Source organism: Onthophagus taurus, chromosome 11 (assembly GCF_036711975.1).
Source record: "Onthophagus taurus isolate NC chromosome 11, IU_Otau_3.0, whole genome shotgun sequence".
NCBI lineage: Eukaryota > Metazoa > Arthropoda > Insecta > Coleoptera > Scarabaeidae > Onthophagus > Onthophagus taurus.
The window spans coordinates 15,222,252-15,332,529 of record NC_091976.1 but is presented as its reverse complement, the minus strand read 5'-3'; the positions used below and the strand labels follow the sequence as shown (position 1 = coordinate 15,332,529).

The 110,278-nt window shown below is 32.5% G+C and overlaps 1 protein-coding gene across 2 annotated transcripts; it reads right to left on the bottom strand.

The window, feature by feature from the left end:
• Positions 1 to 7,978: 7,978 nt before the first annotated feature.
• On the bottom strand, positions 7,979 to 102,855 carry LOC111416197 (sprouty signaling antagonist). Of its 2 annotated transcripts, XM_023048164.2 has the most exons (4): positions 102,308 to 102,855; positions 56,252 to 56,295; positions 37,185 to 37,240; positions 7,979 to 12,915 (listed from the first exon to the last, which is right to left on the bottom strand). In XM_023048164.2, the coding sequence occupies exon 4, from the start codon at positions 12,853 to 12,855 to the stop codon at positions 11,917 to 11,919; it is 939 nt and encodes a 312-aa protein (XP_022903932.1). In that variant the 5' UTR covers positions 12,856 to 12,915; positions 37,185 to 37,240; positions 56,252 to 56,295; positions 102,308 to 102,855; the 3' UTR covers positions 7,979 to 11,916. The 2 variants fall into 2 exon arrangements, with proteins under 2 accessions (XP_022903932.1, XP_022903933.1); XM_023048165.2 differs by lacking the exons at positions 37,185 to 37,240; positions 56,252 to 56,295; positions 102,308 to 102,855 and adding an exon at positions 17,506 to 17,764.
• Between the last annotated feature and the right edge of the window lie 7,423 nt (positions 102,856 to 110,278).

Below are 110,278 nucleotides of genomic sequence, written 5' to 3'. Positions count from 1 at the left end.
GAGGATTAAGTTTTAAAAATTCGTATAAAATCCACTTCTTGGAATATGAGTATGAAAATATCCCAAAGTGTTAATAAGAGTGTCCTCTTTCCAACGAACCAACACGTTTTGAAAAATAACTTTTAGTTTTTGAAAAAACAATATTTGAAGTTTTGATAACATTTTCGATGTTGCAATTTTCATCGATAACTTTCAAAATTCGCTATACAATTAATTTCTTGAAGAATCCTTGTGGAAATATCACCAATTATTAATAAAAATATCCTCTTTTTAATGCAAAAAGCCGTTTTGAAAAACCACTTTTAGTTCTTGAGAAATAAGTTTTTGAAATAATCGACAATTTTTTCGAATTTTGCAATTTTCGAGGATTAAGTTTTAAAAATTCGTATAAAATCCACTTCTTGGAATATGAGTATGAAAATTTCCCAAAGTATTAATAAGAGTGTCCTCTTTAAAATGAATCAACACGTTTTGAAAAATAACTTTTAGTTTTTGAAAAAACAATATTTGAAGTTTTGATAAAATTTTCGATGTTGCAATTTTCATCAACAATTTTCAAAATTCGCTATACAATTAATTTCTTGAAGGATCCTTGTGGAAATATCACCAATTATTAATAAAAATATGCTCTTTTTAATGCAAAAAGCCGTTTTGAAAAACCACTTTTAGTTCTTGAGAAATAAATTTTTGAAATAATCGACAATTTTTTTCGAGGATTAAGTTTTAAAAATTCGTATAAAATCCACTTCTTGGAATATGAGTATGAAAATTTCCCAAAGTATTAATAAGAGTGTCCTCTTTAAAATGAATCAACACGTTTTGAAAAATAACTTTTAGTTTTTGAGAAAACAAGATTTAAAGTTTTGATAAAATGTTGCAATTTTCAAAATTCGCTATAAGATTCATTTCTTGAAGGATCCTTGTGGAAATATCGCCAATTATTAATTAAAGTATCCTCTTTTTAGAGTTGCTTCGTTAGTTAAATCAGCATCAAAAAAGTTCATTTTGTATCTTGGATCGAAATAAGTTGACATATCTTATCAGCTTTCTTATTAATTTCATTTTTATTCAAATATCGCAATTATGTGGCAATGTAGGGTATCACTTCAGAAATGTACCAGAAATTATAACCATAATTCCCGGAAAACCCGATATCCGGCCTAAGGGGATGCCGAATATCCGGATCCCGGTTTTCGCAAAATCACTATCCATTCCATCACTATTACTAATCAAATATTAATACGAATGAAGCTTCTTATATCAGATATCCAATAGTATTTAGCTATGAGCGGGATAAATCTGGTGGTAAAGGTTAACAATTTATAGTTTCTAAACAACATAGATGTCAACACAATGGTGACATAAATTATTAGTGATATTAAAACATAAAAGAATTATTTGGGATTTGTTAAAAATGTTTTTCTTATTGTATTAAAGTTATTTTGAAAGATATTTAAAAAATGCTTGGTCGTTTCATTCAATTCTCCGAACAGGAAGCGGTCGTTTCCGACAGGAAGTCTCTAAAAGCGGATTCTCGAACGTTTCTTGAATGAGGGCCCCCCAACTCAACTACGCGAGGAGAACGCGCACCGTACGTAACACGCATTCTCCGTTCGTTCATTCACTACTTAGCCCGTTCAACATTCTCGCCAATTCATCCATAGACGCCCGTATAATAAAAACATACCCCCTACTTAATCATTGAGGATTTCTCGTTGAATAAAATTTAATTAATTCGAAAACTGAATGAAACCACAAAAATGATTAATTTATTAAGAGGTTCTTTTGAAATTGTTGGCGTAGAAAGAGTGGTTAAAGTTGAAGAAGAAGAAATAAGAAGGTGATGAGGGGAGGTAAGAGGGGGACCGGAAACGCCATTTATACCAAGCGCAGAGCGGCAGGATGACTTCCATCTGGTAACATCCTGCGTATTTCGCCTCGAAGGAATTTTCGACCGACAAAAAAGAACCGACTAATCGGTCGTCTTTGTCTCTTCGGCGTCGTCGTCTCTTCTCTTTTTCTTTTCGACGACGTCCGTCGTCGTCATCTTTCTGTTCTGCGTGCAAACGAGAGACGGAGAAAGACGGAGAAGAGCTTATTTCCCTTTTTTAATACGGCTCATCTTCTGATGGTCGTGTCCTTCTTACCTGACAACTTCCTTTTCAATCCAGTTTCTTAAAAATTACCATTGCTTTTTAAAAATTAATACTTACCATAAAATCGTTTCATAATAAAATAAATTTTTTAGTATTTAACCTTATTTCTTGTTATTACAGTAATTTTATGGTTCATTTAATTAAAATAATTGAGTTATTTTATACTTCAATTTATTTAATTAAATAAAAATATCTTCAAATTGGATTTGGTTTTTCGTAATTTAACTTTTCCCAATAAATTTAATACGTTAATTTATCGTTTCAATCCATCAGCTTCTTATCTGTCAAGATATGAAGCTAATATTTATATATTCTATGTCCTAACGTCTATCGTACGATTTCGCCTCGATCTTGGATTATAATTTGATGTATTATTGGTAACAAATTACTATTATTACTATGTATATTATAAATACCATTAGCTATCTTCTCGATGATGGCCTTACATAGTTATCTTTTGCACATAGTTTGCCTACGGTATCTACATCAACCTTTAATCTATGATAATCTATGATCATATCAGGTTTTCCGGTGTCAATATCTATGCATCAGTGTTGCGCATGGAAAAGGTTAATAACATTGTTTTAATACAAAGATTTGTAAAAATTAAGTCTTTTTCCTTAGGAAATCTCTGGCGATATTTGTTTTTTAGTATCGAGGAAAGTAAGCTTATGATCTGTACGAAGTTTTTCAGCAATTTTAATGTTTATAAACTACTTATCAGCAGTAACAATCTAGGGATAAGTTTTCAGGTCATACTTGTGTAGTTTGGAGCAAATATATTATCGAAATGTTCAATTTCCACATTCCCTCATCTTCAATTTTGTATCTAAATTTGTATTTATCTCAATTTTGTATCTAGTGTCTAACACAACAAATGAAGAGATTAGATGCAAGACACTAGACAGTGGAGTGAATTTTCCGTATCCTTAACCACCATAAAAACAGTACGTGCAGATTATTGATATACAAGTATTAAGCAGGCCAAATTCAATGCTACAAAAATAAAGAATCACTTTTTTTTTTAAACTTGACAGTGTTATACCTACCCTTTATCGTTTAACTCTATAACCCAGATAAAGGTCAGAGACCAGTTGCGGTCTACGTTTCAGCTAATCAATAAAACCAATGACACCTTTAGTGTGGGAGTGTATTTGGAAGCTTTAAAATTGGCTCTCGTTATTCCTATTATTTAGAAAAGTTCCACGAATTTTCAGTAATCTCAACTATATGAGTGCTCTATTTATTTATTACTTTGTGTATTGCACCTGTAAAATGGTGTTTTCTGCTGTAGGCAAACTAATTTCCGCGAAAATATATCCACATGTAATGCCAAAGTAGATTTCGAGAATATATACTTACAGACTTTTGAGAAGGATGGTACAATTCGTTCTCGACTAATATTATCTTTAACTCGATCCTTCTAAAGAAGTGGCCAAATTCTTACATACTCGGCTTGATCAACGAATAATTAATTGAATCTTACTTAACGACTTTGTCAACGAATTACTATATAATTAGAATAATCAATACCATTGGGGTAAATAAAGCAGTTCAGTATACTATGCACTTATGTATTCCTCGGGTTTTTATTCAACTTTGTTCTGGATTTGTATTCGTTCTGGGTAAAGAGTTTAGAAAAGCGTCTGTCGTTCTGAATTTGGAAACATTACTTCTTAATCTTATTCCATCAAAATCCCATACTTTAATTTGCAGCTAGCGATATAACTGCAGTCGCAATTTATTGATATCCACTCAAATTAGCAAAGTATTTTATCATACAATTCAAAGATTTTTCTTCTTTATTGCTACTGTAAACTTGCTCAACACTCGTTTAATTTAAAGTTTTATACCAAACATTAACTCGACAATAATGACATCGAGATATTGTTGAGATATGATATTTCGAGACAATATACTTGGTCTTCTTTCAACGAAAGTCTAGCTTACTCTGATAGTTTTGAATAATATTCATTCATAATTTATTCTTTTCTTAGTCTTCAGCCGATGCTTTAATATGTCTCATTTTTGCGATTCAAATTAAAATTATATTTAAATATTTATCTTTATAATGTTTCTTTTGCAATGAAGCTCGTATAACTTAAAAATTTTCTTTAGAACTTTTCGGATTTTCTGTTTGATCAGAAGTTTTGGTCAGGATAAATCCAGGTTTCTCAATAATCCAATTATAAAAATACCAAAATTTCTTATATATATATTAATTCTAAATTTTCAAGACATTTCCTAGATTTTAAGCGTTTCTTAGAACGTGTTCTTTACAGCAACTGTTACTTCTTTTAAATCTTTGTTTTAGATTTTAGAGAAGTCTCTGAAACTATCTTCGTAATAAGATAGCTAACAAAGATAACAAACTATTTTGTTTATCAATGTACTATAAGTTCCAAAAGTTTTCAAAGGTTTATTCCCCGTTGTCTTGTATATGAATTTTTCGACATCGGTAATCTTTATTTCATTTTGTAACTGTAACAGAGTATCCTAGATGGGCTAGTCCAACTTGCTTTGCTACGCCCACTGTTCGAGCTTTCTGACCTAAACCAAGATCGACACTGAAGTAATTACAGCTCTTTTATAAGGTAACTTACTAAAAGTGGCTGCTCAGCATAAACAACCTCAATGTGCGTGTATTTACTCAAGGGTAGGGGATTGGTGAATTTGGAGACAACCTGATTGAAATCCCCAAACTGTAGTTGGAACTACTTATAATGGAAACTTGTTGAACAGCCTTTATATAAAGCAGCTGCGAACGGAGTAAAATTTAAATCGATTCTTGCAGATATGCCGAACAGATATTATTTCAGTTTATGCAAACTCAGTACGAGCAGATTTAGTTTGCACTCTGTTCGCCGCATCCAAGTCACGAAGCAAATCTTTGCGGCATCACTTTTGGCCAATCACAACTTTTGATCAATCACAACTTTTGATCAATCTATTAAAAGGAGAAGAATAAGAATTGGAGCACAACTCGATGGAATGAATCACAGTTCCAAAAGAAAACATATTCGACGACTTTTTTGTAGAGTTAAAACATTGAGATACAAATAGGATTTAATAAATTATAACATGACCAATCACAAGGCTAAAAAAAATCTTGAGGAGGTTGTGTGAAGGAGTGACAGACACACCGAGCAGTGTAAGAATCCGCAAGAATCGCGCTATAGATTGCAGCTTCTAATATTTACCCACTTACATAAAATTTGAATGATGGGGAATAATGTTACCAAGATGGGCTTTTAACGTACTACGAAGTCTCTAACTATATTGGTACGTATCCAGAGAGGTTATGAGTTATTGAAGTATTGACCGGGTGGTTGTTGCGTTCAAAGTTCTCAAATGTAATATTATTATGTAATATGAAAACCGTAATATTAACTATTTTAATAGCGCTTTGCAAGTATTCCGTTACTGAAAATATATACGAACTGAATTGATTGAGCTTACTAATACTTAATGCTACTGAGAGTCCTCTAGAAGGCAAAACTATCTTTGTACACTTATCGAAGCCTCTGTAGTAGAAATTGGGGTGTAAACTTTAGAGGACGACTATACTGGGTTTATGTGACTGTGATTAAAGCGATGATTATCAATAACCTTTCACTCACCCTATATGTTGTTGAATAGACAATTCCTAATACAATACGTACTAGCTTATTTATTCCCTCCGCATTTGCACATAGAGAAATTGCATGTGATGGTTATGAAGCTACAAGCTATGTTCCTCTGGTGGAATGTCGGGTAAACTGAGAGCTTTATTTAGGCTGATCCGATTCTGTCGATGACATTTGATTTGATGCTGTAAATTAAGAGCAAAGACTCCTTAGAACAGAAACGTGTCTGTCTACATACAATTCAAAAACACCACAGGTCGAGATACGTGCTGTCTGAGCAAGTACTGCACTGTCTTTCAGGAGAAAGTATTTGCCATTGACAAGAGTGCTAAGATTATTTAAGAAAACAGCGTAAGGAATAACTATATACGATTTTTCACCGTCTTCTAAGCCGCACTCCGGGCTCAGACTGTCAATAGAATGATTATGGTTGACTATTGACAACACAAGAAGACCAGCTCAAGAGGTGGAAAGAATACTTCTTCAAGGTTTTAAACACAGGCCAAGAAGGGGAGAGAGCAATCCAAGGAAATGGAGCAGTCAGTCATGCTGGTATTAGCATAAAGGCATCAACAAAATAAATATAAAACAACCCTCAAGAAGATCAGTAATGGAAATGCAACAGGTGTATACAACATTGCACCTGAAGTACTAAAACGAGACATTGAGACTACTGTTGGATTATTACACCCGTTACTTGAGAAGATATGAACAGAAGAAAAGTTGAAAGGAGACTGGAAACGTGGATTAATAGTAAAACTACCTAAGAAAGAGGACATCACTAATCGTAAAAACAGGAGAGGCATCACTCTTTTGTCATTGACAAGCAACAAAGTTGTGTTGATCTTATTAACAAACTCCGCATAATTATTGAGTAAAGCGCAGAATGGCAGAGTACAATCTACTTGATTTTCATCGACTTTGAGAAGGTCTTTGAACAGAATTCATTAAACAGAAGAATCATGTGGGCCACATGATGTGGCATACTCTGAAAGATTATGGGTCACTCTCAAAATCATTAGTGTCATCAGGGAGATGTATGTAGGGTAAGAGTGTCATCTGGTGCATAATGGAAAACTTACCGATTCTCTCCAGGCAAATTCTGGGGTGAGACAAGGGTGTATTCTGTCACCCTTACTGCTCCTCCTGGTATATCATAGAGTGATGAGAAAGGTTACAGAACGAAGGAGAAATGGTATTCAGTGAGAGAACAAGCCAACAATCCATTAGTGACCAAACAAGGAGTAGAAATGGCGTTGGATTGGCCACACGCTAAGGAAGCCTCATGGACCAGTTGCGATGACAGTGCTTGACTGGAACCCCCAAGGACCACGAAGACTGAGTGTCAACGAAAGACATATGTAGAAGAAAACTGTTGAGGAAGAAGTAATGAGAGCGGGGAAAACGTGGAGAGAAGTGAAATTCCTCGCTGTCAATCGGATCAAATGGAATGCAAATACTGCTGCCCTATGCTTCACCAGGAGCGACAGGAAATAAGTCAAAAATATTTTATGAGCATTTTTATGCCACTCCTTTTAATCACAATTGATTCTCGATGCTAGTGGCGCAAATTAAATCCTTTTGGAATTTGAAAGGTTATTAACTGGGCAAGATAACCGATCAAATAATCGATTTTGAAGTTTCGTTTGAAACTGTAATTTGTGTTGTCCTGGTGACATAGCTTTAATAAATTCTTATATCACTTAATAACGCAATCCTTCTCTTTTTTAATTTTTCTGCCTACAACCTTAGCTCTGAACTCAAAGAAGATTCGTTTGGCAACAAAAAGAAAGTCCAAGATGGGAGGATCACTAAATGATTTTAAACAATTATCACCTCTAACAAACAGCAACCGAAATATTTTCTCTGATAATCGATAAACTCAAAAAAATTGATATCTTGATTGTACTAAACATTATCGCTGAGTCTATGTGATTTTTTAAATACTGGCTAAATCACACAATAGTTCAAAAATCTTTTACAAAATAATATTTTTATGATTACAAGCTCTATATCTTGCTTATTATTACTAAAACTATTATTATTATTGTTATTGAGCTGGTTTCTCATCTTCAAAAGTTGTATTAAATTATTTCTTTTTGTTTTTATTATTAATTCTTTCGAACTTTTTGAGTAGATTTTTTTTTGGAAATTAATAAAAAAGGAAAAGTGGTAACAATGAATATAATACAAAAATAGTGAAGATTTTTGTTTTTTATTTTTTTAAATATTTATTTGTGAAAATCGTGATTTCCGATATACATATTATGCAATATATTAAATTTATTAGTTGTATTTCGTTTATTTTTTTTTAATTTTTTAATCGCATTTATTTTTAAATTTAATTTACAATGGGCGTTGTTTGGGTTTTTTTGCATCTAACATGGAAAATTTTGAAGACGTTTCTTGAAACGTACCAAGGCAGGGAGTTTTTTTGGAAATAACCTTGATACGTTTCATATTATTTTCTTTTCTATTTTTAAATAAAAACGATTTCATATCTCTGATTTTTTTTTTAGTTGTTGCACTTGGAAGGTATCTTCGCGTTTTTTTATACAAAAAAATATTTCTTAAGATGCGTTTATAGTAAAGGAGAAGGAAAATTTTTGATTTACATTAATATTACATTAATTTTTATTTAGATTTGATAATAACAATCGACTAGAGTTTTTAATTTATTTTAATAGTTTATATTTAATTTTTTTAAATTTTTTTTGAGAATGAAACGAAAATTTTGCATCGAAACTCCATCAATATAAATGCACCTTTTTACATAAAATATGTATATAATTTTTAATCGTATATACAAAAAAAGAAAACACTTTCAGACTTTCTTGTTACTTATACATTATATATATATACGTATATATATATTCTTTACTTTTACAAAATGTTCACTTTTTTACCTTTTGACTTAAATACTATAATTTTAATATTTTGTAAATCAAACTTGATTTTTGGTTTAATTCGTTTGAAAAAAGAAGTGTATTAACGTTTCGTTTTTTGCCTCCAGACAAACTATTAATGTATCTAACAGACGTGACTTGTTTTCTTGTTACGTAATGTAATTGTAGAAAGTTGTATCTGTTGGCCAAATAATAAAATTTCGTAAGGAAATTTTACTTATAAGCTTAATATTTTATCAATAATTACATAATTATAAATTTTTTAACAACAATAAATGAAGAAACAATAAATTTATTTTAAGGTTTCGATATTTTTGATGTTCGATTTATCAAGTTTTAAAAACACGTATTTTTCTTTCACTTTCTGGAGGTCAACTTATTTATAATTCATTTCATTGTTTATACATGATGTTAGAGAAAATTAGTATATCCCTGACCCCTCTCAGAGAACGACTATTGAGTTATAACAGATTGAGAAAAATATTTTTCAGTTTAAATCTATTAATGAATTAAATGAGCAATAAATATTTTAAAAGGAAGCAGGTAAAATTAGATCTGTTTGAAAATGAATGATTAAAACTATAATAACAGAAATGATTGATTAAAATTATTCTCTCAATTTCAAATAAATCTGTTTTCAACTACTCTAAGTAGTTGAGTTAAATCTAGATAGACTCCCAAGGTTAATATCTCCATTGGAATCTAAAAAAAGCAAATTAGTTCGAAATTGTTTACAAACTAGGAGTTCAATCTAATATTCAAAACTTTATTCTTTGTTGAAAATGCAGGTCAATTTTATTTCGTTTCAAAAATTTTGAAGAATGTTCATCAATTTTATTATTGCTGTCATCAACCTTGAAAGAAAATTGAGGTTTAACACTACAATACTTATTGAGTATATCTGAAACTTCTTTCAAGGTATACTTTAATGTTTAAATAGCCTGATGATGGGTGGATAACCCGAAACCGGTTTTGAGAGTACATTTGTAGTTGCTAAAAATTAGCCTCATCGTGAAACATCTCATTTTATGATAAACATAGTCGTTAGAGAAGTGCCATAAACTGGAATAAACTGGGAAAGATCTTCACAGATGCCCAAAAATGAAACGAATCTTCATTCGATATTTATGTTCCGCAGATGGCGTTTGTCGTGATACTTGAAATTAACACAACTGTTACATATTATGCACATAAACCCTTCTCATTACATAGAGATATTAGGTTGGGTAGGATTGTTTGTTGGGTGGAAAGCTGGAGCTAAAGCTGGAATCATCTCATATAAGAGCTGTTGCAGAAATTTTAAGGCATGCACAAAGTAATTGGAAATCCGATAACAGCAACAAAGTTATTTCTGATTTTTTGCGATGAAAGGCAATTTAACTGCAAAACATCTTTTCAAAAATATTATCGGCATCATTGATTCATGTTTCTTTTAGACTATCTTAGGTTCAATGATAAAGCTACAAGAGTTGAAAGATTTCGAAATGATGCTTTAGTACCAATTCGAGAATTGGAATTTGTTTATTTTGGAAAATCTGGAGCCTTTCTCTCTAGATCTTTGAAATTCGGAGTGTAACTTATTAAGACAGAAATTGACAGCAGAATTGTTGCAGAATTTGCTTTGATAACGAAATCAATTTATGCTTAAATATAAAAAAGTTAGAGTATTGTCAAAATGGACAAAAATTCTGTGGTGGCAAAGAAAGCAATCTTTATTCATTGCTGCAGTAATAAAAAAAAGCCTTTGTTGATTGTTATTACTTGATGACTACAAAGAGAAAACCTGATTTTGAAACATTAGATTTAAAATGTAATTTTTGCCAGGCCAAGGTAATGGAAAGCAAATGATGAGAAAGAAACCTATCATTATTGATTGCTGGAGTAGTATAAAGGCTTATGTTGTTAATATTTCCAAAATAAAGAAAGGCAAATGACAACAACGTATTGAATAACCTGCTGACGTTCAATTTGCGATGTACTCTCGCGTCTAGGAGCACAAAGGTGTGATGGAAAATGTTCAAACATGATGGGACTTCATTAATTTGCTAAATTATAGCAAGATTTATCAAAACCAAAATATCCTTCTGGAAACTGTTAAAGAATTTAGTGCCCACATTATTATAGTTCCTGAAGAATTATCTTTTAATCTGCTTGATATTCCATGTGGATTTGATGTGATGCGTGTTAAACTAGTGGCATGATGATTTTCTGTGTTTATGTTCTTTTTGTATACATTTTTCTTGCATTTTTTTCAATAATGATCATCACTCTTAGTGAAAAGTTCTTAATAAAAATTTATGGCAATCAAATTATACAACATATAGTTATTTAAAAAAAATTAAATCAAGATCTTTTTGCTACTTTTGAATGTGAATGTGAATACTTATGTATATATAAATTAACCTTATTTCCAACAAAGAATCATATGCTCTATTTTTCTATAAAGTTCATTTCCATCAAATTGCACTAAACCTCTATGTTTAAATAGTTCTATCTTGATTACTAAACTACTTGAGTAAAGTTAACTTGACAGATCGCTAACAGTGGCTTAACCGATCAATGTTAAAGCTCGATTAACTTGATAAACGATAACTATATGATTGAGTGCTTCCCTTATTTATTACTCTACTAGTGTCCCAGGATGTTGAATCAAAATAATTATCACAAACTTGTTTTATAATGAAATTTGATACTAAAACTTGTACATTTTTCAAAAAATACATTTTCTCTATCATCATGTATAAACATAACAAAGTTGTTTATAACGTTTTAAAAAACTTCATTCTTTATTCTTATTTAAATTGTTGAAATAAAAGTAGATAAGTCAAAAGGAAAATTCTGGTACTGAGGACTAGATAATACTGCAGGGCTTCCGTCGCAGCCGACCGATTAAATAAAAATAACACAGCGTCCTTCACCGTTCCTTCGGCGTCGCGACGAATCGCAGCCCACTAAACCGCGGAATATACACATCGTCTCCTTTACACTCTTTCGTCTTTAAAATCGTCGAAGTCATCGTTTTAAACGTTGTTGTCGTCGTCGTCGTCGTAGTCCTATTTACAAAGTCTCGGGGGAAATAAATAGCGAAACAAAAAAAAATAATAAAAACGTTGGTGTCGGTGGTAATTATAAAATAATAAAATAAAATAATAATAATAATAACGTTATTGGGGGGCGGGGGATTGTTCTTGTTGTTGTAATAGTAGTAGATTTGGTGGTAGCGGTTTTTTAAAAGTCCGGGCTGCTATCGAGCAGTCGCTTTTCCGGTGTGTTAAGGGGTGGCCTGCACCTGCACCCTTGCTTCGTGTACCTTGAGTAGCAGTTTTCCACCGCGCTTTTACACCCTTGTAATGGCCAGTAAAGCCATAGACACGGTAAGACGACCGAAAGCACCGCCAAACAGCCCCATCTTGCCGCCCTTCTTTCAGGGCCGCAACCGCACGGATCGTCCGCGCACGTTGAATCTCCTCCACTGTCCGAATCCGAACAGTGATAATAAACACCCTTAACGCAACATAAGCACGACGCGTAGTCGACTGCTGCGTCCGCGGAACACAAACAGTGATTGTTGCACAACCAGCAAATCGGTAAACGGGGTGGTTGTTGGCAATCGAAACACCTGCACCTTCCGCACTCATCGCACATAATCGAACGTCGCGACGCGCATACCGGCTGTTGTTGTTGCTGCTGCTGATGTTGCTGAAGATGAAGTTCCGACTGCCCAACGACTTCTTTCCTAAAAGACCTCGTCGGTTGTTTTGAAATCGTTGGCACCGGCGGCGGAGGTGGCCTCCTTGATGTCGCGTCCGATAGATGCAAATGGGGCGGACGTCTCGAATTGTTATTCTGCTGCTGGATCTGATGATTTTGATGGAGCTGGTGGTGGTGGAAATTTTGATTGGTTTGATGTTGGTGGTGTGTTGCCGGTAAGAACGGTAAAGGGTTGTCGACATATTCGTTTCCCTTTCGATCAGATTCTGGTCGAGGCGTTTGCAGGGTGACTACGGTCGTCGTCGGCCCTCCTCCAACTTGATTGGGGCGCTGTTGCTGTTGGAACGGGGCCAAGGGGGTCGTCGTCGTCGTCGTCGCGGGCGTCGCGACGCTCACGGCCGGCGCCCGCGCGCGATGAGCGCGTGGCAACGTCTCTGGCCCTCCATGGTGTGCCATGTGGCCGTAACTCTAACGGCCGAACCAGGGTTGTTCACCGAGGTCCGTCATCGTCGCCACCTAAAAACAAACAAATTATTAATAACAAAATAACACAAAGAATAAAAAGTTATGCAACAAATATTTAACTGTACCCAGAAGAATAACATCAAAAATTACTGAGCAAAAAGAAGAAATCAACGAGAAAGATTAATTTTGATTGTGCAATGTGGCCACAACCACATCTTTGTATTGAATAAGTAAATACAATAAATGAGATGCATAAAAAATTGTATGTCAGTTTATGCTAATCAACACTTTCTAAGCGGTATGTGTCATAAATCTGCTATTACATATTGCTTATCACCATTTAAACAATAATGTTAGTTACAACAACTATATTGTTGTATAATGCCAGATGTTGGTAATGTTCAGGAAGACAATGTTGATAATGAGCAAGACAACTGCCTTGAAAGTAGTACTATTCGTTTAAAATGGTTCGATAAGGATTAGGTCTGATACACTTATGACTACAAGAACTTTTGTTTAAAGCAAACATTTTGCCATTTTACACGATATGTCACGAAGATCGACGAAAATCCGAATAGGGAACATGTAAACGGGCAGATTGAGAGAGTGCAAGAAAATTTTAAGGTGAATAGAAAGCGTACCAATAGCTAAAAAATTAAGAAGTGGGCATAAAGATTAAATCAGTCAAGAAAAAGTACATCCACAATCAATTGGGATCCGAGTCGGCATTGGAGTATGGATGAGAAGGCAAGGACTCGAAAACAGGAATACAAATAGAGCCACTGGCCCAAAAAAAAATAAACCATTCGTAGTAATAACATTTCCTTAGACGCTGCCTAGCCAAAATGATCACCTTTTAATCCTCTACACCGTTGAACAAGATTTTTAAATCTACATCCAACAATTAAAGCGACATAACTGCAAACAAATTTCAAAGTACTACAATATTGGTTTAAAGTTTGAGCAAATGCCTATTATAATACGGCATAATGATAGTTTTTTTGTTTCCTGAAAAATCAAATAAATATCGCTTACGCCGTTTTGGCTTGGCAGCGACGATATACAAGCATTGATAAATAATACAATATGAAGAGCAAATACCAAACTGTTCTCTTTACGGCATACAACTTGCTCCCAATTTTTCTCCCAACAAATCTTTAGCAAAGCCTGGGAACATAACACAGACAACGAGATACATGCCACACTGCATAGCGTATATGTTGAATAATTAAGAATCACTGCAGATGTACTCTAATGCGCATTCATATGGGATTCGTGGGAGAAGCGATGTTTACTCGAAAGGCTGATTATGATGTTGGAAAAAGCATTTCATTCCATTCAGGAAGTTTTTGAATACTTCGTAAGTCTTATTTAATTCCGCGCAATCTCATACTTGTTCATTTTTAAATCTAAGACTACAATCTATAATCCAACTTCATAACCGAATACTTTTATCCCAAATTATTGAAAGTCGTTTACTCAAATGAATAAGGCAAAAAAGATAAGCCACACCCAGCTAGCTAATCACGCAACAATTTAAATGTCATTGAGGGAACTTTACGAAATGGTATATTTCCCGCTTATTTTCGTATTATAGGGGGGGAAATGAAGTTTATATTGTTTATGTCAGAATAACTTATATAATAAATAGATAAATTAGAATCCTAAAATCATTACTTAATCGAATTAAAGAAATTTAATCTGCAGTTCTAGAGCTTTGAGAATCTAATATGGGTATAAATTATGTAGTTATGTAATTTTGGATAAGTCTATAAAGATCAAAAAAGTTAATTAAAAAATAATCGGTAGGATATAGGCTTGGTTGTTTTGAATGTCTAATGTATTAGTTTTAAAGGAAGAAGTCCAGCTATGATTGAATGAATCATGATTATTACTCTTTTAACAACTTTATCATGTAACTAAAAGTAGTGAAAACATTTTGATTAAAAAGAAATCTAATGCCAAGTTAAACAAAAAATTTTACTAAAAATGTAAGGTTAAGTTTAACGATATCCGGTTAGATATATTATTTATTACCATAATTTGTAATAGATAATCCAGAAAGATTAATGAAATAATCCGATCATTAAACAAACACTTTTCCTCATAGTAACTATTATTATTAGATTATACAGTGAATTTCACTTAAAATGCAATATACATAAATATATTTACAAAGAAACCAGGGCGTACCTACTTACTTTGTCCCACATAAAATGTTTCTAGTTCTAGGTCTAATGTTAGTTCTAGTGACAGTAGTAGGTAGCGCTAGTTATTATATAGGATATCATTATGATGCATATTTTTATTGAACTAAAACCAGAACTAACACAAGACCTTGAATTAGAATCATTCGGGTTTAGCCGTCTTGAGAGACGTGTGGCTAAACCCGAATGTTTCTAGTTCTATGCCCACTTTTACCACCTCTTGATAAATTTATCCGATAGATAAATTGGCGTTCTTAGCCAATGAGAGCACTTAAAACTGCTGTAACCATGGTAATTATCTCTTAGATAGTTTATCACGAGGATGGTAAAAGTGGACCTATCTCTAGTGTTAGTTTTAGTTTAATACTAGCACTATCACTAGAACTAACACAAGACCTAGAACTAGAATCATTGGGGTTTAGCTGTCTTGAGAGACGTGCGGCTAAACCCGAATGTTCCTAGTTTTTGGTCTAGTGTTAATTCTAGTGAATGTGGTAGGTATCACTAGTTAATATAAGATATCACTATGTTGAATATTTTCATTGAATTAAAGCTAGAATTAACACAAGACCTAGAACTAGAATCATTCGGGTTTAGCCGTCTTGAGAGACGTGCGGCCAAACCCGAATGTATCTACTTCTAAGTCTAGTGTTAGCTCTAGTTTAATACTAGCACTGTCACTAGAACTAACACAAGACCTAGAACTAGAATCATTCGGATTTAGCCGTCTTGAGAGACGTACGGCTAAACCCGAATGTTTCTAGTTCTCAGGCCCACTTTTACCACCTCTTGATAAATTTATCCGATAGATAAATTGGCGGTCTTAGCCAATGAGAGCACTTAAAACTGCTGTAACCATGGTAATTATCTCTTAGATAGTTTATCAGGAGGATGGTAAAAGTGGACCTAAGTCTAGTGCTAGTTCTAATTTAATACTAGCACTAACACTAAAAGTAATATAAGACCTAGAACTAGAATCATTCGGGTTTAGCCGTCTTGAAAGACGTGCGGCTAAACCCGAATGTTTCTAGTTGTAGGTCTAGTGTTAGTTCCAGTTTTACACTAGCACTATCACTAGAAGTAACACATGACCTAGAACTAGAATCATTCGGGTTTCGCCGCACGTCTCTTAAGACGGCTAAACGAGAATGATTGCAGTTGTAGTGTTAGTTCTAGTTATAATTGTTATTCAGCGTTAGATTGTGGTATATTTTTAATGAACGAAAAGTAGAACTAATACTAAACCTAGAACCAAAAACATTCGAAAACCAGAAAAATTCCAAATCTAATCCTGCAAAACTACCCAATGCCTGTACTATTAAAGTATGTTGTATTTTATGTGGGACAGTGCAAGTGCATAGTAGTTTCGTAATTATGGTTACTGCATTCATATCTTGCGAATTATGAAATTCCCGGTGAAGATTAATGGTGTGTAGTATTAAGAACAATATTTTAGCTCTAGATCGTGAATAAAAGTTTTCCTCTTCGTCGAAAAAAGAAAATATTTATAAATGTATCCGGTATCAAAAATGAAAGATGAGAAGAAACAAAATAAAAACAAATTTTTTTCATTTCTGATAAATTAAAATAAATTCATGTTTAAATAAAAAACTACGTATTAGATTTCATATTCTTTAAAAAGAAATTGACCACACAGATAAGAAATTAAAACCACTTCCTGTTTTAAAACGTATAGAACATCAAAACCGCATGAACTCATCGTTTTTCTTTAAAACAAAAAAATAAAATAAAAAGAAATGTTAAGTGAGAAAGAAAGAGAACGGTTTCTGTTGAAATAGAATCGATTCGAAGAAGCGTGCGTGGAATCAACGTGTGGGGGTAAATGAAATGAAACGAAACGAAAAAAAAAAAAAACGGATCTGAAGAAAAAGAAATCGGTAGCTTTTTAAAATTTGGTGGGCGAAGAAATCGACTTGTCTCTCTACTACGCCTCATACATATGCAGTTCCCCCTAACACATGTTGGTGTATTGGTAGTTTTGTGGGTAGATGCGCTACCCACGCTACCTCATAGGTGTGCCTGACACCTGGCTTACCAGGAATGTATCCGGTGTGAAGAAACACCCCAGGGAATAAAAATACAAAAATAAACTGTGTTCAACTTAAAGAGAACGAATTACTCTTTCTTAAAATTAAACAATATTTCTTAAAATTCTTTAAATTATTAAATGGGTTTTTGCAAAAATATCTCAAAATATATAAAGATCAAAAAAATAAATTAATTTTTCAAAAACTTTAAGTTAAAGAACAGATAACATAAATAATTTTCAAAAAATTATTTTGCAAATTTTGATTAAACTTTAAATAAAACCAATTCCTTCAACACCAAATATTAGTTTAAAAAAAAAGGGAAAAACGAGAATAAAAGTTTTATAAAATCTCAAAATTTACAATAAAATTTCATATAAACTCACTTTTTATTACACTTTAAACAAATCCCTTTGCAAAAGCACCCAAAATCACTACACAAACCCCCATTGAAAAACCCCCGACACTTCTCCATTTAAAATTAGACCACATAAACAAAATAAAACTTTAAATAACTATTAATAATTTCCCTTTTTTTGCACTAACTCAAAAAATCCGTTCTTATTAGTTTTGTATTGAGCATTAAAAAAAAAACTAAATACACACCAAAACGGCGTCACGACGAGGTCTCGGGGCAAACTGACGCAACGAGAACGTTCGACGATGAGGAAGGGGGCCCGCGGGGTCATGAGAGGGGGGTAACGTCACCGAAAGACCGCGACCTCATCCGAACGACGACGACTTCGCTTTTTATGAATGGAAGCCGACCATTATGAATGAACCGTTTACATTCAAGGAGAATGAGTGAGAGGGAATGAGACGATGGTGGATGGGGGATGCGAGGGGGGCTATGAAGGGGGACTCCAACCAACCAATACACGCGCACTAGATTCGCGGACGCACACACACCAACGCGACGAGTTCTCTCTGTTTTCTGTGTCTCTATGTGTGTGTGTGTGTGTGTGTGTAGTTTTGCTTCCCCATTCATCTCTCATTCTAAAAACAAGGTGAAAGTTGTTTGTTGGATTTTTTTGGTTGATTGTTTATTGTTAATCTAAAAAAAATGATTCGATAAAAAATTGAATAATAAAAAAAATTGAAAAATATTTAATGTTATTTGAACGAAATTTTTAATTAAAATTAAGAGAAATTATAGCAAATATCAATTAGAATCCAGAGCCGGGTTTTAAACGTAAAGTTTTATACAGAACTTTTAAGTAATGATGCTTCACTAAGGTCCATTACTACCTAAAGTACTACTAAAGTGAGCCTTAGGACCACTTTTACCACCTCTTGATAAATTTATCCGATAGATAATTACCATGGTTACAACGGTTTTAAGCGCTCTCATTGGATAAGGCTCGTTACTACCATCTTCTGGTTATGCTATCTAAGGGATTATTACCACGGTTACGGCTATTTTACGCGGTCTGATTGGCTAGTAGATGGGTTTATCTATAAGATAAATTTAACTAAAAGATTTTAGTACTACCATAAGTAATAGAAGTACCATAAGTATAAGAAGCGAAAAGATAATAAGGAGTAGAGAATGTTGCTATCCATAGCAGATTTTGCAGGAGTGAGTGTACAATTGGCATCTTCAGTCGTTCATCATATTAGTTGTGCCATTATTGTTTACCATTACATTTTAACATACAATAATACGAGATATATATACTTTTTGATTTCCTTGCCATGTAACTGCATCACTTTTTTTGTTTTCTATTACGTTTTTATGTTTGATAACAAATTCAAGAAGATGTTCGCATTCTTCTTTGGTGAAATTGGTGGTTCGCCGCCTTTTCTCAGTCTCCATTTGCAAATTTTAATTTTAAGGTTAGAATATCGTCAAAATACCTAATAGTATACAAAAACCTAAACATGAAGAACTCAGCGGTATACAGTGTGTCCCCGGATAGGTGAAACGACTCTTATAAAATGTAAATTTTTTTCGATATTAACTGTCACCTTTTGGGGTTCAGGCCTGCTTGATTAAAGACTAATTTTGAACATATTTTCAAATTTTAAAAAACAAGTGAGTGTTGATACTGAAGCTAAAACTTCTTGTGTGTCAGGTAAAGTACCTTTTCTGTTTACAGTATGGTAAAATGTTACTAAGAAATTTTATTCAGAGTGAAAAGTTATGGCCATATGCAAATTTTCATCAGCCTACTTTGATAAAACCTATTGTTTATTATTTTCGTCAATAGTACCTTATTACGACTTTTTGTTTTGAGATTCAGATTATTAGGGAGAAATAAACAAACCGTTCTGAAAATGTTCACAAGAAATTAAGTGTGTGTTCGCCCACAAAGGAAAACAGTTGATCATAGTTAATCAGTTTCATCATAATTTTTTTTTCTTAGAGTGAATACTTCCTGCTGTAAGAAATCTTTTGATCAAACGCCAACAAGTACTTCTTTTAATTGCAGTATTTGGAAATTTTTCACAAAATAAAGCAATAATCGGTTTTTTCCCGGTTCCATAACACTGAATCACGTAAACTTTTTCCTGTAATGTTAACATTCTGTTTAAAAAACACTTGAAGTTTACTAAATTACAGTTTGAGAGATTAACAGTGACAGGAAAGCAATTTTGTTTTTCCATGGCAGTCTTTGTTAGAAATAAAATTGTTTGATATGGATTTTTTCAAAGTAGGCCGATCAATCCGAAAATTTGCATATGCCCATAGTTTTTCATTCTGAACAAAACTTCTTAGTAACACTTTCACGTACTGTAAACAGAAAAGGTACTTTACCTGCCACAAAAAGAGTTTTTCTTTCACTGTCAAGGCTCACTTGTTTTTTAATAATTGATAATATGTTCAAAATTAGTCGTTAATCAAGCAGGGCTAAACCCCAAAAGATGACAATTAATATCGAAAAAATTTTACCTTTTATAAGAGTCGTTTCACCTATCCGGGGACACACTGTATATCAAATCAACTGTTCAGATTGCCCAAAAATATACATAGGGCAAACCGGTAGGAACATCTTAACTCGTTTCAAAGAACACTCCTCTAAAGAAAACTCAGCTGTCTTTAAACATAAAAAAGAAACGTCACATAACATTCCTGCAGAAAACATAAAACTGCTGAAGAACCTTAAAAAATTGAGAGAGATGGACCTTTATGAAGAGTTACACATTAACATTAATAACAGAAAGAACATACTTATGAACGATTTCGTTGATACCAATAACAATAGACATTTTTTGAATTTCCTGTAAAAATAAAAATAACTGCCTTTTCACACATTCTCCCGATGAATAATATCAATTTAAAAACCTGTAACCCCCGCACATGCTCAATTGCACTCCACTTTTCTTATTCTATTGTGTTTTAACCTTCGATGTGATACCTGTTTTCTTCGTAAGATTGTCGCGTGTGATTTTGTTAAGAATTAAATGTTTTACAAACGGTTTTGAATGTTCAATTCCATCAAACAACCTAATTTTTGACGGTAAATTACCTTTATTATATATTTTATAGTTTTAACTCCAATTCTTTATGTAATACTTATATGTCATTACCTGTTGTTTTTTCTTCAATTTTAGTCGTGCCAAAGAAGAAGAATCATTAGATTCGAAACATATGTAGCACTGATTTAATAAAGAAATTTATACATCGATTCAACTTATGAACTTTTATTCTATGATTTATACGATTTACCTGGAATCCACTATATATAAACCTAATAGTAGGTCTTTTGACCACATAGAGCTGTCAATTTAATATAATAGACCAAAAAATCCCTAGATTTCTTGATTATCTCAAGGATTTCTTAACTATGAGATAAATGGAGGTGGTAGTACGGATGACCCTGTTATCTACGAGATAAATTGTATCTTATAGATAGCTTAACTGATAGATAGCATTGGTTTGGTAGTAACGAGCCTGAGACAGCCAATTTATCTATCGGTTAAAATTATCAAGAGGTGGTAAAAGTGGTTCTAACTCGATCAAATCAATTACACAAATCATAGAAAAGCCAAATTGATGAGATAAATATTCTTTTTGCACTAATTCTTTATGCATAGATAGGCATCTGATAAGTACTAAACACAGGTTAATATGACGTTTCATGTCGCATGATGTTCCAAAATAATATCTAAAAATTTTAATAAAATGACAAAAACTTCTTCCTCGCTATTTATTAATATACAGGTGTTTTAGGTTATTGTAGCAGGACTTTAACAGTCGATAGATCTTTTAAAATTAGCATAAAAACTTCATATAAACATAGGTCGACAAACGCTTTGTTTTGAAGATACAGGGTGTTTGAGTTAAATTTTTTTATTGATTTTTATTTAATATTACACGTGTATTTCAACCGATTTTATTCAAATGTGGTATACGTAGGTTTTTTGGAATGAGAAAGACGATTATGGAGTCCGTTTTACTATAGCCGGTAGAGGTTTGATTGATGCCAACACAATAATATTCATAAAATGAGTAATGTAATTGAAGATTTGACGTGCGATACTATTTCTATTAACTGGCATCGGGTGTACTGCGATTTCTTTGGATATGATAAGGTTATGGTATATGTTTAACCTGGAGTCTATATTTCCATCTGCTTGTATGTATGGTCTGGTAACCCCAACTCCAAAGTCAAAACCTCTGAAGATATTGCAATTTATAACCTATTACAACACTTAAAAAGTTGCTTGTACTTGAGAGAGTGGTTGTTGAACAGCTGTGTGGTCACTTGAATGCTTATAATATTTTACGGCCTGATATCTGTTTTTAAGAAATACTATATCGGTGCTACTGCCTTATTGAATAAATTGCATAAATTGCCAATACATATTGTTACACATCCGGATGAATAGTAAAATTCATTAAATCATTTGATCCAGTTGAATTAATAAAGAACGCGCAGCAAAAAAAAGTGTGAAAAAGTATAATGCCTTTGTGCTTTGTTCAAAAATACTGAATACTGTCATGATTTGACAAGAAGAAGAATCATACCTAAAAAGATATAGTATGGATAAATAGTATAATATGGATTTTGAATTGGTGTGAGACGAAGAGATTGAGGGTTGCTAAGACTCAATGACAGTCTTAGAAGGAAAATAAAAGTCTAACTCTCCATATACAGGGTGTTTCAGGTTTTTGTAACAGTCTATAGACACACTTGGAACATCCAATTTGGTAAACTCCATTCTCCTCCAAATGTCTCTTCTATTTAATCCATGATTATTTGAAAAAATGTTAAGTAGACTTGTTCTATTTGAGAAAGCGAGTGAGATGTTATATTTATCGAAAATATGTCTAGCATTATAAAGGATCTGTCTTTCTTAACATTCTATTAATCAACCTGTCAATAATATAAACCGGAAACCCATTTTGACGTGCTACTGTTTTAATGTAATTAAACTCTTTTATCTTGCTCTCTTCGGATAAAGGATATGTTATTGCCTAAAAATTTATTACTTAGTACTCCACCATTCACAGGAATTAGTATCTCTTCTAGGTGTTGGACACTGCAGATAATAATCAAGTTCAACCCCAATAGGACTTTTTTCATTTAATACAACTTTATTTATATCAGGTTTGTCATTAGCAACCTCATTGTAACAATTCCAATACGATATATAAAATCTCTTGTTGTAGTTTCGTCTAGTTTTCTTCTCTTCGTTTGTAATTCATCATCACATTCATTACTAACAGAACTGTCGCTGTTATCACGTTCGATTATTAATTAAAGTATCCTCTTTTTGATACAAAAAGCCGTTTTGAAAAATCACTTTCATTTCTTGAGAAATAAATTTTATTTTTAAAATGATCGACAACTTTTTCGAATTTTGCAATTTTCGCCGATTAAGTTTTAAAAATTCGTATAAAATCAATTTCTCGGAATATGAGTATGAAAATTTCCCAAAATGTTAATAAAAGAGTCCTCTTTCCAATGAACCAACCCGTTTTGAAAAATAACTTTTAGTTTTTGAGAAAATAATATTTGGAGTTTTGATGAAATTTTAGATGTTGTACAAATTTTCATCGATAATTTTATAAAATTATTTTCTTGAAGGATCCTTGTGGAAATATCACCAATTATTAATTAAAATATCCTCTTTTTAATGCAATAAGCCGTGTTCAAAAATCACTTTTAGTTCTTGAGAAATAAATTTTTGAAATAAGGGTCACGGACTCACGTTTTAGCTTAAAATGAAAGAAACCGAGATCCGATATCATTTCTGTTGATAACTATTGGAAAAATTAAGATATATCGGAGTGTAATATCTTAAAAAAGGCTAAAGAATTAAATGCAACTTGACGCGCTATATTTGAATGGCCAGATATTGTTAAGGTCAGGTTACTCCGAAGAGCTTCAATCGTTCAAAAATATGTTTAGACTCTAATTTTTATAACTTTAGCTAAATAAAGATATTATCATGTATGACAATTACAATATATTATAAGAAAACTTAAATAATAAGGATTTTAACGTGATATAATATGAAATTATGTAACATATGAAACGATTATCATCGGCTGAATTAGTAGAATTTCAAATACTTTCCACCAAACTAGGGCTTATTTTATATCATGGGAACAGATCAAGATATTTTGATGCTTAATATCATAAATGAAAGCCTAATTATTGAGGAATTTAATGTAATATGTCTTTTTCCATTCTAAATTTTAAAACGTTTATAATCAGGTTACTGGTTGTAACTTAAATTGAAAAGCCGTGATTGGATACTATTTCTTTTGATAAATATTTACAACGTTTTGCAAAACGTATTTATCGATGATATAATGGAATGTTAAATTTTGAAAACGTGCCATAAAATCAGGTACCTACCACTTATGATTACCTAAGGTGACTGAAATTTTATATTTAAAAATTATCATGGTTTATTCCAAACTAATCTCTCTATTCAAAATATAAACTTATTAACTCAAAAATTTTTAAATATGCAAAATTCGTTATCTTAAATTGAGTACTGTTTTAAAAGATTCCACAAAACTAAAACAACGATTATGTGGTACTTTATTATTTATTTTTATGTTTTACATGGACTAGTTTTCGAAAACAAAGATCCTATCAGGAATTTGTTTCAAAATGTTATACAGAATGATTAGATTATGTGCCATAAAATAAACACTTTTTCAAGATGTGCCAATGTTCTCTGCAAAAATAAGAAGTTTCCATCCGTCTCAATCGCTCTAGACTGTCACTTTTTAGATCACCATTTCTTTCTAATAAAACTACACAGTCGCACACTCTTCATCAAAATAAAAAATCCTCAAGCCAATTGATCACTCTTTAGAAAGCTTGTCAAGAAATATTTCCAGCTATTCCTAAATTCTTGTATATATTTTATATCTGTAACACATTTTCATGTTTTTTGGAAAATGCTACAAAGAGAATTATCTATGACCTAATATCTTCAAACGAAAAAGCTTGTTGGTATATGCCAAAATAGTACTCAACGATTAAAAAAGGTTTCATAAGGTTCCATAAGAATTTTAGAACGCCGGAATAGCTGATTAGTGTGAATGAGAATGGTTCTAAGCAACCAAAAACATCTTTACGATTATATAAAGTATGATCTTTTTGACACTGTTTCAAAGATTCCAGAAAATAGGAATAAATTTGTTGGTGTATGTCAAAATAGAGCACATTGTTTTGAAATAACTTGATATCATTTCAAAAAGGCAAAACATGTTAATAACCTTAACAGGAATGTTTTTCAGTAAATTCTCGGACAGATATGTGCTAATCAAAATGAGTCTAATAGTTTAAAACAGCTTTAAATATCTCAATGATATCTTGAGATACATAAAATACTTAACGAGAACGAAACAGTTAAAAAGATTCATATCTCGCTGATGTGGAGTCCATCTAGTGGACCAACAGTTGTTTTAAATTCTTAAATCGTTCTATTACAGATGTAGATTGTTAAATTTCTCACGCTTTCTTCTAATTTTATGTAAACTTATCAGATATCAACTTCACCAAGATACCAAGTGTTCTTCATTATCGGTTCTGTGCACTTTATCCTAACATACCTTATTAAATTAAATTTGGTAGATGAGTTGTTGGAACTTAAACTTTCTTAGAAAAACTGCTTTCTCCAAACGTATTTGTAAATAAGATGAAACTTACATACTTATCATGTACTACGTTACATACTTACATACTGATGTGTTTTATGCGATTTTTATCTCGACAACAATTTTGAGTAATGATACAAAACTTTGCAGGAGTATTAAGTACCTGAAAAGAGTACTAAATGATTTCTTTGGTGGCTGAACAAAAGGCTAGGAAATTTGCTTAACAGTACCAAAATATCGCATGGCCGTAACTAAGTCCGGAGAATGTTAAAAAATGAACGAACATGATTGGATTTTCTTTATGAACAGAATCAAATTCTTATCTCGTTGAAAACTGGGGCTAATACATCAGCAAGGTTTAAACGTTACTCAATACTAAACAGGTATGGATCTGACCCATAGGAAGTATACATGGAGAAGGATTGGGTTTCAACTAGTTTAGTGAAAACGCAAAGATTCGAACCACAGGACATCTACAACATATTTCGTACATGTTGAGATTGATTACGGAAAGGGATAAAATCTTAAACAAATCATATCTGCTGAAAGACCTTTTTATTTTGGCTATTCGCGTTTTCCTCCATTTTTGATATTTCTACGAACCCAGTTTAAATAACTGGTTCGTGAAATCCAGACCTGGTAAGTGCAATTTTGTAAGTACCTTGAAGTATCAATTTATGGTAAAAACTTTTACTCTTAACCTCTTGCCAAAAACACCAACAAATGATGTTTTTTTGTGATGAGTTTGATACTTCGAAGTAGAAAAAGATTTAATAGCTTTTGAACTTGATTAATGATAGATGAAAGGTTGAAGAACCACATTATTGCAAAGAGCTTTCACTCTCACGCTCTTCTCAAGAAAATGGTGAGAGTTCTCATTCAATAGTTTCAAAATACCGTAGAGAACCTCAAAAAGTGCTAAAAATCAAATAGAATAACTTCAACAAGGAATTCCTCACAATCTCAGGATCAACCAGAATACCATGTAAATGATGTTTTGGTGACGCATCTATGTTTAGTTGACAGTTAATTTACGAAATGTATCTTTGAGTTTCCCTAAACATTCAAACACTATATGATACGTCAAACATTTCCTTGTATAGAACGTCACATTAAAGCAAAAAAAAATTACTCGATTTTTCTTCGAAATAGTCCCCTAATTAGCACCGCAAAATTTATCCGTATTTTCTTATAAACATTCAGGCTGCGTAGTAAAAAAAAATAATGACGTAGATTTCTTTCAATTCTCAGAAATGATAAAAACTCTCTCTATTTCTTTGAGGGAATTTTAAAAAATACTAATATATACTAAAATATTGAGATAAAAACTTCATATTTTCATGGAATTCACTTATTTCAAAACGTTTGTAATAATCTTATCGGCATTACTCTAATCATTAAAACATATCAAATATAGATTATTGTTTATGAATTTATTGATTTTATAACTAATTTAAATTTTTTTAATTGTCATGTAATATCTAAAAATAAATCTAATTTAATGAATTAAAGTTAATTACTGTCATAGAGAGATAAATAGAGAATAAAATGACATGAAGTTTAAATTAAAATTTTTCAAAAATCAGCGTAAATAACCCAAACCTTGTCTCATAAGTCATAAGACTCTGAACTTGAAGTATTCAATTAATTTTGAAAATCTAATTTTACGGGCATTGATGACTTTGCAATTTAATATAGGACTTTTTTTCATTGAATACAACTTTATTTATATCAGGTTTGTCTTTAGCAACCTCATTGTAACAATCCCAATACGATATATAAAATTTCTTGTTGCAGTTTCGTTTAGTCTTCTCTTCACTTGTAATTCATGATCACATTCATTACTAACAGAACTGTCACTGTTATCACTTTCGATTATTAATTAAAGTATCCTATTTTTAATGCAAAAAGCCGCTTTGAAAAATCACTTTTAGTTCTTGAGAAATAAATTTTTGAAATAATCAAAATTTTTTTTTTGAATTTTGCAATTTTCTTAGATTAAGTTTTAAAAATTCGTATAAAATCCATTTCTTGGAATATGAGTATGAAAATTTCCCAAAGTGTTAATAAGAGTGTCCTCTTTCCAATGAATCAATGTGTTTTGAAGAATAACTTTTAGCTTTTGAGAAAACAATATTTGAAGTTTAGATAAAATTTTCGATGTTGCAATTTTCATCGATAATTTTCAAAATTCGCTATAAAATTAATTTCTTGAAGGATCCTTGTGGAAATATCACCAATTATTAATTAAAGTATCCTCTTTTTAATGCAACAAGCCGTTTTGAAAAATCAGTTTTAGTTCTTGAGAAATAATTTTCGAAATAATCGATAATTTTTCAATTTTTGCAATTTTCGCCGATTAATGCACTCCAATAATATACAACCAATCAGAGTAACGATCGTTTAAAATTTCGACCAATAACGTGAATTTCTTAGTGGATAAAAGTTACCTAGGTTTTTCAACTGAATAAATCACACGTGATATTTTATAACTGATTAAAACGCGACTACCATATATATACTTTTGTTTACGTCACATTTTTGACAACTATAATTAAGTCAAAAATAGTTAATAAATAATTAAAAATTGTTGATAAATCGTGCAATTGTCGTGTATTAATCTCCCTAAAATACGCTCGAGCTTGATTTTAAATCAGGATAATTTTATTTTTAATTCACTCAAGTTTTGTTACCCTTTGGAAATAACTCTCAATCAAAATCAGAAGATAAAATCGCTCCAGCTAAAGCTGTCGCGATTTTATCATGCTTTTGATTTCGAGTTATTTCCATGGTAACAAAACTTTCGTGTAAAAATAAAATTATCCGATTAAAAGTCAAGCTCTTGTGTATTTACCCCCGATTAATGCACTCCAATAATATACAACCAATCAGAGTAACGATCGTTTAAAATTTCGACCAATGACGTAATATTTTAAGTGGATAAAAGTTACCTAGGTTTTTCAACTGAATAAATCACACGTGATATTTTATAACTGATAAAAACGCGACTACCATATATATACTTTTGTTTACCTGTCACATTTTTGACAACTATAATTAAGTCAAAAATAGTTAATAAATAATTAAAAATTGTTGATAAATTGTGCAATTGTCGTGTATTAATCTCCCTAAAATACGCTCGAGCTTGATTTTAAATCAGGATAATTTTATTTTTAATTCACTCAAGTTTTGTTACCCTTTGGAAATAACTCTCAATCAAAATCAAAAGATAAAATCGCTCCAGCTAAAGCTGTCGCGATTTTATCATGCTTTTGATTTCGAGTTATTTCCATGGTAACAAAACTTTCGTGTAAAAATAAAATTATCCGATTAAAAGTCAAGCTCTTGTGTATTTACCCCCGATTAAGTTTTAAAAATTCGTATAAAATCAATTTCTTGGAATATGAGTATGAAAATCTCCCAAAGTGTTAATAAGAGTGTCCTCTTTTCAATGAACAAATACGTTTTGAAGAATAACTTTTAGTTTTTGAGAAAACAATATTTGAAGTTTAATAAAATTTTCGATGTTGCAATTTTCATCGATAATTTTCAAAATTCGCTATAAAATTAATTTCTTGAAGGATCCTTGTGGAAATATCACCAATTATTAATTAAAGTATCCTCTTTTTAATGCAACAAGCCGTTTTTAAAAATCACCTTTAGTTCTTGAAAAATAAATTTTTGAATGAATCGAAAATTTTTTGGAATTTAGCAATTTTCGCCGATCAAGTCTTAAAAATTCGTATAAAATCAATTTCTTGGAATATGAGTACGAAAATTTTCCAAAATAAATATAAAATTAATCTCTTGAAGGATCCTTGTGGAAATATCACCAATTATTAATTAAAGTATCCTATTTTTAATGCAAAAAGCCGTTTTGAAAAATCACTTTTAGTTCTTGAGAAATAAATTTTTAACATAATCTACAATTTTTCGAATTTTGTAATTTTCGCCGATTAAGTTTAAAAAATTCGTATAAAATCAATTTCTTGGAATATGAGTACGAAAATTTCCCAAATTGTTAATAAGAGTGTCCTCTTTCCAACGAACCAACACGTTTTGAAAAATAACTTTTAGTTTTTGAGAGAACAATATTTGAAGTTTTGATAAAATTTTCGATGTTGCAATTTTCATCGTTAACTTGCAAAATTCACGATAATATTAATTTCTTGAAGGATCCTTGTGGAAATATCACCAACTATTAATTAAAGTATCCTCTTTTTAATGCAACAAGCCGTTTTTAAAAATCACCTTTAGTTCTTGAAACATAAATTTTTGAATTAATCGACAATTTTTTGGAATTTTGCAATTTCGCCTATCAAGTTTTAAAAATTCGTATAAAATCAATTTCTTGGAATATAAGTACGAAAATTTTTCAAAACGTTAATAAGAGTGTCCTCTTTCCAATGAACAAATACGTTTTGAAGAATAACTTTTAGTTTTTGAGAAAACAATATTTGAAATTTTAATAAAATTTTCGATGTTGCAATTTTCATCGTTAACTTGCAAAATTCGCTATAAAATTAATCTCTTGAAGGATCCTTGTGAAAATATCACCAATTATTAATTAAAGTATCCGCTTTTTAATGCAACAAGCCGTTTTTAAAAATCACCTTTAGTTCTTGACAAATAAATTTTTGAATTAATCGACAATTTTTTGGAATTTTGCAATTTTCGCCGATCAAGTTTTAAAAATTCGTATAAAATCAATTTCTTGGAATATGAGTATGAAAATTTCCCAAAATGTTAATAAGAGTGTCCTCTTTCCAATGAACCAATACGTTTTGAAGAATAACTTTTAGTTTTTCAGAAAACAATATTTGAAGTTTAATAAAGTTTTCGATGTTGTAATTTTCATCGATAATTTTCAAAATTCCCTATTAAATTTATTTCTTGAAGGATCTTTGTGGAAATATCACCGATTATTAGTAAAGTATTCTCTTTTTAAAGTTACTTCGTTAGTAAAATCAGCATCAAAAAAGTTCATTTAGTATCTTGGGTCCAAATAAGTTGACATATCATTAGGTTTCTTATTAATTTCATTTTTATTCAAATATCGCAATAATGTGGCAATGTATAACTTCAGAAATGTATATATCCGGCCGAAGGGGATGTCGAATATCCGGTATCCGGCTTTTCGCAAAATCACTATCCGTTCCATCACTAATCACATATGAGTAACAAATATGAAATAACCTTTAAAACGAGTCCAAACTAAAAATAGTTTATCTTAAATAATCACCAAGAAACAACAGACATTTAAAACAGGAAGTTAATAACCGGAAGTGTACTTATCTTGTTAGTTTTGAAAGAAAAACTCGTTATATTTGTACTAATTTAATAGGGTTTTAATCTAGTTCTTAAAATTGGTTAAAATTTGTTCCTTTTTAAAATTTTTTATGATTTTAATTTTAACTTTTTTAAGTAGCCCCACAATAAGTTTATTTTTACTTAAACGAAAACAATTAGTAAGAATGTAATTGGATAGCCTCGAGTTTTTTTAAAGGAAAACATTTTTTTTGGTTGAGGACAAATAACAAAGTTTGACGTCAAAAACGTGTTGAAAAATCTGTTTCACAGCTGATGGGTTTGGTTCGTTTTCTACGATCGTCCTATTTGACCCGTCGGAGGAGATTAATTATCGTACTCGAGTGGCTGTGTGCTCAGTTCGAACCGAACCAAAACGCGCTTATTCAAAACTTCATTCATAAGAATAATCCATGCGTAGCGAAAACTCTAAATTACTTCCGGTCTAATATCTCTAACAAACCGAACTCATAAATACCTTTTTAAAAGAATGATTTTCTAGATTTCTAGGAAAACCTAATAAAATTATATTTCATTGGTTTAATGGTATCAGATTTTTAATTAAATTCAGTTATATTAATAATAAGAAGTATCTATGAAAACAAGGAAAAAATTTTAAATCAATTGGTGACCTCAAGAACACGCGACGGCCGCGTTTATCACCGGATGTGTTTCACAAAAACCGTAACAGATAGATATTTGCGTAAATAGACGTCGACGACGATGACGACGAGGATGTCTGGAAACGAAAAGTAGCGAAAACAAGCGAGATAGCGTTATTATTTAGATTTGCCGACGTTGCCAAATTTAATTTGGGACAGCAACAACTATTAATCAAAAAATTAAAATGAAAAATTATCTCGAAACTAAAAAAACTTTTTAAACCACTTTTTTTATGCTTGTAAATCTATATCAAGATTTATTTATTTATAACTTAAATTTAAAAAAGAAATGTTTTAAAAGCTTTTTTAAAAATATTTTAATCAAAACTTGTTATTAAAAGCTAAAAATGGTAAATTAACTCCAAAATATTAATGGTATTTCTTAAGCAATAAAAAATAGTGCAAACTGAATCGAAATTGATGGTAAGGTAAAATCGATGTAATACACAGATAACTTGTATGTGTATAAATGTATTAATAGAAGTTGATACACATTGATTACAGAAATTCACGGATCGTTTGTGGTTGCCTCATTCGATTAATGACTTTAGATTAATACAGAAAAAGCGTCGATTAATCAACTTCTTCGATATGGTTCAAGCTTCCATGAATATCCACAGATTGTACTTTAAAATCCTTTCTAGATGTTGGTCGCAAAACTTGAAGATCATAACGCCCTAATCAATACTACATTACAAAAAATGTTACATTTAAACCAAACAATAACGAAGAATTGTAAATATTTGCAGGGATTCACCAAGATTGTAATGAAGCCATTCCAATTAAAGCAAAATATGATTACATTTTGTGGATATCGATAATGAACGAAGATGACAAATTCTAAAAGGACCACGTTCTTCATGATTGTAAGAGATATATGTTGAAGAAGTTGCCCTTAGATCCTAATCTCAGCATTGAGAAGGAAATCATTTTCTTCAAAACCAAATTAAATAAGTGCATTATATAGAATATCAAGCATATTGTGTGATTTTGTATTATATCAAGGTTCAACTAAATAATAAATCATGACGAATCCTTCTAATTACTAATGAATGTTAATTTTACAAGTCACTCCGGGATTTGCCAATCTCATTTCAACAAGGAATGAATTTGATGCAAGGTAGATGGTCCAAGAAGAGCTTGGATGGATTCGTAGGATATTATCAAGTGTATTGATGAAGATTTTCCTATGAACAGAAATCATATAGACTTCTTTATGAAAAAAAGTAAGGAAAATGACTTGTTAGCTTTGTATAATACTTTTTGAAAACAGTTCAGAAATCCAGAAAAAATCTGTGAATACACATTCACTTGGATTGGTGTTTGGGTTTCTATCAAGGAAGACATTTCGGTGGATCCTGCAAGATATTCACATGCAGTGTGCGAGTTGAATTATTTAGAACGAAAATACTTAGGTTACAGTTTGCTATTGGAAAGATTACTTGCAAAGTGATATAACTATGCAAGTGGTTACATTGACGATGTAGCTATCCTATTAAGAGGTAAATATAACATAATGTTTAATAGAATGCAAGAAGGGTTTCACTTTTGCTTCATTTGAAGAAGGGTATCATCTATGTAGTAAAATTATCACAATTTATTTCCCAGCCTAATCTACAATTATAATTTGACAAACATTAAGCTAAATGTAGAAGGAAGAGGAGCATCCGAAAAAATATTAAGTAGTGATGATTAAATTACCATGAGCTAACCAAGATACCATTGTAATATCTAGATAACAAGACCATTACCATGTCACCAAATTATTAATCAATGGCAGCGAAGATACTGGCACCATGACTCAGCATAACACCATTCTTTATATACCATAGGAAAATTAATGTATCAGAGGTATTTAATCGATTATTTGTTCCAAAAGTAAAGATTTTGACTGAAGGTACCGAATTTTCTTCAACATTCTGGGTGCGGAATTTGGACAAGGGTGACAAAAGTAACTAATAGCTCCCCCGAATACCATTGGAAAACTAATAGATCAATCCAGCATTATCCCCGGTTGTTCAGATTTCTTTAAAATACTTTATCATGCAGGAAAATTTGATGTGTTAGCAGTAATATCCGCCAATCTCTTGCTAGTTGGCCCTACGAACAGTGAAGTTCAAAAAAAGAAGAAATTTAATGTTAGCCGTATAAATATTCTATTGCTAAAAATAACGACTATATTTTGACACTCTTAATTGCATTTTAGCAACATAGCGATGTACAGTTCCTAGCAATATTCTAATTTTGGTCATCACTGACAAACACTTAAGCTATAAAAGTCAGCTATATAAGACAATTTAATTGCAGTACATTTACGTTGCGCGTAATTGAAGGTCAATAAATTTGAAAGAATCGTTTTCGTTCACAAAATGTGAATCTTATGTTCTCCTTATCTTCAAGTTTATATATATGGGTGCCTCATTTTTCTCGTAACAATCTTTAACAAAATCGCAAATTCTTACAGTTGTAGATCCTCAATAACTTTATACGGATTTCTCTAGCTATCTCTTAATACAATGTTTTCTCTAAAATCTTGTCTTAACTCTCGCATAATTTCAAATCATTCTTTTTTCATTCACTACCCTTAATTAACTTAACATCCTTTCTACCACCCGTCTTAATAACAACCCGACTATTCCTCGTCGGTCTCATTCTCTTGATCCTAATCATCAGAAAACTAATATATCAAGAGTTTATCTCTCGGTTATTCTTTAGAAAACTTATTTCTTGGAGTAACCTTAAAAAGATGAGATTTTCTCCCAAGATCCAAAACAGGTTGTTTAGGACGCTTAACAAAACTGCTCTAAAAGTAGTCAAAATAAACTGCTGTAAAGCTGATAGCTCCGTGGTTATCAATCTACTATCTGATTTCCGCTAGAAACGTTAGTCTCAGTAAGATAAATTGAGAAGACTAGAGAGGCAGTAAGATAAGATTGAAATTTAAATTCGTACTTTTTCGTGTTTGGCAAAACTAAATAGTCTAGAATCACTCCGGAATGCATCGCAAAGCTAATTGATCGGTTATTGTTGCCCGGCTATCTATTTTCCTCTAAAAACCCTAATTTGTCCCGTAGATTTTGGTCACTATTCTCTACAAAAAGCCTTAAATTCTAAAGTCAGTTGCTTCCACCATTCTATTATGCCTCGCTCTTGTGATAACTTTCTGCTTGCTTTTTAACATCAATTCTCTTCCGTTTTCCCTCTTCCTTTGTCTATACCCATCCCTTTTGCACAACACTTTTTTTTATCTCTTTACTTTCTCCATATCGATTCTTCGAGTCTAATTGTGCATAACAATATGACATGTCTAACTACATGTCATATATTCGCAAAGTTTATTTATTCAAATCTTCAACAGTACAACTTTCAATATATTTAGGATACAGTTCTAAACTCGGAAAAATAAAATTGCCACATAAATTACAAATAGTTACAAATAAAATTGTTTGTGTTAATAAGGATACCTGACTATTCAAAACTTACATTGCTCAGTAATAAAGCATATCTCACTCTCTAAGCGAGTGGTCAAAAACATATACAAAATGTGGCCAACATCCGTAGAGGAGGAACTAAGATTTATTTTCAAATAAATGGATTTCTCATTCTGTTAAGATTATAATCTTATATTTCATCTGATATTCATGGAGATCTTGTGAAAAGTTATTACGCGGTCAAGATCATTCAAGTAGCATCATCGCAGTTAAAGTTTGAGGACAATCATCATCTTTAATAATTCGTCAACTATCCATTTAAACGATTTGAGTCTGCAGTTTCCAAAACTAGCCCTCAGAATAAGTACTTATTCTGATGAATATTATGCGAGATTATGCTAAATATGAGTATTGGAAGAAGAAATGCTTTACCATCCAGGTCGGTAAGATTGAAAGTTTATGACCAAACCTGCAGAAAATTCAGTTATGTCTGCAAAGAATCGGTGCGACAAAGAGAACAGGGCTTGGCGAATTAAAGCATGATGGTCCTGGATTTTGTGGGGTGATAAATTGAGAAGACCCAAACGAGTCCGTTGCGACCTCCATTATCACTGTCGTCTTCCACTTAATGAATTAAAATACGTTCCAAGAGTTTGGCATAAATGTGCGCACAATGAAGGAAATATATTAGTTTGAGGTTACTTCGTCACATTCAGACAATTATAGATCAAGAGCAGTACATTCTCGTCAATACCATGATGCCTGGTGTACGTTCGTTGGACCTCTAGTAAAAAAATGACCACACATATCCTACTTATCAATCCAGGACTGGTTTAGAAACCACATTGTGGGTGTCATAGAGTAGCCCATTCAAAGCCTCGAGCACAATCCCACTCAGACTATGTTGAATGAACTCAGCAAATGCTTCACAGTAGTATCAACAATCAGTACAACTAGAAGCAGGATATCCAAAAACAAGGATCAACCACTTCTTTCAGAAGACCTCAAGTAGATTTGAACATCTTCTAAAAAAAATTCATAATGATTTATCTTTATAAGGTGGAAAGATGTGTGAGCACGTTTATGCCAAACTTTTGGAACGTACTTTCATTCATTAAGTTTCATCGAAAACTACCCACATTACTTAATAATAGGCATATATTTCATGATGATTTATTAAGAAATCAAATTTTAACGATTTCTTTAAATTAGCCGAAAAAGAAGTAGGTTTTAGAACGTAGGTCCACGATGTCAGCGCCCACTTGATCTCCGTTTTAGCAGCGACGTTGCCACTTTTATAGCCCTCCTCCTTCTCCTCTATTTCTGTTTTTTTACGTCTCGACAAAATCCTCCTCATCTCGAGGGGAGGTCGACCAAATGACCGACCGGAAACGGGATTAATTTACGATCGTTGTGGACGCATTATTTTTATCGCCTACCGAGAAGGAAAAAACAACAACATTTTTTTTAAGTATACGCCCAACTTTGAAATCATTGCCCCCTTAAAATTCAAAGATATCAAAAAATCGAAAAGAATGAGTAAAAAAAAGAAGTAGATTTTTTTGTGGGATCGAATGGGAACCGAATCCGAGAGTGTTGTGTAAGGTGAGTGATGACGAAGAGGTGTGGTGGAGTGTACACGGTGGCAACTAAAGTGGACAAATGCGTTTTTCATTTCCGCTGACCGCTCCTGTGCGAAGAAGAACGACCCAACGGGGCAACAAGCAGCAGCCTCTAGGCAGCTGGCCAAAGCCCGAATGACCACAACACAGAGTCGTATTCAATAAAATTGGATTAATATAAATTGTATTATTATAAAATTTAAAAAATCCTTTAAAATTGGATGAATAATTATTTTCCCGATAAAATCATTATTCATTGAGACGCATCCAAAAGAATTTCCGGTATTCCGCACTAAAATTAAAAAGAAATTTTAAAATGACTAATTTCCTCTTTCTATTAAATCATAACATAAACGATTCAATCATCAACCAAAAACGTACGGAAATAACGCGTCGTCTTTTTGCTAGTATTCGATAAAACAAAAATGTTTGTTTATATTTTCTAATAAAATGGAGCAACCACATGGACGAAATATACAAGGATGATAAAATTAATCGCCTTCGAAGAGAAAACAGCTAGTTTCGGTGTCAACCTATAAGAATTTTGGTAAAACACTATTTTTTTTGACCATTTTTGAACGATCTTTTTGAAGATATATTTTGACAAATTTTTTTTTGATTTTATAAAAGACGGTCCTGTTTTTTGAAAGAACCTTCCGATGACAATTGAAACCGCCACGCCGTGTAACCGCGGCTCTCGACGTTCGAGCGTCCTCCTCCCACGTCCGGACCCCTCCGAGGACCCCTTTCGAGCCCCCTTCTTCGCGGTGTCGACCTTCCGAGGCCGAGGCGTACACTCAGGTTAAAAAGGTTTACTTCTTCTTCGAGAACCGACCGTTTCTCGAACGAAAAATCCCAACCAAAACATTTCTCATTTTATTAAGTTTAAAATAATAAAGTCTCAAAATTTTTTTATATCAATTATAAAATTTGTTTTAAAAATATGAAGATAGTTGATTAGATTTTTATACTTACACTTCAAATAATCCTCAACTCATGCCAATAAGGATTCATCTGGATCGTTTTGTTTTCTGAAACAACAAAAAAACAATCACATTTTTGTTATATATTAATAGTGTTATATGTTATGATAAAGAGACAATTTGAAACTAATTGATGACAAATATGTGATGGATATGGGATTACAAGCTTAAGATGGTAATAGAAAAACTTAACACAGCTCAAAATAAATCTAAACAGCTATAACTCATTTTAATGATATCTTAAAGTAAGCAAAACTGTTTTTATTCAGCTATAACAGCTTTCATTCAGTTAAGATTTCCCTCTACCATTTAAGACTGCCTTCAAATTCAGTATACTTGTGGATGCTTGAAGATAACATAAGATGGTTTATGACAGATTGGGATTCTTAATTGCCAACCAATTACAGATATTTTCATCTAACGATTGTGGTTTGTATCCAGTTTACATTTTTTTATCATCATTTTGAAAAAAATCGCTGAAAATCGAATTCTTTAGATATCTTGATGAAATGTTTAGGTCTTATAATGGAAAGTTGTACTTTTTACCGAAAAGTTTACCCTTCTTGAAAATCTTTATTCGTTCTTAAGATATTAATTATTGAACTCAACCTGAATAATTTTGATTTTATAAAGTTAAAGTTTTTGAATAATTTTTAGAAACTCGCCAATAATCGAATTCTTAAGATATCTTGATGAAATCTTCGGGATTTATAGAGGAAAGTGAATAAAACCGTTCTTGAAAATCTTTATTCATCCTTAAGATAATAATTATAGAACTCAACCTGAATTTTTATGACTTCATAAAGATTACAATTTTTACAATTATTTTCAAAAAATCGAATTTTTAAGATATCTTGATGTAATCTTCGGGATTTATAGAGGAAAGTATATACTTTTTAGCAAACAAAACCTTTCTTGAATATCTCTATTCGTTCTTAAAATAATAATTATTGAAATGAACCTGGATTCTTATAAAGTTTAAAATTTTTATAATCATTTTTAAAAAATCGAATTCTTGACATATCTTGATGAAATCTTTGGGATTTATAGAGGAAAGTGTATACTTTTCAGTAAACAAAACATTTCGTAAAATATCTACTCGTTCCTAAGATAACTATTGAACGCCACCTGAATTTTGATAAATTTTATCATGTTTTGCAATCATTTTTAAATAATCGCAAAAAATCGAATTCTTAAGATATTATGATGAAACCTTCGGGATTTATAGAGAAAAGTATACAGTTTTTAGTGAATAAAACCTTTCTTGAAAATCTCTATTTGTTCTTCAGACAATATTTATAAAACTCAAGTTGAATTATTATGACTTTATAAAGATTACAATTTTTACAACTATTTTTTAAAAAATCACAAAAAATCGAATTCTTAAGATATCTTGATGAAATCTTCGGGATTTATAGAGGAAACTATGTACTTTTTAGTAAACAAAACCTTTCTTTAATATCTCTATTCGTTCTTAAGATAATAATTATTGAAATGAACCTCGATTCTTATAAAGTTTAGAATTTTTTATAATCATTTTTAAAAAATCGAATTCTTGTGATATCTTGATGAAACCTTTGGGATTTATAGAGGAAAGTGTATACTTTTCAGCAAACAAAACATTTCGTGAAAATATCTACTCGTTCCTAAGATAACTATTGAACGCCATCTGAATTTTGATAAATTTTACAATTTTTTGCAATCACTTTTAAATAATCGCAAAAAATCGAATTCTTAAGATATTATGATGAAACCTTCGGGATTAATAGAGAAAAGTATACAGTTTTTAGTGAACAAAACCTTTCTTGAAAATCTCTATTCGTTCTTCAAACAATAATTATAAAACTCAAGTTAAATTATTATGACTTTATAAAGATTACAATTTTTACTAGTTTTTAAAAAATCACAAAAAATCGAATTCTTAAGATATCTTGATGCAATCTTCGGGATTTATAGAGGAAACTATGTACTTTTTAGTAAATAAAACCTTTCTTGAATACCTCTATTCGTTCTTAAGATAATAATTATTGAAATGAACCTGGATTCTTATAAAGTTTAGAATTTTTTATAACCATTTTTTAAAAATCGAATTCTTGAGATATCTTGATGAAACCTTTGGGATTTATAGAGGAAAGTGTATACTTTTCAGCAAACAAAACATTTCGTGAAAATATCTACTCGTTCCTAAGATAACTATTGAACGCCACCTGAATTTTGATAAATTTTACCATTTTTTGCAATCATTTTTAAATAATCGCAAAAAATCGAATTCTTAAGATATTATCATGAAATCTTCGGGATTTATAGAGAAAAGTATACAGTTTTTAATGAACAAAACCTTTCTTGAAAATCTCTATTCGTTCTTCAAACAATAATTATAAAACTCAAGTTGAATTATTATGACTTTATAAAGATTACAATTTTTACAACTTTTTAAAAAATCACAAAAAATCGAATTCTTAAGATATCTTGATGAAATCTTCGGGATTTATAGAGGAAACTATGTACTTTTTAGTAAACAAAACCTTTCTTGAATATCTCTATTCGTTCTTAAGATAATAATTATTGAAATGAACCAGGATTCTTATAAAGTTTAGAATCTTTTATAATCATTTTTAGAAAATCGAATTCTTGAGATATCTTGATGAAACCTTTGGGATTTATAGAGGAAAGTGTGTACTTTTCAGCAAATAAAACATTTCGTGAAAATATCTACTCGTTCCTAAGATAACTATTGAACGCCACCTGAATTTTGATAAATTTTACCATTTTTTCCAATCATTTTTAAATAATCGCAAAAAATCGAATTCTTAAGATATTATGATGAAAACTTCGGGATTTATAGAGAAAAGTATACACATTTTAGTGAATAAAACCTTTCTTGAAAATCTCTATTCGTTCTTCAGACAATAATTACAAAACTCAAGTTGAATTATTATGAGTTTATAAAGATTACAATTTTTACAACTAGCTTTTAAAAAATCACAAAAAATCGAATTCTTAAGATATCTTGATGAAATCTTCGGGATTTATAAAGGAACCTATGTACTTTTTAGTAAACAAAACCTTTCTTGAATATCTCTATTCGTTCTTAAGATAATAATTATTGAAATGAACCAGGATTCTTATAAAGTTTAGAATCTTTTATAATCATTTTTAGAAAATCGAATTCTTGAGATATCTTGATGAAACCTTTGGGATTTATAGAGGAAAGTGTATACTTTTCAGCAAACAAAACATTTCGTAAAAATATCTACTCGTTCCTAAGATAACTATTGAACGCCACCTGAATTTTGATAAATTTTATCATGTTTTGCAATCATTTTTAAATAATCGCAAAAAATCGAATTCTTAAGATATTATCATGAAATCTTCGGGATTTATAGAGAAAAGTATACAGTTTTAAGTGAACAAAACCTTTCTTGAAAATCTCTGTTCGTTCTTCAAACAATAATTATAAAACTCAAGTTGAATTATTATGACTTTATAAAGATTACAATTTTTACAACTTTTTAAAAAATCACAAAAAATCGAATTCTTAAGATATCTTGATGAAATCTTCGGGATTTATAGAGGAAACTATGTACTTTTTAGTAAACAAAACCTTTCTTGAATATCTCTATTCGTTCTTAAGATAATAATTATTGAAATGAACCAGGATTCTTATAAAGTTTAGAATCTTTTATAATCATTTTTAGAAAATCGAATTCTTGAGATATCTTGATGAAACCTTTGGGATTTATAGAGGAAAGTGTATACTTTTCAGCAAACAAAACATTTCGTAAAAATATCTACTCGTTCCTAAGATAACTATTGAACCCCACCTGAATTTTTATAAATTTTATCATGTTTTGCAATCATTTTTAAATAATCGCAAAAAATCGAATTCTTAAGATATTATGATGAAACCTTCGGGATTTATAGAGAAAAGTATACAGTTTTTAGTGAATAAAACCTTTCTTGAAAATCTCTATTCGTTCTTCAGACAATATTTATAAAACTCAAGTTGAATTATTATGACTTTATAAAGATTACAATTTTTACAACTATTTTTTAAAAAATCACAAAAAATCGAATTCTTAAGATATCTTGACGAAATCTTCGGGATTTATAGAGGAAACTATGTACTTTTTAGTAAACAAAACCTTTCTTTAATATCTCTATTCGTTCTTAAGATAATAATTATTGAAATGAACCTCGATTCTTATAAAGTTTAGAATTTTTTATAATCATTTTTAAAAAATCGAATTCTTGTGATATCTTGATGAAATCTTTGGGATTTATAGAGGAAAGTATATACTTTTCAGCAAACAAAACATTTCGTGAAAATATATATTCGTTCTTAAGATAACTATTGAACGCCACCTGAATTTTTATAAAGTGTACAATTTTTTGCAATCATTTTTAAATAATCGCAAAAAATCGAATTCTTAAGATATCTTGATGAAATCTTCGGGATTTATAGAGGAAAGTATGTACTTTTTAGTGTACAAAACATTTCTTGAAAATCTCTATTCGTTCTTAAAATAATAATTATTGAACTCAACCTGGATTCTTATAAAGATTAGAATTTTTATAATCATTTTAAAAAAATCGAATTCTTAAAATATCTTGATGAAATCTTTGAGATTTATAGAGGAAAGTATATACTTTTCAGCAAACAAAATATTTCGTGAAAATGTCTATTCATTCTTAAGATAACTATTGAACGCCACCTGAATTTTTATGAAGTTTACCATTTTTTGCAATAATTTTTAAATAACCGTAAAAAATCAAATTCTTAAGATATCTTGATGAAATCTGTGGGATTTATAGAGAAAAGTACATACTGTTCAGCAGATAAAACATTTCGTGAAAATATCTATTCGTTCTCAAGATAACTATAAAACGCCACCTGACTTTTTATAAAGTTTACCATTTTTTGCAATCATTTTTAAATAATCACAAAAAATCGAATTCTTAAGATATTATGATGAAATCTTCGGGATTTATAGAGGAAAGTATATACTTTTCAGCAAACAAAACATTTCGTGAAAATATCTATTCGTTCTTGAGATAATAATTATTGAACTCAACCTGGATTCTTATAAAGTTTAGAATCTTTTACAATCATTTTTAAAAAATCGAATTTTTAAGATATCTTGATGAAATCTTTGGGATTTATAGAGGAAAGTATATACTTTTCAGCAAACAAAACATTTCGTGAAAATATATATTCGTTCTTAAGATAACTATTGAACGCCACCTTAATTTTTATAAAATGTACCATTTTTTGCAATCATTTTTAAATAATCGCAAAAAATCGAATTCTTAAGATATCTTGATGAAATCTTCGGGATTTATAGAGAAAGGTATGTACTTTTTAGCGAATAAAACCTTTCTTGAAAATCTCTATTCGTTCTTAAAATAATAATTATTGAATGCAACCCGAATTCTTATAATTTTATAAATTTTACAATTTTTTGCAATCAGTTCTAAAATATCGTGTAAAATTGAATTCTTAACACATCTTCATGAAATTTTCATAATTTAAAAAGCAAGTTATATACTTTTTCGCAAACAAAACCATTTCTGTTCGTTTTTGAGATCATAATTGTTGAAGTGAATCTAAATTTTACCATATTTAAAAAATGGTGAAAAATCTTTCATTCACATAAGACAGTTTTGAATATTTGAAAGCAGTCTGAATGGTTCGATGATAATTAGGATATTACTTGATAGTTTTTGATACTTATATATCATCTTAGAGCTTAAAGATGAGATAATGTTATAAGATGAGAGGAGTTTCTTCATGAAGCCTTTTCACAAATTTTTGCAATATATATAAAAATTTTATTATATGCCTTAATTTAATATAAAAATATCATTTCAATTTCCATAATTAAGCCCAAACCGTTTTTTAAAAAATCGCCGAAGAACAATAAAACCAAAAAAACGTAACCCCAAAACGAAATAAACGTGATGAAGAAAAAAGAATCACCCACGTGTTATAATAATACGCCGTGTAAAAAGAACGAGAGACACCTGAACAGAAAAAAAAATTCAACAAAACGACAAGAAGATTTCTTCTTCTCCGTCTACATCTTTTCCATCTTCTTCTCCATCTTTTTCTCCAAACTTATTCCTTCTTATTTTTCATCTCCGTCTCTTTGTCCACGTTCCAAACTTTTTTCCACCATCTTCCACCACGTTCGAAACCAACTCGGTTCCCTCTTCTTCTCGACATCGTCCGCGTCGCGTTCTTCTTATTGGGCCACGAAAAGATATTCACCTGGACATTCTTGATAAGGCACCTACGTTCGTGGTCAAAAATACGGTTTTAAAGAGAGGGTCTCGTCCCCTCTTCACCTCTCAAAGGAGAGGTCTTTTTCTGGCTCGAAAAGGACCTGAACGGAGGGTGAAGGGAGAAAAAGCGAAATCATGAAGGATCCCGAGAAGAAGAAGCGTGTGCTCTCTCGAAAGTGTCGAACAAAGAAGTCGTAAGCGTGCTGGTTAAGGTTAATACACACTATTTGTTGAAAAGCAGCAAAGAAAACAAAAACAGAACAATTTTTTTATTTTATGCTTAGGTTGGATTAATTTGAAGAAAATTAAGACTTTTTTGAAGTAATAATTAAGAAAAAGAGAACTTTTTTGATGTTGTACAAAAAAAAACGTTTTGTTTCTTGCTACCTAAGACTTGAAGTGTGTCTGAACCTTTGAAGACGGTTTTGTTGTTCGTGGGGCCCCCAATAGAAGAACTTAAGAGTGTGTGTGTGTGTGTAGTGATTCTGAGTTGGATAAAGAGAGAGAGGAAAATCGTTGACCCGGTGCTGCTTGCCTACCGGTTCGGCTACCGCGCTACGCGGTCGGCCGGACGGGGCCCCCGCTGAAGACGGTTGGGGACGTGAAGGGAAGGTTTGGGAGCGCGCGCGCTCCGGGGATCATGGTCGGGGGAACACAGGGGGAAACGGGCGCAAGGCGCGGGTCGAGGAGGCGAGACCGGGCGGCGGTTATCGGGGACAATGCCGCCGCGGGGAAAATGTGAAATAGAAGTTTTGTTTGGACCATAACACCAAAGAAAGAAAGAAAGAAGAAGAAAAAGTTGGAATGGAAACAATTTTTTTGTAGATGAAGAAAGATTTGGAGAAATTGTTTTTTTAACACTTGAATAATCTAATTTCAATAAAAGTTACGATTCGAATTAAAAATCTTTTAAAATAGAAACAAGCGTTTGGATTTATCTCGAAAGCCAACCAAGATTATTTCCGGTTATTAACTTCCGATTGAAACTTTCCACAGCATTTTGAGTACTTTTTAACTTGTACCCATAATATGTAAAAACAATCGTCAGAATAGCTGATTAGTTATATATTATTTATGTGCTATTAATTTCTATGCAGTAAAAATGTTTAAGTACTACAAATGCCATTTTAACCACTTTTGTATTCCGTACTCAACCCATAATATATCTGCTTGGTCCACCACTACGCACTTGTTGAATGATCTAATGCAGCTGAAATTTGTAATTTTGAGTCAAGTTACGATTTTGTTATTCTGCCATTATAAAATTCTTATGTTTATGGAGGAAGAATGGTAATCACAATGTAATCACAGTGTACTATACCCACTTTTGTGGAACCTCACCCTGGATAGCCTCTTGAACCGCCTCGCTGAAGCCAACTTTATCACAGTTGGTTACGCAGATGATTTAACCATTCTTGTCAAAGGCAAGTATATAAACGTGCTGTTTGATAGGATGCAAGTAGCTCTTAAATTGATAGAGACCTGGTGCGACGAACAAAGACTCTCTGTGAATCCTAAGAAGACAGAGTTGATTCTTTTCACACGGATGAGGAAGGTTGGCAAGCCCAGAATGCCATCCCTTGCTAATACTCCATTAGCATTGTCAAAAGAAGTTAAATATCTGGGCATCACGCTTGACAATAAAATGACATGGAGAGCCCACCTAGATAATAGAGTTAAAAAAGCATACGTTGCATTCGGTCAATGCCGGAGGGCTATAGGTAAGACATGGGGTTTGTCACCCAAAAATGACCTCTGGATTTACACAGCTGTAATCCGACTTATGCTTACATATGGTGCAGTAGTATGGTGGTCAAAGACCCTACAGTCTACATCTACTGCTGCACTTATTAAAGTACAGAGACTTGCGTGTTTGTATGTTACAGGTGCACTGCGGACTACCCCCACTGCAGCCATGGAAAACATGTTAAACCTAACGCCACTTCATTTGTTCATCCAAGAGGTGGCATTGGTGACCATGATTCGACTGCGAGCAGCAGGAATTCTAATGGGTAAGAGAAACAGTAAAAATGCCAATCTCTGGAACGAAATGGTGGAATACTCACCAATTCTGGATTGTGTAACGGACATTACACTCCTACAACACATTTTTACGAAGAAATATCTCACCCACCCAAGTTCCACAGAAGTAGAGGTAAAAAACAGCCTTAAAATCTACACTGATGGTTCAAAGAGACGGGAAGGAGCTGGAGCCGGAGTCTTTTTGTACGATCTTCGACTCCACGTATCTGAACCTCTAGGTAAAAGTACCACCGTCATACAGGCGGAATTAATCGCCATACAACTTGCCGCTGACGTTATTGTCAGATCCAACTTGGTAGGTAAGACTTTTACAATTTATACTGACAGTAGACAAGCTATTTTGGCCCTGAGTAGAATAACAATTTACTTCAGGACTTGTTATGGGTTGTCATCTGACATTGGAGAAGGCCGCAGTGCGTAACTGTGTTATACTTCAATGGATAAAAGGACACTCGACTTGTTCAGGTAACAAGCACGCTGATAGGCTTGCCAAAAGGGCTGCCAAGCGAGCGCCATGTTCGCCTGAACCGATAATCGCTCCGTCCTTATCAACTCAGATTGAGATAATTAAAGATTTTACCCACAAAAAGTTTATGAACTGGTGGGATAGGGTTAAGGGCTGCCATCTGTCTAAGGAAGTATTATATTATCCTTCAGCAGAGGCAGCCTTGTCTTTCGTAAGGCTTGGCAGAAACGCTCTACGAACTGTAACGGGATTCGTCACGGGTCACTGTAAGGTAAACAAGCATCTTTATAACCTTAAGCTTGCTGTTAGTCCTCTCTGTCGCCTCTGTAAAGAGAGCGAGGAGACGGTCTGACACATCTTGTGTGAATGCCCCACTCTGCAAGACCTCAGAATGAGAGAGTTCGGAGAGGAATGGCCGACCACAGATGGCATCAGGAACACACCTCTGAGCTGTATCCTAGCCTTCGGAAATTCCTTAGGCTGGTTGATGTAGCCGGAGAGAGTGTAGGAGGACGTACAAGGGGCCCGTTGGGGTCTAGGTGCTGTATGCGGAAGCATACCCTCCGCTTTCCAACATACATACATATATGGTAATCACAATTTCTATTTCTCTATGTTTTTATGATGGTGAGTGTTTATTGGAAAAATTGTCCAATAAAAGTAATGAAGTAAAGCAAAAAAGTATTTCCCTCCAGTTTTTCTTGAAAGTATCCTCTCACCAAGCCCAAATTTTGTACATTGTTGGTAGTGCATATTTGCACTTGCCAAAGTTATTTGGATAAATAACATCAATTTTAACCAACATCTAGTTATGTTCCAAACATAGGCATACTATTCCGGTAATTTTTGCAAATCTCTAATTTTAAGAATAAGGAGACGTAGTTTTGTTAGAAACCCAGGATTATCGATTTTCAAAAGGAAGAGAGGATTCCAAAATTGGATTTAATGATGCCAAAAATCTTTTTGAAATACCAAAAGGACATCAGCACGTCTGACGGTTTAATTTAGAAATTGATTAAAAATTAACCTCATTTTCTGGAATTTGCCATCGATCATGATGAATCTTAGGAGTTTAATTAAATCAAGACATGAAATGCATCACTTAAGATATCTTGACGAAATGTTCAGGACTTACAGAGGAAAGTATCTACTTTTTAGTGAACAAACCTTTCTTGAAAATCTCTATTCGTTCTCAAGATAATAATTATTGAACTCAACCTGAATTATTATGATTTTACAGTTTTAATTTTTTACAATCATTTCGAAAAAATCGCGAATGATCGAATTCTTAAGATATCTTGATGAAATCTTCGGAATTTGTAGAAGAAAGTAGTTTTAACTTGTACCCATAATATATAAAAAATTCGTCAGAATAGCTGATTAGTTATATGTAAAAATGTTTGAATACCACAAATGTCATTTTAACCACTTTTGCACTCGGTACTCAACCCATAATATATCTGCTTGGTCTACCACTACGCACCTGTTGAATGATCTAGTGCAGCTGAAATTTGTAATTATAAGTCAAGTTTTGTAACCACATGATTTTGTTATTTTGCCGTTATCAAATTCTTATGTCTATGGAGGTGTGTGTTCACGCCTCAATTTTTCCCATAAAAGTAATGAAGTAAAACAGAAAAGTCTGATCCGTCAGTTTTTCTTGTAAACATCCTCTAACCAAGCCCAAATTTTGAACATTGTTGGTAGTACAAATTGCAAAAGTTATTTGGATAAATAACATCAATTTTAAGCAACATCTAGTTATGTTCTAAACATAGGCACACTACTCCGAAATTTTTTGCAAAACTCTAACTTTAAAAATCATCGTACGCCTCACGTGTTGATTTAGAAGTCGATTAAAAATGAACCTAATTTTTTGGAATTTGCCATCGCTGATGATGAATCTTAGGAGTTTAATTACATCAAGACATGAAATGGTTCACTTTCACTTTAACCTTTCTAATAACCATGAAAGTATGAATGAGTAAGTCGAAAATCCAATGCACTTTAACTTAAGCTTAATATGAATTCAATCCTATTAACTTTTTTCTCTTTCTAAGATATAAATAGTTGCAGTTGCTAAAGTAACGGTTATACGTCATTACGTCGTATATGATGAAATTCCTTGTTTATAAAACCTTCAGGTCAGGTATACAGCAATGATATACCAAAGCTTGTATACAGGTTTTGTAGATTTTATGGTATTGTCTTCTTTTTCCAGTACCAAAATCCTTTATGGACTTTGATTTGCTTCAAAACATGTTGCCATTCCGATCTGTTACACGCCGCAGGATTCCATTTTCGCACACCACGTGTCCTAACGTCCTCTATCATATCATACTTCCATCGCTTCTTTGGCCTTCCTCTCTGTCCATATTGTATCCATTTTAATTCCCTTTACTTTTCTGCCTCCCTGTGTCTTGTTTTTATGTGTTGTACTATGTCTGTATCACTATCGATGAGTTGGTCAAATTCGTGAATTATTCTTATTCTCCACATGTTATTAACTCCTGTCGACACGGTCCATGGTTCGCATTCATTTGTTGTTCTGGATCAATATAAATACTGTACAGATCCATGTTATATTCGAAGAATTTGTCATGTATGCTCGCATACATTCCTGATAGCACTTCGTAAGTGATGTTTAGCAGTGTGATGCCTTTGTAATTATTAGTTCATGGTATTGTATTGCTTTAACAAATTAGCTTTTGTACCATTATAAAAACAGCATTGAAAGTACTCTTGGACTTAATCAGACTTGCGCATACAACCTTGCGAATTGTAGTAAGAAAAATCCCATCCCGCAGATCAGTCCTAGCGAGTTGTTTAAATACTTTCAGTCTAAATTCAATAACACGTATCAAACATATCCCTAAATTGACTCCATCCATGCCTAGCTGCAGCATTAGAATTGAACGGAATTGAAACCATATCAGAAGACTGTTGTAAAACGCAGTTAGCTAATTCTTTGTATATTTTTCTCGCTACAGATACTTTTTTCGATGAGTCATTCTGGCTTAAACCTTAGTCTACAATATTTATGAGACAGTTGTCGAAATAACGTAGACAATTGCTCTCCTTGTCTACGTTTCATTCAGTCACCGAAGTTTAGCTTCTTAGTCTCTACCGCTGTTGAATGAAATGTTATAAGAGCGATATACTATCGTATAATCAATAAGCTACGTCATATAGTTAACATAATAGCCAAGCATATGCCAACGAGACAGTTTTGACGACGATTTTGAGAAAACAAAATCTAATTCTCGCGAAACAAGATTGTCTGGTAGTGTTTGACGTAGCTATAAGTTTCGGCGAATCCTGTAGCAAAAAGCACTTCTTGTAACAAGATTCAAAATATTCTACGTCATTGTTCTTAGATGCTTAGCGATACCAAGATAAATAGATCAACATTGCTTATTGACTGATTGAAACAAAGGAATTATAGTGTCGGAACAACAGATATACTTCGACTTTGCTCTCCCTCAGTAACAAAGAGTATCTGCCCTGGTTACCATACCATTAATGATTTTGATAATAACTCCGCTCTGCTTGCGACAGCTGATAATTGTAATATTTTTTGGTACTATGATAATTCAACTTCACTCATTCTAAACGTGAAGGGTAACATGAAGGTCGCAATGATAATGACGATGGTAATGATGTTGGTAGTAATGATGAATAAGGAATGTGTTATACTATGCAATAGTGTTTACAGTAGAAAAACTTCACATATCTGATAGATGCAATCAAGGGTATATGAAGGTAGAGATGATTTCTTATTTTTATGGTGAATAAAATGTATAGAAATATCTGAATCTAATTTTTGTTAAATAAAAAGAATAAAAGAACATGATTTATCACCCGAATAAGTGCTCACAACAAATGAGACATGGTTATGATGAAAAGGCTAAAAGAACTGACTAAAAGATCACTCACAGGAGAAGAACGTGAAAATTTATTAAGTCTTACTAGTTTCGGCCCATGGCCATCCTCAGAGACTAATTTTACAAGAGTTCACAAAAAGGTCATATCGCAAAGTATTAAGTTCATAAATGTAATTATTCAAATAAAATTCTTTTAAGTTTAAGACGAAATAACAAGTTAACACGTTAAAATTGAAGAACGTTCTTCGAGAGAAAATTAGATTTAAAATGGAAAAATGAATTTTAATTATAATTATCTAAATTAGGAGTTTGATTACATTTTAAAACATTAGTCTAAAAGGTTTGTTTACTTTTGGTTTCAAAATCACCAAGTATCGTAACCCATATTATGCTGTGCTAATCCAATAGAAACATGGAAACCTAGGTTAGCTACTATTGGGATCTTCAAAAATTCTCGTATATTTAAAAGTGGAAACACTGTCCGATAACTGTCATAATCAAAAAATTGCTGGTAAGATGGATTGAATTAAAACTTATCTGAAAGAAAATATGCTTTCAGCAAAAGCTATACTCCTGTTAATTAATATGCCGGCGCTGATGCCAACCTTAGGGTCACTCTTCTAATCATGATCGTGACCAGGACATAGATAATATTATTAAAGTTAGTTATTAAATACTTTGAACTGCCCAAAACTGACATCAAGGCTCATACAATGTCTCGCAGTTTATGTAATTATAATAGTATTTAATTATTTTCTTGATTTAAACACTAACATTATACTTACTATTTTGTAATTAAGTGTTGAAGGATATCTACTGGGTTGTTTTTCCCAATTACCATTTTGTGTAATTTGTATACAATAAAAATTAAAGAAAATAATCGACACATTCAAGTATTATTTTTCTCCTTTTCATTTTAAAAGTTTTCCATTTCTTATAAAACATATTACCAAAAAAAAAATAATAATCATTTTAATGTTATTAAAGATGTGATGTTGGAATCTATTATTGTTGGTGGCGTTAGATTATCCCGTTTTATGACCGCTATACACACACGTATCTGTACATACGGCAATTTCAATGGTATGCGACATTTGTTTACCATGAGAGAGTACAAATTTAGCAAAGTAAATACACAGGCAATCAACTATCTACTTCTGGTAGCGTTTTTTTGTCAAAACATTGATTGCTAAAGTGGATATATGAAATGAAAAGTAAATATTGGATTTTATAAAAACAAGGTAATTTTTTATAAAAAGTGGTATATCAAAAAAATTTTTTAATAATGTTAAATTTCTTCTAATTATACCAAAAATACAAAATAAAGATTTGAGTAAGATTGGAATGGTTATTATATAAAAACAAAAATGATAAGATAACAAAATGTAATTGTTTTACTTTTAAACGAAAGATTATATTAACTGTTAACAATTAGATTTTTACTTAACAAACGTTTCTTTGTTTATCCAATGTTTTTTATTTGGCTACCTGTTTATAAGATTGTCTTGTTATCAGGCTAATCGTCAAGATTATTGCTTCATTGTCAAAATTTACGTGCTGTTGAAAATGAAGTACCATTCATTTCTGTTTTGAAGAATTTGTGCTCGAACCAAAGAAAATCTATTTACCAAGTATACCAAGTTTACCAAAATATATTGTTGACATGTTCTTCATCTCTTTTTCTAGAAAAATGTTGGTACCTACTACTTAATTAACGGTTTCTGTAAATTATCTTTTGTGAGCATTTTTGAATAGATACCCAACATAAAGAAGTAGTTCTTTTTCGATATTAATATATACTGAGTAATAATACATTTAAATGGTAATACTACGTTGAGTCAGTGTACTGATAATGGCTGTTACATATTTGTCACAATTTGTATTCTCTAAAGTTTCACTTAATTACCCGTTTCCTTTGTTTACGAAGACTAACTGCTGGCTGCAACAGCTTTGGTTTGGTAGTTGGTTTCAACAAATGTATGGTTCATACATAAGTGAACCAGAATTTTCTGACACAGATTTTTCTTGGACATTTCAATAATGTAGCAACATGGCATAATCGAACCCGACTCCATCTACTCAACAAACCCTGACACTTGCTGACATTCCATGTCTGACACTGCGATATACACATACAAGGTATCACAAAAGTCTGGGAACTTAACTTTGCGATGTATTTTTTGTTCGTTTTTGTTGGATGAATGTGTTCAACGACATAATTATCGTGTGAACGGTTTAGGAAGCGAATAAGCGTGGTCACTATGTTTCTCGAAAGGGTCGTGATTTGGACTGGAGTGACTTTAGGAATAGACCGCTGATTTTTGTGGTTTCCGGATCAGCGTGTCAAGTCGAACCAATTTTGCAGCCATAATCACCACCACGGAGTGGTCTCCCTACTCGCATGAGTTGAATCCCCTACGCTTTTCGGGGTGTAGAACAGGCCTTGAGAGCAAAGGACAGATCAGAAGGCATATACGATCGCGACGTCGAGTACTTCTCCGCCATGGTGGCTGCATACCCCAAGCGTCTGGAGGCCTGTATAAAGGCGAAGGGTGGATACTTCCAACTTGTGTTCATTGTTGTTGGTTAATGTTTAAATAAAATGTATGCCAAATTTCATGTCCCTGTACTTACGTTGTTTTTATCAACAGAAATACCATGCTAATGGACATTTTTGTGACACCCTATACAAACCGGGTTTTCCCCCAGACCTCAACCTGTTCAATTGAGATTAACTTCATTTCGTTATTGAACCTCCAGCGATTGTCTCTCATGCCTGTAAGAGGCATGGGAGCCTCTTAGATTTCACCCAGCTAAAGTGTCCAAAAAATTATGAACATGCTTACGTTCCTCTACCTTAGAACTTACTTCCTTACCCTACCATGAAAGATAACATTTGCTGTACTCATCTATCTCCATATCACACAGTTTCATATTTATTCCCTTTTTGTAATGCCAAAGATGTCATTACTTTTCAAAAACTGTTTGTCCCACTAACAAAGTTTCAAAATGGAACTCATTAATGTTAATTAAATTCCATCACCTCTGCGGATTAAAGAATAAAACTTGCTTCATGATTGGAGGCAATGGATAGGTATAAATGTTAAAATATCAACAAAACCAGTTTATGATCTTAATTAACTCATATACATCGTCAACACCCTCACCATTCCTTTTCAAAGATGCGAATCACTACACATTCAACATGTTTTGTCGACATGTCTTTAAACTATAAGTGAACGCTTTTTATTGCTACAACCACGTCTGAGAATAATTAAAAGTTCATAATTCATAGAGTAGCAATCCAAGGTGTGTTCAGTTGAAATTTCAATAATTGTTAATAGGACTAGAATTACTTGCAATACGAATTGAAACGAAGATTTTTTATTACTATCATCATTACCTATCAAATGCACAGCAGTAGCCACATGAACCGCATATCTCAAGCCAGAGCACAATTGCCTTGGATGAATTGCTTTGTAGAATGATGCCCGATATGTTTCAAGGTCTCATTTTTGAACTTATTTTAGAAGAAGCTTGCAAATGGTATTCGAAACGTCAAACAATGTTATTGAACTTACAGCATAACCTGGAAGTTCATACTTTTAATTTTTCCCAATTTTTGAAATTCTTTATGAAATGCTTTTTCTTCATTTTATCGATCGTGTGTAGTGTGGAGTTGTCAGTTAAATACAAATACTCAGATTACATTTAGCAGTAATTGTTGATGGGTTAAAAATAAAGATTCTCTTAAAAATGTAACCAATAATCTATTATCTCGTCTCTCACACTATACGTCAACCATCTAGAAAATAAGAGAAAACACTCTACAATTTGAATAGAAAAAAAAACAGGTAGACAGTAATGATAGTTCCTGAAGGGTAAATTTAAATTCCGATTGTTGCTTTTTACTAACATCAAATATTCTGGCAATGTTTGTGAAGAAAACTTGCAGGCTAATTCACCATTGGCCTCAGATTGCACAAGTTGTGTTTTGACATCGAGGAGTTGCTGGAAAGCGATTAATCTTGCATATTAATACCAAACAATGCTAGATTGCTGCTGTGTAATTAAAGATTATTTCAATAACTTCTGTAATAAACTACAAGAATTACAGACTCATGAAAAAATTTGAGAATTGGAGATAAAGTAAAGCAAATATAATGAGTATGGTTTCGGTATTATCACTTTGAGATCTCAGACACTAGTTAAATGTAATAATGATACAATTTTTTGGAAATAGGCAGATTTTCAGTTCTATTACATTACAGGTCTTCTTATTAGACCCACATGTTCTAGTCATACGAAAAATTGTTAAGAAATTGTGAACATAGAGCTATTTTAATGCCGCTTTAACCAAGTTCTAGAACCTATTGCTCTATAATCATTAAGTTAGGTTTCTTCTGCCCTAAAGATTAGCAAACTATTTACATTTTGGTTTGTATTGTGGTCACTTGAAGTATCAGAAAATACTAACAGCTCTGTAAGTGTACTAGAAAGCTCATTTATGGACTTGTATAAACAATTCTGTCTGTTATCTGTTGTAACTTTTACCAACCAATTAATGCATTAAGAACAATCTATGCTTTTTGGCAGTATTTATTTATTCGTGTTTCACTTTTTTTCTGTACCTACCAATTTTCTGTATCGTCTGTATCTAAAGATTCGTAATCTCTATTTCTGTTGTGATGTCGTTAAAGCATAAAGTATACTCAACTTGTTTTTGTTCTCCACTACTTAACAATAAAAATGTTTAGAGGAAGTTGGCAACCATGAAAAGGCTACAACATCCATCTATATCAGGTGAAAAGCTGTAGGAGGATTATGTTATCTATAAAGTTGATAACTGATACGACATTTGAATCAAAAATATGCCAAAGAATTATCCCTGCTGCCATGTGTAGCTATAAGAACAAATTTAACGGGATGGTAGATCTTGTGACATGCAACCAGTGGTTTTGACCAGCAAAAATTATAATTACATGCAAAAAGAATTCTGAAAAAATATACTTTTAAATGATAATCTAGTCATATATGCCGTTTATCTATTCCATTCCTTAGACGTTGTGTACTTTCTTCCATTTAAGCAGTAAGGTAGATTAACAGCTTACAAAAAAGAATGAAAACACCAAAACAGGAGTTCCCCTTTTCTTGAGTTTAGCGCTGTTCCTAGTAAAGATGTTTGCAAGGAGAAAAGTGCTATTAAACGGAATCTGGTTTCTAGATTGAAAGAGTGCGGTGTAATAGATGTTAGTCTCAATTGCTGCGTTGCGAACCCTACCCTGTGATGATCATGCTATTTCAGGAAATGTACAAATATCAAAGTATAGAAGTAAATAATAATGATAATAACGCTAAACATTATATGTTGTGTAGATTACGAATCTTTCGAATACGCAGAACTACTCTTAGATAACGTAACTGGCATGTTTGATTTAGTTAAGCTTTTTTCCGATTAACGAGAGAAAGCTGAATTCCGGTTTATTTATCTTGTCAATTGCGTAAAAGGCGCAAGAATAAAGAATTGGATTTAAAAAAACTTGCTTTAATTTTTGAAGTTAGTACATATTAAAATATCATTCTTACATATGTAACACAAAATGTAGCTGAGGGATTGCAGTGAGCAGCTATTATATTAATTTTTGTGTGAGATTAAATGCATTGGCTCTATAATTAACAGACACGTAGTCGTCTTTTACTCTATTCCATGGAAGCTAAAGTAGCTTTTGGTATAAGACAATGAATTGCTAGTGGGAAAATGGTTCTGTTTTCTTTAATAGAAGCATCAAAGAAACATCTTTCCCAAGTTCTATTGAATATGGACAAAATTTAATCTCATCTTAATCAATAGTAATTGAAAAAATATTGAAATGAATAAGCCTGTTCTGCCGAAACATATGCCTAGGACATCTTCCTAACACCATTGCATTTGGTAAGGTGCAGTAAGAAATTTGTTGCTATAAATTGGATATACTCCTTCCTAAACAAGATTTGGTACTTTCAGAATCCTATTGGAGTGATAAATACTTAGAATCAAGCATAAAGAGGCCGAAATGGTCTAAATTATATACCACATTTGAGGCCAAAAGAAAATTCTTCAATTTGTACTGAAATTTATGTTTTTAAATAATTAAAGGAAATAGAATCTAAAATTATTTTTATACTGTTTTAAAAATAGCCAAATAGTCTTACGCATTGAGTCAACTCAAATACTGCTTACAATACTGTCTGAAAGTTGTTAAATTAAAAGGTCAGGAAACCTAAATAAAATCTAAACAACTCAACCAACTCTAATTTTAGAACCTTTTTTATCATAAACAGAAACCAGAATAAGAAATTGACTCTCAAAAAATTTCTTAAATTAATTAATTTAATTCTCACCTTTTGTATTGATGAACAACTCCTTCGTTGTCCTTGAATCATACCTAAAAACCAAAAGAAAATTTCAATTAAAACATATCAATAAAAAAAATTAAAAATCGCTAAATTATTTAATAATAAATTAATGGATAACAGAAGAGAGAGCTTTCTTTAGCATAGAGGAGAGTGCCTCACAGATCTAAATATAAGTGCGTAAAGAGAGGTACATAAGCAAATTGGTAAACAATGGGGCGCTCGAAATTGTAAATGTTTACGAAATCGGTCTAAAAATATGACGCCGGCTTCCGCCCGGGGCTTAAAGCCGTATCCCCCTTTCGTCTCTTAGCCCCCCAACGGGCACTACTACTGCCTTCACTCCGATTTCCCCTGAATCTTCGGAGTACCACAAAACTAATTTTCTAAGTTGGACTCATCCGGTATTTTTGGTCAAGAAACAAAATTAAGGTCAATTCTTGTTTTGTATTTTTAGAAACTTCAATTAGATATAAAAGAAATTAAGATGAGAAGTTATTGAGAAAAAAAATAACAATGACAATAAAATAAAAATGTGGACGGATGGTGTGAGTACGATGTTTAAAAAAAATTTCTTCAAAGAGAGAGATAATAGGTTCAATTAAACGAGTATGTATACGTAGAAAACGGCGAGTGGTCGCCGCAAGGGGGCGTACAAATTAAAGTCCAACTTAATATAGCTTTAATGACGGTGTCATAAGGCCAGCAGTGGGCTATTTTTAGACGACGAGTGCCTTCCACGTACGACTCAGGATCGTCCATAAACTTAAACGATTTAAGGAGCATCTTAGTATAATCCAAAAAGAAACTTGAAACCCAACAAAATGAGAAGCTACAAAGAGATTTTATGTAAAAAGCTCACTTTATGATTTAATGATATTTTTTTATTGATTTTTGAAAGGTGCCTTTTTTATTATTTTTACAAGGTTCTTTCAGAAGCTAATACTCCTTTCGATATGTTTTATGACTAATATTTTTATATGGCATAGATTTTTCAAAGTATTTTTAAATATTGTATTGTGAGGAATATTTGTATATTTTTGTTGGTATATTGGGTGTTTTTAGTAATGATAGCACAATTATTCTTGGTTTTGCCAATTCTCCTCCACGATCTATCCACCAAAAACATCCCTATGTTAGTGAAATATGAGGATTGGGTTAGATTTTAAAATTTTGGCAGCAAGTTTAAAAGAGAAAAAAAATAACAAACTCCTTATGTTATGACCAACACAGCAGAACATAATGTTATAAAAGAACAGGTTACGCCTTGAAAGATGATTTAATGTATTAAGACCAATAGATTGCTTAACACGTTTCTTAGTATTTTTTTATTACGTGAATAACACGAGAAATTGTTGTCAATTGGATTAATACATTAAAAAAAATTATTGTTTAAAACTTGGAAAAACAAACTTTGATGATGTTGTGTAAGTTTTTGGCAATATGATAAATTCAAAAAAAAATAGAGAAACATATCAGTACAATTATAATAATAATAATATATAAAAGGTATAATCGCATATATACGAACTTTCCAGCTGGGGATAGATCACTTCTTTCAACACCTTGATGTTGAGGAATATGATATGTGACCAAATATCATAAAGTAACTATATAGGGATTATATAGATATGCAGACTTGATGTGTTTTTTCGCATCTCTTAACATTGTCCCTATTATCTCTTCATATCGTCAGTTAGATATGATAAAGCATAATTTTATCTTTTTTCTATATTATCCTTGTCTATCAATATCATCTCTGGTCTTCCTCCATATCGTCCCTATTCCTTTGAGGGATTAAAAATCATTCTGTAAATATTGAAAAGTCAACTTCAGTTAAAATGTAATTTTTGATGGATTGCGATTGGTGAAATTTTTATATTTTGTACAGCAAAATAGTGATTCTTGCTCAACGACTTATTAAAATTTAATTCCAGCTTCCATAGATTGCGACGTTTAACTTACAGATTCTGCACAATCAGATTTATTACCTTTTTTTTATAGTCAAACATTTTCCTTTTTTTCTGCGAAAACGTTTGAATGAACTTTATCATCAAAAAACAGTTCATCATCGTTTCCTTCAATTCAACTCAATGTGTTGTTATATCATAGATTTGCTGTCACTTATTGGTAGATAGTGTAACTTTTGACCATGAAGAACTCAATCAGGACAGGTTAATATCTGCTCTTAATGCATGTTTACTCTGTATCTGACATTCGTCAATATCGTTCTTGTTATCGTTTAATATTATAACGTTCAAGAACTAGGTTAACACGTTAAGATGATTAATTAATTTCTTGTTTGAGTATCCTATGAAATATAAGGTTAATACTGGTGTCGCCACTTAAATCGAACAATTATGTTAATTTACAAGTTGTTTCCATCACAAAAAGAAATTTTGAAATTCTGATGGACAGATGAAGACGAAAAGAGAAAATTAACGATAGATTCTAATAAGAGAATAGAATTAATTACGAACTAGAGTTAACCAGCACAAGATGTTTCTTAAATTAAATGATAACGTAGGTATTAGAAATTCAGTACAGTGATAGAAAATATGGATATTCAGAATTTTAAACTAATGGTCTACGAAAATTTAATGCTGAAACAATGTACAGTTCCATACCAGAACTATTTTGGTTCTCTATAAGGAATTGCAAAAATTTAAACCAACACTCACTACATGGTGACCACGAGGAACATTTATTTTTAATGGGACAATTAGTTAATGGTTCATTCTGCTGATGTATCATGCTAGCTCACTGATAATGGTTCAACGAACATTTCGAATTCATTTCAATAACAGCCTCTATCAGTCTTTAACCGACCAAACTTATGAATAAGGTTAAAAAGTTGCAAACTACGATCTACATGCAAAATCACATACACATTGAAGGAGTGAGAACATTATAGACCATCAGATCCAGATATTTAGCCACATGACATGCTGTTATATTAAACGTAAGACGTAACATAGTCAGAAAGTTTTTCAAAAAGAATATCAAAACTGCAGACAATAAGGTTGCAAAAAAAAAGGTATTCTAAATTGATCATTTGCAAGTTTTTGTTGTATAGATATTTGAAAGATCGCATACAATGTTTGTGATTTGGATGACTTAAATGTGAGGATTCGAGAGAAAGGTGGAATCAGAGACTCGACGACACATACAATATTTTTCACCGCAAAAAAAAGACAATAAAATCAAAACCAATATCATAGATTTCACCTGCTTCTTTCACATAACATTGATATACCACTGTCCTACAGAGCAACAGGAGGAAGAAACGAAGGAATAATTCTTTCAATTAATAGAGGAAATATGATACATCACCAAAAAATGATATCGAAATTATCGTAGATGATATAAATGCGACAATAGGCAATGAAGAACAGTTCCGGGAAGCAATGGGAAGGCACGCACTGCATGTTAGCTCTAATGGAAACGAAGAATACCTAATTAACTTTGCCACTAGTAAAAGTATGAAGTATCCAAAAAGCCATTTGGATATCGCCGTATGGAGGCACGGCTAACCAAACAGACCATGACCTTATAGATAAAAGAGTAACAGTCAGGAACAAACTGGACGTTAAAGCAAGAGGAGGAGCGTGCCTCGGATCTGTTCACCATGAATGAACTAGAAACGCAAAAACTTATACAAGAGGGACAACCACATCTACTACTAGTGATTTAAAACAACAATTGAAGAAGCAACAATGACATTAGGCAAAGAAAAGAGGAAGAAGAGTAACTTGGTTTGATATAGAATGCAGGAAGGCGATAGAAGACAGAAACGCAGAGTACAAGAAGTGTATAGCAAGAAGAACAAGAAAGATTTTGATTTCTTTAAAATTATCCGTTTTGCAACTATTGTGTAGATCACAGCCCACTCTTAACGTATCATTAATCTAAGATGACGAGAACATATCTCCATTAAAAAAATTTTCTCCTAAAACTACTTTAAGTTTTTCTCGGTATAACTTGAAAAGAAAAAATATGTATACGGTATTCAAAGAAAATAAAATATACCTTGCATTGTTGACATATCAGATAGTAGATATTCAAGCCAAATTTCAAATTTTTTCGTACACTGGGTTTGAAAAAAAATTCGTTACCTAACTTGCCGCCAACCTCAAAAATCAGGTATTTGACAAATATAAGGTAGAAATGTTCAGAGATTACTGACGATGTTTAAATTGACGAGAATTGAGTTTACAAATTATACCGAGAAATACTTATATCGAGTTTATCTTGCAACTGTTGAACCGGCCCTCGAAACAAGATATGTTAAGAAAAGAATCAGAAAGATTTCAAGAAATGTAGAAGACCTTTGCCCATGATGGTTTGAGATATTATTTCCAATACACCCAACCTGAAAATACCTTCAGCTAGGTTAACAAACCTACTATCAAGGCAATTATTGCCCTTAGTACGTTGCATTATTGTGGGTAAAACCCAAAAGAAAAAAAATACAGAGTTAAGTAACATCACAATCTTACAACTATAATAATAGGGCAATTTTCAGCTGAAGAATTCTACTTCCACAATGGAAGGTTGTCAAGGACACAGTTATATAGATGTGGAAGTTTTAAAAATTAACGTTTGTTGTTTTCCTTTTTTTTAAGTTGCAAGGATTAAGAACAAAACGCAATCTCGTCATTGTTCAAAATATTTATTAAAAGTATGCTTATTTCCATACACTATTTCGTCTTATCCTAAGCAATGTGTAGCTGTAATGACAATGAGTACTTCATCTTTATTTTAAGGAAAATTACTCCACTTGTTTACCTTAATCCTCAGGATTGAAAAGTTATTATTAGGCTTGTTCGCACAACTCTGTCTAACTTACTGATTGGTTCTGTTTCTGACTTGTTGATATGTCAAATAGTGTAAGCGAATCTATGTACACAAACGAGATTCCAATCCAATTAGAAATTGTTCTACGGAAAAACCTATTATGTTACAATTATAAAAATGATGATGGTATCTTAACATATTACGATTTCTTTCATATATCATATATATCCCACCGTTTGCTATGGACAGATAAATGTAGATTTATAGATTGCTTAATACACTTCATGTAAATGAGGGTAATCTCAATTAGTTATAAAATATAAATGCTTTAAACAGAATGCGAAGTGGTATCATTTCAAATATTTCTGGCCAGTTTTTTGCCATTTATGCTTATGTGAAAGCTACCTACATACATAGAATTAAGCAAAATCTTGTTATCAAAAAATACAGTTAAAATTTTCTTCTCAAATACACATAATGATGTTTGATCAATTTCCAGAACGTTTCAAAAATTATTACATCTCCAATATATCGGATAACTTATAATAGATTGACTTCATATTTTTTAATTTTTGATTCTAAGGCATAGTTTTTCAAAAAGAAAAAATAAAGTTTGAAACTACAGGGCGCGAACTCCAAAGTACGTCACTCAGATTTGAGCGTATAAAAATCAATAAAATTCCTGGAGAGAGACAATGCAACGAATCTTATACGCTAGAAGAAAACGGAAGAGAAATCACGTCCGTGATTTCTTTCTTCTTACTTAAAACGTCATCTGGAGTCGGGGGTGGGGAATTTTAAACTTTTACATTAATTATTGCAAAAATTAAACAATTTTTGAACGTTAAAACTGATCTGTCTAATTTAATTTAGATTATCGATTTTTTGACGGTCTTTCTAATCAATTGACCTTAACGGCCCTATTATGTATGAAGTTGTTGCGATAAGTTTTTTTGTTTTGTCATTTTGAAAATTTTTTTTTCTTTTTGAAAGATATTGAAAATTTTTAGCAAAAAAAGAAATTCTAGGGATTCCAATTTCAATCGTTATCGGACATACGAAATTTGTAAAGGGGTCACGTAAAGAAGGCCAAAAAACAACCTTAAGGCCGATAAATATCTCTCTTGGTCACTCTGAGAGCAGACCCCGAACGTCACACAACGAAACAATGTGATTTAAATTTATGGCCGATAATATTTCGGAGCCGTTATTTATTCGGATTTGTTTTGTCTAAAAATAATCGAGAACGAAACGACGACGACAATAAAACCATCCTTAACGTTTTCTTTTCCTCGTCTCTCTCATCGCATCTAATCGGCCTTAACATTTATGTAATCGCATAGTAAACAAAATGTAGAACTTCTCCTCCTTCTTACAAATAGCTAATCGACGCGTTTGCGATAACCTCATCTCGGGGAGTTATTTAAATTTCTTCAGATATTATTTTTAAATATACAACAGAAACAGAAATTAAGAAAGTTTATTCTAAAATAAAATTAATTTGTATACATTTCTATCAAAACGAATTTGTTTTCTGAGAAATTTAAGTTTAGAAAATATTTTTTAAAAATAAGTTTTAAAGAGTAATAATATTTTTTGTTAAAAGTGTACGATCTAGAATCGCGTTATATAACACAACATGTTTATCACAACTATAATATTAATCTCCGAGGGGTCATCTCCAGTGTTGAAACATCCGGACCATTGCAAACAATCATCGCCTTTGTAAACTCTCGAATTAATAGAAGAGCTAAGGCATTCCTTTTACGGAATGAATACGTTTTACTAGATACAGTACAACACGGTCTTTGTAAATTTATAAAATCAAAACCGGACGAAACATTTTTTTTATTTTAATAATTAAAAAATTCGAAAAATCATTATTCGCAAAATACACTAGTTTACTAGTCTATCAAAACTTTTTAAACACATCTAATTCTTAAAGTTTAAAAAGGATCATAAACTAACGACGTTTTTTAATTATTATTTTTTGTTTAATAGAAGAGTGTTCAGTAAAAAGAGACATTACATAATTAGAACGCAGATGGCTTGCAGAACTGCACAGTGTTTGTAATTGAATACGTCAGCGCTTGGTCGTTGATTTTTTTCCTCTCTTTCTTCGTCTTTTTCGAACATACGATAGTAGAAGAAATATTTTTAGCTAGGGAGCAGCAAAATTCTTTCATAATGGATTAGTTATACTTCAGCGTTTTCGTCCGTATGGACTGAGTTGGGTTCGCGTGATTTTATTTCACACACAGCAAAATACTATAGTATAAAAGCAACGACGTCGACGGATGTTATCGTAAAGGATGTAGGAACAGGATACGTAAGCCACAGGAAGAGCTGCCTCTCCTTCTTCTCTTCGTGCCCCCAAAGAACGGATGTTCTCGAGACTTGGCCGCACAAAACGTTTCCTCTATGAGAAAGGTAACTAAAAGAAATATTGTGAAAATGATTTTTTTATGCAAAAAATAATTTCATCTTTGTTAATAAAAAAATTATCTGATCTGCACAATACACTGTGAATCACACAATATTATAAAAGCATTTTCAGTGCAATAATTAACTCAACCATAATTAGATTATTGAAAAAATTACAAAACTATTTATTCTTGAACTAGTTATTATTATATAGAATATGGGTTAGATTCAGAAGTATTTAACGTAGTAAGACCTTCGTTTCTAAATTTAAATGTTCTCTATATTAAAGTTTATAGGTTGCTAATTATAACTTTGAATTGTTGATTCTTTAATCCAATGACACCTTTTCTCGCATTTGTATATTTCTTATTTTGATGATGTTGTGTAAAGGGTGGGGTTAGCTGTTGAGAATATTTTAATGAAATGGGTTAGGTAACGTTGCTATCTTTAACTGCTAGAGTTTAACTGGACTTTCTTCAAAACTTATACTTTCTTCTATGTACATAAGGAATGCTTGAAAAAGGGGATGTTTCAAATCTGGAAAAAAGGCATTAACTTGATAGTCCATGCTGACGATTAGGTTTTAATTATAATAGGCAGAAATAGAGCAGATGTAGAAGACAAAGCGACATATGTAGGAAGGGTGATACGTTACCTGAATGCATAACGAATTAATGTGGCAAGTCCTGAAACGCAATTATTGTTTTTGTATGCTCGACAAACTTCCTCAAATGAGCAAGAACGTGCATAGACATAAGATGATAAGTATAGCCATTCTCATACATCTGGACGTGTGTCTCGATAAAAATAAGAGTATGACACATTTAGAAGATTTAAAACATTGGATAACTCTAGAACACTATAATTTTCTTTATGTTCCAAATAGCACGAGAGGCATACTATCGAAAGTATAGTCGAGTCTTAAGAAAGACCGATGTAGTACAGTTGCTGAGAGAAAGTAGAACTAAAAGGCAACAATAAACTTTGAAAAAATGCTGATTTGCTAAAGAAGCTAGAAATGTCGGAGAATAGAACGCAAATTTTCATTTCGTGGATATATTATTCTCTCCTACCCAGATGAAATGCTACAAAGCGTGTATATAGTTGAATAAAAGCATATATATTCTTCTTCTGAGTAGATTATGGATGATAAACTGTGATTTTTTCCAGCCAGTGATGAAATGTTAAATATGTTGATGATATTATATGATATACTAAATGATCTTATACAATGGTCACGAGGCAACAGAGCGAAGGGTTTTAGACGGTTGAGAAGGTTCACCAACTCGTCCGGCATTACATATAGACAGGCGCGAATCCAACTCATCCAATTGCAACCCAATTAGAATCCAAATAGTCCAAGATGTACGATGACTATAAACAGAAGATTAGCAATAGATATTGATCTGAAGATAATAGTAGATTACCAATTGTGAGAACCTTCCGCGCATCTAACCCCAGTCGAACCTAAATAAAACACAAACTAAACCCAATTCAACCCAACCCGAATCCAACTCAATACGAATTCAACCCAACTTCATCCGAATCCAACCCAACTCAATACGAATTTAAGCCTATTCAATAGGAATTGAAGCCAACTTAACTGGAATCCAACCTGAGTCCATCCTAAATGAAACCCAATACGAATCCAACCCAACCTATTCTAAAGCTAACCACAAGCGGCAGTGACGAATTGGAAGAAATTCCCCAGTCTATCGGTGCTTCCATTTCCGCCAGCTACTTAACCACTAGGTATTACTTCAAGTTTTATTGTCTTTGCTTTCGTTTTTCTATTTTTTTATCCTCTTTTCACTTGCTTAACCAGAATTAGAGGACCATCATTAGACAGAAACAAAAATGTTGGTTACTTTTTTGAACAATATTACTCTGATAATATGGTTCTTTATCATTTTTAACTAAATTTTAAAATTTTTTAAATTTAATTAACTCTTACTTTAATCTGGTGTGCCTTAATACTCGGCCGTAAGTTGCATAACAATATGACACGTCATCATTCTATCGAATTAAAAAATTGTTGCAAAGATGGTTTGCATCACCTCTTTGCTCTTCTCACCCTTGTTAAAATTACGTAATTCTTTGTAATAAGTAAGGTGATTTAGATGAATTAAATTTATTTTTTTATTTGTTATTAATAATGCTTTTAATAGGACGACAATGCAAACCGAAAGAGACAGATGAAATGATCAGTAATGTTATGTTCATGCAATACTTGATTCCAAAATTGGAACATTCACATTTAGTGAGGGGCTATATACATGCTTCGGGGCTACAAAAACATATTAATTTATTTATTGGCAATCAATTCTCTGACATGGAAAATTAACTGGCAAGGATTTTTTATTGCCTTAAAAGTCAGTTACCATTTTGCTAGTTTTGCCAATCCATACCATTTATAATATGAAGGAGTGTAACATAAAATCATGAAATTGTTTTTTTATAATACATTCTTCTGATGAGAACTTCTATCCTATAAACTCGTATAATATTTCCAAGAATTCCTTTCAACTTCTTTGCTAAATCATTTTCATCTTTGTTATCAATGTACAACAAGCAACAAAGCGGGATTCATATTATAAGTCCAACAAACATTTGTGTTTTCTCAAATCGATTGCTAGAGGCCAATTAAGTGAATTAGGTCAAAATAAGCAGCATTGTTTGTATTTGCCTGATATCAGTTTTTTTGTTAATAGTGTTCTAGTATTCAAATTTTTTTTTAATTAGCCATTTTCATTATCATCACTTGAAATGCTCACTCCTGAAACTGGACAAGAAAATATAGTATCGATTCTGCCGCGTTTCTAATTTTGGTGACAGGTAATGTTCAAATATTGGAACATTATGATCTTTCCAAAGTATTTATAGATAAGATAACCGGATAGAAGTGAGAGAGTAATTAATGACGATCAAGAAAGTAGGCAAAGAGAAACCATAAAAATGATACAGAGAAGCCAGAAAAAGAACAAAAGGATATCAGAGTAAAGTCAGAGTGTGGATGGTGACTTCTCAGATAGAAATTATGAGAAAGTCAATTAGAACTACTTAGTAAAAATGAAAAGACAATTAAAAAATAAATCAGAACGATGATAATTATAACCCAGAAAACAATAAAAGGAAGGCAGAGAATGTAGAATGGTGTCTGAGAGACTCTAGAAAGAAGGGAAAGGACATAATATATCCAGTAAGAAGGGATAAGAAAGTTAAATAGACGCCAGAAACTAAATAAGGGGAGCCCAAACTGAAGACAAAATGAGAACAAAAAGAAGTCTGAAAAATTGTGAGGAAAACATAGAGAAAATAGATAATGAGTACAAAACAAATAGAATGAGATCAAAAAGAAGCCAGAAGAAAGTAAAAGCAATTCAAATGGTGGCAGAAAAAATACCGGGAAAATCTTGGAGATGTACAGGTGTGCCAAATTGGACACTTTTAAAGGGAAACTTCTCTTTCTATAAGAGATAGAACAAAAATGATATACAGGGTGTTTTTAAAAAAAGTGCATTTTCGAAAAGTCGTCATAATTTTTTTCTTATTGATAAATCTTTCTTTCTGTGAAAACATTACCAAAGCAACTTTTTAGGTTGATTTCGATGGAGTAAGTTAGCTTTCTCTCAAAGCAATATTTTAGTAGTTATTGACATAAAAATTATTTTTTTAAATGGAACACCCTATATATTTTTGCAAATTCGACGAGAGCATAAAATTTCCTTTCCAAAAATATAGCACACTTGATAACTCGTTCAAGTCTTCTTTGAAATATACAACTTGGAAACTTTTAAGATTTTCAATTGCGTACTAGTAGGTTAGTAGGCTTTGACGGCGTTTCGATAAAACAAATGCGTTGTTTATGAATAATCTATCTGTCAAATTTTCATTCACGTAAGTGTAAGTGTTAGTGCTTATCGTTAGAGTATTACTTAGTTGTCATCAACTTTCAAAATAATGTCATATAAAAAATGGGACATGATAGTATGTTTTATACAATCTGGGGAGAATGCAGAGACTGTAGGAAATTTATGTCATGAACGATATCCAGAAAGGTGGCAACCTTTTAATGATATTTTTAGAAGATTGTGATATAATCTACAAACTAGCGGCCAATTCGAAAAGAAAAGATCAAAAACTTATATTCCGAATGAAGACGGGGAATTAGAAGAAGTAGTAGCTTTAGGGGCAATGAAAAATAATTCACAGATATCAACGCGGCAATTGAGTGTAACCACAGGAATTCCAAGAACCAAAGCTAGGCGGATTTTGAAAACATTCAGATTTAAGCCATACAGAACTAGCAAAGTCCATTACCTCAGACCAGGAGATCTTGAACGGCACATGAATTTTTGCCAATGGCTCTTGGGAAAATGTGACGAAGCACGCAATTTTTCTTTAAATTGTATTTGGACAGATGATGCGTATGAGTAGTGCTGGTGCAAAGCACAAATAAAATATTTGAACATATTTAGGCAACAAATCGAACCGTTTGTTGACGATTTATCTCTGGCGCACCTGCGAAATGTATTTTTTCAACATGATGGTGCACCGCCTCACAATGCTGCTATTGTCACCAATTTGTTGACCGCAGCTTTTGGTGATTGTTGGTTAGGTAATCAAAGTTCTATCCGCTGAGCGGCTTGGTCACCGGACCTGACACCTATGGATTTTTTCCTTTTGGGAAGATTGAAAGATGTTATCTATAAACAGCCAATACATTCCCGATTCCAATTAGTAACCGCAGTTGTTAACAATTTTGCAACACTTAAGCCTATTAAGCTTATCAATTCGGCAAAAAGGGCTGGAAAAAGATGTCGACTGTGTATAACACAAACCATTTTAGGGGCATTTTGAACATTTTCTATAGAACAGGGGTTTACTTTTGTTGTTATTTGTTGCCATATATTTATTCTTGTTTTATAATAAAATAAGTTTTATTAATTTAATCTGCTTTTTGTGTATGATACTGCTTATAAATATAATCTCGTTTTTCTTTTATTTCCAAAGCTTACTTTTTCGCAATCTGCATATATAAGTTTTAAAGTTATATATTTCAAAGAAGACTTAAACGAAATATCAAGTGTGCTATATGTTTGGAAAGCAAATTTTATGCTCTTATCGAATTAGCAAAAATATATAGGATATAAATATTGCTTTGAGAGAAAGCTAACTTAATCGAATTCAACCTAAAAGTTGCTTTGGTAATGTTTTCACAAAAAGGAAGATTTATCAATAAGAAAAAAGTTATAACGACTTTTCGAAAATGCACTTTTTTGAAAAACACCTGTATCTCTGAAACCGTAAGAGATATCGATATGCGGTTTTCGCCATTAAGTTTCTTATAAAAATCGAGACACTGATATCATTTTTCCTCTATCTCTTATAGAAAGAGGAGTTTCCCTTTAAAAGTGCCCAAGTTGGACCACCCTTTACATTAGTAGATGACGGTGACAAATAATTTTAGATACATGTAGTCATAAATTATATGAAATACACTAACAAATCGCATATTTGATAATTAATAAAGCCACAATATGTAGATAATGGATGAATAAATAAAATGAAATTGTAGTAAATAGTATATAATACAGATAATACATCAAAAGTTTTACGGTGCCGATGATCATAAGCACGATTAGAAACAATTACAAAAACATGAATAATACGATTTAAATAAACAATAATATATTGTACAATCCATATCTTAATCTTAAAAATTTAAGTCTCCTCAATTTTCAAAATTTTATCATTTTCTTTGTTCTAATCTGACATTCGTCAACAACTTGGAGTTTTTAATCTATCGCAAAGATATGATGGACGTTTAGCAAACTTTGTCATTCTATCCAAAAAAAAAAGAGTAAATCAAGTTTAGACCACTCCAATTTATGTAGATAATACATAAGAGTTTTATCAAGATTTATTGAAAAATCGATTATTATTTTAATCGATTCATTAAAGTTAATCTCTAAAGCATCATTTTGATTCATTTTAAAAGATATACGTTAAAAATAAAAAAAAATTACAAATATATTAATTAACATATAAGTCATGTTAATGGAACAAGCTTTAATTGTTAATTTTTAAAAGCGCCAACAAATATGAATTATAGTTATAAATTGTGTTATAAATTATAGTTAGTTACGAAGAATCGTTTTATTGGTAACAATTTTTTTAAAATACCTGCGTAAAGATACGTCATAAATTAAATCATAAAGAAAAAGAAAATTAAAACTAAAATATATGAGGTATTTAAAAAGTAATTTTCTGTAGCAAATTCCAGAAATGTCGTTTTACAATCAGCCGCGTAATTAGCATTCGCGAGGCAGCAGAACGTAATTTAACCGCAACGCGGCTCCACACAAAACGCGAGCCTAATGCCTGTGGTAGAGAGCAACAGAAAACTGTTAAGCGGATGTCGATAACCATATAAATGTCGCAATTATACATCGTGTATAGTAACAGAACGGGTACGTCACTTCCTGCGTACCAGTTTTAAGTCTGAACCAACTCATGCTCCTGCTGCTGCTGTTACTACTTTAGATATCTTAAACGCACACGCATTTATATCTATTTTAAATATCTAAATGTAGAAAATTTTAAAAAATTCATTTATTAATAATACATTCATAAATTTTCTTGAACTTATTTTACTTGTTGAACTTATAAAATAAATACGTGATTCTCGTTTTGCTTGTTGTCCGTTTGATTTTTTAAGTCTAGAATTTTCTCGCCTCTACCAAGAGCTTCTTATCAACGGCGTTGTTATGTTGACTTTGGAAAAGCACAAAAGCGTTTATTTATAAAATTCTCGATTCACATGATCCGCCGCTCGTTCTTCTCTCTGTTTATTTGAACTCACCTATAATACACGGACACGATGGCAATATACACCGAGTGTGACGTTTTAAATCTCCGCCGATAACAACACGAGTACCCCGACCGAAGGAAACGCGTACGTGTATTTCTATTTATGTAGGTTTTTTTTTATTTCTCTCCTAGACTACTTGTCTGGGATTGGGATTTTGAACCGAAAGGTTTCAAGGTTATTTTAATAGTAGATGTTTTATTGACAATGAATGTTGAAGATTTAATTCTTAAAAATGTATGTAAAGAAATTCTTAGTAGGACAGGGCTTAAATAAAATTATATTGTTAATGCCTCTAATATCGCCAAAATGTCAGAATAAGGATGCACTTGTGTTCATTTTTCCAATCTTGGTAGTTCTGGATTTCATCACTATGTTAACATTATGGAAAAGTGATGGAAATCAAAACAAATCTTCGTTTACTTAAGTTAATATAACTGACAGAGCAGTATCAACTATCAACTTGTATAATCTTAAGGATATAGAGGTGAGGAGAGCAATAAGTATAGATATTGTGCTATTCCCAAGAAATTTTAGGATCATGTAGACAAGCCAACTATCTTGAAAACTAATCAGCAAGATTAAAAAAGATTAAAAAGAAATCACTGAGCCTTTTGAACTAAAACTAGAACTAACAATGTTTTATGAACTATGAAACTGCAACCAATATTAGCATACATTGACAGACACTATGCACTTCAAAGGGTTTAAATAAATACATGTTGCCAGTACATGTATTAGAAATGGAACAGGAAAAGTTGGGTTACATGAGATATTTTCACTAATGGGTGCACACCTTCTCTTTGACAATTGAATACAAATCAACTAAATCCGAATCCAACCCAACTCGAATTCAACCTGAGTTCATTCCGAATCAAACCCAACCTAATTCCAATTCAATCCTATCCGAATCTAACCCGAATCCAATCCAACCCGTTGCTACCAGCGTCTAACAACGACAAACCCTACCGTAATCCAACAGAACGCAATTCGAATTGAACCCAACCTAACTGAAATCCAACCTGAGTCTATGCTGAATCAACCCAACCCAACCGGAATCAAATTCAATAGTATCCAAATCAAACCCGAATCCAACCCAACTCATTTCGAATTCAACCCAACTCAATCTAAATCCAACCCAACTCCAATTCAGCCTGACTCCATCCCGAATCAAACCCAACCTGCCTCTAACACAAACCAAGCCGAATCCAATTCAACCCAACCCGAATCCAATCCATCAATAGTTTCCAAATCTAATCCGAATCCAACCCAACTCATTTCGAATTCAACCCAACTCAATCTAAATCCAACCCAACTCCAATTCAACCTGAGTCTATCCCGAATCAAACCCAATCTGACTGTAACTCACAGAGTCTAACAAAATCAAACCCTACCGTATTCCGACAGAACGCAATTCGAATCGAACCCAACCTAACTGGAATCCAACCTGAGTCCATGCTGTATCAAACCCAACAGGAATCCAACCCAACCCAACCCGAATCAAATTCAATAGATTTGAATGTATGTATTCATGTTGCGAGATTATTTGAATCAAAAGGAAAATGAACATAGATCAACTTCTCACTCGCTTGTTTTATTGACTCGATACTAGTTTCGGCTTATAAAGCCATCATCAGTCGAATCTATGATTAAAAAGAATTACAAATTTGTTTTTTTGTTGAACAATTTGTTGTTTTTTATAAAATACTTACAGTCAAGTTGAAAAATTTGTTTTTCTTCTTAGAACGTGAAATGTCATAAAGGTTTTAAGAGTTGTGTTGTAATATAATAACCCTTATATGTAAATAAAATAACTAAAATACAAAACAACAGAGATACAGGAATTTATAAACGTACAATTAAAACGTGTATCGTCTGACAATACACGAAAAACGAAAAACAGGACCTGTTTTTACAGATGTTACGAAATGTTACGAGATGGCACTTTTGTATGGATCGAAACCCATAATTCTATAAATTTAAAATAAAATTAATTTTTATGTTAACTTTAAGAATGTAAATATAGGCATATATTTAAATTCGAGTTGGTCGTTGAGCAGTTTGGTGTTTTTTTGATTGTTGTGCCGATATATTTAGATCATTTCCAGAAGGTCCATACGAAAACTTTTTTCACATTTGTGGATGAATTTTACACCTTCGAGGGTGTAAAGTAATAACACTAAACTCATAAAACCTTTATGACATTTCACGTTCTAAGAAGAAAAACAAATTTTTCAACTTGACTGTAAGTATTTTATAAAAAACAAAAAATTGTTCAACGAAAAAACAAATTTGTAATTCTTTTTAATCATAGATTCGTCTGATGATGACTTTATAAGCCGAAACTAGTATCGACTAAATATCTAAATTCTTTTGAAATTCAATTGTATTCAAATCAAGCCCGAATCCAACCCAACTCCAATTCAACCTGAGTCCATCCCGAATGAAACCCAACCTGCCTCTAACACAAACCAAGCCGAATCCAATTTAACCCAACCCGAATCCAATTCAAATGTATCCAAATCTAACCCGAATCCAACCCAACTCAATCCGAATTCAACCCAACTCAATCTAAATCCAACCCAACTCCAATTCAACCTGAGTCAATCCCGAATCAAACCCAACCTGACTGTAATTCAATCCTATCGAAATGTAATCCGAATCCAACCCAACCCGTATTCAATCAGAGTCCAACTAAATCAAACCCTACTAGAAGGATGAATTAATTTAATACAATAGTCCTGGATTTCATCATTATGTTAACCTGAATGGTATGAGTATGTTAACATTATGAAAAAGTTATGGAAACCAAAACAAATTTTCGTTTACATTATAACTGACAGAGCAGTATCAGCTTTTCATAATCTTAAGGAGACAGATAGAGGAGAGGAGAGCAATAAGTACAGATATTGAGGTGGCAGCTGCTAGAAATATATTATTTATATTTCAGCTGCAAGAAATTGTAGGACCATGTAGGCAAAGCAACTATCTTCAAAACTAATCATCAACATTAAAATCACTGAGCTTTTTAAACTAAAACTGGAACTAACAATGTTTTATGAACTTTGAAACTTAAACCAATATAAGCATACATTGATAGACACCACGCACTTTAAAGAGTTTAAATAAATACATTTTACCAGTACATACATGTATTAGAAATGGAACAGGAAAAGTTGGGTTACATGAAATATTTTCACTAATAGGTGCACACCTTCTCTTTAACAATGCTCCCGGATATCCACAAACCTTGGTGAATTACGAGCCCCCCATTCGATGTTAAGGTTGATACATGCTTTTCAATAGAAACTCTTTTTTACAACTTTCCAAGCTTATTATCTCTGAAATACATTTAGAAGAAATACTAGTACTAAAAACATCTAATTGGCTCGGAATTAAGTTAACCATTATGTATATGATAACGCGCTTCCCGAACAAAGTCTCGCGACCCAAGTCGCATCCGTAAAATCACTACTGCGATACCAACCCGACTTCACACAACATCACCTACAGTCAAGTAATAAGATAGGCCTGCTTGTTCAACATTATAACCCGAGAAAATAACCTTGACACCTTTAATCTTCACCAACATAACAAACTTATTATGCGCGCCATTCGATGTTAAGGTTGATACATGCTTTTCAATAGAAACTCTTTTTTACAACTTTCCAAGCTTATTATCTCTGAAATACATTTAGAAGAAATACTAGTACTAAAAACATCTAATTGGCTCGGAATTAAGTTAACCATTATGTATATGATAACGCGCTTCCCGAACAAAGTCTCGCGACCCAAGTCGCATCCGTAAAATCACTACTGCGATACCAACCCGACTTCACACAACATCACCTACAGTCAAGTAATAAGATAGGCCTGCTTGTTCAACATTATAACCCGAGAAAATAACCTTGACACCTTTAATCTTCACCAACATAACAAACTTATTATGCGCGCATCATAACATCATAGCAACATATCATAGCAAAACATTCAACTCATCAAAAAATTCCAAAAACCACACCATACCTAATCCCTGAGTTTAAATCCAAAACAAATACGTTGAATAGACAAAAACAAATTTTATTTACCCTAACTTCCTGGAATAGTCAAAGCTGCTGCTTAAAAATATCTGGGCTATAACAGGGCCAAAACAAAGTGTCAAAAAGCACATCCCTCCATTTCTTTTCATAACAACATCACAAGCATAGACATATTAGAAATTCAAGTAGAATCAATTGTAAACTTTTACAATGACCTTAAATCTAAAGGCTGCAACATCCACACCAACGAATCGTCATTACTAGCAATTTCAACGTTAACGTATATTACCAACGATAATCTTATTCACGTAAATAAAAAGTGATAAAATTAGATCGCACTACATAAAATATGACAACACATAAATAATTTGTTATATCTTGGAGAATGTTTCCACCTAGGGTGCAAGGCTCTCGACTCATAAGCCGCATGAGAAAGAACGTAAGTTGTATTGAAATCGCAAGTCCAAAATAAAACCACCTTTAAAATAAGAACGATAGTTGCTTTTTATAGGAAGAGAAATCTTCTCCAAAAGAGATTCAATCTAAAGTATCCCTAAATACCTATGTTCATTGTTCATTAAAAGCTCCATGCATTTTGTTATGTTGACATTCATCAATATACATCAAAGTAGGTTCAAAGCACATTTACCATTTAAATTAGGGAAATGTGCATTGAACTATGAATTTAGAAGACTTTGATTAAAAAAAATCCTAAAAAATGAGAACATACTAATATAAGAATCATTAACATAGTAGAATATACCAAGAGTTCCAGTTAATCTCACAATATAGAATACTTCAAAAACTACGAACCACATCAAAATATTCAGGATAAAATTTGTTTGGATGGAAGGGGAGCTTCAAATCCCGCCATTTACTTGTTGCATAATGCTCCCGGAAATGATGTAAGTGAGAAGAAATCTTAATAGTTCCTCTTTAGGAATGTATCCATATTTGTCGCCAGCCAAGTCATCGTCTATAAAGCATGGGTGACACATACTGTTCATAGTGTACATCTCGATAATTTTTACTCTCTAATAATGCATATTATAATGATTAACGTCACCATGGTTCCTAAATATTAATTCATAGGCAACAGGCAACAAATAAAATAAATAGTCACTCTGTTGGTTTAATTTATGTTTTCTTTATTTTAGATGTAACAGAAGAAACAGCCAGCACAGGACAAACTTTTTCTGTTAAAAGGGTGAGTCAAATAGATTATCGTGCAAGCTGGGAAGTACTATGTAGTCAATGCTTATAGAGCATTACCATACAGAAGGCCTTCGTAAAATCAATTTAGATACGATAAAAATACTTGCCAAAAATAGCCACTATTATTAGAAAATAGTCACTAAAAGTCAAAAAAAAATGAAAACGACAGTAAATCAAATTGATAAGATTTTTTCGCTATCGTCTTTAAATCTTTAAAATGTTAGGAAGAATGTAAAAGAATGCCAAACATCGTTCTGACTTTTCTTTATGTTTGTTAACATTTTTATAACAATTGAAATTCAGAAAGAAGGTAAAGGAATGAAGTCCAAGCGCTTTTGCATCAACAATAATATAATATGTATAGCAATAATATGATTTCTCTTTGATTTCTTTAAATATTTACGTTAGATAACACAGAAAAAAAAACCAAAAGTAATAAAATAAGAAGGCAAAGTTCATTCTAAAATTTTCTGCCATCGTGCCATCTCTTTAGCACACTCTTGCCATTATTTGCTTTTTTAAAATGTTAACAGCACGTTAAACATACTTGACTTTGTGGCTTATTTAACTCTTAATTTACAAAAAACGTTAACGGCAACCGAATGGAAAGCAAGAGAGGCAAGCTTTGTTCTGACTTTTGTAACTTTTTAAAGTAAAAAGTAATCAAGTTGTTTTCTTTCTTAATTTTTTAAATACGAAACGTTGAAAATTAGATGAAATCGTGGTTTTACGTCTTGTTTTGTGCTCTTCCAGTACGGAAACGTTTTAGAAAAAAAGGTTTAAGTATAAAAGTTATAGCAAACTATATTTTTAACAATATTGCTCTTTTCCACTTTTGCTCTCAGATGCATACATTTCGAGAAAAATTCGAAAAGGTGAAAATGAGAGGAAATCGTGGTTTTACATCATGTTGTTAGTATAGTACGATATTCGAAACGTTTTAGAAAAAATGTAAGTACAAAAGTTGTGGCAAACGTTATTCTTAACAATATTGGTCTTTTATGCTTTCTCTCTTAAATGCATAAATATCGAGAAAACTTCGATTAGTTGAAAATAAAATGTAAATTGTAGTTTTACATCTTTTGTTGGTAGAGCATGGAATTCGGTACGTTTTAGAAAAAAAGTTGTAGCAAACCCTATTCTTAACAATATTGCTCTTTTATACTGTTGCTCTCAGACACATACATTCCGAGAAAATTTTCAAAAGTTGAAAATGAGAGGAAATCATGGTTTTACATCTTGTTGTTGGTAGAGCATGGAATTTCGAACGTTTTAGCAAAAACGTATTAGTACAAAAGTTGTAGGAAACTCTATTCTTAACAATATTGCTCTTTTATACTGTTGCTCTCAGACACATATATTCCGAGAAAAATTTGAAAAGGTGAAAATGAGAGGAAATCGTGGTTTTACATCTTGTTGTTGGTAGAGCATGGAATTTCGAACGTTTTAGCAAAAAAGTATTAGTACAAAAGTTGTAGCAAACTCTATTCTTAACAATACTGCTCTTTTATACTGTTGCTCTCAGACACATACATTCCGAGAAACATTTGAAAAGGTGAAAATGAGAGGAAATCATGGTTTTACATCTTGTTGTTGGCAGAGCATGGTATTTCGAACGTTTTAGCAAAAAAGTATTACTACAAAAGTTGTAGGAAACTCTATTCTTAACAATATTGCTCTTTTATACTGTTGCTCTCAGACACATATATTCCGAGAAAAATTTGAAAAGGTGAAAATGAGAGGAAATCGTGGTTTTACATCTTGTTGTTGGTAGAGCATGGAATTTCCAACGTTTTAGCAAAAAAGTATTAGTACAAAAGTTGTACTAAAACTCTATTCTTAACTATATTGCTCTTTTATACTGTTGCTCTCAGACACATACATTCCGAGAAAAATTTCAAAAGGTGAAAATGAGTGAAAATAGTGGTTTTACATCTTTTGTTGGTAGAGTATGGAATTCGGAACGTTTTAGCAAAAAAGTTGTAGCAAACTCTATTCTTAACAATATTGCTCTTTTATACTGTTGCTCTCAGATACATACATTCCGAGAAAATTTTCAAAAGTTGAAAATGAGAGGAAATCATGGTTTTACATTTTGTTGTTGGTAGAGCATGGAATTTCGAACGTTTAGCAAAAAAGTTTTAGTACAAAAGTTGTAGCAAACTCTATTCTTAACAATATTGCTCTTTTATACCGTCGCTCTCAGACACATACATTCCGAGAAAAATTTGAAAAGGTGAAAATGAGAGGAAATCATGGTTTTACATCTTGTTGTTGGTAGAGCATGGAATTTCGAATGTTTAGCAAAAAAGTTTTACTACAAAAGTTGTAGCAAACTCTATTCTTAACAATATTGCTCTTTTATACTGTCGCTCTCAGAAACATACATTCCGAGAAAAATTTGAAAAGGTGAAAATGAGATGAAATAGTGGTTTTACATCTCGTTGTTGGTAGAGTATGGAATTTCGAACGTTTTAACAAAAAAATTTTAGTACAAAAGTTGTAGCAAACTCTATTCTTAACTATATTGCTCTTTTATACTGTTGCTTTCAGACACATACATTCCGAGAAAATTTTCAAAAGGTGAAAATGAGAGGAAATCATGGTTTTACATCTTGTTGTTGGTACAGCACGGTATTCTATTTTAGTACAAAAGTTGTAGCAAACTATATTCTTAACAATATTGTTCTTTATATTTTTGCTCTAAGATGCATAAATATCGAGAAAAATTCGAGAAGGTGAAAATTAGATAAAATTGTGGTTTTACATCTCGTTGTTGGTAAAGCTCGGGATTTGAAACGTTTTAGAAAAAAAATTTTAATATAAAAATTGTAGCAAACTATATTTTCAACAATATCACTCTTTTAAACTTTTGCTATCAGATGCATGAATATCGAGGAAACTCGAATAGGTAAAAATTAGATTCGTGTATCTTTATTTTGGAGTTTTAGCGAAATTCGAAAGAGATTTCGAATCGGTCATTACCATTTTTGTATCGACCACGATCAAGGTTTAGGTGATTGAGGTTTTCTTGTTATAATCAAACTACAATTGGGGGCTAACTTTGCTTAGGTAGAAAGTTGAGTTCAGTTAATTAAATTTATTGGAGGGAAATCATTTCAAAACACACTTATAACTAAAATTTATTGCTCCTATGTAACTCGGTTGAAACTCAATATACAATAGTTTGTCATAAACCAGTAATAAAGTTTCCTTAACGTTTAGTTGCACGTTTAAGACGGCAATCACCTATAAAAAAAGCTATTTTATGAGGAAAATAACAAATGCTTTTTCAAGTACCATTTCCGGTTACATAAGTTGATTGATATCTAAATGTTATTTATGATTAATATTATATGTTTATCTCTATTTAAAGTGCGCGTTTATGTTCTTCGAGATCTTTCAGGAGTGTAAATAAAATATAAAGTATAAATTGCTTTAAATTAATCAGAGATCAGATTCAAATATAAGATAAGAATTTTTATTTAAAAAGATCACGAAGCCATTTCCGGTACACACGATACCGCAAGTTCTTTTAAATATTTATTATAGTGGGTAATAAGCCATAATTAATAAGTAATGAAATGTATAATGTAATAGAAATATTTTAAATAAAGATTATTTAAAAAAAAATTGTTTGAATTTATTGAATTAATAAAAAATGGCCCTGGCCTTATTTATGAAAATAAGTTATGCTAAAACTTTTATTATTTAACATAGTAATATTTAAATCAAATAAATATCAATAAACGGTGAAATATCTTATTTCACCGTTTAAATTAAATTTATTTTTTATATTAAATTCTTTATAAATTAAAATTGTTTATTTTGAATTGTTGTTTGGTGTAGGTTAAGTAATCGAGAACCGTTCTCTTTAGACGTCGACAAAAAAATCTCGCCATGAATGAAATACTTTACATAACGACCAGACTGGGGTCTGACTTTCTAACGAGATGTGGCAAAAAGCGTGCGTGGTGGCGGGCGGCGGCAACACCGCTTTCGGTTCTTCGGCCCCCGCAAAAATCCGCCTCCGTGTTATTTCGCCTCCCTACACAATTTTCGGGCCATATGTTTCTCTATAAATAATTTTTGTAAAGACAATCAACAAATTTATTAATTTTTTTTAACTTATTTATAAAAAAATTAATTCGGATTGAAAAATTTGTATTTCTGTTGTGGATTTTTTGGAAAGGTTTCGATTAGATTTGGAGTTTTAATTTTTTTTTTTTTGGTAGAGTGGGCGTCGTTCGGCCATATTTTTAGTTTGTTTTTGCGTCGTGACGTTCGACACACGAAGTTCAAATATCCGGCCCAGTTATTTATAAACGCGGACCGATTTAGAAACACTTGCCTTGTGCATTGAGAATATAAGTATAAGTACATTTGCGGTTTTTAAATTCAATCATAATCAAAAAATTAATCAACAAAAAAAATAACTAAGTTTAAGAATATTATTGATTGCATTCTTAAAAGAATCATACAAAATAAACCCAAACAAGAAAACATTACCGGAAATAACCTAAATCACTTAATTAAGTGTTAAGTTAAGTATTTATTAAAATTAAGAAATAGAAGCATTAAAAATGATTTCAGTGATAGTATTGTTGAGGAAGATGAAAAGTCATTGTACGATCATCAGGGAATAAGCGGCAAAACTTCTCTTTAGCCGATTAAAAAACACACAAGCATGTCGAGATACCTACATACGATGCATGCCCATTATTCCCGGGAAACAGTCTATTACAAATAAGTAGGATATCCGTCGTGGTAGTTGGTTTAAAACGGCGTTGATACACAGCAGTCGGAGGACTCTACGAGCGTAGGTCTTCTCTGTCTGAATTTTTTTTAACACACTCCAAAACCACTTAAAAATCTCTCAGAATTAAAAAAATCAATGTAGAAAATATTGTACGAAAAATAAATAGCACTAGCTAACAATAATTAAATTCATTTATTTACAACCTCCTAATACACTGATTCACAAAGTTTTTTCCAACGGATTCTAAAAGCTAATTATTACATTACTACAAAACATAAATTATTTTGTATCTGCCACCCACAGATTTGTTGCGATTTGTTATGATTTTACCATATTTTCCGCTAATAATCAAGTTTTCATTTAAAACAGTGTTAAATTATGGGTTTAGCCTACATAAGCTAATAAGTGTTAGTTTTTCAACATGCGAAGGAAGAGTTATAATTTTTGCTGCGTACGTGGTAAAGTATCTTTCAAAATCGTGGTTATTTTGGCTTCTCCGTGGCGCATCAAGATAAGAATTGGACACCTGATATACAGTGTGTCCCCGGATTGTGTCCCCGTAAGGTATAATTGACGATAAATTTTTGAATTCAAATTCCATCTTTTGCAATTAAAGTCTGGATGTCATAAAACGAAATATAACCAAGTTTTACGTCAAATGTCCTCAAAGTACCAAAGTTAACGCAAGAAGTTTGTTAACTGTTGTAGGTAAACTGGTCTTTCTGAGCAATGTACAACAAAAATTGATTAAGATAAAATGTTTGTTATGTTAAATTATAGCGATATGTCGATATTATTATAGCTTTTTCTTGAAATTTTTTTCTAATATTCCGTTTTACAATAAAAACAAATGATCTGAGTGAACTAACAATTATCTTTTGATAGCTTAACTTTAACCTATTGTCAAATATTAATTGATCATGTTTACATTATAACATAAAATATTTATAGTGCAGTGCTATGGATTGGGGAACATTAGTTACAATGCAGTTTTAAAGCAATTTGAGGAAAAATTTGGATTTTTTGTAGATAAAAAAACAATTAAGGGAGTTGTTAAAAAATTTTCGGACACGGGCAATGTGGAAAATAAAAGGAAGGAAAAAAGCTTTTAGATGAACATGATCCGGGGTCGATTGTTGTAGTAACGAACGCAATGGATTGCGGTAAGGTGTCATTAAGAAAAAGGGCAGTTCAAGTCGGTATAAGTAAATCCCATTTACAAAGAATTTATCCAGAAAATAAAATATTGCCGGATAAACCAAAATTTAACCACACTATCGAATTAGGTGATGAAGCAAAACGTTTAGATTATTGTTATTGGCTTCGGTACAAAATTTTGAAAGACAGAACTTTTTTAAAAAACATAATATTTTCGAACGAAGCATCGTTCACCATTAATGGAGTGGTTACATCACAAAATTGTCGATTCTGGTCGAAGACTAATCCACATTATCGCATAGCTTGTAAACGCCAGTATTCCCAGAAAGTGGTGTGCTATTTCGTTGGACGGTGTTGTTGGACCTTACTTCATAAACGGCAACTGGAATCAACACCGATATTTGGAAATACTAGAAAATTGTTTATTTAATTATCTTCACGGCGTGGATTTAGAAAAACGCAATAAATTATATTTTCAACTAGATGGTTGCGGCCCACATTCGACCATTTTAATTAGAAATTGTTTAAATACGTTATTTGAAAAAAAATGGATTGGTAGATATGGTCCGCAACCATGGCCGCCAAGAAGTCCGGATTCATCTATTATGGATTTTTATTGAAAATTCACTGAAAGTTTTAAGAACAATTTAGACCGTTTAAAACAAAAAATTGAAACTGTTATTAGAAAAATTCCGTTGGACCGTATTAGAAAAAGTTATAAACAATATCGGAAAAGGGCTGAATTATGTGTTAGTGTTGGTGGTGGTACCATTGAATAAGCTTTATTCTTATCTATTATTATCTTATGTTAATTTAGTTTATATCGAAAATGTTTTCTTAATCTTATGATTTAAAAATCTGCATTTTGCTTTTTAATCCTAAATTAATAAAATTCGGCATATCGCTATAATTTAACATAACACACATTTTATCTTAATCAACTTTTGTTGTACATTGCTTAGAAAGACCACTTTACCTGCAACGGTTAACAAACTTCTTGCGTTAACTTTGGTACTGTGAGGACATTTGACGTAAAACTTGGTTATATTTCGTTTTATGACATCCAGACTTTAATTGCAAAAGATGGAATTTGAATTCAAAAATTTATCGTCAATTATACCTTACGGGGACACAATCCGGGGACACAATCCGGGGACACACTGTATATATTTTGCCTGACTAATATAAATGGGATAAATATGGCGTCAAAACATATTATGAAATATGCAAATGTACGTTTTGCAACACGACCACTCCCTCATAGTGCTGATTTACCTACACCTGCAATGCTAAATAACGTTGCAAATGATTTACCTTCATTTAGTGCAATTGCAATTCATGTACCTGATTGTAAGAAACCTCATTTACTAACTCAACGTGATCTTAACGATCTGGTTCGTGACTTAAAATTGTCAAAAAGCAGTCTATTGGGATCTAAATTGAAAGAATGGAATTTGCTTCATCCATATACCACGCGTACTCGTAGCTGTGACGAAGAACTAAAAAAATATTTTTGCACAAGAAAAAAATTTAGTTTATTTAAATCATATTACTTCGGTCATGAACTTGATAGATATTAAATTTGAACCACAAAATAATACAAGTCAGGAATACTTTGTCTTCGAAAAAAAAAGTCAGGTATCTAACGCGAGACTAATCTATGATTTAGAAACCGTTAGAAAATTTCTAATAATATTTCGTTAATAACCAATTTATATTATTATCAAACACATACTGTCAAAACGTCAAAATACTCATCATTCAAAGTTAAGGAAACCATAGCTCTGGTATCGTGGTTTTCTACATTCGGTGGTTTGTTGCCATCAAAATCTGCTGTTGCTAAAAGTAAAGTAAATGAGTGTGCAACATATATCTCATTACATTGGATCAAATGCGTTATCAGATGCACATACTGATGTAAAGGCTAGAAAGTTATAAATAAATTGGAGAAAATTAATCGATTGGAGACGACGATCATTATTGAAAAGACAGTGGATTTAGGTTGCATACCTTTAGTTCCGAAGCTTATAAAACTTCTCTTGACCTCTAAAGTTTTTTTTATTAATTAAGTTTATATACTTTATATACAAATCTACAAAAGGACATAATAACTATAATGATCTTAAAAAACATAAAAAACAATAAAATTGCTTAAATATACTTATCTCAACTTACAGTCAAATAGTTAAAAAATCACTTAATAAAAATGACTTAATCGAAATACTTAATCACATAATTCAACAAAACTATTGTCGCTTTGATAATAAAATCTACAAACTTGAACATGGACTTCCTATGGGTCTTTCCATTTCTGGATTATTAGCTGATTTGTATTTAGATAATATTAAAAAGAACTTCATTGCTAACTCAAAAAATCCATTCTTTAAGAATATCATAAAATGGTATAGATACGTCGACGACATTATATGTGTGTGGAATGGAAATAAATTCGATCTTGATAGTATGCTATCTTACATGAACCACATCCACAAGAATCTTAAATTCACCTTGGAGATAGAAAAGGACAACTGCTTAAATTTCGTAGACTTAAAAATACAAAAAAATTGACAATAATTTTAAGTTTGACATTTTTAGGAAGCCCTCATCTTAAATACTGTCGTCCCTTATGATTCGTTCCATCCCAACAACTACAAATTAGCTGCTTTCCAGGCTTTTATTGTCAGACTATTGAAGTATCCTCTAGACTATACATCCAGACTAAAAGGACTAACTTTTATTAACAAATTAACAAGAGAAAATGGTTATCCAAGTTATACCATCGACCAATTACTATATAAAAACCTCATAAAACGAGACCCTTTATACTCTACGAATAAAAATAACTTTGACAATTATAAGACAATAACATACAACAAAATAAACTGCAAAATTAAAACCATACTACAAACCTATGGTGTATTTGTCAGCTTTAAATGTAAAGGACAACTGGGTGATTCCATTTCTAACTACAAACAAAAAGAAAGCGCTTTGGATTGTAGTGGTGTCTATTCTGTTAAGTGTTGCGATTGTTCTGCTATGTATGTTGGTCAGACCGGTCGAAAATTGCAAAAAAGACTAAGCGAACATAAAACTAGATGCACTTCGAACATTTTCAAACATAAATTAGAAACAGGCCATAACATTGATTATGACAATGTACAACTCCTACATAAGTGTAAAAAAGGTTTGAAAATGAATTTCCTTGAAATGTTCGAAATCGATAAACTTAAACATAATGATAACTGTCTTACTTTAAATGATCAACTCGAAAACTATTATAAACCACTATACGCCTTTTTGAAAAAATAATTTCATTTTAAAATTATTTTACTCTGATATTTTTATTCCTTTTTGTAACCTGTTTTAAATTTGGTTCGATGTTGATTTGATAGTCGTCTTTGCAGTTCAATTGTGTACGGTATTATATTTTCTTGCTTAGAATAGTTATTTTCGTGTTTCTTTTAAATAACGTTTTATTTTAACGTAGAAATTTGTTTGTTCAACATGATTTTTTAACTATTTGACTGTAAGTTGAGATATATTTAAGCAATTTTATTGTTTTTTATATTTTTTAAGATCATTATAGTTATTATGTTCTTTTGTAGATTTGGCTGATGATGACATCATAATATGTCGAAACTAGTACCAAGTATATAAACTTAATGAATAAAAAAAAAAACTTTAGAGGTCAAGAGGCCTACTTATTATTATTTCATTTTAACATATATTATACCTCTAATATAATAGATCTTTTAAAATTATAAAACTTCGTTACAGAAACAAGCATAATGAATCTGATTATTGTTACAACTACATTATCTGATTTCCTTTGTACAAGGCTTGCTGAAAATGGCATACTTGCCATTTATGTCAACTCCTACTAAGCGAATTACAACCTCTATTGACTTAAGGTTCAACATATTTTGCACCTACTTGAATTTTTGTTTTGCAACAATATTCGTTTTTTTTTTGATTTAATTGAAATTTTTGTACAATTCTTGATTACGATTGTTAGTGCATGATTCCAGCATTCTAAGTATGATTACCCAATGGGCTATGGGTGATTCCACCATGGGCTATGAGTATAATTGGATCTAGTATCCATGGTGACTGGTTCCGGTATCCAGACATTAGATGCAGTTTACGTAGTGAGTACCACCACAATTTAAAGATTAGTTCCAGTACACAGCTGGATACACAGTGGGATACAGTACTCATAGTGGGTGGTTACAGTATCTAAATCCAGATGATCCCAGTAAAATCAGCATGATTCCGGTATTCATAGCAATGAATTATAATATGGAGAGGTTAGGTTCAGTATCTATTGAGCTTATTAATTAAACTTTTCGTCTTAACAGCAATCATCAATTTCCAGAACATTTACCAGATCAATTGTGATAGCCATTACAAGAAAGAAAGATTTCTTACATACTGACATTAACTATGGAAATAGTCATTTATTTGCGAAAGCTTCTTTAAGAAAGGCATAGGAAAAATCTAATGGAAAAGAAATCGAATGCTTGCAGGTAGCCTCATTAAAGATCAAATTATGAAGATCTTAAAGATTAGGTAAGTTATAAAGCGTATTATTTGACAGAAACATTGTGCTCCTTTTTCTTCTATATAAACTGTACCGAATAGAATCTCTGAAGTTACAGAATCTTGCCTAGATATAACTAAAACTGAAAAATTTTCCGATAAAGATACGTTATTGCTGCAACCCAGAAAATGAATGAAACACATTTTCATTTACCATTTATATGAAATGGAAGATGAAATGGAAAACACTCAAATTTTTCAATCTCTTTGTTAATGACGAAATTATCAGCTTGGTGGTTACACCAATAAGCAGATATACTGCATAAAGATAAAGCAATTTGGAATTGCATCTTCATGCAATGTGGCAATGCAAAGATTTCACTTCAGAAGAAATGAAAAAAAAACGTTTTGTCTAATTAAGCCTTTATTTAAAACTTTGAATGTACTTTTTTTGGTAATTTTTTTCATGTATTATTATTTCTTTTATTACATTAATAAACGAGAACAATCAACATAGCGATGGTTTGTTTAATGTAACATATAGACTCCATAAAGATTACTTATCTCTCCAACCAAATCGGAACATATGACCAAAATTATATCGGCCAGATAAAAATTTAGGGGAAAATTATGAACAAAATTACACTTCAACAAAATAAATAATGTAAACTTAACGTCCAGCAAAATTTCTGAAAATGTCTTTATGCTCGAATGCATCATGTACTCTAATGACTGACTTGAGAACTTTTTAAATTTTTTATGTTGTTCTGTCTTTGGAATCAAATGGATTTGATTATAACATTCAAAGATGAAACTTGAAATATGGAATTGAACTAGAATGAATTGTTGTCGAATAATGTTGTTGAACCAAGCCTATAACGCCTGAATAAACAGTTTTTCTTTCAAATACACTCGCTGTATCCGTAAATCTAAATTGTAGATTCATTTGGACCATCTGATGTGTGAGATCAGATCGAGGTTAACGCCTTTGATCTTAAGCTGTTTAGAAAAATCTAGTGATTTAACAGGATTTGAGCATGCAGGAAGTACAAGTCAGGTATACTCGTGGTACTGATCTAACAGTTTGATGATAAGTGTTGCGAAATGAATAACAAAACGGTACAAACTAGAAACATCAGCTGTAAGATATAAGCCTTTCTTTCCTTCAATACTCATGTAAAAACAATTAAAAGAATTTATTTGACAACATGAATCAAAATAATCTTTTATTTTTTGATTTAAGATTGCAAGGAAGCAAGTTGTTCGACTTGATGTTTAAATTATTTATTGATAATTTTTCTGAAACTCAAATGTAAAACAAATTTAAAGAAAACGTAGCCCTTATACAATCTTAAATACACATTTATCTTAGCAATAAAAAGCACACAAAGATGTCATTCATAATTTGATAATGATGATTCAATCGGTTTTGTTGTTAGTTTGAAAATCAGTCAATATTAAAGTAAACAAAATTTAAGTTTTTTTTATTAAAACATAAAATTTATTTAATATAATAATACAAATGATATAACAATATTTTTTTATTACTTCATTTCGTTAATTAATTTACAAAACAAAACAGTATTATTTTTCTCTTGGAATAATCAAAAGAAAATATACACAAAGGTGCCATTTATATGATAATGATATCATTCGGTAGGCTTTGTTGATCCAGTTTTAAATACACAGTCAACATTAGACTTTTCTACGTAGTTTGTTCGGTTATCGACCAGAAAAAGCGAACGAACCCAAAAACTGATAAAAGTCCTCGAAAAAAAAAATCGAGGAAAATTGCGTAAAAGAATCGTATGCTTATTTAGTTATTTATCGAACAAAGTCGGCGCAATTCAGAGTAGTGATGCTGGTGGATGAGGTGAGAGAGGAGCGCGTTTTATCTGTGTTGGTGTTGGATTGTGTATTATCAGCTCCTCCGACTTTCTAACATCCAAAGTAAACATGAAACTACGTGCTCAAGGAAATAAATACGTACTTTATTATAAATACGTAACGATTTACTAATAAGTAATACAGACTGAATTTATAATATATAAAAAGTAGATCGTTATGATGTTAATTAAATTATGATTTAAATTGCGATGTCTTCCGAAAACAATTTACTTCTATCTCATAGGCTGTAATTAAAGGTCGTAATGTTGGGTTGTCAATTACTGGCAAATACGACCTGTATAGTCAGTTGAAAGTGAATCTTATTGTGTGATATATTCCTTATTAAACCAACACCAACAGTAATTAATGCTAATGTCAATAAATGTCGCTGACCTGTATCAAGTAATGATTCGATACGCTATCTCACTTGAGTTTTAGTATAACATTGTCGTTAACTCATTGTGATAAATGTTGTGACAATTAACAATTTTTTGACATTCGTTCTTACTGATATCAAATTTGAATTTACAGTTATGGTTTACATACATAGCTTCAATTAAATTTAATGTGGTATATAAAGCAATTCTCACTTTATGAGAGGATTATTTAAGAACTTAAGTTATAGCTTTTACTACTAGTTACTTAAGAAGCTAGCATTCTTTTCCATAATTTCCGAAAATTGCATCTTAGGATAATCAACCCAGTTATTCCTTTTTGTGACTTACTACTTTTGTGCTTTGAAATTCGATTTCACGGCTGAGTTAAAAACGTGGCACTTAATATGGTTAGTCATCATTGTGAGGAATACTGGACAGAAGGAAAACAAAAAGATCTGCTATAAGGAGTTCTGACTTGAAAAGAAAAATGGATCACCACATAACATCTAAAGACCAAGTCTCGTTCTTCCATTTGACGTAAAATCGGCCAACGACATCATTAGTGGACATGCGATAACGATTCGCTCTTGTCATATCCAATTTGATCTGGTCTTCAGAAAAAAGGAGATGGATTAAATCCAAGCTGCGATGTGTAAATGACAAGCATCCTATTAATCCATGGCCATTAAACTACTCTCAAGTTGACTGGGTTAAACGTAGCATAGCTGTGTATTGCTGGACACTACGATGTTTGACACTTTTCGGGGACTTATATAAGAAACATCGTCCTTGATTAGTGCGTGGATATATTATATGAATAATGCACACATAAAGCTTTTAGTACTCTCTTTATTGCGAACAATATACCGAGGAATGAGGCGCACTTAAAGATCAGAACCAAAATCATATTTCGTCAATACTCACTGGGACAACCACGATAATTAGACAGTTGGATATCCCCAGTATGTGCTCGCTCGATTTATGATGACTAAAAGTGCACTTAACCGGGTCTCGCAGCAAGGAAGTTCCGCAGAAGGTGAAATACACCTGACCAGAGTACAGTTCTTACTCGCTTCAGCAAATTCTTAAACTGCAGTAAGAATCCGTTATGCCGACTCCTGTTATATTATTCTATCGACTAGCGGCTCTTCACCTTGAAGATGTAGCGTGGATATAAAAGTTCCGAAGGAAAGAAGACACCAATCCATATCACAAGTAAGAAGAAGATAAAGCTCATCCAGGGTGCCCCGTGTAGTCAGCAAGTCCATTTGTTTCATTGCCAGATTTACATAGGACACAAATTGATTACTCAACATCTCAGCATTAAAATGTAAGCAAAGTTCATCATAGGTTAGGATTATACTCGTTTATAATTTGTAAAACACCAGCATAAATTTTAACTGAGACGAGACCGAGTGATTTAATGCATGATTTAAGGCTCCCTAAGAATGCAGCAATTAATAGTATGATTTAATTCTTTTAAAGCAAGCTTTTTACATTTCTTTTTATAAAATCAAAATGGTCAGTTACTAAACTATTGCTATAATAACTCAACACTTTTCACACTGGTCCAACAAATGATTGTATAACATACAAAAGCTTCGATGAAGCTTCGATCACAATCTCTCATCTAAAGGAAATGTTCATTACCTTCGTTTAGGAATACCTATTATAAAAAATGTTTTCTCCAAAACAGAAAGGATTTAAGAAATGAAACTTGTTGAAGTTATAAAGAGATATCTACAGTTAGGTTATACAAGAATTTAAGTTTTCCCGATGAAGAGTATTTTCATAAAAATTCTTTAAAACCACCGATTTGAAATTAACATTTTTTATAAATATGGTTAAAGTTAAAGACAGTTTTATCCAAAACATATTGAAATTATGAATTGAAACTTGTTGAAGTTATAAAGAAAAGTTTTAAGTGAGGTAAAGAAAAGAATTGTTTTCTCCAAAACGGTTAGGATTTAAGAAAGCAATTTTTTTTGAGGTTGTAGAAAAATGAGTAAGGTTATGTTATATAAAAATTTAAGTTATTCTGATGAACAGCTTTTTAATGAACTCTCAAGAAAGTTTCCTGTAAAGTCCAAACACAAGGAGTTCTATCAAGAACATTTGAAACAGGGAGTCTACAACAGGGAGAAGATGGGCTTAAAGATAAAATTTACACAGACTAAGTATATGCTGCTAAAAACTGGTGCTGGAAATATACCAGAACATTTAGAAGTTGGAAATGACAAAATAGAGACGGTTATTAATTAACCTGTGGTTGGGAGGTCGAAGAGACGATTTGTGGACGATGTGGAGGAGGACTGAAGAAGACTGAAGGTCAAGGGTTGGAGACAACATCCGGATGGACAAGATTAGAAGAAACTGTTAAGGCATGCTAAGATTCACAACGAGCTGTAGACCCAAGCATTATGATGTAGATAAACCTTGCATTGGCTAATTTCACGTATAATGTTGTTAAATATGTGTTTATGCTCAAAGATTTTTGAGGGATTTCCTTGATCTTACATTCTGAATTTGCTGGTACCACATGGCCTTTACCACTTTATTATACATTTGTATACAATAGTTACATATACGCCATGTATCCAAGGCGCTGGAAACGAGGTAAATCAATCGAGTTAAACATGAAAAGCGATTGATGCATCAGAAATATTTTAGGTAACCGATTGTAACAGTAGCTTTATAACTTATACGATTTTCTAGACATTATAAGTGCGAAAAGCCTAAATTAGGCTCATTCCTCATAGAAAATAAACTTTCATGTATGCAGAAAAAGACGAAGATGTACATTAAACCTAAAAATGTGGTGATTAATCGTGAATTTCTGGATATATGTGAAACGTAATTCAAGATCGCCCTTCTTGTACTACATCTCATGCTTGTCATCACAGGACACTGTTATGCTAGTGTTACAATGTGATGAGTGTTTCCGCAACATAATTGGCAGATTACACGCAACAAAAGGATTATGCCATTTCGTTGCTTCAAAAACAAGATCAAAATCCCGATTTTCTCCACAATTTTGAGCCCATCTCCAATTAAATGGTTTTGGTAACAATCAAATTTACAAGATATGGAGTACAAAGAACCGAAGAGTAATTCATTAGCGACAATAGAATCCACTTAAGTGTGTCATGTCGTTTAAGAGTTTACATGTGGCATATGAGTTTCCTTGAATCAGATGCGATGCAGCTTATTAATAAACCTATTAGAGTTACGAGAGTTTCATGTGATAAACAATGTTGTTGCCTGTAGTTTTAGTGATTACAACATATACTGTGATGTAACGTGTAAATCTCCTTTGAGAGAGCCTGTTTTAAAAACATACCGTGCGTTAGCATCTATTGATATACATAGATTCTTTTTTGCTTGATCTGTATGACCTTCCCTTGCATTTTATTTTTCGCATGTCTAACATTGATGATAAGGTTTGTTTCTTTACACATTCCATTTTAAACTTGCTAAATGTACATGCTCCTTTAATTATCAGAAAATTTACTAAGTCCTACCTTCCTTGAATCACTGCAAATGTAAAGTTGTTAATGAAGCTTCGGAATAATACAAAAACTAAATTTCGGCTTTATAAACGTGATATAGATTGGCAAAATTACAAACAACTAAGAAATTTAACTACTAATATGATAAAGTCCGAGAAAAAGCTTATTCTAGTAATTTGATGTTGATATTGGTCATAATATCTCAAGGCAGTTGTGGAATGATCTAGGAAGGGCTTCGCCGGGCTTGGATAATCCAGATGAAACAAACACATTTTGATGATATTAGAATAGACACATTAAACCTTTGCGGCTGTCATATTTTACAGTTTATTACTCATATAATTAATGTTTGCCTAGAAGAGGGTGTTTTCCAATTGTTTGTGTTTTTGGAGGGAATTGATTTCTTACCATATTGTCAGTCGGGTTTTAGGGAAGGACATAGCTGCTGCACAGCTTTAATAAAGGTGACTGATGACAGTGATGACATAGTCACTGCTACGGATAGAGGAAAAATTACAGTACTCGTGCTACAAGATTTCAGTAAAGCGTTTGATATGGTTAGTCACGATGCTTAGCTTAATATTCTGTCCAGGATGGGGTTTTATTGCGGTGGCTTTGAGTCTTTTTAGGCAGTACCTTTGTGACAGATTTCAGATGGTAAAGGTGAAGCAAAATCATTCTGAACGTCGTCCTGTTTTTGCAGGAGTACCACGTGGGTCGATTCTCTGATCCTGTTGTTTTCTATATACACTTCGAAGTTATTGAAGGGCTTAAAGTACTGCACGGAACATATGTGCGCTAATGATACGCAACTTTACGTGTCTTTTTCACCGAACGTCTGGAAAACAACTCTCCAGAACCTAAATAGTGACTTAAATCAATTATATCAATTAACACTAAAGTATAATCTCCACTTGAATCCTTCTAAAACTTAAGCAGTTTTATTCGGTAGTTCTTTGGTGATCGTGTCGCTTACCCCACAGTTTACAATTAGTATTAATAATGGTAAAGTAAGTTACTGGTTGTATATAATTTAAGTACGGAGCCAAATACTGGGATCATCAACCGTGGGGTGCATAAAAATCTCCTTTACTAGTACCTTAGCTTTCGAATTTTTATTTTAATTCTTCATCAGAGGAACGCTATTTTATTTAAAATAAAAGAAACAAATCAAACAAATTATACAATAAAAAAAACTTTACCTAACTTACAAATAGAGGTTGCAAGTCGCAAAAATACAAAAACCCATAAGTCAAACAGGGGGCCAGACGGTAAACGGCCCAAAAAACCGCCGCAAAACCAAAAATCCAGCACGATGGCACAGGAACAATCAAATTCGAGAACAAAACCACAACAACAAAAACAACAGGTGACATTCGTGACTATTAAAAACCGAGAGCCATACCAACCCAACAAAAACGGAAAAAAGACAATTTCCCAACCACAAGGCGGGAAACTTGAATACCAACCAAGATCAAAACCAAACCTCACCGAAAGACGAATCGTCGAGAGGTGGGGGACAAGCCACTCGAACCCTGGTTTTGCCCCCAGGGTTCGTTTTGGCATCCTTAGATGTGGTGCCGCTTTTCACCAATATTCCTTTGAGCATTCTGACTGAGAGAATCAGGGAGGACTGGTCGTTGGTGGCACCTCACACGCTCATTGGTATGGAGCTAGATAGTTCTTGTTGTTGTGGCTTTGTTCTCGAATTTGATTGTTCCTGTGCCATCGTGCTGGATTTTTGGTTTTGCGTCGGTTTTTTGGGCCGTTTAAAGTCTGGCCCCCTGTTTGACTTATGGGTTTTTGTATTTTTGCGACTTGCAACCTCTATCTGTAAGTTAGGTTAAGTTTTTTTTATTGTATAATTTGCTTCTTTTATTTCAAATAAAATAGCGTTCCTCTGATGAAGAATTAAAATAAAAATTCGAAAGCTAAGGTACTAGTAAAGGAGGTTTTTATTCACCCCACGGTTGATGATCCCAGTATTTGGCTCCGTACTTAGTATTAATAATGTTACTATCCTGATAAGTGAAGGTGTAAAAAACTTGCATTTTGCATTTTGCCAAAATGCAAGTTTTGGCATTTTGCCTCCGCTTTACCATGCCTCAATTGATAGTGTTGATACACTACGCATTTGAGGTTTGTATACGGTATTCGAAAGTATGTTCGTATTTCGCATAAACTTCGTAACATTGATTGATTAAATATGTTCAATAGGCATAAATTGCTAACGCTCTGTCTCTATTATAAGATTTTGACCAGTGGGAAGCCTTCCTACGTGACAAACAAAATAACATATCGTCATGATGCACACAATCTGAATACGAGGTTCAGGAGTAGAATTTCTCCTCCTAAGTTCTCCTCCACTGTTTAGAAGATCATTCACTTACCAGGTTTGTGTACTTTACAACGATTTGCCTGATGACCTAAAGAGGTTATCTGACAGAGCCTTTAAGTCTACCCTTGTCTCGCTATCTTGGGTTTTGCTTTGTAATAAAATCTTCATTAGTGGGTTGGGTGTGAGCTGGGGCACATTTTTGATGTGCCATCTGGACCCCGCTTGACATATTTTATTTATACATTATAATTAAGTTTATATTGTAATCATGTAATGTTTCAAAATTACGAACAATCTCAATTCAATCGAAATTTCTGATATATTAACATACTATAATTTTATTTATTTTCTTTTGAAGAAAAATGTTTCATTATTATTCATCGTTGTTCATATTGAAAATGATCACCAATGATTATTGGACAATGGTTAACGTCGTTTGAATGGTTAAAACCGATGTCTTATTGTCCTGTAAAAGGACATCATCCTTATACTTATCTTTATTGTAACATTACGGACAGGATTTTTAAATCGGTCTACGTGACGCGAATCCTTAAAACCACAACAATACCTAATAACACAATAACAATAAGTTATTCGGGCAATAATACACACGACTTTTTATCGATCATCTTAAAAAAGAATGTTTGTTAATAAATTTTTGAAATAAATCGGAATCGTTGTGGATAAATAATTTTTTTTTATGTTCAAACAATTATCCGGAAAAGACGTTAATTATTCGCGGCGCGATTTCCGGGAAACGCCGCGATTTTTTCCACATCGCGTATAGATTAAAGGATGTACATCCTCTCTACGCGGCGTTAAACGAGGAAAACTCCTCTACGGTTAACCTTGAGTTGCGTCGTTCATTATTTACCTCGAACAGGATGTGTTTTGTGTGTGTGTTTGGTTACGATAAAAATTATTGAAAATGAAATTAAAAAAAAATTGTGTGATAATCTACTCACAATCGGTTAAAAGAAAAATTAAAAATTGACAAACATATTTTTTTCTTTTAAGTTTTAAGCCGAGCATATAAAACGCTGTAGTGTGTTATAAAATTTATAAATAGCACTAATCATCAGTGTAACGATAACTCACTATCGCGAATTGGCGATTTTTCTTTAATATTTTGATCGTAATATAAACAATTTATATAATACCGAAGCGAAAATATATCGCCTCGGCTATTTATGAACCCATTGATTTATAAAAGATAACATTTTCGTAACGATTACAAAACGATAGACAACATATTTTTCAAATCAATTTCAATCCAATCAATTATTTACACTTTCACTTCTTAGATAACGGAAAAATCATCCTAAATTATCGATTAATTGAAAGAACACTTGAAATTAAATGAGTTTGTAATATATTTCAAAATTATCTTATTTCAAATTTTTTAATATAATCATACAACAAATCCTTTCAAGTCGTCTTTATTATTACAATTATCAATTTTTTTTAACAAATTTATGTATCCAACTCGTCTCAACTCAAAGTATTTATGTTCACACAATACATTTAAAATCGTCGACAACTTATTTAACCAGGATTACCAAGTTGAAGATTATAAGATGTATTAGCTAATAGACGCAACTAAACCGTTTATGAAATAAGACGACTTTAATGTGTAATTAAAAATGTAATTACATTAACGAGTCGTTAGGATAACTACGTATTAGTGTCAGCACGGCGAAATTAGCCTTAATTTGATTAATCTAATAAGAAATCTGTATGAAATTGATGTTCAAAACGCTCAATTTAAAAATTTAACTCTTAAGCAGCAATTACAGTGCCACCGCAATCCAATCAGATATCTTTCAGCATAGAAGACAAAATTATATAACCTATCATTGAATATTAGAGTCTCAACACCAATATGTGTGACACTGTGATAAAGATTACAAACGAATTTAGCTTGAGTGCAATAAAGGACATTCATTTAGTAAAGAAATTAGAATAACTATAAAAAGATTATCAGATTTGATAGACAACGGGACATATAACGATTAGTATTTATCTTTGCCAATCGCACGCTTTATTTTCTTCTTCACGATTTAAATTATGCTAAACGATCGAGGCTGATAGTATTTGCGCTTGCGTTTAAATTTGTAGGAAAAAATTAATTCGCGACGTGATTAATATCATGTTAATGCTGATTGCTATCATTAGGTTCCACATCGTAATAAATTAGAGCTTAAAGAAAGCTTCCCTTTACGACGGTGGGAACAAGATTTTCTTCTCTTAATCTTTGCCTCTTTTTTCCTTCTTTACTTAAAATGAAGTTTATTACAAACGTAAACATCGCCAATACAAAATAATATGTCATACGTAACACAATAACAGCTTATGATACGGTTATTAACACATTATAGTGACGTTTTTAATAATTATCACACTAAAACATCTAGAAGAGAAGATAATCTTCCAGAATTTTAAGTATAAAGTTATCTCAGAGGCTGGAGAGCCGCAATATCTGTTGATCCATTATGGACTTAATGATGGAGAATAAATGATTTAATTGTGTTAAGTCGAAGTCGCTGGCATCACAATAGATTCCACAGCAATGTAAAGTACGGAACACATATGTATGTGTCGCAGGAAAATTCTTATTGCAGGTAGATAGCTTTTTCCTAGTCAGATACTGTCTGCCTAGGCAAACAGTAGTTCGTTACAGTTTTATCATTAAATGTCTAGGCAAATACTATTGGGCAAGACAAATAGTATCTATCTAAGCTTGTTTTAGGCAAATACCATTTTTTCGATACAACAATGCAATATAGAGTACCTGTTCACAATAAAATAAAGTAGTAGAGATTATTAAGATAAGTAGCATACAGAATGCTTGGGCTTTAATTTACGTTAGCCAGAAATATTTTTTAAAAGATTTACTCGATATATGCATTTGTTATGTTATTGATAATTTATCTGTGGACAATTTGTTATTGTGTTATGAGTAGTCGCAATTGTATAATATAAAAATGGAGAGTTGTTGGAAAAATATTCAAAATTATTTTAAAGGCTTAATCCATGTTAATTATCATATGCAATTAAATACTTTACATTCTGCTATTTGCCTGAAAATATTTCAGCCTAGGATATATTTGCCTAGGAAAGTAGAATTTAGACTGAAATAAATGGAATGAAACTATTTGCCTAGGCAGATAGTATCTGACCAGGAAAAAGCTATGAACCTGAAACAACCATTTGCCTGCGACATATGCAATGCCTCGGCCGCAAGCGACCTTAGCGGAGGAATAATACGAATTCGTTTTATGATACCGAGGCTGCTTGTTTAAACTTGTTTAGACTTGCAATATGTTTAGCCTAATTTTGGCTGAGGCGCCGCAATATGTATGGATTCCTTATAGACTGACATAGTATCAAAAGCAATGACTGGACCGACCGCAAGCGATTTTGGCTTATTTAATGATGAAAAATGAATGATTAAGCTCAGGCTACTTGCGAATGAGACGCCTCAATAGATCCCAATGCATCAATACAACGTTACGAAACACATATTGCAGTGCCTCGGCCACAAGCAACCTAAGTGTGTTCCGTAACTTTGTAATGACGTTTTATCTATTGTTATTAATAGGATTAAATCATTCATTCTCTACCCTAAGGTTATTTCAAGTCGCTGATACATCAATTTGGACGTCAATATCTAAGTTAATGATTTAATTTTATGAAGTCGAGGTCGCTTGCGGCCAAGGCGCTACAATTGATCCCACATTAATATAAATTTACATGCGTCTAATATTGACACGAAGAGTTCACGAATTGGCTGAATATTCTATAAGCCTTCGCATTAAGTAGCTGGGTAAATCACGGTATAGAACACACTTAGCGTAATAAAGAACTTCATAAAGAAAAATGGTGAAGATATTCCTCAAGTAGTCAAACAACTTTTTTTTTTAAATTATGGAAACACCGTTTAGATTAAGATTATATTTATCATAAGTTTCTTCCATCAAGTATTTTGTGTCCTTTAGCGTAACTATGCATAAACAGAAAGATTTTATGTTCTGATCCTAAGATTACCAAATAACTTCTTTTGGAAACAGCCTTTTTAGCCCATCCTAGCAGAGATGTCTTTTTAATTCTAACCACCGACGCACCTCATCTTTCATCACGTATCAATAATTCATCACATCTCATAGCATATTTCGCTTTAACTACGAATTACTAGCTATCACTCATCAATTCAATAAACATCCAAGCTCTCTTCGGATCCATAAACACACAATAATTTTCTTCTTGAACAAACAGGAGAAATGTTTACTTCGTCGGCAACTAGGAAGTATAAATGAATAATCAACTGATGGACCAGAAGTGACTCCGTGAAGGAATAAGAAATTACCTTACTTTTTATTAATCCCCATACATCTTTCTAAAACCTTGGGATAATAATCAGCAAAATGCCAATTGAACGCAACTGCTATAGATCAGCTGACATGGCTCAGTTAAACAAAGACTAAAGACTAGTATTGGCAACATACACGATGTAGAGCAAAATGATGGGATGACATTTTTTAATAAAACTGCCAACTGATACATTGAGGTTGGTATTTGAAATGCGTCTATTTATGCTTTATGACAAGCTTTAAACGAGTTTCAACTTACTGCAATTGCTCAAGGCATACAATATATAGATTGGTAAACAGATGGCAGACTTATAATGTTAAAACTCAATTCCTCGGACAATTCTTAAGATGATACTGATGCGTTTCCTCATGTCAAAGTATCTTATGTTATTATGCTGGTGTAAGCTGTTTTTGCTGCTTTTAGTTCAACCTTAACATTATGGTTTCTTAGTCTAAACTGTTTTTTGAAATCTTCTTTGAGTATGAATAAGCGAAAGGAACCTGAAGAATTGTCTACCGATCAAACGAAAATCTGGAAGAATGCAAACCTAGTTTTAATCGAAAACATGGCAGATAAAAAGAAGTAAATCATAAAGAGTTACAGTTTAGTAACAGTAAAAGTAAATGTATTATAAATGCAATAGAAAACGAGAACACAATTTCTATTCTGACAAGTTATTATTGAAAATGTCTTTAACTCGGCGTCTTGGCTAAACATAGTAGCGGATTTGGAAGAAAGCAACCTCAGCCAATATCTCATAAAGATGATAAGATCTTATTAAATGATAGATATATAACGGTGGCAAGTGAGATCGCAGGTTGGATTGGGTTGGGTTTTCGTTGTCTGAAATGTGTAGAGTAGGTGACTGTCTGGGCTCCTCTTTGTATTTTACTCCGGTTACACTTGTGGAGGTTTCTGATGCTATACGAGATTTGAAAAGCGTTAGAAGTGTGGGTTGGGACGACGTTTCCGTCGAATGTATTAAATTTGTGAATGATAGTTTATGTGAGACAATTGTTTTGAATCAATCTGTTGAACTAGGTTCTTTTCCAGATGTATCGAAAGTGGAGAGAGTGACTCCTGTTTTCAAAAAGGAGAAGCGTTGAGAACTACAGGCCCATCTCAGTTTGCAGCGTCTTTTCGAAAATATTTGAAATAATAATTAAAAAAAGATTGTCAACTAAGACTGCGACGGTCGATTACTTCTCCTATGTTTATCGGCATCTTGATGAGGTGTGACTACGTGGTTGGTCTCTTCTTTGATCTTTGCCGCGCTTTTGATTCTTTGCCTCCTCACTTCATTGAACGAAAATTATATAGTGTTGGAATCCGCGGAAATATACTTGAACTTCCTTTGTCACGGGTCGTAGATTGAAAGTAGTGATTTCGGGGACGGCGTCGGAGGAGTCATATGTTGATCATGGTGTCCCACAGGGCTCAATACAGGAACCCTTAATTTTTCTAATCTTCGTAAATGATTTGCCGCGTTTTTTGAGGATATACATGTAGTGATGTATGCGGATGACACCTCCATCGCTGTTGCTGCTCGTGATCCGGAGGAGTTTGCTGATAGAGTCAAGAATGTAATGGAACATTTCATGAATGATAATAAATTAACTTTCATGTTCGTCTCTGGACAGGCAATCACTCTTGAATGCTTACTATGCTTTATGTTATTCCCACCTATCGTCTGGGTCACAACAATCTTTTGTGGAGCAGGGGTACAGAATGGCGTCGTGTATTTGTTGCTCAGAAGCGAATAATTAGATTAATCTTCGGATTGCAAAGTGGCAACTATTGTAGAGAGGTTTTTAAGACCCACGGCATTCTTGCATTTACATTCTTAAGGCAGTAGTATACATCAACACCAACCGCAATAGATACACAAACTATATAAGTCAATACGAAATGAGACACCTTGAATTGTCATTGCTTCAGCACCGCACATCGTTTTTTAAGAATAGCCCGCAATATGATTTTGTTAAATTATTTAATAGGCTGCCAGCTTCCATAAAAAATATTTTTAAGAACACAGTTAACACATTCTTATTTGAGAATGTGTTTTATAGTTTACGGAAGTACCTCTCTAAGGGTTAAGGCTGGTTATGGTACCCGAGCGGGCATAGTTTGTGTAGTATATACTAGTTTAATTGTGTTTGTATTTAAGTGTGTTGACTTGTTACCACCTACTTTTTGTGGCACTGTGGCAGAATAAATTATTATTATTATATTATTATTATAAATGGGCTTGAAAGTGCAAGTAGGTGTCGTGAATCTGGAAGTCGACTGCACGATGATAACCAGTACCAACGCATTCAAGTTCTTAGACGTCTATCTGGACCAATCTCTCAGAAAGCGTGAATAAAGCCTAACATACATCTTCTATGTTACTTATAAAGTTAACATGATGGCCAAACTTCAATATTGGAGCAGTTATTTGAGCATCCAACAATTCACCAAATGATTAAAACCTGATTATAATGACTAACGTTATATCATTTTGATTGTTCCATTTTATCATTTTATCATTATTACGAAAATTAATGAAAAAACTTATAAGAGCAGCAAGAATGGAAATTCGTAAAAGGACACAATTTTATGATATCTATGCAAACAATCTACTTATGGACATTCTGTTGTGTTAATATAAAAAGGCGAGATTTCAGTCTTTTAAATATGATTTTTGAGATCTTTTTAAACGTTACTAATAATAGAATTCAACAGGTGGCGCTTTTGCCTACCTTTTTCTATAATAATAATGTTAAAAATAAAAAAATATATTACTAACATAACAAATTTCAAGATAGATCAGAATCGATAATTTTGCTTTGAATGTTAAGTTATATTATAACCACGAAATCATTCAAAATAGCCTATAAACGATGTTTCTTTATTAGCTTAAAATGTTGCCAACATTAATATTTAAAAGAACCTTATAAAATCGATTATTTGTACTTTCACTATTTACATAACGCAAAAAAAGAACTTAATACATCGATTAAAAACACTTAAAAAATTCCAAATGAAATCTTTGGAAGTAGTTTAAAGATTAAAATAACCTAATTAAGGTTTAAAGATATGTTTTTGAATTATTCAAAAATATCACCATATCATTTAAAGTTTCCCAATCAAAAAAGATATTAATTATTAACTCTTTCATATATGAATATTCTGCACACGGATTTATCTGTAAAAACGCTCGCTCAGTGTTTTTCTATCTAATATCTCCTTACATGACCGTTAATTTTAAATATTAAAGGTCATCACACGCGATTATCATGAATAATAAACACGATTCATCAACGATCATTTACAAATTTTCAAAATATACGATTTTGAAACTGTTACAAAAAAGAAATTTTTGATTTTAAAAGTTACTCGAAGAAGTTTTACTCTTTTGGCACCTGCTCAAACCGTTGCGTCATTTGGTTTCATTGATACCGAGAGAGGAGTCGACGACGACGACGACGACGGGAGAAAAGACCGGTCCTAAAAATAGCGTTGGTACAAGAGCGAGGAGAGATAAAGGGGGCCACCGGAAACTGGCCATTTAACATAAGATCGGCGTTTTTCTTTTCTTGCAACAACAAGAATGATTCTTCTACGAGTCTTAAGATTCTCGAAAGAGACGAGGCAGACTCTGTACGTTCAAAGACGTGGTTGGGTTAACGAACTTGTGGGTTAAAAAAAATATTTACACTCCGATTTGTTGTAATAATGAAAAGTTTTTTTATTGTTGATAAATTCTTTTTCGCTTACCTTAGTTGATTGAGTATTCCAGAAGAACCATATAAAAACAAAGAAATGAAATGGGTTATTGGGTTGTGTTGGTTGTTGAAAATTGAAAACAATTTTTTTTCTTAAAAACACACACCACAGCTGATTTTTAGTTTTCCTATAATTCTGTTTAATAAATTGTATTTCTTCCACGTTGTTGTTGATGTCCGCCGGTCAAAAGAGAGTTAACTCCGCAACTGTGTGATGTGGGTTGCGTCTTGCACAGGGGATTTTATTAAAGAGACCGCCGTCTCGGCAGCCATTTCGGTGTGAACGCGCCTTCCTGTTCGCGGGGGCCCTTAACACAAAACGGCACTCTTTACGTTCCCTCACACTGGATTCTTCTATGTCACTATAAATTGTAGGGGCGAAATCCGCGCGTCTCCGAACTCGCCAAAAAAAAATCTAACGTAAACGAACGGGGCACGACGACGAAACAGAGACACTATGGATCGGGAGCTTCGTCCGTTTCTGCGGTTCTCTCAGAGCAGCAGCGTGCTGCGTCTGTGTTGGTGTATGTGTGTGTATATGGTAGGTGTATGTGTGTGAGAGTGTCGGTTGGGAGCGCGATCGGGGGGCCGCTATGAGTGCGCGTGCGTTCGGGGCCTCGCCTTCGAGAGCTAGATGCCCCCGCGGTACCCCCCATCCACGTCGGCCCCGTGCCCACGTTCATTCATCCTTGGTGTGCCGCATGCATATGCCTCTCTTCGGGCACTTGGTGTATATGTATGTGTGCGTGTCCGTGTGTATGTTGTACGAACGAAAACAAGGCGAACGGGGCGACATACATATACGGATTTAATAGAACGATGAATGAAGGTCCTCTCGCTTGCCCGCACTCTCAACGGACGGGGCTCCGCGCAGTTCCGCGCCACACTCTCCGATCGGATCGTTTCGTTCGTTAGCTCCACCTTCGTTCCTTGGACAGGACACCAACTCGCGACCTACTCCCCGTGGAAATATGTTGGACCGAAATCGAAACTCTTGGAAATCTGTCATTACCTATTTGTCAATCTCGTCGCACAACTAAAAGTTAAATTCACATTTTTTTGGAAGATTTTCATAGTTAATGAATTTTGAAAATTAACATACACATACATTAACCCAGATATGCCCATACAAATTTGGTGGTTGTTTATGAGTAAATGTTCTGACAGGTTAGTATTTAAGCTATACATAAACAAATTTTGTAAAGCAAATTAAAAATTTATTTTGAAAAATACAAAATTGTGGGCGTTAGTTTGTGTATGATATGAAAGGAAACACTTCACGTGTAGACCCTTTTCACACTTCAAACATCTAGTGGTGGTCTTCTGATGACAATGGACACATCTAGTCTGCTTATCTTGAGGTATGACGTAGTGGTCCCTGTGATCAAAACGAATATCTATACCTTCATTACGTGACGTATGTTCTCTTGAAGTCGTTTGTTTTTTATTCTGCAATAGCAGTGTGGTGGCAATTCTTCTTCTAAATTTTAGCTGATCTAGTGCTCCACCACTTCTCCTATGTAGTTGCCAGGCGTTGTGGACTGACATGTCAATACAACGCGCTATAAGAGGAAAATACCATTTTTGCCCTTTAACATATATACGATAAAGGCTCAAATTTTGATCACATCTGTCGACACCTCCCATATTCGTGTTGTATAAATTGATTAAATGTGGCTGAGTTACCTGAATAACTTTCTTTTCTTTTCGAGAAAATCTTTTTGCAGAATGAATAAAATGTCATGCCATTTTACAACAATTATATTTTGGCCATCAACTTTTTTTGTAATCGTAGCATCCCCTTGGCTCTTTCTTCATTTTTTAGAATCCATCAGAGGACTAGCTGGTATACGGTTTTCACGAATGGTGCCTGTGCCTCTCAAATTTTTATTGGATAGAAGATCCAATAGCGGCAAGATGGAAAAGAAGTTGTAAAAAAAAGTGTATTGGTTCATTAGGCCATTTTTTCTTCAAAACGTCGGCATATTCTAAAACAACAGCAGGCCCTGCACTATATGCACTATACTTAGTGCTGATATTTGTTGACGCGCCTTGGTACGACTCGAACCAGTTGACATAGCCCAGTCGCGTGGCCTCTACCCACAGTTTATATCTGTATATTTATATGACGACCAAAGTATGGTACCATGGCTTCATCAACGCAATGCATCTTCTCGTATATACTATTTTCTAAAAATTTTTTATTCAGATGTTGGAATAAAGGCCTCACCTTTGCGAATTTGTCTCATGCTTCTATTTTAGTAGTATCTGCAAGATGAAAATGGGACATAATATATTCAAAATTATTTCGACTTATTGTTTCAGACACCAACACATTTTACTGTCTCTTTCATACTCCGAGTACATTCTCCTTCTTGGTACTTGCATGTATCCACTAAGTAATAGTACACCTATGAATGCTTTTATTTCTGTTTTCTCCATTCTTAGGTGGTGATTCTTCTGATTTGCATAACGATTACTGTTAGATCCAGTATTTCATCATCAAAGAATAGCTCCAAAGGACTTATATCGTTATCATTTTCATCTACTTGGCCATTAAAAATTATATTATTAGGCTCCAAGTCGTTATCCGTTCATTAATAACTTTTCCTTTTTTTCGTATTGTTTTCTACCCTTGCTTTCTTTACCCTCAAGGCTGAAAGAGGAATTTTGTCGTCTGAAGAAAAATCGTCATCATTCTTTTGATTTTGATTCTGGCAGTCAATATTTCGGAAATTTATTTCAGCTGGAGCTTGAAGTTGTGGTCCAGGTTAATTATTTAGATTTGTGACATCCTCCTCTCCAGAATCTTCATTGGTTTGATCTCCGCAAGCATTCTCTGGTGGAAAAATGGTCAAAGAATCGACGTTTAACGAAAAACCTCTAGAATAATAGAAAAAATAGGAGGTATATATTTCTTACTGAATGCCACTTCGACTCATGTTCGGACACGTTGAGACATGTATTTGCGTGTACTATATGTAGTACAGTGGGCATATCTGGGTTAATTACACAGTGCAACAGCCATTCTGGGGGGTGAAAAATTTGAAGTCAGGGTGAAAGTACTAAGTCAATATAGTAAAACCTCCAAAGGATTTTGCGTTCTCAGCCCAAATTTTTTTTTATGACCGTTTATATTTCTTTCCTTATCTTGATGTTTGTTTGCTTAGTTTTTCAGTTATAACTCAAGAATCATTGATGATTCTTAACTGTGTTCTTAAAAATATTGTGTGGTAATATTTTTTATGGAAGTTGGCAGCCTATTAAACAATTTAAGGGGGTATGCCACCTTTGAAATAAAAAAAAAAATCGATTTTTTTTTGCTTAAAAGTGTTCTTTATACTGTCTAGAATGAGAATCCATTGACAGAAAACATTTGCGGAATGTTTTTCTGAATAAAAAATTGATTTTTGTACCACACCTCACCGAAAATTCTAAGATTTCTGTAACCACTTTTTGGTTCATTTTTTATCCATTGTATATGCAGGTATTTTGACCTTGTTGTACAAAAAAGTTAAAAAAAAACATAAAATATCATTTTTCAAAAACGCTATTGAAGTAGGCTTTCGGGTACCTGAATAAACAATTGCATCACCAAAATTCATTTTCGTAGAAAACTTTACCCGACTTCAGAAAAAATGGAAGTGGACTTCGTCGTAGAGATGTTTCAACGATCCGAAGAAAAACATACTTTAAAGTACTGTTTTTACGTAGGAGACGGAGACAGCAAAACCTTCAAAGGTATTATGGACGCTCAGCCCTATCGCAGTGTAATAGTAACCAAAAAAGAATGTGTCGATCACGTTCAGAAACGAATGGGCACACGGTTACGAAATCTAAAAAGAAACACCCGCGGATTAGGAGGCAAAGGAAAATTAATTAATGAACTTTCCTTATATTATGGATTGGCTATTCGCAGAAATTGCGATTCCGTGAAGGACATAAAAAAAGAGATTTGGGCTACTTTGTATCATAAAATTTCAACAGATGAAACTCCAAAGCATGACAATTGTCCAGTTGGTGCTGACTCGTGGTGTTCCTGGCAAAAAGCGTACGCTTTGTCAGAAATCGATGAGTACACTCACAAGCCAGCAATCGGCAATGATGTTTTCAACGCAGTGAAACCTGTGTACGAAGAACTATCAAGGGAAGATCTTTTGACAAGATGTTTAGGGGGATATACGCAAAACAGCAATGAAAGTTACAACGCCGCGTTATGGTCTATCGCACCAAAAACTATTCATAGTGGCAAGAAAGTGGTTGACATTGCGTCTGATATAGCTGCTTGCAATTTTAATGACGGTCTTACAAGCATTATGGAAACAATGCAAGCACTAAAATTAACAATTGGAAGATCGTGCTTCGACTTTTGTCATGAAACGGATTTAAATCGCATTGCTCGCGCTGAGCGCTCCATGACTGCTGAGGCTAAAGAAGCTCATAGAAGCCTACTGTCAGACAGAAAGAAAAGCTGCAGAAGATGAAAATAAGCTTCAGGAAGGACAGCTGTATGGTGCAGGAATCGCTGATTAGATGTATCTAGAAAAAATATACAATTTTTTACATTCGAAAACTTTAAACGCGTTTTTCTGGAAACTACATTTTTCAAACCTGTGCACACGATAACTTCCACATTTTCCAACGGATTTTCAAGATTTTTTTTTTCAAAAGTTTGTATTATCTTATTCTAGATAAGTACGTAGCCGTTTTTCGATATGTCTCAGATTCTCTGTTTTACAACCATTTTTATGTACGTTTTTTATCGATAAATACGACATTTCTTGTAAAATCGTCACCATTTCGTCAAAAATGAATATTTTTTTAAAATCCTACGTAGTTCCCTAGTTTTTGAGTTTACTAAAGTAATCGTATTTAAGTTTTAATTATTCGACTTACGCGTTAGAAGAAATCCGCGCACAGTTTGACCCTGCACGATTTGCAAGCCTAACATTACCGACATCTAGCGGGTGCAATTTTAATAACTGTTAATAAATAAAATATGTATTTAAAACTAGAAAAGTAGAAAATATGTGGAAAACTAAAAAACTTATTCACACCCTGCAACCCGTTTTTAGAAAACTTCTTTCGTTTGATTGCAAAAAAATTTTAAAAATACCTATTATTAATAGGTACCTATTAAATACAAACACAATTAAACTAGTATATACTACACAAACTATGCCCACTCGGGTACCATAACCAGCCTTAACCCTCAGAGAGGTACTTCCGTAAACTATAAAACACATTCTCAAATAAGAATGTGTTAACTGTGTTCTTAAAAATATTTTTTATGGAAGCTGGCAGCCTATTAAACAATTTAACAAAATCATATTGCGGGCTTTTCTTAAAAAACGATGTGCGGTGCTGAAGCAATGGCAATTCAAGGTGTCTCATGCGGTTGGTGTTGATGTATATTACTGCCTTAAGAATGTAAATGCAAGAATGCCGTGGGTCTTAAAAACCTCTCTACAAAAGTCGGCACTTTGCAATCCGAAGATTAATCTAATTATTCGCTTCTGAGCAACAAATACACGACGCCATTCTGTGCCCCTGCTCCACAAAAGATTGTTGTGACCCAGACGATAGGTGGGAATAACATAAAGCATAGTAAGCATTCAAGAGTGATTGCCTGTCCAGAGACGATCTAAGCTTTAGTAATGTAAAATAAGATAAATTAAGTTTTTTGCGTACGTTGTCTATATGCGGTTCAAAAGTCACACCGTCGTCAACAGTCAAACCTAAGAAGCTTGTTTGATTTTGTAAAGAGAACCCTGTAAAACTTTTAACGGTAAGGGAACGACGAACATGAAAGTTAATTTATTATCATTCGTGAAATCTTCCGTTACATTCTTGACTCTATCAGCAAGCTCCTCCGGATCACGAGCAGCAACAGCGATGAAGGTGTCATCCGCATACATCACTACATGGATTTGGCGTTCTCAGCTCAAATTTTTTTTTATGACCGTTTATATTTCTTGCCTTATCTTGATGTTTGTTTGCTTAGTTTTTCAGTTATAACTCAAGAATCATTGATGATTTCTCATTTCATTCTTCAGCAACGACTAAAGGTACGTTTTCCTAAATGGTCGCCTGTCGCCTACGACTGCGACTGACAAGGGAAGTGTCGGAACTGTCCCTCACCGATTTTGTTGCAATTTGATACAGCAGTATGGCCAAAAATAAGGTTTAAGTATTTTTTTATAAATGCTAATAAAGCCCCTGGGGCGAGTTATAAGGGTTGGAAATCGGGACGAAAGATATATATTCGCTTATAGCCTGAAGATGAAAATAGCCATCGAAATGTGGTAAATGTTAACTGATATTCATTTTCAAAGAGCTTTTAATTGATATATAGTATAAACCACGAGAGCTGGTGATTTGACGTTTAAAAATGGTATGAATCAAAATATGGACGACTTAAGATTATTTCACCACATACATTTAAATGTATGTTATAGTTCGTTTTTTTTCTATAATACTTGTCAATGTAAATTTTTTAGGGTTTCTGTTGGTATTATCTAGGACCCTTATAAAATTTATGTTGTTTTCATGATTTTTAGTAACATTGTCAGTAACTAATTAGTTGAGGTTAAAATACTAATAAATTTTTAGATAAATACGATTTTGACGAAGTACATATTTGTTATAAAAACGTGCTACAAAGTAATTAAATAGAATAAAATACCTTTTCTAGGTAAGTAAATGGCAAATAAACACCCCACAACACTTTTTATGCACCTTTTCTTTTTGAATAACGAAAGCTCAAACGTCAGTGTGACATATTTATTTCAAAACATGATAAAACAAAACACCCTGTTAATTTTGCCAACATTACAACAATTTGGCAGGTATTATAGAAAAAAAACGAACTATAGGTTAGTAATGGAGGTTATATGTCACACATTGTCAAATTTAGGAGAGGTTAAGCAGCGAAAAATTGTTAACATTAATTTATAATAACATTTATGTAATTATTAATTTATTTAACAAACACTTTAAAAGGTTATTTACAGGGCGCAAGGAATCAAGTAAGTTTTATTTAAACAGTGGTTCATAATTTATCCATTAATTATTAATTTATTTAATTTTCGGCTTGTGAAAATACTAACAGATTCATGACAACGCTCACAAGACGTTTCGATTTGAGGTTATAATTATAGAGTTACATCCCTTAGAAGAACAGACGTACTTTTTCGACGTGGCTATTTGAATTGCACAGCAGACATATTAAACTAATGCTATCTCTTTCTAACACACATTACCCTCTAGCGGTTTGTGAATTTTAATTTACTACGTATGGCATTTCTAAGAGCGGAAAACGATGATTTACTGCCAGCTCTCGTGGCGTCTACTATATCACACATACAGTGGTGGTCATATAATTAAGGACAGCATTTTTCAGTTTAAAACTTTGAAATGAAACTTAAAAATGCTGATGAATTATTCAAAAATGTAAAGGAAATATGGCAGAATATTCCAATCGAACGATTTAGTAGCTATTCTTCCTCGAAGGTGCAAAAACGTACTTATAAGGGGTTATCCTACTAAATATTAGATTTAAATGATTTAGATTAAAAACATTTTAAAATAAAAAATGCTGTCCCTAATTATATGATCACCAGTGTATATCTGAGGGCTTCAAGGGGTAAACTGCTGAATACGATATTGGCGATATTAAGTATCCTTATAGTACGTTTAAAAATATTAATTACGTGTTTTTCCTTATTTGCCTCTGACCATCCCCTGCCATGTTATGGGGTATGATAAATAACCACTTTTCTTAAGAATAATGTGATAAACTGTTACAGTTTTGAACAATATTTTGAAGAAAACCATTAATTAGATGTAAATTAAGATTTACGCAGTAAAATACCCCTGGGATTAACTACCCTAACCACCCCAAAAATTATTCTTTTTTGCGAAAATTCTTTGTCGATTTTGGTGCAATTACGTTAATTCAATT

Coding starts and splice junctions, on each gene's coding strand:
- LOC111416197 (XM_023048164.2), bottom strand. CDS start 12,855: ATGGCACACCATGGAGGGCCAGAGACGTTGCCACGCGCTCATCGCGCG.